This window comes from Adiantum capillus-veneris, chromosome 7 (genome assembly GCF_014529385.1).
Source record: "Adiantum capillus-veneris isolate H3 chromosome 7, ASM1452938v2, whole genome shotgun sequence".
In the NCBI taxonomy this organism is placed as follows: Eukaryota; Viridiplantae; Streptophyta; class Polypodiopsida; order Polypodiales; family Pteridaceae; genus Adiantum; species Adiantum capillus-veneris.
In genome coordinates, this window is record NC_140937.1 from 50,851,655 (window position 1) to 50,995,833 (window position 144,179).

General features: G+C 42.0%; 1 protein-coding gene across 1 annotated transcript; it reads left to right on the forward strand.

Moving 5' to 3' along the window:
- Positions 1-46,437: 46,437 nt before the first annotated feature.
- Positions 46,438-114,873, forward strand: HIP1 (HSP70-interacting protein 1). Its single transcript, XM_086515916.1, has 11 exons — positions 46,438-46,686; positions 46,805-46,856; positions 56,308-56,481; positions 88,252-88,339; positions 88,421-88,501; positions 88,614-88,678; positions 89,131-89,271; positions 113,807-113,923; positions 114,003-114,200; positions 114,274-114,331; positions 114,422-114,873. Exons 1-11 carry the CDS (start codon positions 46,577-46,579, stop codon positions 114,511-114,513), a joined length of 1,176 nt encoding a protein of 391 aa, XP_086372042.1. The 5' UTR covers positions 46,438-46,576; the 3' UTR covers positions 114,514-114,873.
- The last annotated feature ends 29,306 nt before the right edge of the window (positions 114,874-144,179 follow it).

Below are 144,179 nucleotides of genomic sequence, written 5' to 3' on the forward strand. Positions count from 1 at the left end.
TCATATGTTGACTCTTTGGAACAAGATGATTTGCTTTATTTTTTTATTCCAACAGCTACTCGATGACAACCATACTTGTTTCAAACTGGCTGACAAAGCCTTAAAACTCCTACAGGAGTAATGTCTTCCTTGAGGATTGTATCTGTTATTGTACATACATTTCTTCCCTTTTCAGGGTCACTCTTATTTAGCTCTTCTATGCTAATGAAAATAAAAAAACTCATCTTTCTGATGAGGTAGTAGGCCCATACACCATGGGCCTACTACCAAAACCCATTGTGTATGGCGCCTGGGTTAGGGCGGGTACGCACGCACACACACACTTTGTCACAACACAGCTGACCATAGCCTACTGACCATAGCCTAAAGATTTCCACGGAAACATAACTCGATAAGCCTGCTTATTGCTAGCCTACTATGCCTTTTCCATGGCTGATTAAAAACCACAGAGACAATTAGCATGGTGGGTATTAACTAAACCTCACTTGGTCTACTTGGGTTAATCTTAACACTAGAATGGTAACCTAAAAGGACATAAAAGTGTCCTTTCAGGGTTTTGGGAAAAAATTCCAAAACCATAGTAGATCCACTCATTTTGAAAAATCCTTTCATAAGCTTATAGTTCAATAACTACTATATATGGAAAAAATGAGAAACTTGTAATTTTTCTCATCCCTTGGTCACTACAAGTCTCCAAAGTTGATGGACCAGTGCATTTTGCCCAAAACAGCAAATTCTTACGATTGATTGCATATAAATAAGAGTGGAGATTTTTGTAGGACGTGAGATCAAATGACCCGTTAACTTCAATGGGTTGGTGACCAAAACATATGGTTGCTTTTACCTCACTAATTTTTTTTTGGGCAAAAAAAATAGGTACAAAAAAGTTGCATCTTTGCCATTCTGCAGACCTATCATCAAAGTTTCTATAGTCACGCTCAATACAGATACTATATACATGTTTTCTTAGTTCCCTTTGGGCCTTTGGATTCAAAAGGAGCCATGGAGCATGTCAAAAGGATAATGGATCTCTTACGATTGGATCCTTGGGGGCAATGATAAAGTGCTAAATACAGCAAACATAAAAAAGATGGGTTTAGCATTATAACCTCTAGAAACCCATAGAAACTACTCAATATCTAGCCAAGTTTGTACTCTATGATTAGATATGGTTACTAACTACAAAATACACACAATTGGCCTAAGAAACTAGCAATATTGAGAAAGTTACACTGGCTACTCTAAAATGTATCGTATTCTTCAGCAATCAAAAAACTCAACCATCATCATATACTATGCTATATAGCATATTAGGTCCCCCAAAACTCAAGGAAGATTAGATTTATGTTATACATTACACTTACATAATCAAAATTGAATTTGGATATCAAGAAAGCCACCAAAAATTTCATAAAAGTGCTAATTTTGGCCAAAAAACACGATTATGCAATTCTTGTAAATTGGTCATAACTTTCAATTTTAACACTTAGCTCTCCCTACAAGCATCAAAACATGTTGAGAACTATGAAGGCCTAACCTCTAGCCATCTAAACCTCACAAACATGAAGTTTAGAGTGGTATAGTTGCCAAAAATTGAAAAAAAAAGCCAAAATAGGACCCGTTTTTTCACACAGTTTAGGTTCAAAAATGTTGTGCAAGAGTAAGGTTAATGGTGAGATCGATATTCCAAAAAAAATGCTGAGTTTTTTTCAGCTCATAAGGCAACTTTGTGGATATATAGCACCTAGAAATTCATTTTCATACTCTTCAAATAATTCAAGCAAAATGGTCACTTAACAGGATACAAAAGTGTCCAAGGACATAAAAGTGTCCTGTTACCATTCTAGTGTTAACCACTATAGTGGAATTTGGGCTAGCTTGTGGGTACAACCCCCTAACTTTTCTCTTCCTAGGTGCCCATCCTTTGGCCTCTTAAATCGAGCAGCTTCATACTTGATTGTATATACTAGGTTTTCTCAGTCCCTGTCGTGGCACTCATACTGAGTCACGGCCTCGCGTTATGAAGGGTGGATTGGCACGGATTCTCTGCCTCTCACGCATGGATTCTATCTTAGTTGTACTACCTCTTGCACTCATTATCTATGATCAATGCCTAGCTGTTGCAGCATCTCCACAACCGAGTGCATTTTTTTTGGAATTCCTCCCTGAACCTTCTTCCCTTCACTTAGGCTTGGTCTCCCTTGGCAACTTGGATAATGACTTGGGATTGCACCTGCTCACAGGTTTTTTTCTCAAATGCTTGGAATAGAACCCACGCTCTGGAATCTGATTATAAATAGCATTTTTGTTACCATATACATGTGGTAGTGATGTGTGTGAACACACTAGGACCGTCGGGGCATTTTTTCCCTCTTTAGGAGGTTTTTTCCCCCGTGCATTGTATATACGCCCATCACTCTAGGGCTATCTATATTTCCATTGCACACTAAGTAACACACTCTCTATTGTGTGCCTTGAGCTTCTTTCGTCTTCTCCAAGCTGTGTGTGTTTCTCTGCAACCCTAATTCAAACAATTGGTATCAGAGCAGGTCACGTCCTCCCGGGCTTAGTCGCCAGCTGCTCCAGCACACGCCTGCTCACTTTCTCCGATTTCAGTTAGCTTTGGCAAGCATTTGCAGGTCGACAAATACTTTGGGGCAACTCGTAGAGCTTGGTTTGCTCAGATTTTTTATTTGGGCTCATTTCGGCCTCCATTTCCACTACAGGCAGTACTGCACAGGCTATTTCGTCATTTTGTGCAGAAATTCTGTCAGTGCCATTTTTTGCATAATAGGTGCCTCATAGTCTTCTACGGTTTGTGCTATATAGCACGTGTTGTTCCTGCTCCGTTTCTCCTATTTTTGGGCAGTTTTCACATCAGGTGCAGCATTTACCATGGCTGACAACAACAACACATATGTGTTCAAGATGTTTGCTGCTGAGGACAGGTTGGATGGGGACAACTAACCTATGTGGGCTCATATGATGCAACATGTTCTTGTGTCAAAGGGTGTCTGGAACATTGTGCAGGGCATTGATGTACGTCCTGGTTCTGAGGATGTAGGCGATGTTGAGGATGTTGCAAGTCTTGCTGCAAGGATTGTTGTTGTTAAAGTTGTTTTGCCTACGGTAGAACAAGCTCATTGGGATGTAAAGGATGCGTAGGCTCATGCATTGATTGCGTTGTCTGTGAAGCGCACCATTGTTCCTCGCATCCGTTCATCAGCAAACTCTGCAAAACTGGCTTGGGATATTTTGGCTGGTCTTTATGCAAGTCGCAATGAGGCTAAAATTGCTTTGCTGCGTAAAGAGTTGGAGTCGAAGATTATGCATGAGGAAGATGATATGGACACTTTCCTTGCTAGTGTCAAGGATATCAATGAGCAACTTATTTCAGCAGGAGAATGATATGGACACTTTCCTTGCTAGTGTCAAGGATATCAATGAGCAACTTATTTCAGCAGGAGAAGTCATTTCAGACAGTTCCCTTGTGCAGACTGTTCTTGATGCCTTACCAGATTCTTACCAGACTTTTGCTAGTACTTGGAGACTTATGACCCAAGGAAATCCAGAAGTTGTCAATTTTGATGCATTATGCACATTGCTGTTGCAAGAGTCACTTTCTAGAAAAAACAGGACTAGGCAGCGTACAGTTGAATAGGCTTTTATTGCTTCTCAAAGAAAGGGTGGTAACACTAATGCAGCCACTTCTTATAGTTCTGCTGTGAGTGGCAAAAATTCTGTTCCTAATGCTTCTGTTGGCAACAATTCGTCTGGAAATTCTAGTGACAAGGGCAAAAAGAAGATGCGTTGCCATTATTGTAAAGCTAATGATCACTTGATCCAATCGTGTCCTAAGTTGAAGGCCAAAGAGGCTAAGAAGAAAGAGGGTGGTTCCACTACAAATGCATCCATTGTTGAGTCTTCTGTGAAAGGAGACTGTGTTGCTGATGTTGATGCAGAATGGGCTTTTAGCACAAAGTGCACTTACAATCCTACTGTCCATGATGCATGCTTGTCATTGATGCAGATTCACATGTGTGGTATTTCGACAGTGGTGCTATAAAGCACATTACCTCACATCGTGAATTGTTTACCTCTCTCGAGTCTGTCCCTCATGGGAATTCAGTCACTTGTGCCAACAACGCCTCTTATCCAGTTCAGGGAGTTGGAAAGATTGTGCTCACTGCTGCTAATGGCAGCTCCTTCACACTTGTTGATGCACTTTATGTACCTGGGATCAAGAAGAATCTCTTGTCTGTATCCGCACTTGCAAGACTTGGACTTGTAGTCAAATTCGTGGATGACAGATGTACAGTTCATGATCTCAATTTTGGTGATGAAATTGTTGCATCTAGGCTTTTGTGCCGTGGGCTGTATAAGCTCACTTTGTATGACAAGTGTGGACAAAATTTTGCAAATGTTGTTGCAGATTCAAGGGCTATTTCAGATGCAAAACTTTGGCATGCACGTTTTGGTCATCTGAATTTTGCTAGTTTGCTGCGTTTGCAGAAATCTGATATGGTTGCTTCTTTGCCACCTCTTGAAGCACCTGTCAAACATGTTTGTGAAGGTTGTATTTTGGGTAAGATGCAATGTTCTAAGTTTCCAAAGGATGGTTCAGTCCAGGCCACATGCAGGTTGCAGCTTGTGCATAGTGATGTTTGTGGGCCCATGCAAACTCCATCCTTGGGCAATTACCTGTACTTCGTGACTTTCATTGATGATTACTCCAGGCATGCATGGGTATTTCCGCTTAAAGCGAAGTCCGAAGTCTTTATGTGCTTCAAACAATTTCTGGCTATGGCTGAAAATGTCTCGAAATGTACTATGGGCACCCTCCGTTCAGATCGAGGGGGGGAGTATATGTCTCATGAATTTAATGCATTTCTGGCTAGTCGTGGGATAAAACACCAATGTACAGTGCCTTATACACCTCATCAAAATGGTGTTGCTGAGAGGAAAAACAGGTCACTAACGGAAATGGCACAATGTATGGTCAAAAGTCAAGCTTTGCCGCATTCTTTTTGGCTTGAGGCCATCATGTGTGCCACTTATGTACTTAACAAGTGTCCTACGAAAGCTTTGCAATCTATTACTCCATATGAAGAATTGGCATGATAGAAAGCCTTCTATTGAGCACATGCGTGTTTTTGGCTATTTGGCATATGCTTTGGTGCCACAAGTGCAGTGCAGAAAATTGGATGATAAGGCTGTCAAATGTATTTATGTTGGTTATAGTGCTGAAATCAAAGGTTACAGGTTGTATCATCCGCAAACAAAACATATTCTGGTTTCTCGGGATGTAGTGTTTGTGGAAGATTCTGTTCAGCCCTTGCTGTCATGTACTAGAGACAGTAATGTAAGCTCACAGGACATTTATGACACTTTGTTGCCTCTTTTCAGTGGTGGAAATACGAATGTGAGTTTGCTATGTAAGTTTGGACTTGAGGATTGCAAACCTATTGCCACTCCCATGGAAACAGGTTTGAAGTTGAGTCTACATGATGTTGGCGATCCTGCTGATGTCACTCTTTACCAAACTGCTGTTGGCTGCCTCATATATGTATACAACACGAGGCCGGATATTCAATTTGCAGTCTCACAGGTCAGCAGATTTATGCACAGCCCAGGGTCTAAGCATTGGCAGGCTGTCAAGAGAATTTTCCGCTACCTTAGTGGCACTTTACATCTTGGCTTGTTTTATCCCAAGGGGGGATCATTGCCGCCAGACTTACATGCTTTTTTGGACTCAGATTGGGCTGGTTGTTTGACAATCGAGTGTCCACAAGTGGTTTTTGTTTCATGCTTGGCAGTTCATGTATATCATGGTTGAGCAAGAAGCAACCTACTGTGGCCACTTCGAGTTGTGAGGCTGAGTACAGGGCAGTCTTCACAGCTACGGTTGAGTGTGTATGGCTCAGACACCTTATGGCTGATTTGGGCGTTGGACAGGACACTGCCAACACTATCTACACTGACAGTCAGAGCGCATTGGCAGTTGCGAGGAACCCAATTTTTCATGCTCGCACAAAGCACATTGAGGTGCACTACCACTATGTCAAGGAGAGGCTCTCAGCAGGAGAGATCAGCTTGGCTTATGTGCCAACACAGGACAACCTTGCAAATCTTTTCACAAAGGCATTGTCTCATGAGAAGCTTGAAGCTTTCCGCAAAGCTTTGGGCTTACTCCCCTTTGTGGACTGATCCTGTCCTCAGGGCATGGCACTTCCCTTTACTCATGTGCCAGCTCTCGTTCACCGCATCACTCCACGGGGGATTTGTTACCATATACATGTGGTAGTGATGTGTGTGAACACACTAGGACAGTCGGGGCATTTTTTCCCTCTTTAGGAGGGTTTTTCCCCCGTGCATTGTATATACGCCCATCACTCTAGGGCTATCTATCTTTCCATTGCACACTAAGTAACACACTCTCTATTGTGTGCCTTGAGCTTCCTTCGTCTTCTCCAAGCTCTCTGTGTGTTTCTCTGCAACCCTAATTCCAACAATTTTACATTTAGACTATTAGAAGTAATGTTCTTTTTGGATTTTTTATGAAAGGAGAAACTACGTACAGTTTTTTACACATCAGTAAGGATTTTTTTGCCTGGTATTGACTGCATGCATACTAATCCTTTGGTACTGTGCTAGAAATTGACATCAAAACTATCATACATATGGTTACTATTCTAGTTTTTTGATACTGATAGTGAGTATTAGGCTGAATGCCTGATGGTGGGGCTGGTTATGCTGCCATGGAATTTTTACATCATGTAGCAAATTTGTACCTTTTGGGATTTTCCTTAGTTGAAAGCAAAAGGCTTGATAAAACCTCGGCACTAATAAATACACATCATTAGGGGTTTTCTTTTTGCCTGGTACTAATTACATACACTCACTCTAGTTTTTCTCTTGTTGCTTGACATAAAAATGGCATCAATTTGTTGGGATATTGGAATATGGTATATTGGTTATGCTGTCATATTCTAATACAATTTTTTCACATCAGCATAGGATGTTGTTTTGGCTTCTTGCCTGGTACTGACTGCATACTCACTTAATCCTCTGCTATTGTGCTAGAATATGACATCAAATACTATTTTGTTTTTAAAAAAATCGGATGCTGAGTATAAGGGCTGAATGTCGATGGTGGTGTTGGTTATGCATGGATTTTCTGGTTACTAGAATGCTGCCATATTCTGATAGTTTTAGTTACATTCAAAATTGCAAAAAAATAGAGATATGGCCTGGTCTAATTAGTTTTACACAGACTTTATATCTTCGGCTTAATCTTGGGTGTGATTGGATATAAGCCGGATCTGGTTGTTCATTATATAGATCTGGTTTGGTAAAATTGATCTTTAAAAATGGATAATGATCGGGTTCTTTTGTGATTTGCTACCTTAGTTTGTTATCGTTTTGGGAGAATTATGTTGTGACTTACAAAACTTCTAAACCTTACCTGATGCTTGGTTATCTGGCATAGATATGGTTCTTCACTTACATCTAGTGATGAAGCTAAACATAAAATAAATTTTGGTTTTTTTTCCCTAACTTAATGGAACCTTCTGGATGCCGGGCTTTGCTCTGGTTCAGGTTTGATAAAACTCTGCTGGGAAAACTTAGAGATTTAACCCAACTGCTACTAATGATTATTTCGGTTTTGATACTTAAGTTTATGATGTTGGATAAACCTGCCTATTACGGTTTGGCAGGATTAGTGATTTGCATTTCACTCTTCTGGTTTTTACCGAGTCTCGAGATAGGGCTTTCTTGGTCAAAAGATAATCCTAGGTGTTTCTGGCTTTGAAGGGCTTAACATCGGAATACATTTTAAGGATGAAATTACTTAACTAAGCTTTGCTTGCAAGTTTTTTTACAATAATATGGATTAGTCGACAATTTTTAAAGAAATTAATAGATATGATATAATGAGAAGCTAAATGTATGTGTAACTCTAGCAAAAACATGATGGAGACTTTAAATATACAGGACGGTAGCTAGTATAAAACTTTTTAAGTTTGACATGGATAACAACTGATAGATTCCTTGAAGCCTGCCATACGTAGCCAAGTCTAACATATCTGTTGTCTTGACTATATGGATGCAGGTAAGAATTCTATCTTGGCTTAAAGAGGTTTAGCTTGCTGCACTCCGACTTTGGAGACATTTAATGATGCAATTGGGATAGTTTTGTGATACCTTTGTACAAATTCCTTTGGAATGATACTTCATTCTTATTATATTGTACAGTTATGATTCAAAGACTGAATTGTTTCTGTACTTATCTTTGTCTTGACATCTTTAGCCAGTCGTCTTTTTGAACATCTTGTTCATTGGTGTGTATTTATTTAGTTTAACACCACACACTACACACACACACACACATATCTACATGGGCATACCCACTGCTGGATGAACGGTTCCCAGTGGTTGGTGCGCCTTCAACCAAGTGCTACGCAGTCGTATATAGGTGCTCGAGCATCTGAATTCTCATTATCCCAGCACACACATTAGCCAACCTGTGAAATGATGTCGTCGCAACCAACAAGGTAGGTCACACACACACACATGCTAGTATAATAACTAGCCCATGTGATCAGATGAACATACATAATATTAGTAAGTGAGATTACACATAAAACTAGTGCAAGTTGACAGAATTTTTTTGCCGAATTTCTCTATGGCAACCTCTTTATACACGATATTGCATCATTATATAATTACGTTCTATGTAGCTCTGCGTTTGTCGATACCCTCTCTTGTTTTTCTTGCTATACACTCGCCAAGAATGTCTTCTGTGCTGTTGCGCATGGATGATACACACACACACACACACACACATGCTCATGCACCTTGTTGGTGGCCTTGATCCTTCTTCACCCTGATGGTTTTCGGCGAGCAAATCGACCATGAGCGCTGGCACCGAGTTGGCCCACACACGTACACAGAGGGTGCATCAGGCCTAGACTACACAAAGCAAGGTCTCTAATTATGATCTTGCATTTTGGAAAGATTTTGTTTTCTCCTCACTAGGTACAATAAAACCTTTTCCTGAGCTCCTCTTTTTCCCATTTGAAGGATCCAAGGAGACCTCAGCATGCCTTTCACCATGCTCAAAATAATTCCCAATGTGTTGCAAAATTATTTGCTTGCATCTGCCTTTGATTACCTAAAGCGCGGTGCTCATTGATGCTTTCATGTGAAGACAATGCTAGTTTGTTAGCTTTGTAACCTCTTGATTGTTGTTCTCTACCTGAATCAACTTCCTTTGACGGTTGAAAAGGAGAGCAAAAATCCTTTGGAATGTGATTTTCATCATACGACACATAATCTGGCAGCATCCTGTCTAGAGAAAACCCCTTAAATTCTTTGTGGGAATCATTTGACCGTACCCCTGTACCAGACTCACTCACTACATCTCTCACTTGCCGTTCAACTTCACTTGCTTTAGCCAGGTCTTTCCCATAAGCCTTCGGAGGAGGCTTGGATACATGCCTTCTATATTGCCCACTGTTATGCCTTACATACTGCATTTGACACACACACACACACACACACACACACACAAATGGTCACAGATTCGAGCAGCAAGCAAGGTAGCCCATGCAGTATGTGGCTAGCCCTCAAGCTTGTATTACCACTTGGTTTTCTCGCTATCTCTCTCTCTCTCGGTCACACACACACACACACACACACACATTGGTGGCAACTTACTTGTATGTAGCTGCTAATCTTATTGGAGTATTATCACAAGCTACCATGGGCGATGTTTTTAATGATACACACTAGACATAAGCATGCATAGTAGAACAAACGGGGAGTGTCCCTCTCAAAATTTGTTGGAATAATAGCTCCTTGATGTCGAAGGTTCAATGTGATGCAAAGGATATCAATGGCAGATTGCATTACACACCTTCTGTAGGGACAAAGCTATGTAACAACAAGTAGGTGCTTTGGCACCTACTTAGAATGGTTAAGGTTTATTGATATGGTTACTATATACATAAGTCATAGACAGTAGTGTTCATAATTACGTGGTTTACTAATGTCATTCTCTTATGTAAGATGCAAACATGCTACTTGATCTTGGACAGTGATTAGATATCTATTTTTTGGGCTGATAAGCAGTGATGCCTATTTCATAATAAGTAAAGTAAGATAAGAGTATATGTGTATAAAGTTCGACATAGTCTTGATAAAGTTATCCCACAAAAACATAACAAGAATAATGGTCTAGATGGATAACCTAAAAATGGTACATTTTTGTCTTTGCTTTATTGGATGGTATAGGGAATGATTCTTCTTGACATATAATGAATATTGGTATATGGAATACCTACTTGCTGTATTATTGAAGCATGAAACCAAATAAGTTCTGTGACAAAAAGGTTTTTTCTTAACTTCATTGAACGATGATAGTATTGAGGTTTCTTTTCTTTTATTTTTTGACACAGCTAAGTTTGAGACTTGAAGTAGTTATGCTCTATGCTATGGAAGCCTCAAACCTCCTGTGGAGCGTCTCAGTTAGAGATGGCATATACGGTTGTTTTTTAGTGTATAGTTGAAAGACACATCAAGATGGGGATTTTTTTATGATACTACTTTAGTCCTGGAGAAGACCTGGTTTTGGTCTTACTTAAATGCTTGGATCGGTGGTCCATACAAAACGAGTAGACACGTAGTAAATAGGGATACGCTAGTTGAATCTTTGGAACCCTTTTTTGAAAAACAAACACGATAATACTGGAATTTTATCGAGATGGTATATGAGCCATTAGAGTGCAATGCATTATTGGTTTGGATACATGAAATACTAGTTTGATTTTGTTAATAAATCTATAAACCTCCCGTGGAGGGTCTCGTTGAGGGATGACAGTAACTGAGTGTTTGAAAATTTCATTGAATTACAAAGAAGATGTTGCCCGGTTTTGGTCAGGTTGTCTATATTCATCTTTAACACAAAAATATTTAGATGTTTGTATTAAACTTGGTAGTAGACACTAGCATCTTTTATTTTGGAAAACTTAACACAAATATAATCCTTCAAACAGAGTTTATTTTACTTGAAAATTCAACTAAATGGTTTATCCTTAGGGTAAGCTATAAACTAGGTCTACAGGTGTGACATGGATAACAATTTTATCAGTATAAACTAGGTGGTAAGCTATAAACTAGGTCTACAGGTCTACTGCTTAAGCCCCCTCCCAACAATTTCAAAGGGCTCTTGAGCTAAGGTGGGAGACAAGTAACTAGGTTTATGTGTAGTAGTTTTGACTACTTGAAAAATGTTATAGAGTTATAGAAAGTGTGACAAAGAACCTTGCTATTGCAAGTTAGCAATCTGATGTAGGTGAATGGGTAAATCAAATGTCCGTGGCAAGGAGAATTGGTTTTGTTAAAGTTCAGTATAGGGAGGTGGCTCAGGACAAGGCTCCATAAGCATATATGGGAGAATGGTGGCCGTTGGCAAGGAGAATGGTGGCTTGTCACATTTGGCAATGGCATGGATGGTGGTCCACATGACACAATATGGATGTGAGAAAAGGCTTCATCTTCTCATAGTTCTTTTGTTTTCAGGCTAGCAATAGCAAAGTAGTGTCTTGCCATTTCTCATCTATTGGAAAGTTTCTTACAAGTGTTGGGCATGATAAAAAGGCAGTTTTGTGGATGTGGAATATGGACACACTAAAACTAAAAGGCACTCTAGAAGAGCAAAACTTTTTGATTACAAATTTCCATTTTAGTCCTAATTCTACACGGCCTGCCACATCATCTTTTGACAAAACTATCTAGGTTTAGAATGATGATAATACAAGCTATCCTTTGAGAAGTTTTTCAGGTCATATAGTCTCAATGACGTCCCTAGATTTCCAACCCAACAATGAGGATCTTCACTGTTCTTGTGATGGAGAGAACGAGATCCGATATTGGAGTGTCAACGAGGATGTCTATATAAGAATGTTACAAGGAGGAATGACCCAAGTTAGATTCCAGTTAAGGTTAGGAAAGCTATTAGCTTTTGTTACAAAGAATGTGATATATATATTTGATATGGAGTCGAAGACACTAGTGCATTCCACCTTCCAAAGGCACTACCGAAACCACCCCTCCTCCTCCTCCAATCCCCACTACTCTCAGTCCTAGCTACTCCAACCAAAGACTCTCCCTCTCACCATGGTGGTCCGCGAAATGTTGTAGCTGCTTTCAGCTCCAATTCAATTTTTGCGGTTGGTTGTGTTTCTCATGTGGAACTCACCTTTTACTACTCTCAGCGCTAAGTTTGGTTTTTATTAATTGACTAACCGGCTCTTTGGCATTAGCCATTGATAGAATGAATAAATTTCGGCTAGGTAAGTAAAGTGTAGGTGCAAGTGACCATCAATTGTTACATAGCTTTTTGTGGGCCAATAGCTTACACACAGGTATGATGAGATACTCACACTCTTCCTTCAAAGGCAACTACTTCAGAAGCTGGATGCACTATGTTTGAGGCATGTGTGTTGAGCCCATGTTGATTTTTTTTGTCAATTGTTGGTCGCTGATTGCAATTTCTTGGCAACCGGCTTTGGCTTGGTTGTAAGAAGCCCTCAAAATTAAAGTACAAATGAGACTTTGACCATCCCAAAATCAATCGCTAAAAGCTATGGCAATATGACACTGGGAGTCTTAGTGCAACCTCCACAATCGCTTTGTTATTGAGAGGAAGGGTGTATTTGTGACAATGTCACTATACTTATTATTCTCTGTGCTCTAATAAATGCATGGTATGTGATATTGTTAACCCTCACGGCTCACGGACACCCCATCACCTACGACGGACGTGTATTATGTATTTGGTAGAGTCAGGTACCGGGCTTGTATTGTTAACCCTCACGGCTCACGGACACCCCATCACCTACGACGGACGTGTATTATGTATTTGGTAGAGTCAGGTACCGGGCTTGTCGGACCAATAGGAAAAGGGTAAGAGTGATCGTCGATGAGAGGCGCACTCTAACCGGGACATTCAAGGGATTAGTTGGCTAAGCATGGGCGCCCAAGTGTGAATGGGGTGAGCTCATATAAAAGCCAACTAAACCTAAAATTCACTCATTCTCTCATTTGTGCAATAGAAGAGTGCTCTTGCTCCATCTCCATCTCCATCTTCTTCTTCTTCACCTCCTTGTGTGTGTGTGTGTGTGTGTATGTGAGAGAGAGTGAGAGAGGGAGAGTGTGTGTGCAATCGAGCATTACGAAGGCACGACGGCAGCGAAGCGGTTGAGCGTGGCACGACTGCAGCTTCTTCTTCATCGCGGCGAGGAATCCACCACGAAGGCGAGCGTAGAGTGGTGAGTGACACACCCTTTGCTCTCTTGAGCTTGCTAGTTTAGGCTTGTTGTGTGCTTGGAGCCATTTGTGGCTCGCACACGGTGTATCGGCAAGTCCCTTGCTTCGACAGTGCGGCAAGGAGCGCACATTTTTGGGGCCGCTGCCGGGGAAATGCCCTACACTAAGCTCGGTTAAGCACTTTACGCTTTCTTGTGATGCAATTTCAATTGAAGGATTTGTGAAGAAGGAAGGTGTGTGGTTGTGTAGAGAAGGATTTGTGAAGAAGGAAGGTGTGTGGTTGTGTGGAGAAGATTTTTGTTACACTGTACTGTCTTTTTTGTTTTCTGTAAAGAAGGAGTTACAATTTTTTTGCAATGTACTGTTAGAATTAAGGTATTAGCTATGGAATGTTAGTTCTGTAAGGTTAGTTTTGTAGATCTGTTAGCTATTGTAGTACTGTGTAAACAGTGTTAGAGTGTGTGTGGCAGTATCTCTATTAGCTGTAAGTAGATAAGTTAGGTGTAGGTTAAGTGTGTGTGTGCGCGCGTGAGCGGCGCTGCCGCGGTGACTTTTTTTAAAAAAAAAACCTTAAAAAATATATATATTTTTTAAAAAGAAGGATCGGGCTGGGGATCATTCCCTAAGCTCAAGCCCAAACCCAGACCTCAGTCCTCAGTTTTAAAATATAGTTTATACACCTTTTTATATTTAAAAACTATTTTTAGGATTTCGAGGGCTTCACGTAGCCGAATAGGGAGCTGTAAAGCATGGCACGTTCCTTTAGCCAGAACGCTCGTCTTGAGCTATTACACGCCATATTTTGTGGCTTGGTTACAAAAAATAACCAAGAATAACAAAAAACTTGGGTTATAAACACCTTTTTTTAAATTAAAAAAAAAACTAAGTGAGCGGCCTTTACAGGCACTCACCAACGCGCTTAGAGTGTGGAATTCATATGAACCTACGCTCTGGACGAGTGTTAGAGCACGAGCATATTGGTAGTGCCTCCATTTAGGCGGGCACCCATTATTCCTCCACCCTAGGTTCTGGACCTTCGGCCGAAACTCAAGGTAGCGCCACCCAAGATCCTCATATCGCGTCTAGTGATTCTTCCTCTGACTACGAAGTCATGGAGGGGTATCCTACACCAAACCCTGATAGTTCAAATCAAGACATGCATGCCATGGGCCCATGGCCCGGGTCCAGCGTGTTTAGCCGCTTAAAAGAGACCCTTAGTAGAGCTACTCGCTCTGAACATGCGGTTAATGAAATAAATGAAGGGAGTGGGGAATTAAATTCGTCATTCATGCCTAAAATAGACCCTATGCTTCTTGAGAGTGTGCATGTGAATGTTCCATCCACTACACCTGTAGACCTAGTTTATAGCTTACCCTAAGGTGGTAAGCTATAAACTAGGTCTACAGGTGTGACAGGGAAATTGTTGGGCTGATAAGCAGTGATGCCTATTTCATAATAAGTAAAGTAAGATAAAAGTATATGTGTATAAAGTTCGACATAGTCTTGATAAAGTTATCCCACAAAAACATAACAAGAATAATGGTCTAGATGGATAACCTAACAATGGTACATTTTTGTCTTTGCTTCATTGGACGGTACAGGGAATGATTCTTCTTGACATATAATGAATATTGGTATATGGAATACCTACTTGTTGTGTTATTGAAGCATGAAACCAAATAAGTTCTCTGACAAAAAGGTTTTTCCTTAACTTCATTGAACGGTGATAGTATTGAGGCTTCTTTTCTTTTCTTGTTTGACACAGCTAAGTTTGGGACTTGAAGTAGTTATGCTCTATGCTATGGAAGCCTCAAACCTCCTGTGGAGGGTCTCAGTTAGAGATGGCATATACGGTTGTTTTTGAAAAATTGGCTAAAGTAAAAACAAGACTCTGTCCGAATTTTTTCAGTTATGCTTAATGTACTTTACAGTTTTTAGAATTAATAGACTTCGAAATGTGAGTAGATAGAATATAGGTGATTTGTTGATATAATCAACATCTCATAACATGGTACATTTGGGTATGTGAACTTGAAAAGGGTTGCTCCTAGTACAGTTAAAATAGGGCACGCATTTGTTTTTTAGTTTATAGTTGAAATACACATCAAGATGGGGAACTTTTTATGATACTACTTTAGTCCTGGAAAAGACCTGGTTTTGGTCTTACTCAAATGCTTGGATCGGTGGTCCATACATAACGAGTAGACACATAGTAAATTGGGATATGCTACTTGAATGTTTGGAACCCTTTTTGAAAAACAAACACAATAATACTGGAATTTTATTAAGATGGTATATGAGCTAGTAGAGTGCAATGTCTTACTGGTTTGGATACATGAAATACTGGTTTGATTTTGTTAATAAATCTATAAACCTCCCGTGGAGGGTCTTGTTGAGGGATGACAGTAACTGAGTGTTTGAAAATTTCATTGAATTACAAAGAAGATGTTGCCCGGTTTTGGTCAGGTTGTCTATATTCATCTTTAACACAAAAATATATAGATGTTTGTATTAAACTTGGTAGTAGACACTAGCATCTTTTATTTTGGAAAACTTAACACAGATATAATCCTTCAAACATAGTTTATTTTACTTGAAACTTCAACTAAATGGTCTATCCTTAGGGTAAGCTATAAACTAGGTCTACATGTGTGACATGGATAACAACTGGATCCAGTGTCGACACGTGCAACACGCACAAACATAGCCAGTTCTAACTGAATGTTTTTGTATGGATGTAGGTAACAGCTAGATCCTTCTTCATGTAGATGTGGTGGAAGCTCATCCCAAAGGGTGGACACACAGAGATACGACATTAAGATATTAATTTGTAATGATCAAAGATCAAAATTTTGATCTAAAGGACTGTATTATCCATTAGATATAGAATGTTGTATATGAAATGTTAATTTAGTTTTATGACATCTTGTTTAAAAATTATGTTATTTAATACAATTTTCTAAGTATGGCTCAATTATGAAGGGTTTTTCATACTTAAACATACACACACACACACACACACACACACACACACACACACAATAGACTTGATAGTGAAAGCATGTAAGAGAGGAGATGTAGACATTATTTCTGCACATACACTTAGCATAAGAGTGAGAAAGAAGAATCTTACACAAGAATGGCCTAAAATTCCAGCCCCCAAACTCCACGGCACCTCTTGTGGAGTTGAGTTTTTCATATTATTATGAAACCTATTTTAGGTGCCAAATATTTGAGGCCCCTCTTTACACTTTAGTCCATGAGTGGTGGTTATCACTTCTTGCATAACCTTTTATAGAGCGAGTCTCACTAGATATATACAATGAAACCTTATTGGCAAAAATAACTAAAACACTATGCAAATATACATGGCCGAGAGATATTATCTGGCACCCTCTCCTCAGTTTCTAGAATTACAATCTATACAACATCAATCTCACTATTAGTAAAAACAAAAAGACAACACCGCAATTAACCATTACATGTCAGTTATCCCAATTGTAATGTTAATCATATACAACAGGAGGATGCCCATACTCATAACACTCACACATCCAAGGAGGATGGTACGAAACCCTTGCAGGGGACATCGTCGTCAAGGGGATGGGAATGGAGAGAGCTTTTGGAGGGAGCTTTTTCTAAGCCTTACACTGGTATAGTGTTTGCAAGAAAAAAGCTTTGCGCGCCTAGTTGGAGAGAGCTTTTTGTAGAAAACTTTTTTTGTTATCTCGCAAACAAATAGAACCTTCAAACTAACCTGTACATTGCAATGTTGACATCCGGAGGGGAAATGATGGCAAAAATCTCGTTGTTACTACTACCCCCATAATCTCTAGGATTGACCATGGCAAATCTTGCAAGACAATCAAGCAACAAAGGTTCAGTGCTAACAGTATTCAAGAACAAACTCACCTTGCATGACAAAGAGGAAGCCATTGTTGGGAGAATCTTTTAGAGCTTAGTGGCTATCTAGGTATATTTTAGCTGACACCAAAGCCTATATTTATAGACAATCTCTATTTCCCCCTTGTCTTTCTCCCCTCTCACTATTCCAATCTCTCTATCCTCACTTTCTCTACCCCTCTCCCTACACTTCTCTCTCTCTCTCTCTCTCTCTCTCTCTCTCTCTCTCTCTCTCTCTCTCTCTCTCTCTCTCTCTCTCTCTCTCCATTTCTAAATTGTTCTAAAAGCATAACTTTCTAATTCAAGTAAAAAATATTTTTAAAAAAGCAAAATCTAACTTGGATTTGATTGATGCACTATATTAGCAACTTTCTATCTCTCTCTCTTTCTTCAAATAGGCGCTAGCACCCTCTTATAGTGATTGAGAGAGAGAGAGAGAGAGAGAGAATGTGTGTCAGCATCAAATCGATCTACCCCTAACGAACGTAGCGCTAGCACAAAGGAGCCATAGACAATGGATAGAAGATAATGGAGATGTAAAAGAAAGCCCGCACTAAAGTTTTTTCGTTTCTATTGCTAGAGGTATCATTGCTACAAATTACCATGCCCTTTTGAAACAAGAATTATATCTCCTCATGTGGTGTTGAAATGGGAATGCATAATCAAGGTGTACCCAAAACACCCACCACTAGTGCAATGGTTTGGCACAAAGCACATGCCGACAAACACCCAATAGAGGATTCTGCTATAAAAGCTCCGAGCAAGGAGGCCACGAACATAGAGCCCATCTAATTGTTTGCATCCCTTGCCGCAACGCCACTCCCCTCCTGAAGCATGTATTTGAAGAAGAGGACTTGGTTGAAGAAGACTCCAAAGAGCGCAATGTGCCAAAAGCATATAATGCCTTCAACCAAGCACATATGGTGATGAGAAATATCTAGCTCATGAAGAGTGCTAGTGCTCAATTACAAAGAAGGTCAAAGTCCACACATGGTGCGTTCTCGTTGGCACCATGAACGGCTTCCCATCGCCTACCTTTTTGAGCACATGCTACTAGTTGTTCTTGCAACGTTTGAGTTGTTGTTTTGCTACGTGTGTGGTGCAGGCCAGCCGGTAAATCATCGTGCTCCACATCCCTTTGCTCGCAGCTTTTGCAAAGCAACAACTTCGTCTTTTCTCTTTGCGCGCAGTGAACGGCTCATCGTTCACTTAAACGAGAATTAGCAGAGGGGGGGGGGGGGGGGGGGGGGGGTCTTCATCACGATATATTCATTCTACAATACGGTCGTGGGTAGACACGGGAGTGGTGGGTCACGTTGGGCCAGCACACACTTTTCTGCCTAACGGGAGCTGCGAACCTCTCATGTGCGCAATAGAGAAGAAGAAGAGAGTTTTAACCATTAGTTGCCAGAGGGCGCTAGCGCTCAGTTACAGAAAACGCAAACAAGAGAGAGAACGGAGTAGAGCGAGGGAGATGATATGATAAATATACAGATTTAAAATTTGAAGGGAAAATTACCAAAATACCCCTCTAATTTGTGGAAACTCCCAACATACCCCTCAAATTTCAAAAACTCCCAAAATACTTTTTTATCTATTTTGTTTGGATTGTTCAAGATTTTCTATCTTTATTCCTTTTTCACAACTGAGATCCGTTTTTGAGTGCTTAGCATGTAATTTGTCACAAATTCCCTCACAAAGAAGGCGATTATGTGTAAAAATAATGGAGTGATTCATCTCAAAAGCCTACAAAACCAACTCAAATTCAGGTTTTAGCATCTTGTGTTGATAGACAATCACTCTTCTTACAAAAAGCTACAAATTTTTTTTATCTTTAGAGAAATTTAATCTCAAGACCAGGGATATTTTGGAAAATTTTAAGGGCATTTTGAGAATTTATGACAAAATATTGGGGGTATTTTCATAAATTAGAGGGATATTTTGGTAATTTTCTCAAAATTAAATCATTTTCGTTTAACGGGTGCTTTCTTCAATTGGGTGCTAGCACCCTCTCGTAGTGAGCGCAAGAGATAGAGAGAGAGAGAGAGAGAGAGAGAGAGAGAGAGAGAGAGAGAGAGAGAGAGAGAGAGAGAGAGAGAGAGAGAGAATGTGTGTAAGAGAGAAAGGGGTAGGAGATTGAGAGTTGGAGAGCCTATATAAAGGAGTCATGAGGTGAGTTTTTAATTTGCTAAGAATTACTAACACTTTTGTATCTGAGGTGAGTCTCTATCTCTGTCTACTTCTCTCTCATTCTATCTCTCTTCTCTCTCACACTATTGCTCTGTCTCTCCTGAGAGAGATGCATGAGCGAGACAAGAGACATGCAGATGAGGTGGATTGTGCCCTAATGGGAGCATCTCTATTGGAGCCGCATCCAAATATTGTCGAGCTAGATCCACCAGCCCATGACTTAGAGTAGATATTTCAAACAACACCTCGCATTGTGTGGACAATTATCTTTTTTGTAAACCATTATGAACGATCGCTTTTGACATTCTTTTGAATAAAGAGATATGCTTATTCTCAAGTAGTTTGATCTTGTAATGAAGTGGATTTTTAAAATTCCTGTAACCCTTTCCATGAACTCTGAGAGAGATATATAGACTTGTCTGTTCTTGTCATTAAGTGAATTTTTTCTATTCATGTAACCCTTTTTGTGAATTATAAGAGAGATATTGGGAAGGCATATGCACCTGAGTGCCATATTTAGAGGGTCAGAGTGGTAATGTTTACTGGAGTTCGCTATGGTTGCCCTTTCTTGGTAGTTGAGCTTGCCACTTGCAAGTTCCCAACTCTCACATCGTGATTCATCCTCTCTCCTCTGATCTCTCTCTCTCTGTCTCTCTCTCTCTGTGCTTAGGAAATAAGACATGCTCTTCTTTCCATTGATCATCATTTGGTGTTTGTGGATTGCTTTGAACACTCGTGTCAGATGTTCTATATGCTCTTCTTCGATATCAAATGTTCTTTATGCTCTTCTTCGGTCTTATGCACTGAGCACAACCATAGCAGCCTTGCTTTACATGCTACCCACCATTAGATCACTTCTCTTTCATATGTTTGACCCGATGGATCGTGTCGGTATTATGGGTTGAGCACACAAGACCTCTAACCACTCAACTGCAACTCTATAGCGGCGTCTGTTGATGTGGTGACACAATTTTGGGTAATGGTGGCGACATTAATGCAAATGCCATGAAAAGAAGCGTTTGACTGCTTGTCATTTAACTCAGCACAACAACAACAACCTTGCTTGACACACTGCCCACCATTATATCGTTGCTCTTTCATGCGTTTGACCCTGTGGATTATGTCGATCTTATGCGTTGAGCATATAAGACCTCCAACCACCCAACCACCACTCTATAGCGGTGTTTGTTGAGGTGGTGACACAATTTTGGGTGACATGATGCAAAATTAACCTAAATTCCATGAAAAGAAGAGTGTATTTCTTGTCATGTTCCTTGGCACAACAACGTCAGCCTTGCTTTACACGCTACACTCCATCAATGTTCGCGTCTGTCGCACGTGTCAATGCAAGGGACTTATCGATACACTGTGTGCGAGCCACAAATGGCTCCAAGCATGCAACTAAACTAAACTAGTAAGCTCAAATATGGTGATGGTGTGTCACTCACTGCTCTACGCTTGCTGTCGTGGAAGATTCCTCACCGAAGAAGAAGGAGCCGCCACCGCTGCGCCGCGCTCAACCACTTCGCCGTCGCCGTCACCGTGCCGTCGTTGCAATGCTCGATCTCACACACTCTCTCTCTCTCTCTCTCTCTCACACACACACACACACACACACACACACACTCACACACACACGCACACACACACACACACACACACAAGGAGATGAAGAAGAAGAAGATGGAGCAAGAGCACTCTTCAATTGCACAAAAGAGAGAATGAGTGAATTTTAGGTTTAGTTGACTTTTATATGAGCTCGCCCCATTCACACTTGGGCGCCCATGCTTAGCCAACTAATCCCTTGAATGTTCCAGTTAGAGTGTGTCTCTCATCTGCGATCACTCTTAACCTTTTCCTATTGTACTAACAAGCCATGTACCTGACTCTACCAAATAAATAATACGACGTCCGTCTTAGGTGATAGGAATGTGCGTGAGGGTTAATAGGCCCCCCTTCCTGATGTAGATTCCGTCCTCGGAAGTTATTGAGTTGAAGCTCATTCGTCGAGGTGGAAGAGCATTTGAGATGAATGTCCTTAGCCTTTTTCAATCACTGCAAAATAAAACAACAATGGCACAATAATTGCATTCTCATATACAATTAAATAGCATATGTAGTTGTAGGCTGACAATTTGATTGGTAACAGAATTTTAAACCATTTGTCAGCTAAAACATTAAATTGCAATATAATCAAACGCATAAATAGTTGTAAAGGTAAAAAATTAAAAATGTCAGTTAATGGTGCCAAAACACTTCCTAATGTCAAATTCCAAAAACCAAGAAGTTCTAGTCCACTCTATTTTTTGAAAGGCACTAAAGATCGACATGGGCAAGCTTCTCAATTTTCTTTGGTCAATTAAGTTGTTTAATCATGAGAGCCAAGTATTTCATGTCCGAGGGTTGACTAGAGGCTATACCTAGAAGACCTTGTAGTTAAGCTACAATAAAAGGAATTGCTCATGAAATCATTGCTTGACTTATTTCCTTTTCTTTGGCCCCCCAAAGTCTTTTCACATTGTTTCAATTTTGATGTGTGTGCTTATTTTGTATGCCTTGGGTTTTTTGCTTTTCAAGGAAAAGCGCCCACACTGGGAACCTCTAGGGCTCTAGTACCATAGGCGATACATGTGAGTGAAGTACCAAATCAAGCTGAGATTTCTCTTCCAGCTTAAGATTTCACATTGTGGCACTTTGATTTTTATTGTTGTTCGTTTTCAACATTTTAATTTTGTAACTTTGGGGGGTCATATAACACTGTTACCCTTCCTAGGCTCATCACATTAGTAAACTCCCTTTATAGGGACTAAGCCCACTAGGGACTAAGCTAAAGGTCAATAGGGACTAAGCCCACTAGAAAGCCCTAGTACATTTCACACAATGTTGCCTAAATTGGATTAAGAACCTAAGTAACCATTGATTATTAGGAAGGCATTCCCCATGGTATTAAGAGAAGATCTGTAACGCCTAGCTTGGTCAAACTAGCTTAGTCGAACTACTTGATTTTTAAACCTAGACAAGTGATTATAACAAAAAACTACATTGAATTTAATGTTTAATATTGATTAAATGCGTTGAATATTATGTTACCAATCACAATTAAAGCAGACAAACATGGATGCAAAAAGATAAGAGGCAATGCTAATGGACAAGAAACACCTGTTTCTGTTGATGATCGCGCTTGGTTGGAACAGTGAACGAGAGAAAGATTCCATGAAGGTCCAAATTCTAACCACAGCAACACGTTCCTGTACACACTATGAAACACAAGGATATCTCTAGGAGGCACATCAGTGGGAAAAAAAGAACTTTGCTAATCACTAAACTCTAAAACAGAAACACTCCTATTGTGCTAATCCTACCTACCCTCCATCACTCGAGGGATGAGGATCAAAGGTGTTTGATGACATAGGTTTCCGTTTCAGTGTACCAGATGTGAATGTGTAGGTCTGGGTCAATGTTTTGACTTTTATTGTGCATATTCGGTTGCTAATTGCTCTTGCTCTTTATTATTTTTGTTTTTTGTGAGTATAAGGCTTTATATATACATTCCCTAAGATTGGGAGATTGAGAGGTCAGGGAGGAAGGTTGAGAGGGGAGTGAGTGAATGATGACTGTCAACAAACACTCCTCCCTTCCTTGGGTAGATCATACCATTTGAAATGTGCTCGTTACCCTTTGAACCAATTGTTCCCGTTGGTAATAGGTGAGGATTTTTCTCAGTAGTTTTCTATTACCTTAGGTGCCTCGTCGAGTTGCAAGGGTGGTAAGGTACTCTCCCAAGATCGAACTTGAAGTGGTTCATCAGGTGATTCTTGAACACTGGGAGGTGCGGATTCCTTTGTAGCTTTATGGAGGTCCACTATTGTAGGTGGAGGCTGTGGAGAAGCTTTTACCTCTATGGATGCATTACATGAGGAGCTAGAAGCTTCATGGGACTCCCCCCTTCCTGAGCTAGGTGGAACAAATTGTTCTTTCTTTGGTACCCAAACTACCTCTGGAGCGGGTGTGTAGCATTCTGTGATTTTTTAGTTTCCACGATCGTCAATTCGTTTTGAGGCTACACAATTGGGCTCACATGGGTCAGGTGACATGTATGAACACAATCTACGTTTTGGCACCCAAATTTGATCATTTCCTTGATAGTAGCCTTGAGCTTCCAATAGTCGTTTAGGAATCCACCTCCACGTTTCCTTACATCTCTTGGAGCGAGTGGGACGTTTCTTATAAGGCTTCTGTTTTTTAGCACTAGCTATGGTCACTAAAGAAGCTTTAGGGACCCACTTGTATGTTTTCTTTGTTATATTAGGATGAGTCTTGTCAGAAGCTATATGCATTGCTTCTAGCATATTTAAGGGTACGAGTGGTGGCATTTCATCCCCCTCAGTTGTTACCCAGGTCGTCCCCCTATTTCCCCGAGTGTCTGGTTGCTGTTAGGTGTACCCAATCCACATTGTTCAACTCAGTCATCCCAGGTAGTACATCCATATAAGGAGAATCTTCCCCAACATCAGTGTCCGCTTTACACGTGTAACAATACTGCAATGGGGTCGAGTGAAGTGTGGTGTCAGATCTATAATCAATTATAAATATGTTTCCTAGAGGATGTGCTTGACCAGTTATAAGATCCATCGAATGACAGAATCTTGGAACTGCAGGTAGACATGTTTTTTAGACCAGTCATGCACCATTTTTGCTTCCCTCATGAAAGGACGTCCTAAGATCATCTCAGATGCCATAGTGTGCTTGGAGAAATCCATAACAATGAAGGTAACTCTTATTTGATGCCCAAAGACCTTGATCTTGAGATCTCTTAGCATCCCAATAGGTTTAACAATAGACCCATTTCCCATCTTCACTACTATGGTTGTGGTTGCAAGGTGAGGTCTTCCCATAGTTTCCTAGCATTTTTTAGTCACAATGCTAACCCCAACACCACCATCAAGGATTCCCTTCACAATTAATCCCCTAGTAGTGATTGGTATGGTCGCATTGGATTCATCACCCTCCAAGTATTGTCCCAACTTTTTAACAGGTATTTCTATAACAAGGTTCTCATCTAGGTTGGGTTGTGGATCTAAGTGTTCCTCCTCTATTGGCATCTCCCCAGCTCCATCCATCTGTGAAAATTGTGGTAGCCCAAACTTTAGTTCTCCATCAAGGAAAGCTCGAAGAGCTGAGACTAGCTCAGGGTCTTTATATAGTTTGGACATGATGGTGGTTCTAACTTCCGAAGACATGTAATCCATCAATTTGGCAATGTTTAACGGCACCTTTTGGGCTTCAATCCCTTGACGTGGGGAAGATGGGATCTCCATTTCTTCTATAGGATCAGGTAGTCCCTCTGTAAACATTCTATCCATCAAGAAGTGAGTACGCCCACTTTCCCATGACTTTAAGTCAATTTCTTATTGGATGACACTAGGTATGGCTAAGGGTCTATGGACTTGGTGAGGTTGTTGTTGCGCAGGGAACACGGTGTCTGTAATCTGGATCTGCTTAGGTGCTGGTTCTAGATCCCTTTGGGTATCTTCTACCAAACTCCTTAATTGCTTGACTCGCTCGATCTCCTCTGTAGGGTTTGGATAAGTTTCTATCTTCTTCTTGGATCTTGGCCATTGTGGTTCATGAAGATCTTCCTTGTTGGTTTCTATCTTAGTGGTCATTTTGGTCTCCGTGGTTTCACCTAATCACAACCCTCTTCAGCATCGTTCATATATACAGGGTCGTCACCAGTCCCTATGTTGGTCTTTGAATTGGGGTCTGACTTCGCTGCTTTTTGCGATCACTTTCTTCGTGTTTTCTTCTTTTTCTGAGATTGGGCAATTGATGCCGTGTCTCTTTCCTCGAGAATATAATTTTGTTTTTGGAGCATCGATCGTGCGAGTACGTTTACTGGTACCACATATGTACTTTGTGATGGCTCCTCGATAACCTCAATCAAGTTTAATGGCATGATCTTCGGTGCATTTGGATTATTTGGACATATATTGAGCAATCAAATGATGTATGCCACATCGATTACACATGAGTATCGGCATTGTAGACGTGCTCGCTTGATTGGTTTGCATTAGTGTGGCGTTCTTTTGTAGACTAATAGGACCTTGGCCACACGATGCAAACCTCCACACTCATAGCATTGAAGAGGGGGTTTCTTGGCAGTGTAATTGATATTTTGGCCTCTTGCAAGAGCAACTACTTGATAGACGGGTTTGACTTGTCCCCAATGGTCCTCCACGTAGTATTGTAGACTTTCTTCAAGCGCATCCATCCCATAGGCAATATTAGGATCTCTATCTTCCTCACAGCCTTCCAAACAAGCAATAGATGACTCACAACCCACTTGATTCACAAAAGCGATTCTCGGATGTGGTGGTTGCGGTCCTAGCACTGGAGGTGGTAAGGGTGTTGTTTGAACAACATTTTGGGTCCTAGGGACCATGTGTTGTGTTGTTTGTTCAAGAGGTGGGCTCGGCATCAATGTAGGCACTCGAGGTGTGTCTGTCCATGCTAAGGTTGGTCTATTGGCCATCGCGCGCTTAAATACTATGCAATCCTTAGCTTGATGACCATACCTCCCACAGGCATTGCAGCTCCCATTGAATTTTACTCTAAAAGTAGGGCATTCACTGGTACTATGCGGTCCATAGCATACTGAGCACCATTGTTGCTCCCTTCTTGGATACATATGATTGTTTTGTGGAGCACGACTGTCTCTAAGACTCTCTTGAATAGCCTTGGTGAGATTTGCTAAAGTCATCTCAGATATCTTTGGCTCCTTAGCAATAGGCTTTAGGGTCATTGGCTGATGCCCCGATGCTTGCGAGCTAATAGATTTAGGCTCAACAGACACTCTTTCTCCTTGAATCATTAAATTATCCTCCAATTGGATCGCATTGGTGGTGACTGCTTCCCAAGTGGTGATACCTCTAATGATGTTAACCCTCACGGCTCACGGACACCCTATCACCTACGAGACGGACGTTGTAACCTACATTGGACATTGTATTATTTATTTGGTAGAGTTAGGTACCGGGCTTGTCGGTCCAATAGGAAAAGGGTAAGAGTGATCGCCGATGAGAGGCGCACTCTAACTGGGACATTCAAGGGATTAGTTGGCTAAGCATGGGCCCCCAAGTGTGAATGGGGTGAGCTCATATAAAAGCCAACTAAACCTAAAATTCACTCATTCTCTCATTTGTGCAATAGAAGAGTGCTCTTGCTCCATCCCCATCTCCATCTTCTTCTTCTTCACCTCCTTGTGTGTGTGTGTATGTGAGAGAGGGAGAGAGAGAGAGAGAGAGAGAGAGTGCGATCGAGCATTGCGGTGGCACGACGGCGGTGAAGCGGTTGAGCGCGACGTAGCGGCGTCTCCTTCTTCTTCGCGACGAGGAATCCTCCACGGCAGGAGCATAGAGCGGTGAGTGACACACCATTGCCCTCTTTTGAGCTTACTAGTTAAGCTAGTTGTGTGCTTGGAGCCGTCTGTGGCTCGCACACAGTGTTAGGCAAGTCCCTTGCTTCGACAGTGCGGCAAGGAGCGCACATTTTTGGCGCCGTTGCCGAGGAATCGCCCTGCACTAAGCCCAAGAGGCACTTTGTGTTTCTCCTATGAGTTGTTTGTAGTAGGAAAGAAGAGGAAGAGGAAGAGGAATGAGTTATTTTTCTGCAAGTTGTTAATTTCTGTATTGTCTGCAAGTTCTGTGATTTCTGCATAATGTTGTGTTTTCTGTTTGCACACGGTCTTTGCACAATTAGTAGTCGTTAGCTTGTTCGCAGTGAATGAATAAGTAGGTAGACAGTTAGCAATTTCTGTTTGCACACAGTCTGTACACAGTTTTTTGTCAAGGTTTGCCTGCACACAGTCTTTGCACAGTAAGGTAGTGAGAGAGGAAGTAGGTGGACAGTTAGCCCACTGTCAGTAAGCAGTTAGCAGAGTGGTTAACAGATTAGTTAGTGGTTAGCAGCACTGTTAGTAAGTAGATAAGGTAGTGAGCTGTCTGTGAGCTGTTGACAGAGAGGTTAGGTAGGTGTAGACAGTGTGTGTGGCCAAGAAAGGGTCACCTAAACCGCGCGCGGTCGTCGCCTCAAAAAATAAAAATAAAAATAAAAATAATAATATATATATATATATATATATAAATCCTAAAAGTTTTTTTTAAAAAAAATTGAAAATATTTAAGCGTGAGTGACTGGGGGGCTACACTAAAATTTTGATCGGGACCGGAATCATTTGCCCAAGCCCAAGCCCAAGCCCAGGCCCAGGCCTCAAGCCTCAGTCTTATGATATATACTAGACTCACTCTTATATATATACCCTACCCCCTCAAGAGGGAATGAGAGCATATGGGGCAAGTCCTCCACTCTCCTCCCTTCTCTTCCCACTTGCACCCTTAGACTTTCTAATTTGGGCCTAGTTCCCTACTAGAAATTGACGGTTTTAGGGATTCCGAGGGCATAAAGTGACCAAACGGAGGGCTGTAAAGCACGGCACGTCCCTCTGACCGAGACGCTCGTTCTGAGCTATCATACGTTCTATTCTATAGCTGGGTCAGAAAAAAAGGACCAAAAAATCAAAAAATAAATAAATAAGAAAAGACTTGGGTTGCAAAACACCCAAAATTACTAGGTGAGCAGCCTTCACGGGCACTCACTGACACTTCTAGGGAATCCAAGTCATATGAACCTACGCTCTGGACGAGTGTTAGAGCACGAGCATATTGGTAGTGCCTCCATTTAGGCGGGCACCCATTATTCCTCCACCCTAGGTTCTCGACCTTCGGTCGAAACTCAAGGTAGCGCCACCCAAGATCCTCATATCGCGTCTAGTGATTCTTCCTCTGACTACGAAGTCATGGAGGGGTATCCTAAACCAAACCCTGATAGTTCAAGTCAAGACATGCATGCCATGGGCCCATGGCCCGGGTCCAGCGTGTTTAGCCGCTTAAAAGAGACCCTTAGTAGAGCTACTCGCTCTGAACATGCGATTAATGAAATAAATGAAGGGAGTGGGGAAGTAAATTCGTCATTCATGCCTAAAATAGACCCTATGCTTCTTGAGAGTGTGCATGTGAATGTTCCATCCATTGCACCTCCTGATCCTTTAGGACTATCTCCCTCGGAGGTTTTACTACCCGATGGTAGGAGTCTTGCTGAAGTACAAGAGATCGAACGCTATATGCAAGCAACAAGGGAGAGGGAAATTGAGAACCTACGAAGGCTAGAACAAAGTCGAGCCTTGAAAGCAAAGGCTCCTATGACAACAATCATGCCAGCCGAGCAACCGAGTGTTCCCAAGGTAGCAGTCACGGAGGGGCAAGCGATGGGGAGCAATAATGCTTCCACTTCGAGGGAAACCTCCAGCACACCAAGCCTAGATGGGATATTCCTAAACGGAAATTGGGAGTATGACCTACAAGCAGAGGCTTTAACTGATCGGTACACAGGACACACCTATCATGTGGGTTGGTTAGATGTTCTACAATCCACATCGGGTGCTACTAGCATAGATGAGCAACAACAGAAAGTCTGTGATGTCCTCCATAGGATTGTCGAGTTAGAAAGACAGAACACAGGGATCAACATGCCTTCAACAGGCCTAATGAGATTCTTGGATACGGGAAAGGCCAACCAACCAACCCTATCACAAATGGAGACTCCCTCAGTGAGCCCCATTGATCCTCCATATGTTGTTTCGCCAGGAGCCTCAGTACAATCTGAGCCCACAAGTGGCAGCTTTACCTTCCCAGATCTAGCTCATCTTTCTCTTAATGACACTATGGCTACCATGCATATCCCAGTGGTGAGCATGACAAGAAGTACACCATGGAGTTCATTTGTTAACACTGCGTCGATGCCTAGTAGCACAGTGCCCCCAACTATACCTACATGTATGTATCAATCATGTGCACCTGTCGTACCTCAGCCTCATGTAGCTCCTACACCTCCGATTATTCCAAGAGCTTACAATCCACAATGGAATTATCCAAGCTCTTATACAAGTGGAGCCATGCCATTTAATAATAACATGCCATATCAAGCACCCCCTATGCCTAGGGCCACGCCTGTAAACTTTGGACCACCGTCTGGTACACCACCATACGAAATATGGGACCCAAGAGCCGCGCGTATGCCAAGGCCAAGGCCAACTCCCATCTCACATGTGGTTCCAAGAGCACATACACCCATTATACCTACTCAAATAGGAGATTTGGCAGCATTTGCTCAAACTATCGGTCGCTCTATTGCGGAAAACATGCGTAGTGCACCTGATAGAGAGCCTAGGAGCAAGGCAGTTCAAGTAGCTAAGCTCACACAGAAATTCAGTGGAGATGGAGATGCTAGAAATCATATGGAAGTCTTTGAACATGTGTGCGATTCCTTGGAAGAGCACAATGAGCTACATAAGTGTAAGGCTTTGAGTTTGACCCTAAGCGGAAAGGCTGGAGATTGGTATAGAACCTTAAGAGTAGAAGAGAAAACGATCTACTCTACTCTTAGGAGACTGTTCTTAAAAGAATACATACGAGAGGGAGTACTTTGGGGTGTAGCCTCTCAGCTCTAGAAAGCCCAACGAGAAGAAGGTGAATCCGTGAGAGACTTCATTAGTCGCCTAAAGAATTTGAATTCTCGATGCAATCCAAACGAGCGATTCAACAACAACCAATTGCTCGATAGATTCATTAGGGGACTACGACATGAAAGTATCTATAATGGCCTAGTCATTAGAGGTATCACTACTTGGGAAGCAGTCACCATGAATGCAATCCAATTGGAGGATAACTTAATGATTGCAGGAGAAAGAGTGTCCGTCGAGCCGAAGTCTAGTAGCTCGCAAGCGTCAGGGCATGAGCCAATGAAGATAAAGCCAATCGTGAAAGAGCAAACGATATCTGAGATGACTTTGGCAGATCTCACCAAGGCCATCCAAGAAAGCCTTAGGGGTAATCGTGCTCCACAAAACACTCATATGTATCCAAGAAGGGAGCAACAATGGTGCTCAATTTGCTTGGGCCCACATACTACGAGTGAATGCCCTACTTTCAGAGTAAAGTTTAACGGGACTTGTAACGCGTGTGGTAGGTATGGCCATCAAGCGAAGGATTGCCTAATGCTTAAACGCATCATGGAAAACAGATCGCCCATAGCTTGGGCAGACTCACCTCGAGTTCCTGCATTGATGCCTACCCCACCCATGGAGCAACAGTTGCCATTACAACACATGGTCCCTAGAACCCAAAATGCGGTCCAAACCACACCGTTGCCACCTCCAGTGCTAGGACCGCAACCCCCTCATCCAAGAGTTACACCTATGAACCAAATAGGTTGCAAGTCATCTAGTACTTATGTAGATTGCGAAGAGGACATAGACTCTAGTATCACCTATGGAGTCGACATGCTTGAGGAGTGTCCCATGTACTATATGGAAGATCGTTGGGGACAAATCAAACCGGTATATCAAGCTACTGTGCTAGCAGCAAGAGGCCAAAACATTAATTGTTTTGCTAGGAGACCACCTCTTCAATGCTACGAATGTGGTGGACCACATCGAGTAGCTGAGTGCCCTATTAGAATGCAAAAGAATGATGCACTAATGCAAACAAGTCAAGGGAGTGCATTGGCAATGCCAATACTCACTTGTAATCATTGTGGCATAGATCATTTGATCGCACAGTGTCCTAACAATCCAAACGCACCGAAAATCACACCATTGAACTTAATAGAGATTGTTGATGGGACACCACCAACTATAAACATAGCACCAGTGAATGCACTCATACGGTCGATGCTCCAAAAGCAAAATTACATCCTCGAAGAGAGAGATGCTTCATCCATTGGCCGAGCGAGAAAGAAGAAAACACGAAGAAAGAAATCCCTTAATGCTTCTAGCTCAAAACCTAGTTCAAAGACTAACATAGGGACAGGAGAGGATCCCGTGTATATGAATGACCCTGAGGATGACTCAGATTCGATAGAGACCAAGGAGACCAAAACTGTTACTACAAAGGAAAAAGCCAGTGAGGAGGATCACGAGAGGGAATTACGACGAACACCAAAAGAGTATTCAAAGTTAAACCACCCAGTTGCGAACCCCCAAGATAAGCCACGAGAGACAAAAAATGAGGATTGCAAGAGAAAGATTGGAACCTATCCAAACCCAACAGTGGAAATTGAACGAGTCCAACAAATGTTTGGTGGAAGAAACTCAACGAACATTAGAACCTGAACCCAAACATATCCAGATGTCGGACACAGTGTTTCCCACACAAGTTCAACCTCACAAGAACTACAGGCCGTTAGCTATACCCAGTATCATTCGGGAAGAGAGTGAGGGTAGGACATCTGAAAGTGGACACACGCCTTTCCTACTAGAGAGAATGTTTGGTGAGGGAATGCCCGACCCCCTTGAGGAAGTGGAGATTCCACCTTCACCATTCTCTTGTCAGGGTCCTACGTCCCACAAGATGCCATTAAATGTTGCCAAATTGATGGATTTCATGTCTTCAGAAGTTAGAACCACCATCATGTCCAAACTATATAAAGACCCCAAGCTAGTCTCAGCTCCTCGAGCCTTCCTCAATGGAGAATTACAGGCCAGATTACCACAGTTTGCACATATGAACAAACCTGACTCGGTAACGAATGATGAGGAACATTTAGCACCACCATTTGACCTAGCGGGACATGAATCTGTAATTGAAATACCCGTTAACAAGTTGGGGCAATACTTTGAAGGTGATGAATCTAATGCTACTCTACCAATCACTACTAAAGGATTAACTATAAAGGGGGTCCTTGACGGTGGTGCGGGAGTCAGCATGGTGACAAAGAGTTGTTGGGAGTCTATGGGGAGACCTCACCTTGAAGCCACAAGCGTAGTGGTAAAAATGGCTAATGGATCTATTGTTACGCCTATTGGAATGCTAAAGGATCTCAGGATCAAGGTCTTGGGACACAAGGTAAGGCAGACTTTCATTGTTATGGATTTTTCCAAGCATCCTATGTCATTTGAGATGATCTTAGGGCGTCCATTCATGAGGGAAGCAAAAATGGTGCATGACTGGTCCAAAAACCACGTCTACTTACAGTTCCAAGACTCTGTCATTCAAGTTGATCTTTTAAGTGGTCGAACGCATCCTCTAGGAAATAAATTCATCATTGATAATCGATCAGACACAACAATTCACTCAGCTCCATTACAGTATTGTTACACGTGTAACGAAGACACGGATATTGGGGAGAACTCTCCTTATATGGATATCCTACCCGGAATGGCTGAGTCAGACAATGTCGATTGGGTGCACCTAGTGGCAACTATAGATACATGGGGAGCTAGAGGAACAACCTGGGTAACACCAGATGGGGAAGAGATACCACACATTGCACCAGTAAACATGTTAGGTGTAGCGCATATAACATCCGATGATAAGAAAGAGGCACACCTACCTGAGAGTGAAACTGATGATTCCTCAAAGGCTTCAGGCCAATACACATCAGAAATGGAATCTCAGGGAGAAATGGATTCAGAACCTGAGGAAACATCGAGTGAACCAAGTATAGAAACTGAACACTCAAGGCCTAGTACGACCATCTATGGTAATTTATATGAGAGTGAAGAAGATACAAGCGAAGACCTATCAGGCGAGTCGAGTTCAAACATTTACCAAAATCAAAACCTTAACAAGAAACAAAGGTCATATAAGAGACGACGATATCGAGCAAATGTGAGAGCTAGGATAAACAAGGAAAGATCTACTGCAGAATGGCTTAGCTATCTAGGGGCATGTAATGCTCATCGAAAGCTAGTAGACAATTGGGGTGAACATCTCCAGAGTGTCATGTGGTGCAGCCCGCGACCCATTGACCTCGCTCAATTGGAGGTTACAGAGCCGAAATTGAGTCGAACTATAAGAAGACGTCAAAACCGAGAGTTAACACAACAACAAAAGGAGGCAGAACTAAAAGAAAGGTCTCCGTCAGGACAAGAGCCTGCTGACTTACATATGGCTCCTGAACATTTTAAATCTTATACCACGGGGGAGCGAAAGGTTGTGTATGCCAAAGCCCAACGAATACCTACCAATGGAAGCAGTGGAGTCTATGATGGTCCAGCGGTAGTTAAAGAGATAGAATTAGCAGAACCAGGTGAGGAGTCTAAACCAGTCTTTATTGCTCAAGACCTTACCGAAACTGAAGAGGCTGTACTTAAGGAGATCCTCAAGGAATACAAGGATATCTTTGCTTGGACATATCATGACATGAAGGGCGTTCCACCTTCTGTGGTGCAACATACAATTCCCATGATCAACATTGCTAAACCTGTCCAGCAACGACCCTATCCAATGAATCCTAAGTACGCCAAAATTGTACAAGAGGAGATTGAAAAACTTATCCAATGTGGATTCATATACCCTATTGAGCACTCAGAATGGGTTTCTTCAATAGTCATTGTGCCAAAAAAGAATGGGAAACTAAGAGTGTGTGTGGACCTCAAGAAAGTTAATGCAGCTACTAGGAGAGATCATTATCCCTTGCCATATTCAGAACATGTGCTTGAAAGAGTTGCGGCAAGGAAGCTTATAGCTTTTTAGATGGGTACTCTGGTTACAATCAAATCACAATTGCATTAGAGGACCAAGCTAAAACTGCTTTTATCACTGAGTTTGGAGTGTTTGCATTTCGAGTTATGGCTTTTGGCTTAACAAATGCCCCTGCTACATTCCAACGATTAATAAACACCGCGTTTAGAGAATTTCTAAGGGAGTTTTGTGAAGCTTTCCTAGACGACCTTTGTGTTTATTCTTCTTGGGAGAAGCATTTGTTATATCTACGAAAAATATTTGAAAGGTGCAGATTTTATCGCATCTCATTGAACCATTTCAAATGCCAATTTTGGGTTAAGCATGGAGTCATTCTAGGGCATATAGTGTCCAAGAACGGGATATCCACAGATGAGAGTAAGATTGAAGCCATTGCCGATTTGCCACCATCTACTAACTATAAAGGAGTTCAAAGATTTATGGGCCATGTTGGTTATTATCGAAGGTTTATTATTAACTTTGCCGAGATAGCGCGTCCATTGTACAAGCTTCTTATCGAGTTTCACTGGACGGAAGAATGTCATCAATCTTATGAGTTATTAAAGAAGGCCCTAACAAGTGCTCCAATCCTGCGAACACCTGATTGGAATGTACCTTTTCATGTGCATATTGATGCATCAAATTTTGCTATTGGGTGTGTTCTAACTCAACCAAGAGAACATAAATTGGACTACCCTATTAGCTTTGCAAGTCGCCAATTAAATGATGCCGAGATGAACTACACTACTACAGAGCGCGAAGGTCTAGCTATGATTTATGCAGTAAAGAAATTTCGCTATTACCTTCTTGCTACCAAGTTTGTGTTTTATGTTGATCATCAAGCATTGCTATATTTGGTAAACAAGCCGTATTCCACAGGTCGAATTACACGATGGTTGTTAATTCTTCTTGAGTTTGACTTCACCGTTGTTGTGAGGCCTGGGAGGAAACATGTCATGGAGAATCATTTATCTCGTATCCCTAATGGCGAAGCTCCTACGGGGGTTGATGATGAATTGCCTGATACTCCTTTGTTCATTGTTGAGACAATGCCTGAATGGAGTGAAAAGATTGTTAACTTCTTAGTTAATGGTTTTCCACCCAAAGAGCTGCGAAAAGATATAGCTCGAAAATTAATCAAGGAATGTGAACCCTATTGCTTACTGGCTGGAACTCTCTATAAGACAGGAAAAGATGATGTTCTTAGACACTGTGCCCGCGAGGATGAGTATTTATATATTCTACAAGAGGCACACATGGGCGTAGCTGGTGGTCACTTTTCAGGAAAGTCGACTGCTCGAAAGATCTTACAGTCAGGCTATTGGTGGCCCACTCTGTTTAAGGATGCATCACTTTTTGCAAAGGGATGTGATGAATGCCAACGCTTCAAGAAGCCACAAAGAGGGGATAGGATGCCTCTACATCCCATCAAGGTAACCCCACCATTTGAAAAGTGGGGCTTAGACTTTGTAGGACCGATTAGTCCGGCTGCACGTAACACGCAATCACGATATATCATTGTGGCTACCGACTATGTAACCAAATGGGCTGAAGCAAAAGCAACACGAAAGGCGGATGCAAAAACAACAGCTAAGTTCCTCTTTGAGAACATTATCACACGTTTTGGATGCCCCTTTGAACTTGTGAGTGACAATGGAACTCATTTTATAAATGAAGTAATAAAAGAAGTCACATCAAACTTCATGATATCTCACCACAAGTCTACACCCTATTATCCCCAAGCAAATGGCCAAGCTGAGAGTACCAACAAAACTCTCATCTCCATTTCGACAAAGACAGTCGAGGCTCATCGCACTGATTGGGACCTAAAGCTTACATCAGCTTTATGGGCTTATCGTACTGCGTATATAATTGCACACCGTTTAAGATGGTGTATGGCCAAGAAGCAGTTATTCCATGGGAGTTTGTCATTTCTAGTCTTCGAGTAGCTTCTCAAGAAGGTTGGGATGGTAACCCCTTAGTGGAGCGATTATATATCCTGGAAAGCCTAGATGAAGAAAGGCAATTAGCTGTGCGAAATGCTCTAGTGGAGAAGGATAGGAGAAAGAAGTGGTTTGATAGCCATTTAAAGGATAAAGACATCAAGGTTGGTGATAAAGTTCTTATGTACGGGGTACGTAATGAAAAGAAGAAATTGAAATACGCTGGTAAGGGACCATATCAAGTGTGTGAAATTACCCCGCAAGGTACCATTCGTGTGGAGACTCTAGATGGAGTTGAAACCATTGGATTCCTTAATGGGAGTAAATTCAAAAGATATTATGATCCTTTAAGCCAGGAAGAGTTGCAAGCCATCCATCAAAATAAGGCTGCCAAGAAACAAGCAGAGCTTTAAAAAATCCAAGCAAGAGTTGAGGCTCAAGAATGACAACAACGTCTTAGACGCCAACGAGAGGCTAATCTGGGAATCACGCAAGCATTTTTCGAGGACACAGATGATCACTCATTAGAATCTGAGCCACCCCTACGATACCCAATTGAGCTAAATAGCCCCTATGGGAAAGTACTATACAATGCCTTATTAAATACGGGAGTTAAACACAATTTGTTGTCCTATGGAGTTTGGTGTCAATTAGGGAAACCGACCCTATCCCCGAGTACGATGCAAGTCAAGGGCATTAATAAAAAGAAAACTGCTATTCTTGGAGTCCTTCAGACCCATGTTGTCTATGACAATGGAAGCATAGTGCAGAGGTTTCTAGTCATGCCCACGGGAGCTATGGAAGGCAACGTAAACCTGGGACGCACGTGGATGTTGGCAACCAAATGCACTATTGATTGGGATACTGGTAGTGTCACGACGCGACCACCGACTCTTACCCCTATCATTCAAGCAAAGTCACCTACGTTGCAAACTCTAGCAAAGTTGAAGGATAGCCAACATTCACAAGCCAAGGTGGTTAACTCGTCTTTGCCGGCTACCCATGAACCTAGCACTTCAACACTTGTAGTTGCAGCAAGCAGTAATATTGCAAGTACTCAACTTGCACGACCTAAGAGTACATATCAATGGGTCCCCAAGGCCTTACTTCCAACTACCTCAACCCTCCCATCCATTCCAAGAAAAAATTCCCCTGGAAAACCAAGAGCGTGCTCTAGGAGAGTCAAGACCAAATCACGATGGATTCCAAAACGACTATTAGAAGCCCAAGGCTACTATGATGGAAATGAGCAAATTTGGGTACCTAAACGTAAAATGTGTCCTTCCCTATCGACAGCAAACCCATATGAGTCAAACAGTGTAACGCTAAAGCGAATGGCAGACCGTGGGAAGGGAAAGATCACAGAATGCTACACACCTAGTCCAGAGCTAGTTTGGGCTCCAAGGCCAAACCAATTTATTCCACCTAGCTCAGGAAGGGGGGAGTTCCATGAAGCTTCTAGCTCCTCATGTAATACATCCATAGAGGTAAAAGCTTCTACACAACCTCCACCTACAATAGTGGACCTCCATGAAGCTACAAAGGAATCCACACCTTCCAGTGTTCAAGAATCACCTAATGAACCACTTCAAGTTTGATCCTAGGAGAGTACCTTACCACCCTTGCAACTCGACAAGGCACCTAAGGTAATAGAAAACTACTGGCAAAAATCTTCACCTATATCAACTTGGAACAACTGGTTTCAAAGGGTGACGACATCATTTCAAACGGTATGATCTACCCAAGGAAGGGGGGAGTGTTTGTGGACATCCATTATTCGCTTGCTTCCCTCTCAACCTTTCTCCATGACCTCTTAATCTCCAATCTTAGGGAATGTATATATAAAGCCTTATACTCACAAAAACGAGATAAAAAAGTAAAAGAGCAAGAGCCATAACACAAAATCATAAAAACAAATTATGCACAAGAACACGACCCTTGTAATATTTGCACTCTAACCATCATCTATTTGCGTGTACAGATATGGCTAGTACGCTAGAGTCATCCACTCCTGCCTTGGGTGAGAGGTACCCTCGTTACTTTTCACAAATATTTCACATGGTCTTTCCAGTGCTTGCATGTGAATGGGATTTGATAGGTATGCTAGCATGCGAGAAAAATTTTGAGGAGTTAGAATGGCTGATACGTCTCTTGACCACGTCTTACCCATACTTAGTAGAGAGCGTTTCTCCCATTGCACAAGCCTACCCTTTTGACCAAGATGACTATAGGCCTCTAGTGACCTTCTTGGTAAACATGGGCACCTATGATGAAGAAGAAAATTTACAGGACTACACGGATGGCACATATGGTCTCATGGATGATGACTTTGTTTATCTCGACGACGAGGATAGGGGTTTAGCCTTAGGGTTTCCCCCCAACCTCTACAATATCCTATTCCCTTGACTCTCTAGGGGGAGTGCAATAAGTGTTGGTACCTTTTCCCACTAATGTGCCTCCTGGAGGTATTCCTTTTGTTTCCTAGTGTGTACAGGAGCGTGTTGCTATTGATAGGATTTGGACCTTCATGGAATCTTTATCTCGACTCACTCTTCAAATCAAGCGCGACCATCGACACAAACAGGTGTTTCTTGTCCATTAGCATTACCCCTTATCTTTTTTGCATCTATGATTGTCTGCTTTAATTGTGATTGGTAGCCTAATATTCACCGCATTTTCTTAGTATCAAACATTTAATTCAATGTAATTTTTTGTCATAATCACTTGTCTAGGTTTAAAAATCAAGCAGTCCGACTAAGCTAGTTTGACCGAGTTAGGTGTTAGAGATCTTCTCTTAATACCATGGGGAATGCCTTCCTAATAATCAATGGTTACTTAAGTTCTTAATCCGATTTAGGCAGCATTGTGTGAACTGTACTAGGGCTTTCTAGTGGGCTTGACCCTATTGACCTTTAGCTTAAGTATTATAAAGGGAGTTTACTAGTGTGATGCGCCTGGGGAGGTGTATCAGTGTTATATGACCCCCCAAAGTTACAAAATAAAAATGATGAAAATTAACAAACAAAAAATCAAAGTGCCACAATGTAAAATCTTAAGCTGGAAGAGAAATCTTAGCTTGATTTGGTACTTCACTCACATGTATTGCCTATGGTACTAGAGCCCCAGAGGTTCCCAGTGTGGGCGCTTTTCCTTGAAAAGCAAAAAACCCAAGGCATACAAAATAAGCACACACATCAAATTGAATCACTGTGAAAAGACTTTGGGGGGTCAAAGAAAAGGTAATTAGTCAGGCGATGATTTCATGAGAAATTCCTTTTATCGTAGCTTAACTACAAGGTCCTCTAGGTATAGCCTCTAGTCAGCCCTCGAACATGAAATACTTGGCTCTCGCGATTAAACAACTTAATTAACCAGAGAAAATTAAGAAGCTTACCCATGGTATTAATAGTCGATCTCTAGTGCCTTTCGACTGTTAAATTAGCGACCCCAGACTTGTTTAATTTTTTACCTTTACATCTGTTTATGCATTTGATTACATTGCAATTTAATGCTTATTGCTGACAAATTGTTTAAAATTCTGTTACCAATCAATTGTCTGCCTAAAATTGCATATGCTTTTTAATCACTTATGAGAATGCAATTACTGTGCAATGTTGTTTGATTTTGCAGTGACTAATGAAGGCTAAGGACATTCATCTCAAATGCTCTTCCACCTTGACCAAGGAGCTTCAACTCAATAGCTTCCGAGGACGGAATCTACATCAGGAAGGGGGGCATGTTAACCCTCACGGCTCACGGACACCTTATCACCTACGAGACGGACGTTGTAACCTACGGTGGACATTGTATTATTTATTTGGTAGAGTTAGGTACCGGGCTTGTCAGTCCAATAGGAAAAGGGTTAGAGTGATCGCCAATGAGAGGCGCACTCTAACTGGGACATTCAAGGGATTAGTTGGCTAAGCATGGGCGCCCAAGTGTGAATGGGGTGAGCTCATATAAAAGCCAACTAAACCTAAAATTCACTGATTCTCTCATTTGTGCAATAGAAGAGTGCTCTTGCTCCGTCCCCATCTCCATCTTCTTCTTCTTCACCTCCTTGTGTGTGTGTGTGTATGAGAGAGAGAGAGAGAGAGAGAGAGAGAGAGAGAGCATTGCGGCGGCACGACGGCGGTGAAGCGGTTGAGCGCGACGTAGCGGCGTCTCCTTCTTCTTCGTGGCGAGGAATCCTCCACGGCAGGAGCATAGAGCGGTGAGTGACACACCATTGCCCTCTTTTGAGCTTACTAGTTAAGCTAGTTGTGTGCTTGGAGCCGTCTGTGGCTCGCACACAGTGTTAGGCAAGTCCCTTGCTTTGACAGTGAGGCAAGGAGCGCACAAATGACTAGGCCATTGTAGATATCCTCATGTCGTAATCCCCTAATGAATTCATCGAGCAATTGGTTATTTTTTAAGCGCTCATTTGGATTACAACAAGAATTCAAATGCTTTAAGCGACTAATAAAGTCTCTCACCGACTCTCCTTCCTCTCGTTGGGCTTTCTGGAGCTGAGAGGCTACACCCCAAAGCACTCCGTCTCGTATGTATTCTTTCAAGAACAGTCTCCTAAGAGTAGGGTAAATCGTTTTTTCTTCCACCCTTAGGGTTCTATACCAATCCCCAGCCTTTTCACTCAAGGTTAGGCTTAAAGCATTACTCTTATGCAGGTCATTGTGTTCTCCTAGAGAATCGCATATTTGTTCAAACACTTCGATATGCTTTTTCGCATCCCCGTCTCCACTAAATTTTTGTGTGACCTTGGCTATTTGTACTGCCTTACTTCTACGCTCTCTATCAGGCGTGTTACGCATATTCTCAGCAATAGATCGACCGATAGCTTCAACAAATGTTGCCAAGTCACCTAAGTGAGTAGGCACCGTGGGTGAAGACGCTCCAGAGACTACATGTGGAGTAGGTATTGGCATTGGGCTTGGCGCATAGGAAGCCCTTGGGTTCCACGTTTGGTACGGTGTGTTGTGCCACGGCCCAAAGTTCATATGGGTGGCCCTGGGCATAGGAAACGTCAGATGTGACATCCTAATGCTAGCCGATATGGCCCCATGGAAATAAGAGCTTGGGTGTTGTGGTTGTGGAGCATAGGTAGCTGAAACAATGGGAGGGGTAGGAACTACATGAGTACGAGGACCCATGGGTGTATACGATTGGTACACACTTGTAGGTACTGTTGTAGGCATTGAGCTACCATGTAGCGGTGCTTTACTAACAAATGAGGTCCATGGCGTGTGTCTCGGCATGCCCATCATTGGAGTAGGCATGGTAGCCATGGTGTCATAAAGGGAAAGATGAGCTAGACTTGGAACAGTAAAGCTATCACTTGTGGGCTCAGATTGCACTGAGACCCCTGGCAAAACAACATATGGAGGATCCATCGGACTTACCGAGGGAGTCTCCATTTGTGATAAGATCGGTTGTTTAGCCTTCCTTGTATCCAAGAATCTCATGAGACCCGTTGAAGGCATGTGGATCCCCTTGTTCTGTCTCTCTAGCTCAATAACCCTATGGATGACCTCACAAACTCTTTGTTGTTGATCCTCCACACTAGTAGCACCCGTTGTGGATTGTAGGACATCTAACCAACCCATGTGATAGGTGTGACCTGTGTATAGGTCAGTTAGAGTTTCCATTTGTAGTTTGTACTCCGAGTCCTCATTTAGGAACGCTCCATCTAAGCTTGAGGTGCTAGGGGTGTCCTTTGAACTAGATGCAATGTGGCTCTCTATGGGTTGACCCTTAGTGGTCGCTAATTCAGGAGCACTTGATTGCTCTCTTAGCAAATATATTGACATAGGGGCTTTCGCTTTTAACTCTCTTTGTTGCTCCGCCTTGCGTAAGCTCTCGATTTCCTTTTCCCTAGCCGCGATGATGTATTCCTTTTCCCTAGCTACGATGATATATCGCTCAACCTCTTACACTTCGACAAGGCTTCTACCATTGGTAATATAACCTCAGAGGCGAATAGCTCTAAAGAGTCAGGGGGTGCGGTGAATGGAGTATTCATGTGCACATTCTCTAAGGGCATAGGGTCTACGTTGGTCATGAATGACGAATTTACTTCCCCACCCCCGTCATTTACATCGTTAGCTCCATGTTCGGAGCGAGTGGCTCTACTAAAGGTTTCCTTCAAGCGGCTAAGCACGCTCGGTCCGGACCATGGACCCATGGCATGCATGTCTTGGCTTGAGCTATCGGGATTAGGCATTGGGAAACCCTCCATGACGTCGTAGTCAGCGGAAGAGTCACTAGACGCTATATGTGGGTCCTGGTTTGTACTACCTTGGGTCCCCGTCGAGGGCCTGGAACCTAAGGTAGGTGGATATTGAGAACTCGCGTAAGCCAAAATGCTCTCTAGTTGCTCAGCCTCTAGCACACGACCAGAGCACAGATGCATGTGCCTTTGACATCCTACAAGCGTCGGCGAAGAACATCGAAGGTAAATCGCTTACTTTTTTAGACGTCCGTTTTCACTCTTTTTTTTATATTTAAATGATCGATTTTTAATTAAAGTGTGTGATAGCTCGAAACGAGCGTATCACTCAGAGGTTCGTGGTGTGCTTTATAACACAATATTCGGTCACCCGAAGCTCCGTTGGTCCTCAAAAAGGTCAATTTTTAGCTACCTGTGAGGCTAAAATACGTAATTGTAAAGGGCGACTGAGGCCTGAGCCTAAGCGGGAGCTTGGGCTTGGGTCTAGGGGATATACTCGATCTCAGTCCTACCTTTAAAATTTTATTGTTTTTAACATATATATATATATATATATATATATATATATATATAGATAAGGTCGCCGCGGCCACGATGTGTGCGCGAGCACACACACACCTAACCTACCTACTTACCACTAATACAGCTACTGTTACACACTAACACACTACTACAACAACTCACTAGCTAACATAACTACTTACTGTACTTTACACAGAACTAACATTATGGATCTACAACCTTAATACTAACACCTTCTCATAGAGAAAACACAGTACCTTTCAAAACCTTATTAACAAAGAAAACACAGTACCTTTCAATTCCTTATTAACAAAATAATACACAGCAGCAAAACAAACTCCTTCTTCTCAACACATAGACCTTCCTTCTCTACCTTTCCTACTATTGAAATTGCACCACAAAGAAGCACAGAGTGCCATTCAAGCTTAGTGTATAGCATTCCCCGGCAGCGGTGCCAAAAATGTGCGCGTCGGTCGCACGTGTCAATGCAAGGGACTTGCCGATACACTGTGTGCGAGCCACAAATGGCTCCAAGCACGCAACTAGCCTAAACTAGTAAGCTCAAAGATGGCGATGGTGTGTCACTCACCGCTCTACGCTTGCTATTGTGGAGGATTCCTTGCCGCAAAGAAGAAGGAGCCGTCGCTGTGCCGCGCTCAACCGCTTCGCCGTCGCCGTGCCGTCATAGCAATGATCGATCACACACTCTCTCTCTCTCTCTCTCGCACGCACACACACACACACACACACACACACACACACACACACAAGGAGATGAAGAAGAAGAAGACGGAGATGGAGCAAGAGCACTCTTCAATTGCACAAATGAGAGAATGAGTGAATTTTAGGTTTAATTGACTTTTATATGAGCTCGCTCCATTCACACTTTGGCGTCCATGCTTAGCCAACTAATCCCTTGAATGTTCTAGTTAGAGTGCGTCTCTCATCGGCGATCACTCTTACCCATTTCCTATTGGATCGACAAGCCCGGTACTTGACTCTACCAAATAAATAATACGATGTACGTCTTAGGTGATAGGAATATGTGTGAGGGTTAACAATCGGATTGTTGCTCTTTCATGTGTTTGACCTGTTGGATCGTGCCCTAGAGGAAGCATCTCTCTGTTGATAGAGAGAGAGAGAGAGAGAGAGAGAGAGAGAGAGAGAGAGAGAGAGAGAGAAGTTAAATTGGAAAATATAAGTTATATGGAGTGTGTGATGAGATCACTCATTTGGTGGAGGAAGCTTTTTGCATAAGATTAGGGAATCTAACACAAACTTGATAGAGAGAGCTTTTTCAATAATTTTGCCAAACAATCCATTCTCCAAAAAAAGCTCCCTCTAAAGCTCCCTCCATTCCCCTAATCCGTCGTAAACACTTTAAGACTTGCAAACACTTTAAGTCGTGTCAAATAATTTAAGATGACTTGCTTTTCATCAGAATTCTGCTATCCTATCATAAAGAGATGCTTCTAGCATACAAATCCTCCCTTGCCACTTAGGCAGATATACTAGCAATGCATCATCTGGTCTTTTGGTAGAAGACTAGACATCATCAACTATATTGGTTATGGCTTTTGACACAATAAGCCAATTCCATGTATTGATGTTAGAGTCGAAGGGGAACCAATTGCATTGCCTTATACGGGCTAGCCCTATAGCAACATGCAAATCATTTAATTGACGCAAGCTTAACAGAACAACAATAGGAAACACAACAATCTCATTAGCGATGCAGTGAGAGGGAGAAAGATAGAGGGCACACACATGGAAGTGAATTAGGATGTTGCCTCCAAGAGACGAACGAGGGAGTGGTGGGAGAGAGGATGGCTTTATGTCGGGAGAGGGAGCAACACTTGCCACCTTAGAGAACCAGATCTTGGGTGAAATTGGCATGGGCAACGTGTAGCACAATAAGTGATATGTCAACACCTCATGTGCAGATGAGCATCACTCTTCTTCATATTAAGAGCATCACTAAATCAGGAGATTCAAGTCATGGCCCGTGGGATTTGTGAGCAAATTGGGCGTCAAGACTTGCACTCCACATGTGTTGATGATGATTAGAACCACCAAGTGCGGCTCAATTTTCAAACAACTCTAGCTACCTATAAAGGGCCACTTACATTAAAAGGTATACTAACAAGGAAATATCTTCCTATAAAAAGTGCCCTTATCATGGGTTCTCTAAGCATCATCAGACCTGCCATCTTTATCTTAGCCTTGCTCCCATGGCACCTTGTTGACTAGGCCCCACAACTGCTTCTCTAACTCTATAGAGGCAACATAATGTCGCCCTGCCCATTGAGCCACCACATCCAAATAGATTGCCACCCGTTGGTGGTAACACCCCTGTGCCGTCACTACTGGGTCTAACTTTTTAAACCTCTATTAATTTCCGATGGAGATTCCATCAAAACCACAGTCGTAACTCTTCTTCACATGTGCCCCCCCGCCTTGCAACCCGCCCCTCCTCCACCCTTTGTACCACCTTTAGAGGTTGTCTCAACCTTTGCGTTTCATGGCGCTACAAGCCTTGGCTTTCAAAACAGATCACGCACGTGCACGAGAGAGAGAGAGAGAGAGAGAGAGAGAGAGAGAGAGAGAGAGAGAGAGAGAGAGAGTGCCGATCTAACTTCAAATTTTTTTACTCTAGAATTTTTGAAACCACAAACCCCTCTCCCTCTTTTCTTCCTTCCCCTTCTTCGATTTCTTTCCCATTCGTCGTCGGATAGATCTTTAAGGTCTCTTGGGATAGTTTCCTACGACGTTAAAATTCTCTTCTTCTTCTTCTTCTTCCTAAAGTAATATATATATATATATTTTGAGATTGGGGAGACCTAGTGGCCAATTACAATAAACTAACTATATATATTATATATATAAATGTCTCACAAATCTCCTTTTCATGATTAAGTATCAATTTGAATATATTTGCTCGTCTTTGTGATGAGTATTTTCTATCTCTTTCAACCAATCAAAAGATGTGCATTTTTAAAAAGATAGCCTCTGCTTTTTCATCAGCAAAAAAAGGGAGACATCACTAAGGCCCCATTCCTTTGGCGCATGCAAAAAAGGCTATTGATTCTAAGGAATGCGCCTCCTTGACAATGTGATTCCTCTCCTTGTTTTCTTGAGCCTGAAGGAGCTATATATATATATATATATTTATATTCATATATACTATAACTATAACTATGATATAAGTACATAAAGTAGAGTTTAAGCAACATTATTTAGAAGCTAGCCACATACACCAAATAGAGGTGGTTTTATAGGGCCTTCCAAATAAGAAAATGCGTTCTCATACACCTTCCAAAACGTATTAAATGTGATGCACATCGTATAAGCACCTCCAATTTAGAGGGCCTTTGAACGACCCTCTAGCTTTTAGAAGGCCCTCCAAATGAGTAGTGACCTGCTAGTGCAAGTCAATTATACCTGTCCACCTACAATAACAAAGCTTACTTTTTGTCCGTATCGAGAATTTAAATGGTTGGTCCACCCACCAACTTGTTGAATGTTGGCTTATGAGATTGCTCAACTTTTGAAAAGAAGGCATTCCAATTTTGGCAGCCCTCCATTTTGGAAGGCTTATGTGAAGGCCATCTTTTTTTTTAGCCGTTTGAAGCTTCGCTTAGACTAGTTTTACGGGATTGTGCCCTCACCCACACCCACATGTGTAAGGGGTTGAACCATAGTTGGTGTGCTTCCAGCCCCTCACCTTGACCCTATGTGAAGGCCAATCTTAATCAGACCCTTCTACTCGAGCTGACTCGGACTTCACTGTGCCTTCTAAGAAGGTTCTAGTGGCTCGAGGTCTGCGCTGCTACACAGAGGAGTGATTAGAGAACGAGAGTGAGCGTGACAAACCTGTCAGGATGGACCCGCGCAAGATCGCAGAACTGAAGGCCTTCATTCAGCTCTGTGACTCCAACCCTTCGGTGTTGCAAGACCCGTCTCTCCGCTTCTTCAGAACCTACCTGGAAAAGTAGGTGACATCCTCTGCGCGCACGTGCTCACACGAGAGAGAGAGAGAGAGAGAGAGAGAGAGAGAGAGAGAGAGTTTGTGCTTTGGTATTTTGCTAATTCATTTCGTGCTGGTTTAGGCTCGAAGCGAAGTTGCCACCATCTGCCTACGGAAAGCCAGAAACTTCAAAGGTATGTTGATAAGCATCAGTGATATTGAAGCAGCCCATGTACTGGGCTGGTAGTGAATGTCTCTTCCTTAGTTTTAAAAGAAAGATTTGTTGAGACCATTAATTCCCACTTGAGAGTTAGCCGACTCTTTAGTAAGAGTCTGTGCACTTTAGGTTGCTTCAGATTGTTGTTTTAAGGTTTAGATTGCATACACGTTTACATTCTGTGAGAAGGTGTCTGGCCTTGTTCGCAATATCGTCCCAATTACTATCTTGGACCAGGTGTTTATTTGTCAATACAGGTTGAAGAAATTCCTGAGTGATTAGGGATGGGAAGTTTTTAACCATCTTCTGCACTACGGCTGTTGCATGCGTTATGGAAGGATGGCTGTTGCGATGATTTGCAGGCCAAGCTTTTGATTAGTGCAGTAGGTCTTCTAACACTATTAATATGCAGTAGTTTGAGGTATGTGACGTTGTAGGATCGGAGTCTTCCTACTATTAGTCTTTCTGGACTTTGTGGCACTGATGTCTCTATGAGATCACGTTTGTCTCAAGGGTCTCGACGACTTTTTCTTCCTTGTGTTGTGATAAAAAAATGCAGGGTTTTTAAAAGAAAATGTATAACTCAAGTTTTCATGAAAATATTATCTGTTACAGCTCAAAGGATCTGAAAGGAATTTTACTTTTTTTTTTTTTTGGGAGGATTAGAGCAAGTAAAAGCAGGCAAATCTATGGCCAATCAGAAAACATTATAACTAAAGTTAATGTTTAGCAGGATTAATTTGAGTATTCTTCATGCAACATAGTATTTTCTACTTGTGTAAATTGACCACACTTAGAATGATACGAGTATGGGATGATCAAACATATTTACCATGCTTTATTAGGTGAATTGTAAAACTGCCTATGTTTAATCTTGGAAATAGCCAGAGGAGCGTGCTAGTTTTCTAATTACTGGCTTTCGAGTTTTGGATTTGAAAACATTTTATAGTTGTCAAATGGAGCCTTTGTTTTTTTGGTTTCGGCATTGACATATGGAAAGTCTTGGGGATCTGAGCCGTAGTTTTTCATACTTTGATACCTGCTGGTGCATGACGTATGGTTGCCATAAGGGAGAACTATGGTATCCACCCAACAACTGATGTTTTGCTATATTGCTAAACATAACCTACCTGCTTGTGTGTTTTGCTTCATGCAACTATTTGTGGTACGCCTGTCACTTGTGAGGCATGGATCTCTGTCAGACTTTTGCAATTTTGTGTAGATGGTTGTGTATTTGCTTTGAGATCAAGTCATGATCCATAGGACAAGAAATGCTCCAAATTGTAGGAGCATCGTCTTTGGAATTAGCCCCTTGTTAGAGCTTTATCAGCTCCTGGGAGGCCATATACTTTCTTATTTCTCCTATGTCGATTTAAAGGTGACTCGCTATGTGCTGCCTCTCTCAACTGTTGTGCATGCTGCTGATGCAGCTCACATGACTGCTGCTTGAAGCCAGTTAGGGCCTGTCGGTGCTTTGAGCAGGATGCTGTTTTGGCATGCCCTTGTTTTTCATGGTGTTCAGAGCAAACTTCCCAAATCCTCCCTTTTTCCTTTCCTTTCTGTGTAGAGCAGGGTTTGGTTTGCATTTTGCTTCTTTTTGTCTTTGTTTTTATTTCTTTGTTTTCCTTTGTATGTTATGTTGTTTTGTACGGGCCGGGGTTGCTTTTGTTTTGTCTGTTTCTCGGCAATTCATTTTTTCCCTTTCTTTCAATTGTCTATGTTTTCTCCTGTTTGTCTGCGGCGTACACAGCTAGGGTTGGGGTTGGGGTTGGGTTAGGGTGTTGTTTGGGATAAGGTTTCCTTGCTGCAATTTGTTGCCTAGAAATTTCTGTTGGTTTTGTAGGTTACTGAGGCATAGCATCATTGATTGCTATTGGGGATTGTTTTGGGGTTTCTCCCTGTGTGTCTCAGGTTCAGGTGCAAGTCACTCTGCTGGTTTAGATTGTGTCATGGTTATCACGAATTGCAGGGGGTCATCTACTGGATTTCCTGCCTAGGTCTAGGGGGAGACGGCTTCTTTGTGGCTGTACCCAGCCTTGTGAGGCTTATCTGTTTGATTTTGTTGCAAAGAACCCTTGAGAACCTTCTTTTTCAGCTAGTAGACGATGGAAAAGTGCTGCATTTGTTAGCGCTGTGGTGGACGAGTCTCTGGCTGCAATTTGGAGGCAAGAGGGTGTGTGCAGTGGTTTGGGCCCGTTTCCAGCGCAGTACCTTTGCTGATTTCAGCGAGCCAGCAGGAGTTTTGTGTGGTAGAGGGGGACTGTTTGTTTGGACCTTTTACAGCCTAGTATGTCTGTACCTTGTTAGTATGTCGTAGTATTTAGTCAATACTATGCATGATGGAGCTGATGGTTATATTGTCTTGTGGGTGACTACCATGGGTCTATACCTTGGACTTTCTTGTAAGGGTAAATCTAAGCTAATCCTGGATTCATCTAGGTATATTTTCCAGTCGTATAGTGGACATGCAAACTTCACATTGTGAAGTTTTCGTCCGAGTTACGACCAATTGATACTGTACTAATTCTTTCTATCTTTTGTGGTGTGTATGCCCTATCAACTACCTCATTTTTGTGCTAATTTTTTCGATTTAATGCTTCTTTTAGTGCTAGGCTTCACTATGGTTGAGTCTGTCCTTGATCTTCGGAGTCATGACAAAAACTTAGTTTTTAACTTTGTGTTGATGTATGCTCATGTCGCCACACACATAGCCATATTGCTCTCTTTTATTTATATAATTGGAGCAGAATAAATTTAAGTTACCTCATGCTCGTTTGGGTGTGTGTACCACCGTTCTTCTGTTTCCATACAATTCTGGGAGAGGGGGGAGAGTGTAGCGGCGAGGGTGAGAGGCTCACAACCTTTGGGTCTCGGTATTTTTTTTGCTATGATACCAAGATTCTAGTTACTCATCCTTAATTAAGTACTTAAAACTCATGATTAAGACTTAAGAAACTTGAACTTGACTTAGAGACAAGACTTAGAAGACTCTGTGTTTAATTGATTGAATGATTGAAATGTGTTACAAGGCTGTTCTTATATAGAAACTGAAGAGACACGATGTAGAGATATGACCATAGGTCAAAAGATATGACTCTAGGCCAATAGTCATGTCCTTCTGTTGTAGAGTCGTAACCCTTCGGCGTAAAGGTGTAGCCATTTGCTGAAAAGGCATGGCTATTCGCCGAACAGGTGCAACTCTTGGGCGAAGGGATGCATCCTTTGGAGAATTGGGGTCCTCGGATCTGGTGCGTCTTTGTATCTGCAAAAGAATCAAGCAAGAAGGTAATACCAAGACAAAGAATACGTCACAATCGTGACAACGCCTGCACTGTCAGTGCAAATCACGGAAGTCCATACTGACTGTTCGTACATTCTGTCACGTCAGCCTGATGTCAGCGCGAATCGTGGAAGGCCATGTCAGCATCCGTATTGCCACGTCGGTCCTATGGTCGGTGGTCATGCCACATCATCATTTTGTGAGACCCACGCAACCCTATGGTCGTTGGTGGTCATGCCACGTCATCATTTTGTGACACCCACGGGAAAGTCGACCCTAACGTAGCTCTTGGAGTACATTCTAAGGGAGAGGTGTGAGACCTTGGATGTGAGGAGAATAGCCAATTGATTTGAGCTGACACTCGTCGAAGGGATGAATTTACTCCTCTTTCCGAATGTGACTCGACAGCTGAGCAATGTGGCAACCAACATCTTAAAGAAGTTGCTCTTCGATGAGAGGGTAACAGTTGAAGCGAAAGGCAAGCCCGCTATGTCGGTTAAGCCCGACGCCCACTCCTTATTTACAGTCAACTGGAGGTGGCTTGACTTGCAATTAGAGGTGGCCCGACGTGGATCGATCTAGCTCTCTATCCTAGTTCAATTATTTGGAGGTTTTGTTCGTGTGTTGCTATTAGATGGAGAAAATTCTCTTTGTATGTAGTCATCTTCTTGCCTAGCAAATATAGATTGTATCCATGTCCTCTTAAGTATTTAATTGAAATAGATCTTGTCGTATAAGTTCAATGACCTCCTTGCGCGTCAGAGAGAGTGAGGGTGCAACTAGAGAATATTGAAAGTGGGGGAGCCTATCTGTAGAGAAACCATGTAGCTCAAACCATGCTGCCATCTGTGCATACCAACATGATGTATCTCCTTGTGTTGCAAGTGCCGTGAGGACTCTAGAGCCAACCGAGCATAACGATCTCTTGAGATCACCAATAAGCTATGTATGAATGCCCTGATTTCGTAAGAGCGTCCACCACTAGAGGAGAGCCAGCTAGCTCTACTCGGATGATCGCAAGGAATCAAGGCCTTAGCCTTGATCATCTTGGAGATCATGGAGCTCTGTAGGTCTTGCTACCCATTTGTACATCCATGTTGACGACTGTGATGATCTACTGCAAGGGTCCCCAGGGCCCATATCTGCACTCTAAATAGCATAGCTAAGGCAATGAGAGTATCAAATAGCTATAGCTTGGTGCGAGGCTCCTGGAAATGAACCTGTGAACACGTCCTCTCCAAACCTCCCAAATCTGTGTATGCTCTAGTCAATATAGTCTTTGCCGCTCTCCTCATCTGCGCGCGCGCACACACACAGAGAGAGAGAGAGAGAGAGAGAGAGAGAGAGAGAGAGAGAGAGAGAGAGAGAGAGAGAGAGAGAGAGAGAGAGAGAGAGAGAGAGAGAGAGAGAGAGAGAGAGAGAGAGAGAGAGAGAGAGAGAGAGAGAGAGAGAGAGAGAGAGAGAGAGAGAGAGAGAGAGAGAGAGAGAGAGAGAGAGAGAGAGAACCAAAAAGTTACAATTGGTGAATCTGATATCATGTATGAGTACGGAAATTACAGTTACAAAGAACTAAATCTAAAACACTTAAGGAGAAAGGAAATAGGGGGGGGGGTGGGAGGGGGGTTTGTGGGTTCAGATGAAATCTCTCATCGGTCGCTGTGGGATCTCATCGACCTCCTCCATGGTTAGTACTCTGGTTGGGTGTCTTGCATGTCGAGCTAGAGTGATCTGTATCTTTTGTTGCAGCCTTCGTCGGTAGCGGGAGACCCCCCGAGGTCGTGGACGTCTGGATCTGCCAAGCTCCGTGGCTCGATCAAGCAGTGTACCTCTAGTATGAGTAGGCTCTGAGATCTGCTGTAATGACTGCTCCGTTGGCTCTTCTCTGGCTAGTGTAAAGAAATCTGTGATTCGTCTCTGAGACTGTCTTTCCTCTGATGTCCTCAGCAAGCTCTCCTTAAGTCTGTGCAGCTCTAGCAGGAACAATCCGAGACACCTCTGATCCTTGTATCTCATGACTCTAGAAAAAGGTTCGAACCCTTCTCTGAACAGGCAGTGGAAGCGGCCGCGTATCTCATAGTATGCCGGGCAGTGACATGTGTAGTGCAATCCTGTCTCTGGCTCTCTAAGTTACATAGGTGACATATCCTAGCTCCTGTCGGCACCCCTCGAAAACTGCCAGTCTCGATTTGGAGCTGATGTGAGGATGTGCATATCTGTCCAATAGCGCATCTTATCCCATGAGATAAATGTGTGTCCATGTATGCAGGCCTAGTCACAAAGCCGTCCTCCGTGAGTCGGAGAAGCTGCTCTATGTAGAAGGCCATCTTCGTGCCTAGCTCCTGTGTCGGCTGTATCCATGTGCTCCTGGTATTGAGCTGAATCAGATTTTGACGTATGAGTCTGGTGATCTTTGTCCGTGTGAGGGACAGAGAGGGTGCATCCAGGGAGTATTGAAGCGGAGGTAATCTATCCATGTTGAGACCATGCGACTAAAACCATGGTGTCATCTGTCCATACCAACATGCTGTATCGCCTTGTAGAGCTAGTTGTCGAGATGACTCCAAGGCAAGCCGAGCGTATCTGTCCCTGGGAGGATCCCATATACCGTGCATAAAGGAAATTGATCTCGTCAATGCCTCCACCACGAGGGGGGGGGGGGGGGGGGGGGGGGGCGGCTATCTCGGCTTGGATAATCTCATGTGGTACTGAGGCCTTAGCCCGAATCATCCGAGCGATCATGGAGACCAGAGGCCTCTCCATACATCTCCATCCGTTTGTGTTGTCAGATCTCCCGTGGTGGTCTACTGAGGGTCCCCATACCTGAACTCCATAGAGCATAGGTGGAGTCACTAGAGTGTCAAAAAGCCAAAGCTTTGTTCGCGGTTCCTGAAACTGAACCTGCGAACACATCCTCTCGAGTCCTCCCAAAGCTGCATATGCTCTCGTCAGTCTATTCTCTGATGCTCTCCTTAGTGACAACACCGGTCCAACGAAGACCACCCCAAGATAAGTATATGCATCTGTGTACTCCACAATCTCCTGGCCATACATAAATGTGGGTGCCGACCTCCTGACCCACTGTGGTGTGGTGTTGAACACCATAACCTTGGTTTTCCCCAGATTGACAGACAATCCACTGTCACGAGCAAACGTATGCAGAGCATCCAAATGACGCTGCATCCCCTCTGGAGAGTCAGAAATCAACACAATATCATCAGCATATAGTAACAGCGGAATCCATGTCCCTGCTAGTTGAGCCCTTCTGTCCTCTTGACGCTCTACATAGTCCGAAAACTCATCCACATACATCCCAAAAAGAGTCGGGGACAGGGGGCATCCCTGCTTTACTCCAATAGTGGAGAGGACCATGTTAGACATTCCCTCAGTGGTGCGTAACCGCCCCATCACTGTCTTGTATAGAGCCAGAATCCCCCAAATCAGCTCTGTAGGCACACCCATGTCCTGTAATCTGCGTATAAGTCTGACTCTCGGCACTATGCCGAAGGCTTTGCGGAAATCCACAAAGCTACAATAGATCCTCTTGCCATGGTGTCTACCCTCCTCAATAATAGCTCTGAGTGTCAGAATCTGGTCAAGAGTGGAGAAACCTCTTCTGAAACCTGCTTGCCTTGGTGCTCTTATGCCCTCTCGCTCTGCCCATCTACTCAGCTCTTGTTCAAGAATGGATGCATACAGCCTAGCTAGTGTGTGACCAACCATGATGGTGCGATAATTCTCGGGAATCATGGGATCTCCTGACTTAAAAATAGGCACAATCGTGGACATACTCCAAGTCTCGGGGAAGCCTTCATACATGGCTCGATTAAACATCATAGCTAGGAGCTTTGCAAGCATATCTATGGCATGGATGAAGTGCTCTGCTACCAGACCATCATGATCATGTGCTCTCCTTGTCTTCATCTTGTCAATAGCTTTCCTTACCCTCTCGGCAGTAAAGAAAGAACATGTCTTCGGGCATGTCTCTAGTGGGTTTGGGAGAGGTGGTTGTACTGATACTGTGCATGTCTCAGTGGAGGTGACCGCTGGTGGTGGTGAATGTTCGTGGAATAGCCTCCATGCTTCGCGTGAGTCCTGGCTTATAAATAACTGATACAAATCTTGCTCTAGCTGGGATAAATAAGACCTTTTCTTTTGTCGCACTAGGCGGCGAAAGATAATCCGTGACTGTCTATGTGTGGTAATACCCACGAGCACTTCCCTCTGTAACTTGATCCTCATCTCTCTACACTCCTCATCATACCAACTGTTCTGGGGCATTTTTCCAGATCGTCTCCGTGTAGGCTGGCTGTGGGGGTATGCTTCTGATGCTGCATCATGGAGCGTCTCTGTCAATATCTGAGTGAGTTCATCTAGTGGCCGTCTTGGCTCCTGGGTGCACAGCTTCCTGTATATCTCATCCATATACACAGAGTCCGTCTCCCTCATGAAGGTATACCGGACGTGTGTAGGGACCTCTCCTAATGGAGTTGTGTTGAATTGAAACGTCAGGGTGAAGGACAATATAGCATGATCAACTGCCACTCCAACTGGCCTAGTGCCCACCATGAAATCTTGAAAGAATGGAACGAGACTTGGCTGGGCCATAACATAATCCACTGTGCTGGCACCATGTCGGTGTGGAAAGCAAGTAAAACCTCCATCTGTCGAAAATCTTTGTAGGCCATTCAAGATGGCCAATCTATGTGCGGTTCCCATATCTATCAAGTATTTGTCATATTCCGTGTATTCCTCATCTTGTGATAATCTGGATAGACCCATCTCTGTAACGTCGAGCTCCCTAAGCATTTCCTCGGAGGTATCATAAAATATTGTCTGGTGGTGGGCAGTCCTAGCATTGAAATCCCCTAGTATGATAATGTCACCATCCTTAGAAAACTCCCATATGTCATTATCCAAAATAGCGAAGGGGGATTGTCCCCTAGGTGATGCATATATTGACGTACTAGGAGGAAAGTAACAGATAGCAATGTAGAGGTATCTGCCCGTCTCTGCCCTGAGCCTCACCCACATGTACCTAGCATGCTCATCCTTGCGTGCTAATATATATCAATGGCTGCAGCTCCTCCCTGAACAGAACTGCCACTCCCCCTGAGCCTCGTCCTCGGTGTTCCGATCTGGTCTCTTGTTTGCAGGCTGTCTCCCATCTATACCCGCTCACATGTGGCATGGATTGCCCAGGGGCTTGATGCGTCTCAGAGTAGAAGATGATGTCTCTCCCTGTGAAGCTATCCTCAAAGGCCCCTACATCAAAACGAAGTGACGCATTACAATCCCAGGTTGCCATCTTTAGTGTGGTCCCATAGGTCTCGCACCGTCATGCGGGACGTCGCTCCAATATCACCACCTTTCCATCTCTGTAAAAAGCAATCTTCCCCTTTTCCCTTGCTGCTCTAATTTCTGGCATTACTTCTTGCATATGAGCAATCTGCGAGAGGGTGAGGTCTTCTCCAAGAAAGATGCCAGTCTTCTTTAGGGTCGGTCTCTGAAGTCCTTCTTGGCTTCCATGGAGGGGAAGCGGAGAATGAGTGCCCTTTCCTTCGAGGTTTCTCCGTTGCTCCCGCTTTTCTTTGTGCCCATTCTCTCTCTCTCTCTCTCTCTCTCTATATATATATATATATATATATATATATATATATATATATATATATATATAGATAGATAGATAGATAGATAGATAGATAGAGAGAGAGAGAGAGAGAGAGAGAGAGAGAGAGATTGAACTATGCATCTCAAAACCACAAGTAAATGTCTACCCACTCTGGGCACTATATAGTGAAGTAGGAGTGGGTTGGGCAAACACCCAAAAATACCAACTTTAGACCAAATAGGACTGGCTGCACCAAACTAAAAGTGTTCGGCCTTGCATCCTACATGCAATGCAATGGGTGGCCAGCCCGGGAAGACCACTAGCGATACAAAAAATGCCCAAAACCTTGAAGCAGCCGGTGGTGAAACCCTCAACAATTTCTAGTTTTTTGTTATTTTGATAGTAGGTATTTATGTTATTGCAGAAAAGTTTAAATGGATTCTTTGTGTTCTCTTTAAACTATCAAATGTTAATGTTGTTTACTGGCAAGCTGAGCAGACCTGTATCACTCTGAATTTCAACCGTGTCTTTTTATCACAGGATAGTAAAGCAGAAGAAAGTGATGATGATATGCCTGAACTTGAAGAGCAGTCTGGAGGCTTCAAAACAAGAGCAGCAGCGTTTGCCGATGATAGTAGTGGCACAGAGGAAGAATCTGAAGTGGAATTGGATAATAGTGATGTTGTTGAACCCGATAATGATCCTCCTCAAAAGGTTCGGTTTTCTTACTCTCACTTGAGCTCTAGAAACCCAGTGATGCTTAATAGCGGTCATACATAAGCTGATTAGAATTCAGTTCCTAGTTCATTTTAAAAAGTTGGAGTGATAGAATCCAGTTCCCTGTTTTATGTGCAAAATTGTTGGTTCTAATGAAAGCTGATGGTTCTCAAAGTCCTGAGAAATATGTCCTTCTTAGCAAAGAAAGAAACTTGTATGTCAACATGAAAGGCACAGGACTGTTTACTTTTTGTTTTGCTTAGCTGGTTGACTTTAGAGTCGTGCGTTTGTACACTAGTACTTCATAAAATTGTCTAGGGTGTTGTTGTTTGCCAGTTCTTTGTCCATGATAATATGTGGTATCTCATCTTTTCCCAGCAATGTAGGGACTTTTTGAGTGTAACAGCTATAAATTAATTCAAGATCTCTGAATTGCAAAGGGACGCATTGTATTGAATGTGGCTGCACATTTCCATGAAAGTTGAGTATGTCACATTTCACTGTACTAGGCTTTGCTATGATACTTTTCTCTCTTGACAATCAATTGAAGGATTGTGTGTGGTGCTGTATTTCAAATAGGTCATTTTGTGCGGTCAAGTCAAGGCATTCTTCCCTTTAGAAGTATGCCTAATCAATCATAATCAATCATGGTTCCGTTAACACAAGAACACATGTCCAATTATGTAATCTTTCAATCTGTGTAATCTTTCTTTGATTGATGGGTTCATATGCTAAAATATATTGTCAGACCGTCTTTCTCTCTAAAGTCTAATTTTACCTTTCTGAAACAGAGAACTTTCTTTCTCTCTCCGTTTTTCTTTGGTGATCCAAAAAGCTTTCGTAGAATAATGACGGAGTGGCTCACAATTTTTGGTGTGAAACGCGGTGAGAATCGCGTTGATGACAGTATTAGTACGGCTATTGACATAGCAGTCCATCGCACGTTGTATTGATGTGACATATTGCCTATGTTAGGGTCCTATTGGGTGTTAGCTATTGGAAAAGAACAGATGTTTTAGTGCTTGGGCACTTTTGTAAATAGTGAGAGATTTTAAGTTGCTTTTGGGATGTTGGGGCCAAGTGCTTATAAAGAAGAGGCTAGGGCCCATTACCCATCAGATCATGTGAGTGGGTTCACACAGAGCAATCACAACTGCGAGAGTTCTTCAATATAGTAAAGACATACCACCAAGGCCATCAATTATAGTTGAGGGGCCAACAATCTTTGAAGGGGAACTCTGCCTCATTAGTGTCGTCTCAAGATGTAAGTGTGAAGTATTTCCATTCTTCGCCAATTGTATCGAAGTTTGTTTCAACGACTCTTGTGTCGGCATGTGAAGCTGGTGGATTGTATCAGAGCTAAGCTGTTTGCTTTTTTGGCAAGCAAATCGATCCTTTTTTCTCAGATTCTTAAGTGGACAGTTATGGATTCCGAAGGATATGCGAAATTTCTTGTTGGTGAAATGTAGGACTTACTATCAACCACAAGGCTATCTGCCGTACTTACAAAATTTGTAGCAGTCCCTGAATTATGTGAATCCTCAAATATCTCCCACAGGACTGCCACAGAACCCACCCACTTGGCATATCTAGGGCTTCTTTTCAGAATTTGCCGGGGGGGGGGGGGGGGGGGGGGGGGGGGTTCCCTCTATTTTACTTGGCGGTGCTTTATCATCCATATCATTAACAACCAGTACTTCTTTCTCTTTCAAGGATTGAGGATGTACAATGAAACTCTTTTACTTCCGTGGGTGTTTGAGATTAAAAGAAGGCTCTTCTGTTTTTTTAGCAGTTAAAAACTATACTCTCTGGATTTCTTGTGTTGTGAATTTCTTAGGGACGATGCTATGCAGTGGTGCAAGCCTAATGCTCGTTGGATGTGGCAAGGATTCAAAACTATCTTTGCTCACAATTACTTGCCTTGTGCTTTTGAAGTACAATTGATTGCTGAGTAGAAAAAGTTTAAGATGGTCTCCATCGGCAAAATTAAAGACTATAGTTAGAGATTTCGGGATGTCTATCTACCAATTTCTTTCTTCAAGAATCTATCCTTGGAAGATCAATGTGAGATTCATTGTTGGCCCACCTTTACCATTACTTGAGTGCTGTCCCTTTAAGCAGGTTTCCACCATTTATGAACTTATTCTTGGAGCAGTATGGCCACCTTCCGGATGCCTTTCTTCTCGCTCATATGTTAAGTCCCTTGCCGGATCCATCCTGCACACATGACATAACACATGCCATATTCTCACATAACAAACATAGAGAGTTGACATCGGACTCACCTCCCAGCATAGAGCCAATACAGGCTCACTCCAGCATGGGAGCCTGCAGCTAACGGGCTAGCCTCTACCACAAGGGTGGTGTCCCATACCACCAAACCCACACCGCTACGGATGTGTGGGTAGAGCTGCCAAGTGTTGGGTGCCAAGTATTGTTAATTCACGTATCAAAATTCGACACGACCTTTATATATGCAGTACATCCGTCGGGCAACCCGCATCGAGTTATTATATTGCTGAATATGCATGTTGCAGCTGTTTTAGAATCATTTGCAGATCTCGGATTGTTGCAAATGCATTTTTGGTGATATTGCGGAAGTGGGAGTCACTTGTCGGCGTTGTATGCATGTTTTGTATGCTGAAATTTCAGCTTCTCTACTGAAAATTACCACTTTTATGTTGTATTTGGGCACAATGGTAGTGATCCTTGCACTCTAACTTGCTTGGAAACTGGATTGTTCTTGGCTGAATATTCAGCTGGTTAATACACAGTTGTAATTTACAACATTTTTGTCTTTAGTGCATTGCTAAATTTTGGCCGCTAATGCTTCCAGTAGCAGTGACACTAAATCCTTTCTTGAAATCAAGAGGTTTGATGGCACTGGCTTTGATTTGTGGAAGGACAGAATGGAAGGCATTTTGTTTCTCAAAGATTGCGATCATGCGCTCTTGGAAATGAAGCCTGTAGCCATGCCAGATGAGGATTGGGCTATAAGAAAGCCATTGCATACATTAAAATGGTTGTGTGTGATGATCTACTTACAGACATTAAGTGTCTTGATACGGCTTATGGTATATGGAATAAGCCAAAGGATACTTATGAAAATACAACTCCTGTGAATCAAGTGTACCTTATGCATAAACTTGTGAACATGGAGTTGGATGAGTCTTAAGCCAGCATCTGAACATTTGAGTGCTTTTATAGGGTTTTGGTTTGCCAGATTTTAATGATAAATTGAAGGCTATTTTCTTGTTAATGGCTTTTGCCTGATAGGCGGGAATCTTTGGTTGTTTCACTAAGCAACAACCGTGCTTTGGCTTTTGATGGTGTTCGAGGCTCTATCTTGAATGAAGAAATCAGGAGGAAGTCTAGTGGTAAAAGCGATGGCTCAACTTATCAAGTTAGAGGCAGATCCAAAAATAGGGAAAATGCAGCCAATAAAGGCAAAAGTAGGAGTAGAAGCAAGGGCAAACAACAGGATGTGACTTGCGATCAATGTGGGCATATATGGCACAAAAAGCCAGATTGCCTATACTACAAGAAAGAGCAAGAAAGAAAAAAAGAGCAGGGGAAGAAAACGAAAGATGACAAGAAAGATGATGACAACTCTCCCTCAAAAGAAGTTGCCAAAGCAAACATGGCATGTAGTGTGGTCATTGAAGAGCTTCTTGACACTGAAGAAGTGCTTGTTGCAACCTCATGCATTGATTGAGATGTTATGGGAGCAGCAGGTGATATGCACATCACCAAAAGGGATTTTCAAGCCATGATGGGCTATCCCAATCTTGGATAGTGGACAGAGGTGCCTCTTTTCATGTTACTCCCTCTTTGGAGTCATTTTATTCATACACTATAGGTTGGCTAGGCAAAGTCTACCTGGGCAACAACTACGCATGTGAGATAGAGGGTTTGGCACCATTCATTTGGCTCTTGAAAATGGTCGAGTGTCACAAACTACTCGCGTGTCAAGCCATTGAAGAATGGACCAAACATTGAAGAACGGACCCAACCTGCAGATCCCGATTGAGGAGCCTAAACCCCAGAAGAAGCAACATAAGAAGTTTTACCAACTTGCGGGACCTTGTCAGATGGGGCCCAAGTGACTAAAGGGATTAAATAAAGGACCACACTCTCTTGCGTAGAAGATGATGACGTGGCAATTGTACGGACGCCCGTGATTTCCGTTTGCAGTGCCACATGGTAGCTTGTACGGATTTTCGCAATTCGCTCTGACATGTTGACGTGATAGGTTTACGAATTTTCATGATTTACGTTGGGCAGCTTTGGGCGCCAACTTTTGGGACCAAATGCTTTTAAGTTTGAAGCTTTTTATGTAACTGCTTTTCATAGGCCGAGGGCCTTTAAATATGTGCAGAGGCCTCACTCTCTAAGACGCTTCTGGGTGAAGGTGTAGAGTGCAAGTACTAGCATTGTACTGAGTTCAAGCAATATTAAGAATTACCAAAAGGGGCGCCAAGGTTTGGGGCGAGTGCTCTAGAACAACCTTGGTCTGTGGCCCCATTTCCTTGGGTGTAATTCCAAATTGAGCCGCCAATTCGGTTGAAGTTGGCCTTGGCTTCTCCATCAAAGAAGATAAGGGTTTCTTGGTCTCGCACTTAGCCCCATGCTGTGCAAAGTTCGGTATTTTCGTTCATCTGATCAAGGGCGGTTGTCCTCACAAAATCTGGTACTAGTGTCGCTTTCATCTTTCCTTTTCTTCCGCGCTCGATTGCTACTTTGTAACTCTCTCGCTTATCTTATGGTGGTCCACTGGTTCATCTTCTTTTCAAGAATTTTGTCCAGCTCTTTCTGCGAGTATAGGTTCCGCTTGTCTGCACTTGTCTGTTCTTTCAGCTTTCCTCCTGATTTGAGAGTAGAATCAATGGCCTCACGCCATATCGAGTAAATCTCATCAATCGGGTAATTCTTCAGGGGTTTCGCAAATCTCGGGTCTCTTGAGTACTTGGTCAATCTTTTCACACATATGTCAACCTGCATTTGACGTTGTACTCCATTTTGGCAAACTTTTTGCCAAGAAATGTGGCAGCAAACCTGGACACACACATGCGCAAAAGTGTTGACGTGGCAGAAATTCCGCAAGATGTTGACGTGGCAGTACCGTACGACAGATTTCGCGTTTTGCGTCGTAAAAAGCGGCAACGTATGGAAATTGCAAGATTTGTGTTGATTTGCTTTTTGGAGCCCATTGCTTTAATTTTAGCAAGGCTTGGGAGATGAATTGCTTTATTTTTGGAAGGCTTTTCACTTACAGCTTTTGGGGCTCTGCTTTTGGACATCCCTTGTAACCTTTTAATATGTGTGTAGGCTCTCACAACTCAGAGCATCTGGACGCCACTCCCTTGTACTTTGAACTCAGATTAATACAAAAAGAAATATCGAAAGGGGCGCCAGTCTTTGGGGCCAATATCTCTAGGCACGGAACTTCGTCGGGCCGTGTCGAATCAATTGTGAATTGTGAACTGTTTTGACGTGAATCTCTACTGTGTCGCGGTAGAATCTTGACTTGGAGTGTCCAAGTTTGTTATAGTTGCCAACAATTGTAACAGACTTGGACACTCCAAGTTAAGAATCAACCACGACAACACCAAATAACTGTTGGGTTAAAGGCCTAAATAACCCTGTTTTGTACATTTTTATACTTTGTTGAGGTTCACATCGAACCTGGACACATTTTTTTAAAGTCACTTGTAATAAAAGTGGGAAACCCAAAACTCACTCATTGAGTTTTCCCCAAAAACGTGAGCTCTCTCTCTCTCTGCTTCGATCCCTAGCGCTTCCTCTCTGTTGCACTCCGCCTCCTGCTTCTTGCCCCAATCTTGCACTACATCGCGACGCGCACCTACCGGTACCTTCTACTTCGCGCTTTCAAGTGGTATCAGAGCCCTAGGGTTTCAAAACAGCCTTGCCCAGTCTGCTGGACAGCGAGTTAAAATTGCTCTCCCGCGATCAATTTCGCTTCCATCGTGAAGCCCCTTGCTTCCGGAGTCGGAAAGGTCACCAAAATTGCCAAAACAGTCCAAAACAGGTTGTTTTTAGGTCGAAATAGGTGATTTATAGGTTATAACAGGTCAAAACAGCAATACGTAGGTGTACCAAAGTTGTGGGATCACATGTATTGATGTTTGTCGCGACAAATTGAGTACAGGTGCTTGAAATTGCACTTTTCAGCTGAAATTTCATATTTGGACAGTTTCATGTAAAGAAATTGTGGTCTATCGTATGCAAAGTCTTGTGATTGCTCCTATTTGCTGAAATTTTCAGCCTATTGCATCTCTCTTGTATACACACTTGTGGTTGAATTAAAATGGCTTCTTCCTCTTCCGCATCTGACACTAAAAGTTTGATGGAAATCAAACTGTTCGACGGTCAAGGCTTCGATCTCTGGCAAGAACGCATGCAAGGTATCCTTTTCTTAAAGGATTGTGTAGATGCATTGGAAGAGAATAAGCCGCCAGGTTTGTCTGACGAAGAGTGGGCCAGGTTGAATAAGAAGGCTATGGCCTACATCAAAATGGCTATCAATGATGACAATTTGACGGACATCAAGTGTTTGGACTCTGCTTATGCAATATGGCAAAAGCTAAAGTCCAATTATGAAAACACCACGCTTGTGAACCAGGTGCATTTGATGCGAAAGTTGGTGAATATGCAGCTTGATGACTTCTGAGCATTTGAGTGCTTTTACAGGTGTGTTGAGTCAGTTGCAGGACAGTGGGCTTCAACAATTCGATGATAAGCTGAAAGCTATTTTCTTGCTTATGACATTGTCAGATACTTGGGAAACCTTGGTTGTCTCTTTGAGCAACAGTCCCATCCTCACGTATGACGGTGTGAGAGGGTCTATTCTCAATGAAGAGATTAGACGCAAGTCTAGTGGGGCAGGTGGCAGTTCTGCCTATAATGCAAGAGGTAGAAATCAAAAGCGTGATGCGGGCACTAAGACTCAAAATAGAAGTAAGAGCAAGACAAAGGATAAGGATGTCGCTTGTTATCAATGTGGCAGAAAGGGTCACAAGAAACCCGATTGCAGGTATTTCAAGAAAGAGCAGGAAAGGAAGAAGGAAACGCAAGATAAGAATAAGAAAGATGAGAAGAAAGGGGAAAAATCAGGAGGTGATTCCTCCGGGGATGCTGAGAATGCAAATGTATCCTCTAGTGTGGTCATTGAGGAGTTGTCAGACGTTGAGGAAATCTTGGTTGCGGCTTCATGCCCCTCAGATTTGGTGATAGCTAATACAGAAGACATGCTTATCTCGAAGAAAGATGTCATTGATGCATTGCTCAATGCTAATGATGGCCTATCCCAATCATGGATAGTGGATTCTGGTGCTTCATTCCATGTGACTCCATCTTTGGAGTGTTTTGCTACATATGCTGCAGGCAATTATGGCAAGGTGTACCTTGGTGATAATTTTGCTTGCAATATTGAGGGAATGGGTACTATGCGTTTGGCTCTTAACAATGGTCAAGAGCTTGTGTTGAATGATGTCAGGTTTGTACTAGGCATTAAGAAAAGTTTGCTATCTGTTGGCCAGTTAGATGCACATGGTTATACTACTATCTTTGCTGGGGGTTCATGGAAGTTGCTTAAGGGCTCTATGCTTGTTGCAAAAGGGTCTAAAAGAGGTACTTTGTACTATCTTCGATGCAAAGCTTTGCCTGACAAGTTTCTTGCTGTTGCTGAAGTTGCTTCACACATGGAATTGTGGCATAAGAGACTTGGCCATATGAGCCAAAAGGGTATTGATGTGCTTTCCTCTCTGAAGAGGGTTGATGTAAAAGGCAAAAACTTGGATTTTTGTAATAGTTTTTGGATTTTTGTAATGATTGTCTTTATGGAAAGCAAAAGAAATCTTCTTATTACTCTGGTGTCTCTTGCAAATCTAATCCTCTTGATCTTATTCACTCCGATGTATGCACTATGCTTGTTAAGTCTTTTGGTGGTGCATTGTATTTTGTTACGTTCATTGATGACTGTACTAGGAAATGATTGGTGCATTTGTTGAAAAGTAAGAGTGAGACTTTTAATGCTTTTAAGAAGTTTCATGCTTTTGTCACTACGCAAAAGAGTAATAAGCTTAAATGTCTCAGATCTGATAATGGAGGAGAGTATGTATATGCTGAATTTCAACGTTTTTGTGATGAAAATGGGATTAAAAGGGAGTTGACAGCCCCTTATAATCCGTGTTCTAATGGTGTGGCTGAGAGGTATAATCGTACTTTATGCGAGAGTGTGTTGCATGTTGTCCATCGCTAATCTTTCCCAAGAGTTTTGGTGGGAGGCATTGAAAACTGCAGTTCATATTTGCAAGCGCTCTCCTAATAGTATGTTGAAAAATGACATTCCAGAGGAGGTTTGGTCTGGCAAACCTGCCTCTTATGATCATTTGAGAGTATTTGGCTGCGAAGCTTTTGTTCATGTACGCAATGACTTGAGAACAAAGCTTGATATGAAGTCCATTAAAGGAGTCTTCTTAGGTTATGGGAAGAAGGTGAAATGGGTTATAGAGTGTGGTTACCACAATTTAGAAAGGTAATACGCAGCCGAGATGTAGTGTTCAATGAAGCAAAATTGCTTAAGAATGCTACAAAATCTGATGCTGACAAGAAAACAGTCAGATTTCAGCCTTACGTGCCACCCATTGATGTTGAAAAAGAGCCTCATGATGCATTACCGCAAACTGAAATTGATAATCAGCCGGTTAACCTTGAGCCAGAAGAGGTAGGACATGATTTTGATGCTCCTAATGAGGATGGACAGCCACTTGAATTGGCTGAAAATGATTTTCAGCAGCATGATAGAGCTGAAAATGAGTTGCCTTATGATGTAGAACGGTTGCGTGAGAATGTATAGATCATTGGGTACGCAGGTCAACTCGTTTAAGAAGGCAACCGCAGATATTTAACCCCTCTTTGGATCATATAACGTTGACAGATGAGGGTGAATCTCTTACATATAAAAAGACCAAATCATGTGAGTCAAGCAGTAAGTGGGAGATGGCGATGCAAGAGGAAATGAAATCCTTGTATGCAAATGATACTTGGGATCTTGTGCCATTGCCTAATGGGAGAAAGGCTCTTCCTAACAAATGGGTATACAAGATTAAGATAGTGGATGAAAAACCCAAGTACAAGGCAAGATTGGTTGCAAAAGGATATGCACAGAAAGAGGGAATTGATTTTCAAGAAATCTTCTCATGTTGTAAAGCTTACAACTTTACGTGTCCTTTTTGCTCTCGTTGCTGTGCTTGATTTGGAATTGAATCAAATAGATATAAAGACAACGTTTTTGCATGGTGACATTGAAGAGGACATATACATGAAACAACCTGAAGGTTTTGTAGTTCTTACACGCGAGGAACTTGTGTGCAAATTAAAAAGGGCTCTGTATGGTTTGAGACAATCATCACGACAGTGGTATAAGAAGTTTGACACTTTTATGCTGTCTCAAGGCTTTAAACGCAGCCATGCAGATCATTGTTTGTATACGAAAAGGGATGAAGATGGTAGTCCCATCATACTTGTTCTCTATGTTGATGACATGTTGCTTGCTGGGAAACATAAGACTAGTCTTGATGCTCTGAAACGTAAGCTAAATTCAGCATTTGCTATGAAGGATTTGGGTGATGCATAGCATATTTTGGGCATGCGTATTAAAAGAGATAGAAAGCTGAAATTGCTGTTTTTATCTCAAGAAAGGTACATTGCAAAAGTACTTGACAGATTTAATATGGCTGATTCTAAGTCTCTTGGGGTACCTTTACCTCCATACACTAAGCTTAGCAAAGCAGATTGCCCAAAGGATGAGGTGGCATTGAAATCAATGAAGGGAATCCCTTATGCAGCAGCTTGTGGTTCTCTTATGTATGCTATGGTTGCCACTCGTCCCGACATTGCTTATGCAATGGGAGTTGTTAGTTGATACATGTCGAATCCTGGCAAAGCGCATTGGGAAGCTGTCAAATGCATTCTGAGATATTTGAAAGGTACACAATCAAAGTGTATCTCCTATGGCAAAAGTGAGTTAAAGTTGCAGGGATATTGTGATGCAGACATGGCAGGTGACATGGATACCAGGAAATCTACCAGTGGATATGTATTTGCCATTGCTGGTGGTAGTCTCTTGGTGTTCTAGGTTACAGAAAATTGTGGCATTGAGTACTATTGAGGTTGAATATATTTCAGCCACAAAGGCTTCAAAAGAGGCCATTTGGTTGGGCAGACTTGCAAAAGAACTTGGCATGCTTGCTCATACACCCGTGTTGGGTTGTGATAGCCAGAGTGCTGTCTATTTAGCAAAAAATGCCATGTTTCATGCGCGTACCAAACACATAGATGTGCGGTACCACTTCATACGTCAGGTATTGGAGGATGGTTTAGTCACCTTGACTAAGATCCATACACAAGATAACCCTGCAGATGTTCTCACCAAGAGTCTTGCTAAGGCTCAGCATGAGCATTGCATACAGTTGGTGGGAGTTGGTTAACTTAAAGGCGTCATTTATGCCTTTAAGTGGGAGGTTGTTGGGTTAAAGGCCTAAATAACCCTGTTTTGTACATTTTTATACATTGAACCTGGACACATTTTTTTCAAGTCACTTATATAGAAGTGGAAAAACCCAAAACTCACTCATTGAGTTTTCCCCAAAAATGTGAGCTCTCTCTCTCTCTCTCTCTCTCTCTCTCTCTCTCTCTCCCTGCTTCGATCCCTAGCGCTTCCTCTCTGTTGCACTCCGCCTCCTCCTTCTTGCCCCAATCCTGCACTACATTGCGACGCGCACCTACCGGTACCTTCTGCTTCGCGCTTTCAATAACCACTTCAAAACCGTTCACAGTTCTCAATAGATTTGCAGTGGCCCAGCGGAGTTCCGTGCCTAGAGATATTGGCCCCAAAGATTGGCACCCCTTTCGGTATTTCTTTTTGTATTAATCAAAGTTCAAAGTACAAGAGTGGTTGGGTCTCACTCTCAGACTCTACGTCCAGATGCTCTGCAGAGTGGGAGCCCAGACCATATATTTATTTACAAGGGATGCCAAAAGCAGAGCCCCAAAAGCTTAAAAATAAAAGCCTAAAAATAAAAGCTCTTTCTCTCTTGAGCTTATCAAATTAAAGCAAAGGGTTCTCTCTCATCCTTGGCGTAAAATAAAAAGCAGCCAAAATCTTGCGTAGCTTTTTCCCATCGTTGTCGTACAGTCTAGCGTGAAAAGCGTCGCAATATCCGTAATTTGCCGTACGGTGCCACGTGTCATGTCTGCGCGTTTTTCGGGATCTCCCTGCTGCCCTTAGGGTTAGGGTTAGGGTTTTTGCAGTTTTAGGGTTTCAGGCAGCAGAATCAAGGTTTGCAGGTTTTAGGGTTAGGGTTTCCAGAATTAGGGTTTGTAGGTTTTAGGGTTTCTGCATACGGGTAGCCACGTCATCACTTTGTGACATACCCCCTTCTTAAAAGCATTGTAATTGCCCTCGATTACGCTTGCAAAACAGACACATGCCATAAATTGTCTTAGCAGACACTGACTGTTAGCACCTATGTACTAGGAACACACATCTAGCACATGTACCAATCGACAGTCACATCACACGACATCACAGGACATCACTAGATCACATGACATTGAACATAGATTCGGATCTTAGACCATGATTTATCGGCAATGTAGCTAGCAATCGCATCTAGATCCAGTCGGGACCTCATCGATGTCCGATTGACTAACCCCTATTGCAACCATGTGTCGATTGGCACATGTACCAATCGACAGTCACATCACACGACATCACAGGACATCACTAGATCACATGACATTGAACATAGATTCGGATCTTAGACCATGATTTATCGGCAATGTAGCTAGCAATCGCATCTAGATCCCGTCGGGACCTCATCGATGTCCGATTGACTAACCCCTATTGCAACCATGTCTATTCGAGATCAATTAGACCAAAATGCTGCAGTCATTTCGTCTATCAGTTCCTGCACTTAAAAAGAAGTCAAGAACAAATGAGCATCATATTCAGGAATTCCATTTTATAAAGTCATACAGTAGAATATTGTCAGCTCTCAGTATCCCTGAAGCTCAAAGAGACATCAGTGACTCTAATATCAAAATCAAGGCATCTGTTGACAAAGGAGCGGAGTAACTCCCCTCTTGTGCATCCCACTGCACCAGATCTCCGGCCAAGCTGAATTCTGGGTTCCACTTCGAGTAGACTATGCTAAACCAAAAGCCTCGAGGTAAAGTTTCACAATCTGAGGAGTATCTGCTAGGTCCTCCTCCTCCATCCACTTCGCATCCAATGGAGGATAGTTCTTGAACTTAACCAAGAACCGTCGTCGGACTTTACCTTTATTCTTCGTATCCTTATGTGCCAAAATCTGTTCAGGAACAAGGATCTCCTCGTTTTCTTCCACTTCGGGTTGCTCATCAGGCTCCCCATCATCAAGCACATCACCTTTGAAAGGTTTCAAGAGACTCACATGAAATGCATTGTGAATCCTCCAAGTATCAGGCAGTTTCAGTCAGAAGGAGACATCATTTATCTTTTCAGAGATCTGGAAAGGTCCGTAGTATCGCATACTAAGCTTTGGAAAAAGCCTCTCCTTTCCTTTTTTCTTTCTCAGGCGTGCCTTCTCAAAACGTAAGAGCACCCAAGCATCCTCCTTCAATTTCAAGTCACGACGATGGCGATCCGTTGCCTTTTTCTGTCGTTCTTGAGATTTCTGCAAAGCCTTGCAAACCTTGGCAAAAGTCGTATCTAAGTCTCGCGTATACTCTTCCGCTCCAAAAATCTTATCTTTCGTGCTTAGGAAGGGTGGAACCTTCGTAGCACCTTCAACAATCTCAAATGGCGCCTTCCCTGTCGAAGAGTGTATCGTGTTATTGTAGGCAAATTCCACCAAAGGTAAGTACTTTTCCCATTGAGTCTTCTAATCCGAGATATAAGACTTCAATAAATCTAAAACCATTGAATTGGCAATCTCAGATTGGTCGTCGGTCTACGGGTGGAACGATGACAAGAATTGCAACCGCGTGCCAATGTTCTCCCAAATTGCCTTCCAAAACAAACTCGTAAATCTGGGGTCCCTGACGGAGACAATCGTCTCAAGCATGCCATGTAATCTGGGCAACAAATAGTCTCGCTAAATGATCCGGCTTGACTGTTTTCTTCATTGGAATGAAATGAGCCTGCTTGCTAAATCTGTCAATAACAGTCCAGATACCGTCGTGACCACTCTGTGTTCTCGGGAGATAAAAAATGAAATCCATTGCAATACTTTCGTAGGGGCAGGTGGGTATGGGTAAAGTCTGTAACAATCCTTGTGCTTTATGCCTGTCAAACTTGACCTTCTGGCATACCAAGCAACTGCGTACAAACTCCTCCACATCCTTTTTGAGTCTCGGCCAAAAGAAGTATCTCTCTACCCCTTTCATGGTGGTAGCAATGCTGCGGTGACCCGTAAAAGGTGGATTGTGGCATTCAGTCATAACCTTTTCCCTCAACGGCTGTGTAACGCACAGCATGGTTTTTCTCATCAAGTAGCCATCCCGAATGGAATATCCCGCTACTGTCTCCCCATCTCGTATCTGTGTGAAAACATCTGCAAAATCTGTATCTGTGGCATACTGGTCGACCATATCCTCAAAGCTCCTATGATGTATCGCGGAAATAGCTAGAACCAACGGCTTCTGAGACAAAGCATCTGCCGCAACATTCTTCTAGCCCTGCACATGGACAATCTGGAAGTGAAACTGTGACAAGATGTTCGCCCACCGCATGTGCTTTTCCGAAAGCTGCTTGTGTGACAAGAAGTAGCGCAAACTCTGATGGTCTGTAAAGACAGTAAAATCGGCTCTGAGTAGGTAATGCCGCCATTGAGTAAGAGCATGGATAACTGCCAAAAGCTCTTTCTCATAAACTATGCTGTCATTTCCGGCCTTGAGAACAATCGGCTCTCGTAAGCAATGACATGGCCTTCTTGCATTAAGATCGCACCCAGCCTACGACCACAAGCATCACAATATACTTCAAATGACTTCTGCAAGTCCGGCAAAGTCAAAACTGGTCATGTAGTCAATTTCTCTTTCAATGTTTGAAAGGCAGTCACCTCTGTGGGTCCCCACGAGAAAGGGACTCGTTTTTGTGTCAAAATATGTAAAGGAGAAGCAACCTCTGCAAACTTCCGAATGAACCGCTTGTAGTACGAACACAGTCCCAAGAAGCTTCTAACTTCATGGACATTCTTCAAATCGGGCCAATCACGGATAGTCTCTATCTTGGCCGGATCCATTTGCACTCCTGCTGCTGAGACAATGTGTCCCAAAAAGTGTATCTCTGGTAGGAAAAATTCACTTTTCTTTGCATTAATCACTAACTTGTGATCTCGAAATGCCTGAAAGACCTGAAGCAGATGATCTCTATGTTCTACCTCATTCTTGGAGAAAACAATGATATCGTCAAAGAAAGTGCCAACAAATAGCCTGTACTCCCGAAAAATCCTGTCCATTATCCGTTTAAATGTCGCAGGAGCATTGGTTAAGCCAAAAGGCATCACAAAAAACTCAAATAACCCAAAAGTCGTTCGAAAAGCTGTCTTGTAGACGTCTCTCAGCGTGATTCTGATATGATGATATCCACTCTTCAAGTCAATCCTGCTAAAGCACGAGGATCCTTGTAATCTGTCGAGTATATCATCGATCCTAGGAATCGGAAATCTGTTCTTGATGGTGATTTTGTTGAGAGCTCTATAATCGATGCACATTCTCCAAGATCCGTCTTTCTTCAAAACCAACAACACTGGAGAGCAATATGGTGAAGTACTAGGCTGGACAAGACCCTTTTCCAAGAGGTCTTTCACCTGGTTCATATTTCTTCATTCTGTGCTCGGCTCACGTGGTAAGGTGGCCGGTTCAATGGTGTGCTTCTAGGTATCAGATCAATGGTATGATCTTCAGGACGAGCATGTGGTAACTCGCCTGGTAGGCCCTCTGAGAAGCAATCGTGTGAGAGTGGAGAAAATCTTGGCGTTCTTTATCAACTTCAGACGTATTTGTCCTATCCTTATCACTCAATTCTTTAATAAAGATCGAGTAAACAAACAGACTGGATTTCATTAATTTAGAAATGGCAGAAGCCGATACAATAGGGATAGACTCTCCCTTCAGTTTAATGTCAAGTACAATGGTTCTGCCCTTCTTTGTAGTCAATGTCGCTTTCCTCGCCCGATAATCGACCACGGCGTTGTTCTTGTGGTACTAGGGAATCCTCAAGAGAACATCACAACCTTGCAAAGGCATTATGAAAAAGTCCTCATGCCCCAAATACCCGTGACAATGCAACGGAAGTTTGCCAATGACACATGTAATGGCTACGTCCCTGCTGGGTGCCGCTAAAACAGCCTCCGCAAGTGGTCCCATCCGATCGGGAGTGACCTCGAGCCGTGCCGCCAATTTTGGTGAAATGAAGTTGGCCTTGGCTCCTCCATCAAAGAAGATCAGGGCCTCTTGGTCTTTCATTTTGTCCCAAGCTCGACAAAGTTCTGTACTCTCGTCCATGGTGTTGGGATCGGTATCCACACAATCTGGAACCAGTCCTGTTTTCATCTTGCCTTTTCTTCCACGTTCCTCAGCTGCTCTCGAACTCTTAGGGCTTTTGTCGTCCTTGTCATTTTGTTCTTTCTGTGCCATTTTAGGGCACTTCGCGGAGATATGTCCATGTTCCCCGCATCCAAAGCACTTCCCCTCCCTGATGAAGCTAGCTATCTCCTGAGAAGTAAGCTTGGGTCATGCATCCTTCTTTTCTGGGTTGCTCTTTCTCTTTCTACTTTCATTCGCTGAAGTCTGTTCAGCTCGTTGTGTCATTAAAAAGAGGCGGGTAAAAAGAGCTCCCGAATCTCTCGCAATAAGCATCCACTGTATCTCTCTTGGTCATCTGGAGATGGTTCCAAGCAGCTCGTATATCGCGTTCATACTCTTGAGTTAGCCAAGAAGAAATAAAAAGCTTCTTAAATTTCAGCCATTTAATCGGTGCACTCTTGTTTAAAAGAAGCGTGGACCACCAAGTTCGAGCATTCCCCTTAAAATAAGAGGCAACTCTCCGAATCTTAGAGTGCTCCGAGTAGCATCCTCTCGCGAAAGCGATGTCAAACTGCTGTATAAAAGACAAAGCCTTCGAAGCATCTTTATATCTTGAAAACGTGTCAAATTTAATTGACTGTCTACCTTCCTTAAACTCTCGGACTTTCTTGCTTTTATCTTCCAGAAAGTCATATTGGTTGGCTTTATAAAATTTCTTCTTGTTCGCATAAAAGTTGCCATCATTAGAGTCTGAAATGTCTGTAGACGAGTCCTCTGTAGAACTGTCAGTCACTGGGCGGGATTTAGACTTCTTTGGCTTTCTGAAGCGTTGTTTCTTGCTTCGCTTTTTGCCTTTTTTGTCTTCTTCGCTCGAGTCAGAAGAGCTAGAAGAACTGTCAGAAGAAGAAGAAGAAGAACTGGGTACTTCTTCAAATCGAACACACTTCTTTTGTTTCTTTGCCTTATGAAATGTGGACTGACGACCCAAATAACCCGGGAAGTCAGTGCCTTTTTTCTGATTTTTGCCGTGCTTTTTAGCTTTGTTTTGTGCGTCAAAAAGCTGAGCAATCCGTGCATCAACCACCTCTTCTAATTCCTTCTCTGAATATTTCTTGTGAGCAGAAGGTTGCTTGAGAGCGGGTTTCGGGGGTGGTGTTGTGGTTTTCTTCCACTGCTCGTGCACTTCCTGAAAAGAAGTCTTACTCATATATTTTGCCAATTTTGGGTCCTGCTCAAAATTGAGCATCATCTTTGTTGCATTGTCGATCAATTGACGACGCTCCATCTCTCGTTGCTCCGCCTGAGTAGGCCGGGGCGGGCCATACTATGTCGGAATCTTCGTTTCGATCTCTTCCTTCATCTCCGGATGCAGAGGGAGTCGACTGATCCTTGCATGAAGCCATAGATGCCGCAGAAAAAAAATTGGGATCGGATTTCCCGTAGAAGAGAACTCGGCCGTGCTCTGATACCACTGTAATAGACTTGGACACTTCAAGTCAAGAATCAATCGCAACAGCACCAAATAACCACTTTAAAACAGTTCACAGTTCACAATAGATTTGCACTGGCCCGACGGAGTTCCGTGCCTAGAGATATTGGCCCCAAAGAGTGGCGCCCCTTTCGGTATTTCTTTTTGTATTAATCAAAGTTCAAAGTACAAGAGCGGTTGGGTCTCACTCTCAGACTCTGTGTCTAGATGCTCTGCAGAGTGGGAGCCCAGACCACATTTATTTACAAGGGATGCCAAAAGTAGAGCCCCAAAAGCCTAAAAATAAAAGCTCTTTCTCTCTTGAGCTTATCAAATTAAAGCAAGGGTTCTCTCTCTCATCCTTGGCGTAAAGTAAAAAGCAGCCAAAATCTTGCGTAGGTTTGAAAAACTCGGGATAATCTTTGAAAAAATCTTCATCGACCCACATTGCCTTGTGGGTTCCTCGATCCTTGAACTTCAAAAAGTACTGTCTGACTTGAGTCTTTGAACCATGCCGAAACCGATGCAACAACACTTGCTCCGGCTCCATGACTTCAGCTTCATCAATGATCTCCGGTTCTTCTTCTTCGAAAATATCCTTCGGAGGTGTTCCCTGAAACACTTTCAACCAGGAAACATGGAAAACGTTGTGCATTGACCATGAGTTAGGCAATTGCAATTTCATCGAAACCTCATTTATCTTTTTAATGACAGGAAATGGACCATACATTCTGAAAGACAACTTAGGACATTTCTTTCCAACTTGCTTAAGACGTTGCTTCATGATTCTTAAATAAACCCAATCCCCTTCCTTGATCGAAACATCCTGACGATGCTTGTTAGCCGGTCGTGAGAAGACTCCGGAGCCTTGCTTAGCCGAAGCTTCACTCTCTCAGAAATCTCATCCAACGATTGACTTGCAGCATTGGCATCAGGTGGAATTCCGGGATTTGCGCTGACTTGCTGACGTGCAGTGCGTACGGAATTCCACGATTTTCGCTGGCTGCTTTTGGCAGTGCTAGCTTTTGGGAGTCATTGCTTTTAAAGTTTAATGCTTTTAGGGCTCTCCTTTTAGCAACCCTTATAACTTATAGATTGAACCCAAAGGGGCTCACTTTGCAGAGCATCTGGGCGCAGAGTCTGAGAGCGAGTACCCGCGGCTGTACTTTGCTAAAAGATTAGTATAAAAAGAAATACCGAAAGGGGCGCCAGTCTTTGGGGCCAATATCACTTGGCAGGGAAGTACATTGGGCCGTGTCGTTTCTCTCTTAAAATTGTGAAGTGTTTTGAAGTGAATCTGTGCTGTGTCACAGTAGAATCTTGACTTGGGGTGTCCAAGTTTGTTAGAGTGGTCTGACCTTGCGAGGCTCTTGTTTCTGGATCTGCAATTTGTTTTTGCAAGAGTAGGACATTGTATAGAAAGTTTTGTGGTGTATCGGTTATTTGAATGTAGTTGTTTTCAAGGTTGCAGCCGCGCATGCTTTCCCTCTTATGTACAGTGCGGTGCCAGGAGTGATGCCTTGCACGCTACGCACTCCCCTCTCTCTCCCCTTTGGCAGTATGTTATGCCCCTCTAGTGGGCTCTTCATTTGACCAATGTACAGTTGTGTGGGTTCATGCGCGATTGCCGAGGCAAGAGCCTCTTGCACAGGTACTGGATTAGCTAGCGGCTCATCCCCCCGCAGGTACAGGTGAATTCGGAGAGGTTTCACGCCAGAAATCTTGTCCGATTCAAAGGGCAAGTAGCCCTACAGGTGCGGGAGCTCGAGGACTTGCTACGGATGCGACCGGCTCGTGAAACGGAGCCCGAAACAGTGAATTACAGCCTGCTGTGTATTTTTGCAGGTTTAGGGTTTTGGCCCTAAACGGACCCTAATACCCCCAGGAGGTTCGGGGACGCAAGGGGACCGCTGTACAGGTGATCTGGCGCATTTTCGGGGCTGAAAACAGAGAATTCAGCGTGCTGCAGATTCTCGCCAGGTTTTGCAAAGTGCCCGTATGCGTCGGGAAAGTCATTTAATGCGTGGGAATACTGACTGTGAAGGGTTCTAATACAGTTATGTTATCGAAATCAGGCCAGAACAGTCAAAATTCAGCCAAGGTTGTGCGGGGCATCTTGTAGGGAACCACAACGTTTATTTCCTCTTTTGAACAATAAAGAAATACCGAAAGAGGCGCCTAAGTTAGGGACCAATCTGGTGTCGGTCTACTCATACAGGTGCATTCTAGCATCTGTATCCCATTCCCCTCTCTTGTGTCATTATAGCGCAGGTATAATAGACGACTAATAATGGGTGAAAGCTAAATCAAGGTTTAAAGTAAAGTCTACCGCCCTTTTTGGATTGAACAGGCCGGTTTCATGGTTCCATCGACGGGATTAAATCACTTTTTCCCATAGAAGTGAGCCTTGGTCAGTTTAGGCTTGAAGACACAGGGGATCATAGACCAGACACAGGGAATTGCAATTATGGGTGACAGACGAGATGATGTGACTGAAGAGGTTTCCTCTTCACAGGGTCAACAGACACATGAAGTGGGTGAGTCCTCAAGACCACCACAGACAGATGACGATATATTCAGGACCCAGTTGGCTACTGCTGTGGCTATGTTCACATAAGTAATGCAGAACCCGAGGTTTTTAGCCTTTCTGCAACCTCCTGTTCCGTCTCCGCAAGTTGGGTCACTGGATCATATTCAAAAGCCTGTTAAGGCTCGAGCACAGGTGATTCATACCGCACAGTCAATGGAAACACCTGTACACTTGACGGAGAACATGCAGTCTCCACAACCTTTGCTTAAGATGCAAGAATAGGTGGCTGAGATACCAGTCTTTCAGGCTGTATCAGTTCAGCCCGCCACCTCTCAGCAGCCTATAGCTGGTTCTAATGGGCAGGGAAGCAACCTACAGGCTATGCAACAGGTCTTCCCACCACCTTCAGTACACCCTGGCTGTTTTGGAGGTGGATCGGTATTCCAGAGCATGGCTGGTCATACACTTGGAAATCAGTTTTACACACCAGGAACAGTGTTTGGGGGTGCTCAAACGATGATGCCTAACCCCATGTACAGCGTCATGGGTATGCAATCAGGGTTTCAGAGCACTCAGGGCCAATTTGGGATGCCACAGGCAAATTTTGGTATGGCTGGAATTACAAATCAGCAGCCAAATATGGCATTTCCAGGTCAAGTTAATAGTGGCCAAGGAACACAGATGAACCCTAATAGTGTTCCCATGTTTCAGTCACTTCCATATGACAATTTGACGTCGCTGGAGAGGCCAACTCCGTACAGAGAAGGTGGCAAAGGTGTGTCTTTCACGACCTTTACAGGGTTTGATGACAGGAAGAAGGCTCTCTGATTCCTCCAGCAGTTTGACAAGGCCTATGCAGGGGGAAACTTTACAGAGGCTTCAAAGGTCCGCAAGGCAGCCACTTTTTTGACAGGGAATGCGGGACAATGGTGGACAACTTTATTGCTTCAAGGGCAAGCTCCGTCCACATGGATTTACTTCAAGCAGATTTTTGCAGCAGCATGGTTATCTGATGACTTTGAAGCAGATGTCATGACAGAATGGCACCAGCTAAATGTTGCCACTTGCAGAAATCTGGATGATTACAATCGGAAGTTTTGGAAAGCTCTACTTCCAGTAACTTCCTATAGGTTTGTGCCATTGACAGAACAGATTGAAAAATACTGTTGTGGCCTACCTAAAGGATTGAGAAAATACTGCACGAAGACAAAAGTCACTACTTTGATGCAGCTCATCGAGGTAGCAAACACTGGCAATGGTTTGCTCAAGGGAGAAGATTGTGAATTTAACACTGGCATCAAGGCAGGATCAGGCAAGAAAAATTCAGCTAAGAAACACGTTCCTAATGAGGCTGCTAAAGGGACTCAGGAGTCAGCCAACGCAGGGAAAGACAAAGCTACGGCTGAATCAGAAAAAGGACCAGCAAAGAAATGGAAAAGACGTTTTCCTCGCAAATCAGAAGAGCAAAAGAAGGTCCTGAGGACAGAGAACAAATGCTTTATATGTGAGCAGCCTGGCCACATTGCTTACAACTGTCCTACAAAGAAAAGGCCAGCTGATTCTGATGACAAGGAAGACAAGAAAGGAAAGAAGCCCATGGCTGGTCTAGTGCCAGATATGGTGGGCGACAAAGCCAAATTCAGATGCAAGTGAGCTTTGCAGAGCATGGGGAAAGGTCAGGGATCAAACAATGCTTATCTTCTTTGATCCAGGTGCCAAAGCCAACTTCATTTCCCGAGAATTGGCTTCAAAGTTGGGAATCAGACCTGAAGAGATGGGGTATACAGCAGAGGCAGGTTTGGCATGTCCTGGCCATATAGAGGCTGTGACGCCCATCATTGGAAAGTTGCGTCTACATATCCAATCCTATGTAGATGCTGAAGAATTTTACATCATGCCACTGGACGGATGTGATGTGTTGTTAGGTATTCCTTGGTTGTTTCGTGTACAGGGAATCCTGGATGCCTACAACAAAAAGATCACTGTACAGAGCAGGGGAAAGACTCACATTCTGGATGTAAAGCTTAAAGGGGAGTCTATTCCTACTGTATCAGCTTCTGCTATTACTTCTGTAATGAAAAAGCATCTTTCTGCCTACTTGGTTTTTGCACGTGAAGTGTTAGATTGTGATGAATCAAATTTATCTGTGCTAGATAAAGAAAGGTCAATGTTTTTACAACAGTATAGTGACTGCTTTTCCGATTCATTACCGTCTCAATTACCGCCAGAGAGACCCGAGGACCATGCGATAGATTTGGTGCCAGGCAGTAGCCCACCAAATAAGCCTCCGTACAGGGTTAGTGCGGCTCAGCAGAAAGAGATAATGGGCCAAGTACAGGAGTTGTTAGGAAAGGGGCTGATTCAGCCCAGTTCATCTCCATTCTGTTCTTCAGTGTTGGTGCAGAAAAAGGATGGCTCATGGCGTATGTGCATCGACTACCGTGCACTGAACAAGAATACCATCAATAATAGGTTCCCTATACCGAGAATTGATGATATTATGGACAAATTAGAAGTAGCAGCTATGTTTAGCAGGATAGATCTAAAGAGTGGGTACCATCAGATCCGCATTAGATCAGAGGATGTGCACAAGACTGCTTTTAGAACAACGTTTGGCCTTTACGAATTTTTAGTGATGCCCTTTGGTCTCACAAATGCTCCTGCTACGTTCAATAGGATGATGGACAGAATTTTCCGTCCACACCAGCAGTTTGTTGGTACATTCTTTGATGACATTATAGTCTACTCAAAGAATGAAGAGGAGCATAGGCATCACTTGGCGGTTGTATTCGAAGAGCTACGCAGTCATAGGTTGCTCATCAATGCAAAGAAAAGTGAATTTTTTCTGGAAGAGATCCACTTTTTGGGACACATTGTCTCAAAAGATGGTGTTAGAATGGATCCTGCAAAAGTTGAAGCGATCAAGTCATGGCCAGATTTGAAGACGGTGCATGATGTCCGAAGTTTCTTGGGATTATGCTCCTATTACAGAAGGTTTATCTGAAATTTCGCTGAGATTGCTTCACCTTTACATGCTCTTTAAAAGAAGGCAGTCACCTTTAGATGGACATAGAAAGAGATTTCAGCTTTTAATCTCTTAAAGGAAAAGATGACTTCAGATCCAGTCATTGTGTTGCCAAATCTTAGGAAGTCATTTGTGGTCCAGTGTGATGCCTGCGGTAGTAGCATTGGTGCTGTGCTAATGCAAGATGGCAGGGTAGTAGCCTATGAGAGCAGAATTTTTCAAGGGCCAGAGATGACCATGCAGGTCTATGAGAAAGAGTTACTGGCTGTGATTCATGCGCTCTTAAGTTGGGAACACTACCTGCTAGGTGCAGACTTTGTTGTCCAAACGGACCATTAGACCTTGCGATACTTCTTGACACAAACAAAGTTATCTGAGAAGCATATGCGATGGGCAAATATCTTGTCCATGTTTCATTTTCAGATTGTGCATGTGGAAGGCAAGAAGAATGTTGTGGTTGATGCCTTGTCAAGGAAGCCACAAATTTCAGCTGTGTCGATTCCTAATCATCATGAACTTGATGATATGAGAGAACAATACGCAAATGATGAAGCTTTTGCAAGGGTCTTCGAGCAGCTAATGGATGGACAACGTCATGAACACTATCTTCTTAAAGACGGGTTCATGATGATGCATGGCAGATTGTGTCACAAAGCCATTGCGACGCAAAGTCATGGAAGAGAGTCATGTCCCACCGTATGCAGGGCATCGTGGTATCGATGCTACAGTTAAGGCGGTTGAGACATTCTTCTATTGGCCTACATTGAGAAGGGATGTGGATGCCTTTGTGCGAGAATGCCTAATATGCCAAAAGATCAAGTTTGACAGGCAAAAGGCACCAGGGTTATTGCAACCACTACCTATTCCAGATAAACCATGGGAAAGTATTGCTATGGATTTTATCTTTGATCTTCCGAGAACGCAGACAGGAAACGATGGTATTTGGACCATTATTTGCAGATTCAGCAAACAGGCTCATTTTATTCCTGTCAGGAAGAAGATAAAGCCAGATCAGATGGCACGCTTGTTTATGAGCAATATTTTCAAGTATCATGGCATGCCACAGTCGATTGTTAGCGACCGTGATCCACGCATGACAAGTTTGTTCTGGAGAGGCTTGTTTGAGAGTATGGGCACCACGCTCAAATTCTCTTCGTCATTTCATCCTCAAACAGATAGGCAGTCAGAAGAGGCAAATTCTACTGTCCTAGATCTGCTGAAGTGCTGTGTGTCAGAGCATAAAGGAAAGTGGAAGCAGTATTTGCCATTGGTGGAGTATGCATACAATAATACAGTGCATTCATCAACTGGCAAGGCACCCTTTGAGATAGTTCAAGGTGGCAAGAAAGTTCCTCCCATACTGCATACAAAGGACAAGATATTTGAAGCAGATAAGTATGTTCAGAACATGGATGAAATGTACAAGAAGGTCAAAGTGGCCTTAGAAAAGACTCAGGCAAAGCAAAAGAAAGCAGTTGATCGTCATCGTCGTGAAGTGGTATATTCTCTTGGTGATTGGGTGCTTTTACGCTTTGAAAAGGCAAGGTTAAAGAAGATGAAGGGCAAGGAAAGACTGTTTCCGAAGCTCAGCATGCGTTACTATGGGCCTTTTCAAGTATGCAACATAATCAGTGATGTTGCATATCGGCTGAAATTTCCTGACAGTTGGAAGATTCACAATGCGTTTCATGTGAGTCTTCTCAGACCCTATGTGGGTGATGTGCCAGAAGATATGTCAGCTGAAGATCAGCCGGAAGTCGAGGAACTTGACGAGATCTTGGTCCCTGAACAGATTTTGGCACACAAGGAAAGGAAAGTGAAAGGCAAGGTTGCTAGGCTTTACTTGGTAAAGTTCAGAAACTATCCACCAATGGATGCTAAGTGGATGGAAGAAGGTGAACTTGCAGAGTCACCAACTGTGTTATCACTTTACCTGGAAGCCTTCGATTTGCAACCTACCTTGACCCCTTGAGTTTCAAAGCTAAATGGATTGTGAGAGTGACAATGGCTTCTGAAACAAATGATGTACATGGTATTTAAAGTGAGCTCAAATCAAATACCTGTTACATGAATGTTAGAGCTGTACAGATTGTCAGTTTGGCAATTGCTCTCATGGAATGTCCAAAAGTTTGGTTAGTGCTATAGAAGTGAGTATTTCTTGTCAGTTTGTCAAGGATACAGTGATTGCTTCTATTGAAGAGTACATGTGTAACTGCATTCTTAAACTGTCGGTTTGGGTATGCTCGAAAGTGTTACGGGATCCAACGTGTACTATAAGACAGTGGCAAAATGTGCAGCTACCATTTTGTCATTGGAAAGTTAGTGACTCAAAGCAATGGCACAGTGCGAAGCTACCACTATGTCATTGGGACAGGGTTCACACGCAGGCAATACATGAGTCGACAAGGTGTTGAATACACCAGGGTTGACAATGAGCATATATGTGTCGTACATGTGTCGACAGGTGTTGAATACATCAGTGTTGACTGTAAGCATGTACGACATAGATGCAAACGACGACGTTTGAGATTTCAAGAGGAGGGTATGTCACCAGCGTGTGACTACTATCTATCTTTTTTGTTGATTTCTTTCTTATTATCTATTTACTTTCACTTTTTGGAAACACCCCCCGGGAAATCTAACTGCCCTGCATTGCATAGCTAGTGTGGAACTGTCCAGAGGGAGTCTAGGCCTGAGGGCAAGAGAGCACTAAGGTTGGACAAAGACTATGGTTAGCCAAAGTGGGGTCATTGACTAGCCAAAGTGGAATCCTTTGCTAAAGAGGCTACATGTCAGTTTTGGATGTGGCCGCAGTGTACAAAGAGGGTCGGATGACCTAGAAAGATACAATGGCAGCATCTCCTAAAATTTAGGGAACTGCTATTTTCGGACCGGAAAATGTGTTGGCGTCATTACCTCCGGAATGACAAGGGGAACGTTTTCTTACTCTGCCGTGAAGTCAACTGGCCAACCAGTTGGGAGATTTTTAGGCGGCAACCCCGAAACGGGAAAATGCTTGTAAATGTGCCAAGTGGCACCTTTTGGTTCACTTGCCTCATGTTGGCGCTGAAGTTAGGAGGGGGAGAGCCTCATTTTCAGTTTTGTCACAGGTTAAGAGCTATGGAGTGCTTGCTTTCCCTCTTATGTACAGTGCGGTGCCAGGAGTGATGCCCTGCACGCTACGCACTCCCCTCTCTCTCTCCCCTTTGGCAGTATGTTATGCCCCTCTAGTGGGCTCTTCATTTGACCAATGTACAGTTGTGTGGGTTCATGCGCGATTGCCGAGGCAAGAACCTCTTTTACAGGTGCTGGATTAGCTTGCGGCTAATCCCCCCGCAGGTACAGGTGAATTCGGAGAGGTTCACGCCAGAAATCTCGTCCGATTCAAAGGGCAAGTAGCCCTACAGGTGCGGGAGCTCGAGGACTTGCTACGGATGCGACCGGCACGCGAAATGGAGCCCGAAACAGTGAATTACAGCCTGCTGTGTATTTTTGCAGGTTTAGGGTTTTGGCCCTAAACGGACCCTAATACCCCCAGGAGGTTCAGGGACGCAAGGGGACCGCTGTATAGGTGATCTGGCGCATTTTCGGGGCTGAAAACAGAGAATTCAGCGTGCTGCAGATTCTCGCAAGGTTTTGCAAAGTGCCCGTATGCGTCGGGAAAGTCATTTAATGCGTGGGAATACTGACCGTGAAGGGTTCTAATACAGTTATGCTGCCGAAATCAGGCCAGAACAATCAAAATTCAGCCAAGGTTGTGCGGGGCAGCTTGGAAAGAACCACAGCGTTTATTCCCTCTTTTAACCAATAAAGAAATACCGAAAGGGGCGCCTAAGTTAGGGGCCAATCTGGTGTCGGTCTTCTCATACAAGTACATTCTAGCATCTGTATCCCATGAGCTGTCAGTGAAACCAGCCCGTAGGGCGGTAGGCGTTGGCTTTCACCCGAAATTCTTTACTTTATACACACACAGTGCACTTTGCAAAAATAACATGCGACGGGAGTTAACACTTGAATACACACACGGCTCGGAAGCTAGAATGCTCCGAGCAGACGCCGACAACCTGTAGGCCCCAAAATTGGCGCCCCTTTCGGTATTTCTTTATTCTTTAGGAGGGTAAATTACAAGGTAAGGTCCTGGGAATCCTTCACGTGTATCCACCTAAATACCATTTGATTTGGCCAAATTTCGGCAGCATAACAGCCCCAAAACTTGCGCGAAACCAATTCCCCTGCTGGAATTCGCTTGCACTGTCGTATACCCTCTGATTCCTGTCCAAAAACAGTAAATTCAGCACGCTGTATTTACTGGTTTTTGCCCTGTTTTCAGCCCCAAACAGTCCCCTAACTGTCCTTTGCCAGTGGGGCACGATTCCCAATGATCCTGGTGTCCGTACGGTTGAAAAACAGTGAATTTACACCGCATACACAGCGTTGATTTTGCACCTGTACGGTGAGGTTATGACCCTCACCAGTGCCTGCTTTGGAGTAGCAGTTAGCTACCCCTGTTCCTGCTCAAGGAGGCTCTTGCCTCAGCACAAAAGCATGAACCCACACAATTGTACATCAGTCAAATGAGTAGCCCTCTTGTGGGGCATCACATAACTGCACGTAGGGGAGAGAGAGAGCAGTGTGTAGTGTGCAGGGCATCACTCCTAGCACCACACTGTACATGAGAGGGAAAGAAAGCACTCCATAGCTCTTAACCTGTGACAAAAGCTGAAATGAGGCCTCTCCCAGCATATATCGAGCACCCCCTCTTCTGCCCTTAACCTGTAATGCATCTGTGAACAAATAGATGCAAAAGGAGAAGATTTCCATGGCTGCCAAAACCTGCGTATCGCTGAAAACGCAGAAAAACAGCCCTGTAAACACGCATCTGATCCCTTCCAATGCTGAAAATGAGCTCCTAGAACCTAGGTAAAGTCATGGGAAGCTCAAAAATGTAGAGAAATGGCTGAAAATCCAAGTTATCAGCCTCCAAAACTGCTCCAGAAAGTCAGTTACGGGTTCTGTTCTCCCAGACTTGGTAAATTGACCACAAAGTGCCACTTGGCACTCATACATGCAATTTCCCCGCATTGGGTTTCCTGCTTAAAAATCTCTCAACTTGTGCATCAGTTGACTTTGCAACAGAGTACTAAAATGTTCACTTGGTCATACCGAAGGTAATGACGCGAACACATTTCACGGCCCAAAATAGCAGTTTCCTAATTTTTAGGAGATGCTTCCGTCGGGCTCCCGCTGGTCTTCTGACCATCTATCCTCATTGGGACCGCATCCAAAAGTGCAATGTGGCCCAACTGTCGGATACTTTTTGGTGGTGATCCCACCTTGACTTTATGCCTTTATTGAGTTCACTTCCTAGTATCCACCAACTTGCTAAGTGCGACGGGGGGGACCTGTATGATCTTGCTCTGAGCCTAGACATCCTCTTACCATACGGATTCCAGTGCCGACCAACTTCCCGTCTGCGGGTGAAACTGCCGTTCACATTGGCCATACAATGTCCGACCATTTGCAACTTCAAAAAGAGGGTCTCAAAAATTAAACAAAAATCATTGGAAAGAAACCAACAACTAAGGTTAGCAGTTGCCACGTCCTCGTGACAGTCAGAGTCACCAAATGTATTGCAGCTTTACCTTGAAGCCTTTGGGTTACAGCCTACTTATGCCCCAACCCAACGTGTGCAAAGGAGGGGTAATGATAGAGCTAGTACATCAAATGTACATATGAATTCAGTACCATAGATTTAAATCGCAAAAGTATGAAGGCCTCATCAAGTCATTTGTATCTATGTATGTTACGACCTCTCTTGCGGATACATGCGATGATAAAAGAGCGTTAATAGCACAAGATCATCAGTGGCGTGTATTTATGGTATGCAATCGAGGACGTTTGCGATTTCAAGAGGGGGGTCTGTCACGAGGACGTGGCAGTTATTAACCATGTCACAGAGATGTGGCAACTGCTATTTGTTTTGAGACCCTCTTTTTGAAGTAGCAAACGGTCGGACATTGTATGGCCAATGTGAACGGTACATTCACCCGCAGAAGGGAAGTGGCCGGCACTGGAATTCGTATGGTAAGAGGATGTCTAGGCTCAGAGCAAGATCATATAGGTCCCCCCGTCGCACTTAGCAAGTTGGTGGATACTAGGAAGTGAACTCAATTAAGGCGTAAAGTCAAGGTGGGACTACCAACAAAAAGTATCCGACAGTTGGGCCACATTGCACTTTTGGATGCGGCCCCAATGAGGATAGATGGTCAGAAGACCAGTGGGAGCCCAACGGAAGCATCTCCTAAAATTTAGGGAACTGCTATTTTGGGCCGTGAAATGTGTTCGCGTCATTACCTTCGGTATGACTAGCGGAACATTTTACAACTCTACCGCGAAGTCAATTGGGCAACCGGTCAAGATATTTTTAAGCGGCAAACCCGAAACGGGCAAATGCTTGTAAATGCGCCAAGTGTCGAATTTTCATGCACTTTTCTCTTGCAGAAGAAGTGGCGCTGAATTTTATGCTCGGAGAGGCCTCATTTCAGTTTTTGTCTCAGGTTAAGAGCTATGGAGTGCTTCCTTTCCCTCTCATGTACAGTGTGGTGCTAGGAGTGATGCCCTGCACACTACACACTGCTCTCTCTCCCCTGCGTGCAGTTATGTGATGCCCCACAAGAGGGCTATTCATTTGACTGATGTACAGTTGTGTGGGTTCATGCTTTTGTGCTGAGGCAAGAGCCTCCTTGAGCAGGAACAGGGGTAGCTAGCTGCTTCTCCAAAGCAGGCACTGGTGAGGGTCATAATGTAACCAGCCCGTAGGGCGGTAGGCGTTGGCTTTCACCCGAAATTCTTTACTTTAAGCACTTACACAGAGCACTTTGCAAAGGAGACCTGTAACGGGAATTAATACTTAATCACACACACGGCTCGGAAGCTAGAATGCTCCGAGCAGACGCCGACAACCTGTAGGCCCCAAAATTGGCGTCCCTTTCGGTATTTCTTTATTCCGTAGGAGGGTAAATTACAAGGTAAGGTCCTGGGAATCCTTGACGTGTATCCACCTAGATACCATTTGATTTGGCCAAATTTCGGCAGCATAACAGCCCCAAAACTTGCGCGGAACCAATTCCCCTGCTAGAACTCACTTGCACTGGCGTATACCCTCTGATTCCTGTCCAAAAATAGTAAATTCAGCACGCTGTATTTACTGGTTTTTGCCCTGTTTTCAGCCCCAAACAGTCCCCCAACTGTCCTCTGCCAGTGGGGCACGATTCCCAATGGTCCTCGCGTCTGTATGGCTGAAAAACAGTAAAATTACAGCGCATACACAGCGCTGATTTTGCACCTGTATGGTAAGGTTATGACCCTCACCAATGCCTGCTTTGGAGCAGCAGCTAGCTACCCCTGTTCCTGCTCAAGGAGGCTCTTGCCTCAGCACAAAAGCATGAACCCACACAACTGTACATCAGTCAAATGAATAGCCCTCTTGTGGGGCATCACATAACTACACGCAGGGGAGAGAGAGCATTGTAGTGTGCAGGGCATCACTCCTAGCACCACACTGTACATGAGAGGGAAAGGAAGCACTCCATAGCTCTTAACCTGTGACAAAAACTGAAATGAGGCCTCTCTCAGCATAAAATTCAGCGCCACTTCTTCTGCAAGAGGAAAGTGCATGAAAATTCGACACTTGGCGCATTTACAAGCATTTGCCCGTTTCGGGTTTGCCGCTTAAAAATATCTTGACCGGTTGCCCAGTTGACTTCGCGGCAGAGTTGTAAAATGTTCCGCTAGTCATACCGAAGGTAATGACGCGAACACATTTCACGGCCCAAAATAGCAGTTCCCTAAATTTTAGGAGATGCTTCCGTTGGGCTCCCACTGATCTTCTGACCATCTATCCTCATTGGGGCGCATCCAAAAGTGCAATGTGGCCCAACTGTCGGATACTTTTTGTTGGTAGTCCCACCTTGACTTTACGCCTTAATTGAGTTCACTTCCTAGTATCCACCAACTTGCTAAGTGCGACGGGGGGACCTATATGATCTTGCTCTGAGCCTAGACATCCTCTTACTATACGAATTCCAGTGCCGGCCACTTCCCGTCTGCGGGTGAATGTACCGTTCACATTGGCCATACAATGTCCGACCGTTTGCTACTTCAAAAAGAGGGTCTCAAAACAAAAAAAATAAACCCCATTGGAAAGAAACCAACAACCAAGGTTAGCAGTTGCCACATCTCTGTGACATGGTTAATAACTGCCACGTCCTCGTGACACATAACCTCACCATAGAGGTGCAAAATCAACGCTATGTATGTGCAGTAATTTTACTGTTTTTCAGCCATACAGACGCGAGGACCATTGGGAATCGTGCCCCACTGGCAGAGGACAGTTGGGGGACTGTTTGGGGCTGAAAACAGGGCAAAAACCAGTAAATACAGCGTGCTGAATTTACTATTTTTGGACAGGAATCAGAGGGTATACGCCAGTGCGAGTGAGTTCTAGCAGGGGAATTGGTTCCGCACAAGTTTTGGGGCTGTTATGCTGCCGAAATTTGGCCAAATCAAATGGTATCTAGGTGGATACTCGTGAAGGATTCCCAGGATCTTACCTTGTAATTTACCCTCCTAAGAAATAAAGAAATACCGAAAGGGGCGCCAATTTTGGGGCCTGCAGGTTGTCGGCGTCTGCTCGGAGCATTCTAGCTTCCGAGCCGTGTGTGTGATTAAGTGTTAATTCCCGTTACAGGTCTCCTTTGCAAAGTGCTCTGTGTGTGTGCTTAAAGTAAAGAATTTCGGGTGAAAGCCAACGCCTACCGCCCTACGGGCCGGTTACAACTCTAGTCTTTATTTGAAGTCTTGGTGAATGCATAAGTAAATATATGAAGTACTCTCAGTTTTAGGCTTTGTGAAAAAATGTACGAATTTTTACGTACCTAAAAACTCAATCCATTCTGTACTACTTACCTTACATACCGAATTTGTACTGAACACTATGTACCTAACTACCTTGGTTGTTTTTAAACTATGAAGCTTTTCCTATGGCTTTCATCAGGTGGAGAGAGCCATATGAACAGATTTTCAATATTCAAATCCCTACAATGTCCTTAGTTACTTATTGATTTGTTCATGTGTACGTGCTAAGACTAGATGGGAGATGCATCTTTAGAAGTGACTGAAGAAATGCGAGACAATGCTCAACTAGCAAAAGGGAAGGCAATGGAGGCTATGGCAGAAGGTAGGAGTTTTTAACAATATTAGTATTTTGTTCGTGTCGTCAATTCTGTGGATCTTGAGCTGGTTTAGAAACTTTCTGCAGGTGATCTTGAGACTGCGGTGAGTTGTTTTACTGAGGCTATCCTTGCAAATCCGGCCTCAGCTATACTCTATGCAAACAGGGGTAATGAGCTGCTGATTCCAAATTTTAACTTCTTGCTTATTTGATGTGTGGGTTAGTACTTTAGGAGATAGTTTAATCAACTTTCTCATTCTAGCTTTAACACATTTTTCAGCTGGTGTTTATGTCAAGATGAAGAAGCCAAATGCTGCAATTCGTGATGCCGAAGCGGCAATTAAGGTAGCTGCTAAGATATGTATGGACACTTGCTTTTTCTGTACTTGTGGAGGGAATGTAATGTGTGCCGGATTATACATAATTTCTTCTCCCCGCCTCCCCCCCCCCCCCCCTTTCTCTCTCTCTCTCTCTCTCTCTCTCTCTCTCTCTCTTTCTCTCTCTCACCACGCCCACATCAGATTCATTACCCTTTTTGGTAAGTAGATGTTCATTAGAATCGAGGATTTTTCCTTTTTATGTTTTTCCTGGATGATTGTATCACATCTCATATGGTTGTAACTTTTGGCCTTAAACGTCGTTTTGGCCTTTCGCGGACATTAACGTAGGTGACATTTCATTTCATTTTTCTCTCTGTGCTGATCCTCTTGTAGTTTTTGTGAACACTTATGTGTTTGTATTTTAGTCTTCTGGTGCTGATCTATGTCTTATTGTTGGCTGATGTGGTTTTATTGCAGATAAATCCAGACTCAGCGAAAGGATATAAATGGAGAGGACAGGCTCAAGCTATGCTAGGGCAGTGGGAGGATGCTGCTAAGGACCTTCATCTTGCTTCAAGGCTTGACTATGATGAAGAGATTGCCATCATTCTCAAAAAGGTCTCTCCCCCCCCCCCCCCCCCTCCCCCCCCTGCCCCCCCCCTTCTGTTCCCCTTCTTCCGGCCCTGTGTTTGTGTGAGTTAATGTGTGCCATACGTAGGTTAAAACAGGTCAACTGGTTCCTCTCTGTAGGATGTCCCCTCTTTTCTACAGCAACAGTAACGGTTAAAAACAGTAAGTCGCTATGTAGATAGACTACTTCATAGAGGGACTGATGCATTCTGAGTAGAGTGAGGTTCAATACTGATACAAGCCTGTGGACTCTCAACTACCTTAAGACATGCTAATCAACTAGAGGATTTCAAGAACACAATGGATGGGCAAGAGCCCTGAGTTGAGTTTCAGAGTCCATCGAAGCACTGAATGGATTCTGTGATGTGTGATGCTTCGAATGCTGTGATCATCTTTACCGCAGTAAAATCATTGTTATTCATGTAAAATGGTAGCTGCGGAGGATATGGATGCATGGTATCAGCTGTGAGTGCCCAAGGCGGATCATACTTGTTCTGCCTTGGGCTCCTAGTAAAGATTATCAAAGTGAATAAGCATAAACGTCCTGTTGGATGGTAGCAGATGACTATCCTTGCACTTGGAATGGTCAATACTACTCTTTTGGCTGCACAATTGGGAGTTGTTTATTCAGCCAAATTGGACGCCAATACTAAGAGGTTTTGTGTGTCATGGAACCTTGATGTGGCCGCTCCATCTGACATCTATAATAGCTGTAGCGATGCTCTGATCGAAGAGCATCTTGTTAAATTCAAATGGGCGAAGTCTGCAAGTGCATGTTCCATTACAAAAAGATTGTTAACATGCAGTCTGAGTACGAGGAAGCTATTTTGTGGCACCTGCGCTATGCTACTTCCCAGTTGGACTCTCCAGCAGTTAACAAAAGATGCTACGTACCTCTTTTCATAGTTTTTTCATATGGCAACCGTACGACATAGGCGTACGTGTATGGACGTATGTTTAAGTATGATTCAGAGTCGTGTAAAATTCCGTATACGGACATGACCTTAAAATTAAGGGGGTATAAACCAAATCAAACTACAGTGACTGAAAGCAATGAAGGATAAACCCCAATAGACTTAAAACAAGCTACAATACTCAATTCATAGGTGGACGCGGGTAATAATTTGCGATGGAATCACAGATCGATCATCAAATGACAGCAGGTCATAGAATATGATATATGATATATCCATGAACCATAACAGGCTAGTGTCCAGACCCAAGGTAGACAAGACATGGGCACAGAGTGGCTAGCTGCCACATCATCAAAAACATCTAGAGACAAAGTCGTGAACTACGAAGCCTATGGCCGATAAGAAAGTAAACCATAAAGTAGGCTATAGCCTCATGAGTCAAGACTTGTCAAAAGTGCATAATCCTCATTATCCTCCTCATATGCAAGACCATCCTCCTCCTCCCCCTTCTCCTCATTGTTGTCATCAATGTCGTAAGTGGAAAGACCAAAATCGCTACACCCTGCTGCATGGCTAGAGAACGGCGGTGGAGCATCCAAATCAAGTGCACCATGCCCCTCTGCTTCAATAGCCTCTCGCCAGTCTTGTAATGCAAGCAAGCGCTCCTCATCCTTCTACATATTTAGCATCTCCAATGTAGTCTCAAGCCGCTCAAAATCTCTCTTTCACTTTTGTAATGAGTCACAGATTTGTGTGTATGTACAAAAGTTTCTCTGTGTGAGAAGGCAAAAGCCTATTCCTTGTCTTCGTGTGTATGAGAGACAAGGTGCTCCAATTTCTTTTACATGGTGATGCACATGAGCTAATGCTTGCAATTTAGGCGTGCAAGCCCCAAATGTCTTCCACTAGTGACCACTTCACATCCTGTTACAGTCTTTTTTCATCTTTTGCATTTGGAAAAGACTCACCTTTAGTTTTATATGCATTTAACTCATCCCCTTGCAATTCCATGTCACCATTTGTGTATCTCCTAAGCAACGTCGTCCACCTTGCATCTACCTCTTTGCCATTGTCCTGGTTTTTGCCTTTCGAAATGGGATGCAACATGTAGTCCACAACATGCAAGGGTGTGTGCATCATATCCATCGGTCAATGCATAGAGTCAATACATCATCCCCTGCCTCTTTTGCAACATCTCTACCATGCGATCAGTGACCTCATAAATCAATCCCATGGTTGCACCTTCCCTGGCTGTCAAGCGCAACATCTTTAAAAAGGGGCACAAAGCTTCACAATAACCTTGGCCTTTTCACAAAAACTTGCAGAGTACACAGTTTCCGAAACCTCCATTGCATTTGGACTTTTGAACATAGCCATTCTTAGAAACTTATCATCAAGCATCAATTTACGCAAGTCATATGTGCATCTTTCATCCAAAAGGTTGCTTAACATAATGTAAGTGTATACAAAGCGAGTACCTACTGGTTTTACCGAGTCTTTCTTGCTAATTTTTCTGAAAATTGCAAGAACCATAGACTTTCTAGTCACAAAAGTCACAATCTTCGTTGCTTTTACCAACAGGGGAGCAACCCAATCAAGTTTTCCAATATCCTCAAACAAGAGGTCCAAGCAATGGCAAGTGCATCTTGTAAAGAAAATGTTTGGCCCCTCTTCCTTAACCAAGCAACCTGCAAAAACACAATTGGCCGTATTGTTTGTAACTGGCTTGGACACTCCAAGCAAGAAATCAATAGCAACACATGAACAAAAACTTCATAATCACTGGACTTTGATATCTATCTATCTATATATATATATATATATATATATATATATATATATATATATATATAGAGAGAGAGAGAGAGAGAGAGAGAGAGAGAGAGAGAGAGAGAGAGAGAGAGAGAGAGTTTTAACGTCGTAGGAAACTATCCCTATATATATATATATATATATATATATATATATATATATATATATATATATATAGAGAGAGAGAGAGAGAGAGAGAGAGAGAGAGAGAGAGAGAGAGAGAGAGAGAGAGAGAGAGAGAGAGAGAGAGAGAGAGAGTTTTAACGTCGTAGGAAACTATCCCAAGAGACCTTAAAGATCTAGCCGACGAGAGAGAGAGAGAGAGAGAGAGAGAGAGAGAGAGAGAGAGAGAGAGAGAGAGAGAGAGAGAGAGAGAGAGAGAGAGAGAGTTCCGTGCCAAGAGGTATTGGCCCCAAAGAGTGACGCCCCTTTCGATATTTCTCTTTATATTCATCTTTGAGCAAAGTATAACTCCTCGCGGGTGCTCGCTCTCAGACTCTGCGTCCAGATGCTCTACAGAGTGAGGCCCCTTGGGTCACTCATAAACATTACAAGGGATGCTAAAAGCAGAGCCCCAAAAGCTTCAAGCTCAAAAGCAATAATCTTTCAAAAGCAACTAGCTGAAAATCTGCTAGTAAAATCAGTCAGGGCAAAAAGCGGAATTTCGTACAGCTCTTCCACGTCAGCCTGTCAGCGCAAAAAGCGGGATATTCGTATAGCTTGCTATGTCAACAGCTGTCAGCGTCAAACGCGGAAATCCGTACTGTTTACCGTCTGCTGCCACGGCAGCAATTTGTATAGGGCACCACGTCATCAGTTTGTGACATACCCCCCTCTTGAAAGAATTGTAATCGTCCTCGATTACGCCTGCAAAGCAGACAGAGGCCATAAACTGTCTTAGTAGACACTACTATTAGTATCGACATACTAGACACGACACATCTAGCACTGTTACAAATCGAAAGTCACATCACAGAACATCACTTGACATCACATGACAAATCACAGAAAAATTCATTTTAAATCTCAGACCATGACCATCAGCAACGTATATAGTAATCACATCTATATCCATTTCGGAGCTCACCGATCCGCCATTAACTAATCCTTATTGTGATCATGTCTATAGAGATTTATGAGACCGAAATGCTACATTCATTTCGTCTTTCAGTTTCTGTACTCAAATAAGTCAACTATAAATCAATCATATTCTTTTTCGGGAATTCCGTGTCATAAAGTCATACAGCAGAATATTGGTCAGCCCATTAGTATCCCTGAAACCCAAAGGGGACATTAGTGACTTTATTCAAAATCGGGTAATCCGCTGATAAAGGAGCGAAGTGACTCCCCTCTTGTGCAAACCGTTGTACTAGATTCACCCTTATTGAATTCGGGGTTCTATTGGAGTAGACTATGCTAAACCGAATGCTTCAAGGTAAAGTTCCAAAATCTGAGGAGTATTTGCCAGGTCCTCCTCCTCCATCCACTTTCGCATCCAATGCGGAATAGTTCTTGAATTTAACCAAGAACCGCTTAATCACTTTACCTTTTATCTTTCTTTCCTTGTGTGCCAAAATCTATTCTGGAACAAGTATCTTCTCGCTTTCTTTCACTTCAGGTTGCTCATCAGGCTCCCCATCAATTGGCACATCACCTTTAGAAGACTTCAAGAGACTCACATGGAATACATTGTGAATCTTCCAAGTATCATGCAGCTTGAGTCGAAAGGAGATGTTATTTATCTTTTCTTTAATCTGGAAAGGGCCATAATATCTCATGTTGAGCTTTGGAAAAAGCCACTCCTTTCCTTTTTGTTTTCTTAGGCGTGCCTTTTCAAAACGTAAGAGCACCCAATCGTCTTCCTTTAATTTCAAATCGCGACGATGTCGATTTGCTACCTTCTTATGTCGTTCTTGAGATTTCTCTAAAGCCTCTTGGACCTTGGCAAAAGCAGTGTCCAAGTCCCTCGTATACTTGTCGGCTTCAAAAATCTTATCCTACGTCTTAGGAATGTTCTGATCTACCAGCTGATTCCCTTTTCCTTTCTTTCCTTGTGCAGTGGGACCTACGAGTAGTGTCTTTTGTTCCTCTGTCCATTGGCACGTCAGAGTCAATCATTGGAACCTTGAGACGCACTATCATCTGATTCCTCTTTCTTTGGAATCCTTTGATGAACTTGCATGTGGTATCCTTAGTTCGTCAGAACCCTTTGATTCTCCAGAATCGTGTGATGAGCTATCATCTAGTTCCCTTGATTCATTCTCTTCACTGACAGCCTCTTGCCTTTTTGAGGTGGATACTATCTTACCCGGCGGCATGCATTTCAAATCGTTGCTTAGTCATGTCCCATAAGTCTCTGAATGGAGTCAGACTTTTGGTTTAAAGCATAGTCTTGAATCTCTCTAGCAAACCAGAGCAAAACCGCTCAATCTGGTCTTTCAAAGTAATCTTCCGAAAGGAAGACACTCGCAAACAAGTATCCCAAAATCTCACGTCGCATGCGTTTCTTTGCGTAACAAAAGAGTAGATCACCATGCTGACGTGGCAGGCTAGTGGGTAATGCGTCGCTAGGCTTACGTGGTGTCACAAAGTGATGACGTGGCGGACAACAGAAACCCTAATTTTTGCCAGAAACCCTAAAATTCTTGCAAACCCTGATTTTTGCCAAAAACCCCGATTTCCGGAAATCGCGGAGGCTAAAAAAAAAATAAAAAAATAAAAAATAAAAAAAATAAAAAAATGATGAGCGACGCGAATTTTGCTTTTTTTTATTAAAAAAGAGAAAAAACTCTCTAAGAGAGAGAGAACTGATGCTTTTTATTTTAAAAGCTTTTGGGGCTCTGCTTTTGGGCATCCCTTGTACCTTTAAATTAGTGGTGAGGGCCTCACTTCTCAGAGCTTTTTGACGTAGAGTCTGAGAGTGAAACCCTAACCGCTCTCTTGTACTTTGATGATTGATTAATACAAAAAGAAATACCGAAAGGGGCGCCAGTCTTTGGGGCCAATATCTCTAGGCACGGAACTCCGCCGGGCCAGTGCAAATCTATTGTGATGTGTGAATTGTTTTGAAGTGGTTATTTGGTGCTGTCGCGGTTGATTCTTGACTTGGAGTGTCCAAGTCTGTTACACGTGGCAGACCGTACGCAGCTCCGCAATTTTCGCTAACATGTTGACGCGGCAACGTACGGATTTTCCGAAATTACGCTGACTGATTTTGATTGCTTTTACTACAAATCATAGAAACAGTTGCTTTTGGGACTATTGCTTTTGAGTTTGAAGCTTTTGGGGATCTGCTTTTAGCATCCCTTTGTAACCTTTATAATGAATCCAAGGGGGCTCACTCTGCAGAGTATCTGGAGGCAGAGTCTGAGAGCGAGCACTGTCGGGAGTTCTACTTTGCTCAAAGATTAATATAAAAAGAAATACCGAAAGAGGCGCCAGTCTTTGGGGCCAATACCTCTGGGCGCGAAACTACACCGTGTCGTCTTTGTGAACTGATTTGAAGTGAATCTTTGTTGCGTCGCAGTAGAATCTTGACTTGGGGTGTCCAAGTTTGTTACGGTGGTATCAGATCATAGAAAGATTCTTCTAATACGGAGGATCCGATCCTTTTTGCAGCGCACAGGTTTCGGGAAAGAATCTTCGTGTCCCGATCCCAGACTTATTAGCCACTCCTACCCTTCATACATCCTGTCTTTATCGCTCTGTCTTACATGGCATAAAGCCATAAAGAATCCCAGATTACACATGGGTTCTCGTGAAGAATTTGACAGAGATCACACCTCTCAGTGGGAAAGCAAAGAAAACTCGAAGATCCGGCGCGGGAACTGAAGAAAAGAATGAAGATTTGGCTAAATTTTTTTTCGGACAAGTTTGCCAGAATGGAGTACAAACGTCTACTGCAAATTGGCATATGTGTGAACAGATTGATTAAGTACTCCAAGAACTCGAGATTGGCGAGACACTTGAAGAATTACCCGATTGATAAGATTTACTCGAGATGGCATGTAGCCATTGCTTCTCCTCTCAGGTAGGGAGGAAAGCCGAAAGGACAGACGAGTGCAAAACCTGTACACGCAGAAAGAGATGGACTAGAACTCAAAGGACCACCAAAAGATAAACTTGAGAGTTATTGAGCAGCAATCGAGTGCGGAAGAAAAGGAAAGATGAAAGCAGAACTAGTACCACATTGAGTGGGGCCCGAACCGAATTAGATCAACGAAAGTACAAAACTTTGATGCGCTCGGGGCAAAGTGAAAGATCAGGAAGCCCTCATTATTCTTTGATGGAGGAGCCAAGCCCAACTTCGTGAATTGGCGGCTCGATTTGGAACTACGCCTGACAAGCTGAGGCCACAGGTGGAAGTAGTCCTAGTGGCACCTGGACGGGTTGTTTCCATTACACTAATCATTGGCAAACTTCGTTTGCAATTTCAGGGGTATTTAGGGCACGAGGACTTCTACGTAATGCCGTTATGAAGGTTGTGACGTCTTGCTCGAAATCCCTTGGTATCGCAAGAGCAACGCTGTGGTTGACTATCGGACTGAGAAAGCGACTTTGACAAATGAAGGGCAAAGAGATTGTCCTTGTTGAAATTCAGTTTCTTCACTCCATTTTTTTTTAGAGAACTGAATGATGATTAAAGGTCGAATATGTTTGACCTTGAAAAGAAACGACAAGATTTTTCTGCAAAAGAGGCTGACTGTTTCTGTGAAGGCGTACAAAGCGAGTTACCTCCTTTACGTTGTGAACATCATAGGATTATTCGATGTAGTACACCACCAAACCGACCACCTCACAGCATTGGTCGAGGTCAACATACAGAAACAATGAACTAGAACATATTTTCACATTACGAGGATCGATGATATACTCGACAGACTTCAGAATTCTCTTGCCTAATTGATATGAAGAAGTGATTATCATCATATCTGTATTACTCCTAGAGACGTCTACAGGACATCTTTCAAGATGACTTTTTGGATTTTCACAGAATACCGATCATTTGTGGGTTTTCTAGACATTGAGGAAGAAATTGCTTATACACGTGAAAAAGAGTGAATTTTTCTTGCCGGAGATACACTTTTTGGGACACATAGTCTCAGCAGCAGGAGCACATATGGATTTGCCCGATTTAAAGAATGTTCATGAAGCTAGAAGCTTCTTGGGCTTATGTTCTTACTACTGGCGATTCATTCGAAAGTTTGTAGAGGTAGCTTCCCCTTTGCACATTCTAACACAGAAAGGAGTCCCTTTTTCGTGGGGACCCATAGAGGTGATTGTCTTTCAGACATTGAAAGAGAAATTGACTACGAGACCAGTATCGACTTTGTCGGATTTGCAAAAGTCATTCGAAGTATATTGTGATGCTTGTGGTTGTAGTGTGGGTGGGGTCTTAATGCAAGAAGGCCATGTTATTGCCTATGAGAGCCGATTGTTTTCAAGGCCGGAATTGACAACACAGATTTATGAGAAAGAGCTTTTGGCGGTTATCCATGATCTTACTCAGTGGCGATATTACCTACTCGGAGCCGATTTTACGGTCTTCATTGATCATGAGAGTTTACGCTACTACTTGTCACAGAAGCAACTTTCGGAAAAGCAGATGTGGTGGGCTAACATCTTGTCACAGTTTCACTTCCAGATTGTCCATGTATAGGGACAAAAGAACTTGGTGGCAGATGCTTTGTCTTAGAAGTCGTTAGTCTTGGCTATTTCCGCAATTCATCATAGAAGCTTCAGGGACATGGTTGATTAGTACGCGACAGATTGTTAGGTGTAGCGGAATGAATGTTTGCGCTTTGCTCAAGATGAGTGCTCCGAACTGTGCTCAAGATTCCTTTTAGTTCTTATGGAAGGAAGAGCCTTCCGTTCTTAATGGAAAATGCTATGATCACAACAAAGTGAACGGACATTGTGCGTGCGAGTGTATGAGACTGAGAGATAGAGAGAGAAGAGAGATACGACACCAGAGACGACGTAAAACCCTCCTCCAAAGGCCCCACTCTCGTCGGCGAGAGTGGTCTACTTATGATTGCACAATCTGGTACAATGGTGATGCATGAGACTGATGCAAGTCTAGGCTATGTCGACGATGACGACGGCGATGACGAAGTCGACGTAAGGGCTGAAATCTGCAGTCTTTCTACTGCTGTCCAAAAACGCTATGGGCTGAAATCCGCAAATCTTCTATTTGCTGAATTCTGACTCTATGTCGATGACGACGATGCAACGACGACGCACTGAAAATGCAGATGCTGAAATCTGCGTTTTCCGGGCTGAAGCTGTAAACTTCGCGGAAACTGACCGTGCGGCGAGGATTGCTACGGGAAGGTGAGATCTGCGAGGTTCGGGACTTGATCTGCGATGTCTGACTGCTGAAAACTGAAAACGCTGATCCTAGGGCTGATTCTGTCCCGATAGATCTGCAAAACGCTGAGGTTGCTGGTAGATGCAAAAACGCTAGGTGCTGAAATTTGTGATTCTGTCGCTGGGATTTTGCAGATGCAAAAACGCTAGGCTGATCTGCTGTGGTCTTGTCAGCGTGGCTCTGCAAAGCAAAACGCTGGCTGATATGCGGTGTCTTGTCCAAAAACGCTAGCTAAGATGCTGTGGAGCAAAAACTCTAGAAGCCTTTGGGGTCTTGCTGAGAAGGTGCCTGTTGAGCGGTGCTCCTGCTACCTCTTCTGCCAGAAAGTGCTAACTTGGGTTTGCTTATATATTTTCTTAGCAAAATTGCCCTACCTACTTTTGTTGGGAAGTCACTTAAAAAATGTCAAAAATAGGGAAAATAGGCTAAATGCAGTGGAAAATTCCCCTGACTGAATCTGATGGATTCTGAAGGGAATACTGATGATCATGCTGTGTGCAACCAGAGGATATGCATCTATGCTAAGTGACTGGGCATGCATGGTCTACGAATAGACTCACAAAAGTGCCAGATCACTTCTAAATCTAGACTGACTGGATTGATTGAACCTTGGTCATGCTGTAGCTTGTCCACGGACACATAGGGTTGGATGTGTCACGTGCACAGATCTAGATTTTTCTAAAGTATTCACTCGAATACAAAATGGGGAGGTAGTAGTAGGATATTCCATACATGATGGCTACTTGATGAAGAAAACGATGTTGTGCGTTACACAACCGTTGAGGGAAAAGGTTCTAATTGAATACCATTGTCTACCTTTTACGGGTCACCACGGCATTGACACCACCTTGAAAGGTGTGAAGCGTTAGTTCTTTTGGCCGAGACTCAAGAAGGATGTGAACGACTTTGTACGCAGTTGCTTGGTATGCCAAAAGGTCAAGTTTGATAGGCATAAAGCACTGGGATTGTTACAGCCTTTACCCATTCCCACCCGCCCCTAGGAAAGTATTGCTATGGATTTCATTTTTGATCTCCCAAAGACAGAGAGTGGGCATGATGGCATTTGGATTGTCATCGACAGATTTAGCAAGCAAGCTCACTTCATTTCAGTGAAGAAAACTATCACAACTTGGTGACGTGGCTGCCCATGGTACACACACACGTGCCTCGGCTCGCTGTAGTGCTGACGTGGCTTTCAAAAATTTCGTCGTAGAACGCGGTGGCAGTGCTGACATGGCAGCAGCGTACGGATCCCCGCATTTCACGGCGCATTTTTTGGGCTGCTGTACGGAGGTTTCCTCTACGCAAAAAGTTGGCATGCTTTATTCTACGCGAGAGAGAGAGAGAGAGAGAGAGAGAGAGAGAGAGAGAGAGAGAGAGAGAGAGAGAGAGAGAGAGAGAGAGAGAGAGAGAGAGAGAGAGAGAGAGAGAGCTTTATTTGAATTGCTTTATTTTATCAAAGCAAGGCTTGAGAGTAAAAGAAGCTTTATTTTTGAACGCTTTTGATTTTCAGCTATTCGGGCTCTGCTTTTGGAATCCCTTGTAACTCTTTATAAGTGTGGTTTGGGCTCCCACTTCTTAGAGCATCTGGATGCAGAGTCTGAGAGTGAGACCCACCCACTCCCTTGTACTTTGTGCAACAGATTTAATACAAAAAGAAATACCGAAAGGGGCGCTAGTCTTTGGGGCCAATATCTCTTGGCACGGAACTTTGTCGGGCCGGTGTCGAATCGAATTGTGAAGTGTTTTGAAGTAAATTCATGTCGTGTAGCGGTAGGTTCTTGACTTGGAGTGTCCAAGTTTGTTACAAAAACAATTAAGCCGGATCATTTAACAGATTTTCAGATTACATGGCATGCTTGAGATAATAGTCTTTGACAGAGATCCTCGATTCACGAGTTTGTTTTGGAAGGATATTTGGGGGAACATTGGCACACGGTTGCAATTCTCGTCATGTTTCCACTTGCAGATAGATGGGCAATCTGAGATTGCAAATTCAGTCGTACTGGATTTGTTGAAATCTTCTTCTTTGGATCAGAAGACTACATGGGAAAAGTATTTGCCCTTGGTGGAGTTTGCCTACAATGACACACGGGAAAAACGCCATTTGAAGTGTTCGAGGGTGCTAAGAAGCTTCTTCAATTTCTAAGCACCTAAGACAAGACTCTTTTGAAGACGATTTTTGAAACAAGTGTAGAAGGCATAGAAGGCCATCTAGCTGTTTAAAGGAGGAGAGGTCATCCTCTTTTGAGAATGACGAGATTAACAAGAAAACCAAGGAGTTCAAGGAAGGGAGTTTGGCCAGGACACCCATCTAGCCCTTGAGGTGAACAACAGTTTGACGTTGCCTTCTTTGGAGCGTGGTTCTCAGAAGATCGCAGGGACTTGAAAAGAATGATGAATATGCAAGAGATGTCATTATGCGTTGGCATCACTTGAAAATGATTGAAAAAGGTACATAGGATGAGTACAGCCAGAGATTTTGGGATACTTGTGTCACAAAGTGATGACGTGGCTGCCAAAAACCCTGAAATCCTAACCCTAAAATCAAAAACCCTAATTTTGTGGAAACCCTAACCCTAAAATCAAAAACCCTAATTCTATGAAAACCCTAACCCTAAAATCAGAAACCCTAATTTTGTGAAAACCCTAACTCTGAAAAGGAAAAGCTGACGTGGCTGGCCGTATAGCAGTCCCGGAATTTGCGGAGAACCTGCCACATGGCAACAGTACGGACGTCCGCAAAAAGTGACGCATATTGCAGCAGCTCAGCGTTTTGGACAGCCTTTGGACAGTGCTTTTTGCTACGCATTGCATGAGAAAGAGACTCTTGCTTTATTTTACACTAAGCAGGAGAGAGAGAAAGAGTTCTTGCTTTATTTTCAAAGCTTTTACTTCAAGCTTTTGATGTCAGCTTTTAGGGCTCTGCTTTTAGCAACCCTTGTACCTTGAAACACGTGAGCAGGCCACTCACAACTTAGAGCATCTGGACGCAGAGTCTGAGTGTGAGCGCCTATCCGCACTCTTGTACTTTGAACTCAGATTAATACAAAAAGAAATACCGAAAGGGGCGCCAGTCTTTGGGGCCAATATCTCTAGGCACGGAACTCCGTCGGACCAGTGTTGAATCAATTGTGAACTGTGAACTATTTTGAAGCGGTTATTTGGTGTTGTCGCGGTAGATTCTTGACTTGGAGTGTCCAAGTCTGTTACAGTGGTATCAGAGCATGGCCGATTTCTCTTCTATGGGAAATCCGATCCCAATTTTTTATTCCGCGGCACCTATGGCTTCAGGCAAAGAGTAGACGACTCCCTCTGCATCCGGAGATGCGGTAAGGGATCACAACGAAGATTCATGCGAGGAGTATGGCCTGCCTCGGCCTACTCAGGCGGAGCGTCGACAATTGATCGGCGATGCAGCGATGCAACAAAGATGATGCTTAATTTTGCCAAGGACTCGAAATTGGCTAAAGATATGAGCAAGACTTCTTTTGAAGAGGTGCACACGCAGTGGTAGAAAACCACAAAACCACCGCGAAAACCCGCTCTCAAGAAACCTCCTACTCCCAAGAAGTATACATAGAAGGAATTAGAAGAGGTGGTTGATGCACGAATTGCTTAGCTTTTTGACGCGTAGAACAAAGCTAAAAAGCACGACAAAAGGCAGAAGAAAGGTGCTGACTTCCCGGGTTATTTGGGTCGTCAATCTACTTTTGAAAAGGCAAGAAAGCAGAAGAAGCGTGTTCGATTTGAAGGAGTACCTAGTTCTTCTTCTTCTTCTTCTTCTGACAGTTCTTCTAGCTCATTTGACTCGAGCTAAGAAGACCGAAAAGGCAAAAAGTGGAGCAAGAAGCAACGCTTCGAAAAGGGCAAGAAAAAGGCAAAGAAGTCTAAATCTCGCCCCGTAATTGACAGTTCGACAGAGGAGTCGTCTATAGACAGTTCGGACTCTGATGACAACAACTTTTATGCAAAGAAGAAGAATTTTTACAAAGCCAACCCTTATGACTTTCTGGAAGATAAAAGCAAGAAAGTCTGAGAGTTTAAGGAAGGTGGACAGTCAATTAAATTTGACACGTTTTCTGGATATAGAGATGCTTCGAAGGCTTTGTCTTTTGTACAACAGTTTGACATCGCTTTCGCGGGAGGGCGTTACTCAGAGAACTCTAAGATTCGGAGAGCTGCCTCTTACTTTAAGGGGAATGCTCGAACTTGGTGGTCCAAGCTTCTATTAAACAAGACGGCAATTAAATGGTTGAAATTCAAGAGGCTTTTTATTTCTTCTTGGCTGACTCGAGAGTATGAACGTGATATACGAACTGCTTGGAACCATCTTCGGATGACCATGAAGGATACAATGGACGCTTATTTCGAGAGATTTTGGATCTCTTTTCTACCCGCCTCTTTTCTGGAGTCTTTTAAGGCGATGTGCTCGATGATGGGGAGCTAGATGAGCAACCCGAAGTGGAGGAAAGCAAGGAGATACTCGTTCGAGAAAAGATATTGGCACATGAAGATAGAAAGATCAAAGGTAAAGTGGTCTGTCACAAATTGGTGACGTGTCATGCTCGGGCGGCAATTGAAGAAAGAGAGAGCTTTTGTTTGCTTTATTCCAGAGAGAGAGAGAGAGAGAGAGAGAGAGAGAGAGAGAGAGAGAGAGAGAGAGAGAGAGAGAGAGAGATGGTGAAAAGTAGAAGGCTTTTGCTTCATTTTAAAAGCTTTTGATTTTCAGCTTTTGGGCTCTGCTTTTAGCATCCTTTTTAATCTTTAAATATGCAGGCAGGACCTCATAACTCGGAGCATCTAGACGTAGAGTCTGAGTGTGAGCGCTTACCCGCACTCTTGTACTTTGAACTCAGATGAATACAAAAAGAAATACCGAAAAGGGCACTAGTCATTGGGGCCAATATCTCTATTCACGGAACTCCGCCGAGCCAGTGTCGAATCAATTGTGAATTGTGAACTGTTGTGTAGTGCTTATTTGTGCTGTCGTGGTAGATTCTTGACTTGGAGTGTCCAAGTCTGTTGTCGGGAGACGTCTACAAGACAGCCTTTCGAATGACTTTTGGGTTATTTAAGTATTTGGTGATGTCTTTTGGCTTAACCAATGCTCGTGCGACATTTAACCGAATGATGGACATGATTTTTGGAGAGTATAGACTATTTCTTGACACTTTCTTTGACGACATCATTGTTTTCTCTAAGGATGAGGCAGAACATAGAGATCATCTGCTTCAAGTATTTCAGGCATTACGAGATCACAAGTTAGTGATTAATGCAAAAAAAGTGAATTTTTTTTCGTACCAGAGATGCACTTTTTGGGACACATTGTCATGTTAGTGACTATCGAAAAAAGGAGATGCAGTGGGCAAACATCTTGTCACGGTTTACTTCCGGATTGTCCATGTGCAGGGACGAAAGAAATTGGTGGGAAATACTTTGTCCCGAAAGCTGATGGTTATGGCTATTTCCGCGATACATCATAGGAACTTCGATGATACGGTTGGTCAGTACGCCACAGAACAGATTTTGCAGATGTATTCAATTGAATACAAAAAGGGGACAAAGTAGCGGACTATTCCATTCGGGATGGCTACTTGATGAAGAAAACCATGTTGTGTATTACACAGCCCTTGAGGGAAAAGGTTCTAACCGAATGCCACTATCCGCCTTTTTACAGATGTATTCAATTGAATACAGAAAGGGGACAAAGTAGCGGACTATTCCATTCGGGATGGCTACTTGATGAAGAAAACCATGTTGTGTATTACACAGCCCTTGAGGGAAAAGGTTCTAACCGAATGCCACTATCCGCCTTTTTACGGGTCACCGCGGCATTGCTACCACCTTGGAACGGGTAGAGAGATATTTTCTTTTGGCCGAGACTCAAGAAGGATGTAGACGAGTTTGTGTGCAGTTTCTTGGTATGCTAGAAGGTCAAGTTTGATAGGCATAAAACATAGGGATTGTTACAGCCTTTTACACATACCCACCCGTCCGTGGGAAAGTTTTGCAATGGATTTCATCTCCCGAGAACACAGCGTGGGCACGACTGTTTATTGGCCACGTCTTTAGATTACATGGCATGCCTGAGACGATTGTCTCTGACAGGGACCCCACGTTCACGAGTTTGTTTCGACAGCTATTTGGGAGAACATAGGCATGCGGTTGTAGTTCTCGTCATCGTTCCACCCGCAGATTGACGGGCAATCAATGATTGCTAATTCAGTGGTATTAAATTTGTTGAAGTCTTTTTTGTTGGATCAGAAGACTGCTTGGCGAAAGGTTTTTACATTTGGTGGAATATGCCTACAGAAACACGATTAACTCTTTGATGGGGAAGGTGCCATTTGAGATTCTTGAATTTGCTATGAAGGTTTCACCCTTCCTTAGCACGAAAGATAAGATTTTTCTTTGAAGCCGACCAATTCACGAGGGACTTGGTCCGGAAGGCTTTGCAAGAATTTCAGGAAAGAAAGAAAAAGGCTGCAGATCGCCATTATTGCGATTTGAACTTGAAGGAGAATGATTGGGTGCTCTTACATTAAGGGAAGGCATTCCCGAGAAAAGGAAAAAAAAGGGAAAGGAGCGGTTTCTTTGAAAGCTTAGCATGAGATAGTGTGGACCTTTCCAGATTTTCCATAAAGATAAATGATGACTCCTTTGGACCGAAGCTGCCAGAATCCTTGGAGAATTCACAATGTTTTTCATGTGAGTCTCTTGAAGCCTTTTGAAGGCAATGTGCCCAATGATGGGGAGCAAGATGAGCAACGCAAAATGGATGAAAACGAGCAGATACTTGTTCCAGAACAGACATTGGCACAGAAAGAAAGTAAGGGTAAAGCAAGAAGGCAGTTCTTGGTTAACCTCAAGAACTATCCTGCATTGGATGCGAAGTGGATGGAGGAGGAGGACCTAGCAGATACTCCTTAGATTGTGAAACTTTACCTTGAAGCTTTTGGTTTAGCATAGTCTACTTCAAATGGAACCCAGAATTCAGCTTGGTCGGAGATCTGGTGCAGTGGGTTTGCACAAGAGGGGAATTACTCCGCTCCTTTGTCAACAGATGCCTCGATTTTTGATACTAAAGTCACTGATGTCTCTTTGAGCTTCAGGGATACTAAGAGCTGACAGTGTTCTGCTGTATGACTTCATGAACTGGAATTCCTGAACAGGATACTGACTTGTTCTTGACTTGTTTAAGTGCAGGAACTGATAGACGAAATGACTACAGCATTTTGGTCTGAATGATCTCGAATAGACATGGTTGCAATAGGGGGTTAGTCAATCGAGCATCTGTGAGGTCCTGAGTGGGCCTTGATTTTATTTTAAATACTCTTGATTTTCACTTTTTGGGCTCTGCTTTTAGCATTCTTTGTAATCTTTAAATATGCAGGCAAGACCTCATAACTCAGAGCATCTGGACGCAGAGACCGAGTGTGAGCGCTTGCCCGCACTCTTGTACTTTGAACTCAGATTAATACAAAAAGAAATACCGAAAGGGGCGCCAGTCTTTGGGGCCAATATCTCTAGGCACAGAACTCCGTCGGGCCAGTGTTGAATCGATTGTGAAATGTGAACTGTTTTGAAGTGCTTATTTGTGCTGTCGCGGTAGATTCTTGACTTGGAGTGTCCAAGTCTGTTGCATGATTAGGCGGTTCTTGGTTAAATTCAAGAACTATCCTGCATTGGATGCGAAGTGGATGGAGGAGTACTCCTTAGATTGTGGAACTTTACCTTGAAGCATTCGGTTTAGCATAGTCTACTCCGATAGAACTCCAATTTCAACATGGGTGAATCTAGTGTTGCAGGCTTGCACAAGAGAGGAGTCGCTCCGTTGCTTTGTCAACAGATTACCCCGATTTTTGATATAGAGTCACTGATGTCTCTTTGGGTTTCAAGGATACTGTTGGGTTGACAGTATTTTGTTGTATGACTTTATAAACTGGAATTGCCGAAAATGATACTGATTGATTTGTACTTGACTTGTTTTAGTGTAGGAAGTGAAAGATGAAATGATTCCAGCATTTCGGTCTCATAAATCTCTATAGATATGATTGCAGTAAGGATTAGTTAATTGTACATCTGTGAGGTCCCGACTGGATCTAGATGCCATTACTAAATACATTGCCAATTAATCGTGGTCTGAGATTTGGAATGAATTTGAATGTGATTTGTCATGTGCTGTCCTGTGATGTGATTGTCGATTTGTACAAGTGCTAGATGTGTTGTAGTGCATCGGTACTAACAGTCAGTGTCTACTAAGACAGTTTATGGCCTCTGTCTGTTTTGCAGGCGTAATCGAGGGCGATTACAATTCTTTCAAGAGGGGGGTATGTCACAAACTGGTGACGTGGCAACAAGCCCCCGGACACACACAGTTGACGTGGCAGGCTAGTGGGTAATGCACCGACAGGCTGATGTGGCAGCATGTCCCGAAAAACGCGCCGACAGGCTGACGTGGCAGCGTACGGATTTTCGGAAATTACGTTGGTTGATTTTGATTGCTTTTATTGTTGACTTTGGAAACAATTGCTTTTGGCAACTATTACTTTTGAGTTTGAAGCTTTTGGGGCTCTGCTTTTAGCATCCCTTTGTAACCTTTATAATGAACCCAAGGGGGCTCACTGTGCAGAGCATCTGGACGCAGAGTCTGAGAGCGAGCACCCGCGAGAGTTGTACTTTGCTCAAAGATTAATATAAAAAGAAATATCGAAAGGGGCGCCAGTCTTTGGGGCCAATACCTCTGGGCACGAAACTACGTCGGGCCGGGTTGTCTTTGTGAACCATTTTGAAGTGAATCTTTGGTGCATCGCAGTAGAATCTTGACTTGGGGTGTCCAAGTTTGTTACACCCGCACCATTCTTTTCAAGTAAGATGCCGCATGTCACTGCCTGGAATGTTTTGAGAACTTCTCTCTAGAGATGGTGAGGTGAAACTGTTGTACAAACTCAAGGGCCCGATGGATGTCCTGGTAGCCTGAAAAAAATGTCTGAACCTGAGGGCCTGGCTCTCTTCTTTGAACTCCTTGGTTTTGTGTTAATCTGGTCATTGTCAAAAGAGGACGAGCTCTCCTCCTCTGAACTGCTAGGGGGCCTTCTATGCCTTCTGAACTTTTTCAAAAAACTGCTTCAAACAAATCTTGTCTTTAGGTGCTTAGAATTTGAAGAAGCTTCTTAGCATCCTCGAACACTTCAAATGGCATCTTCCTCGTGTCGTTGTAGGCAAACTTCACCAAGGGCAAATACTTTTCCCATTTAGTCTTCTGATAAGAAGAAGCAGAGTGTTAAACAAATTTAAAACCATTGAATTGGCTATTTCAAATTGCCTATCGGTTTGCGAGTGGAAGGAGGACGAGAACTGCAACCACATGTCAATGTTCTCCCAGATTGCCGTCCAAAACAACTAGTAGACCAGGGATCTTTGTCCGAAACAATGGACTTATACATGCCATATATTCGAACAGTTTCGCCAAAGGATTAGGCTTAACTCTCTTCTTTACTGCAGAGTAGTGAGCCTGCTTACTGAATCTATTGATGACCGTCCTAAGGCCATTATTGCCACTCTGAGTTTTCGGGAGATAAAAAATGAAATCCATTGCAATACTTTCCTAGGGACGGGTGGTAATGGGTAAAGGTTGTAGTAATCTCTGTGCCTTACGCTTGTCAAACTTGACCTTCTGGCATACTAAACAACTGCGAACAAAGTCGTCCACATCCTTCTTGAGCCTCGGCCAAAAGAAGTAACGCTCTACACCTATCAAGGTGGTGCCGATACCGCGGTGACCCGTGAAAAGTGGACAATGGCACTCAATGAAAACCTTTTCCCTCAATGGCTGTCTGATGTACAACATCATTTTCTTCATCAAGTAGCCATCCTGTATGGAATATCCTGCTACTATCTCCCAATTCTGTATCCGAGTGAATACATTAGAAAAAAGAAAATTTGTATTGGTGGCGTACTAATCAACCATACCCTCGAAGCTTCTATGATGAATCGCGGAAATTGCCAAGACTAGGGGCTTGCGAGACAATGCATTTGCCACCAAGTTTTTGTCCCTGAACATGGACAATTTGGAAGTGAAACTGTGACAAAATGTTAGCCCACCGCATCTGCTTTTCCGAAAGTTGCTTGGCCAATCTTGTGGATGAGAGATGCATGTAAGGTATGCACAAGCTTATGATCGATTACAATTTGTGAAGATGAAGAGATCCACGATTGAAAAGGCTCTCGAGGTCTCTAACATTGTGTTTAATGCATCCTTTTGGCAAGAGGCCAGGCTGATTTTGAATATTTGTGCTCCAATTTTGGAAATTCTTCGTTTGGCTGATAGGGAAGGAGCCACCATGGGGCTTATGTATGAGCTTACGGATCGCATGGTAGAGCAAATTGAAAACATGCAAGGCATTGATGCTGTAAGGATGAGAGAGATTAGGGATGTATGCATTGAAAGATGGAATATGTTGCACACACCATTACATGCTGTTGGATACATTTTGCATCCTATATGGTGAGGAAGAGGGCAAGAAAGTGATGGCAAGGTGCATGAAGGATGGATGACATTCTTGGACAGGTGCACCAAGCGTGATTAGACCTTGCAAGGCACCCTAATTGATGAGTTTGACATTTATAAAGCTGAAAGCAAGTCATTTGCTCATCCAATTGCAAAAGATTCAAATAGGAATTAAGATGGAGTGAAATGGTGGGAAACTTTTGGGGCTTGCACACCCACTTTGCAAGCTCTTGCTTTGAGGGTGCTTTCACAAGGGACATGTGCCTCTCCATGTGAGAAATTGGAGCACCTTCTCTCTCATTCATACCAAGAGAAGAAATAGGCTACTCCCATCTCATACAGAGAAGCTTGTGTACATACACACGAACTTGAGGCTCATATCCAAAATCAAAGAGCGTGGCTATGAGAGAATGGAGGTCACATTGGAAATGCTCAATAAGAAAAAAGATGAGTACCGCTTGCTTGCCTTGCAAGAGATTCAGGAGGCCGTACTACAGATGCAATGGAGCCTATTCCCATTGCTGGTACAAGTCATATTGGAGCATCATGCTCAGTTGGTGGTGATGAGGATGAGGATGAGGTTGAGAACGAGGATAATGCTGCTTATGGCGATGGAGGATGTGAGCTATGGTGAGAGTTAGAGTTCACTGCACATGGCCACCTACTTATGGACCATGGTTTTGGATATCTACTTATGCTATATGGTGTTCACTGTTGACTCTACAACTTAGATTCTAGCCTCTAGTCTCTACTTATGTTTTGGATTCAGCCTTTAGGAGACTACGCTCCTAAATGTTTTTGGCCTGCTTCTACAATCCTCACTCCTTTTTGTTTGGAGGTTACGTTATTACTTAGAGGCACCATCTCTCCACTTTTTATTCTCTGTCTACATGGCTGATTGACACATGGTCATTGATTGAAGTCTGATTGGAATTTGGTGTACCCACTAGTGAGTCGTGACTATACCGACGTGTGCAGATTGAGCAACAAGCTAGTCTCTAAATTCTAATTACTAAAGTTTCTATGGTTTTGTCTTTGTGTGTAGAGTTTTAAACATTGTGGTGTAGTATGTAGCATCCTATGCAGTAGGCTATCTGAAAGATTGACGTGTGGAATTTTGGGTAGTCTGATCTGTACTTATTCCGTACTTCCGTACCCGTGTGCGTCCGTCGTGTGATTGATGTATGGAAAAACTATGCTTTGGAGAAGTCTCAAGCACGGCATAAAAAGGCAACAAACAAGCATCGACGTGACTGGTTGTGTGCTGTTGAGGTTTGACAAAGCACGGTTATGGAAGCAGAGAGAGGCTTTTCCAAAGCTAAGTATGCGATACTATAGACCTTTCGAGATATATGAAAAGATAAATGATGTATCCGTTAGATTGAAGTTACAAGATATTTGAAAGATTCACAATGCATTTCATGTGAGTCTGTCACAAAGTGATGACGTTGCATGCCCTACTCGAAAGAAATAGCGGAGTGAACAACAGAAACTGAACCAAGGACTCTAAAGAAGTTTTGGCTGAAGGGGTTAGAAATTTGAATATCCCTAACCCATCAACTTAAAGAACTTATGGAGCACCATTCGAGGGGCCTAAACCCAACTAATCAAAAGCTTGATCTTTGGGATGAAATTCTGTAAATCGGGGTGGTTGCCACGTGGCATTGCTATATGGAATTCTGTGATTTTCGCTAATTGTTGACGTGGCACAAATGTACAGATTTTCGTAAGTTACGTTGATTGGCTTTTTGGTAGTTTTCGTGTAGAGCTTTTGAGCAGATGCTTTTGGGTGCAGTGCTTTTGGATCAATTGTTGTGGGGCTTTCCTTGTAAGTTTAAAAGGGCCACTCTTCTGCAGAGCATGTGGATGTAGTGTCTCAGAGAGAGTTGGACCTGTGGGAGTTGCACTTTGCGAAGTGAAATGATAAAGAAATACCAAAAGGGGCTTCAGTCGTTGGGGCCAGTGCGTCTTGGCTCGAAACTCGCCTTGTCGTGTCGACTCCTATCTCTCCCTCTCTTGTCAAGTTCGGTGATTTTGCAGATCCTGTTTGTATGTTGCAATTGATTTCTCGCTTGGAGTGTTCAAGCTTGTAACATAGTCTATTGAGACCTTTCAAAGGTGAAGTGCCAGTGGCTAAATGCACTGGAAAATTCCCTTGAAGGATTGTGATGGAAATGCTTATGGTCATGTTGTGTGCAACCAGAGGATATGCATCTACACTAAGTGACTGGTCATGCACGTCTGCGAACAGACTCACAAAAGTGCAAGATCACTTCTAAATCTAGACTGATTGGACTGACTAAACCCTTGTCGTGCTGTAGCTTGTCCACGGACACATAGGGTTGGATGTATCACGTGACATCCCCTCTTTTTTAAAGTGAGGACCTTGGGTTCTTGGGGTTCTTGAGTATTTGAAGTTCTTGAGGTTCTTCTTTCGCTTGCAATCTGTGTTCGAGAAGGATCTTCTCTTCACCCGAGTTCTGATCTTTTCCGTGGGCGCACCCCTTGGCGGCCTTGCGCTCACACCAAGGTTGCTTTTTCCCACCTCACGTCGATTGGCCGGCCGCTAAGTGCACGGTCCGCTCTCAATGAGTGAAAAGAGGCACAAGGGGAGGTTGGACAAACCCTTCTTTACTCTTCAAAAAGACGATTAGGAGTCGACACGCCCAAGCGAACTTGGGTTCGTGCGACCTCAACAAGCAAAAAAAATTCTTGTGATTCTTGTGGTTCTTTCCTTGACTGATACAAAACTCTGCCAAAGCTCTCATACCATTGTAAGGTGCAGTGGAATGAATGTTTGAACTTTGCTCAAGATGAGTGCTTCGAACTGTGCTCAAGGTTCCTTTTGTTCTTATGGAAGGTAGAGCCTTCCGTTAATGAGAGAGTGCAATGATCACAAACGAAGTGAATGGACACTATGCATTCAAGTGTATGAGACTGAGAGATAGAGAGAGAAGAGAATTACGGCACCAGAGACATTGTAAAACCCTCCTCCGAAGGCCCCACTCTCGTCGGCAAGAGTGGTCTACTATTGATTGCGCAAACTGGTACAAAGTGGATGCATGTGGCTGATGCACGTCTAGACTAGGTCGATGTCGACGACGGGGATGACGAGACCGATCTAAGGGCTGAAAACTGAAGCTTTGGTACTGCTATCCAAAAACGCTAATGGCTGAAAGTTGTCGCTTATTCGCTACTGTTCCAAAAACGCTGATGGCTGAAATTGTCTGGCACCAAAAACGTTGATATGGGCTGGTCTTTGCGGCTGAAATCTGGTGGTCTTTAGGGGGGTCAAAGGCTGAAATCTGTCGGCGCTTCATGTTCTGAAAAATGCCAGCAAAAAAGTGGGCGATTTGGGTTCTAGAAAACGCTAGGGGGTGAGGATGATCTGGCAATGCTGCTATGATGAAAAACGCTAGGGCTGAGAGCTCTTGGCGATGAATCTTGCTGATGAAAACGCTAGGGCTAGTGAGGTTTCTGCTTGGAGGAAAAATGCCACCAAGGGTTCTTGCTGAGAAGTTGCTTGTTGAGTGATGGAGCTCTTGTTGCCTCTTTTGCCAATTAGTGCTAGCCTAGGTTTGTTTATATACAAACTTAGTCAATTTGCCCTACCTACTTTCCAACAAAAGTCACTTAAAAATAATAAGTGAAAAATGTCAAAAATAGGGAAAATAGGCTAAATGCACTGGAAAATTCCCCTGAAGGATTCTGATGGATTATGATTGGAATGCTTATGATCATGCTGTGTGCAACTAGAGGATATGCATCTACACTAAGTGATTGGTCATGCACGGTCTGCGAACAGACTGACAAAAGTGCCAGATCACTTTTAAATCTAGACTGATTGGACTGACTGAACCCTTGTCGTGCTGTAGCTTGTCCACGGACACATAGGGTTGGATGTGTCACGTGACAGATCATGATTCTGATCTAAGATCGCGACGGGAATAGTGATGAATGTTCAATGATTGTCATCTTTGTGCAAGTGTTGGATATGCGTGGTCTAGTATGTCGGTACTAGGGAGTCAGGTTCTACTAAACTCCACTAGTTTTTGTGCTATGTCCGTCTTGTAGGTGGTTAGGCTGAAAAACCTAATCCTTCCCAACTTATAGACCCTAGCCACCGGACCTAAAAACCCTTTTAAAATAAAGCAAGGACCCAAAATCACGTGAAGGCTCATGATGTGGCAATTGTATGAATTTCCGCGATTTTCGTTGATGACTTGGTAGCTATACGGAATTTTCGCAAATCGCGCAAGGCTTTTGGGGCGCTGGTTTTTGGTCTTGCAAGCTTTTAGAACTGATGCGTTTCATTCAAACTGCTTTTGGACAGGCTAGGGGTCTTTATAAGTGTGCCCAAGGCCTCACTCTGGGCAGATTTGCTTGGGAGCATCACCAGAGAGAGGACCTTTGGACATTGTACTTTGCGAAACATAATAATAAATAAATACCAAGAAGGTCGCCTCTGGGGCCAATGCATGAGTGTGGAACTATTCCGTGCCATGTCGGCTCTCTGTGTGCCCCTCTTTTCAAGTTGTGTTCTGTTGTTTGCAATCCTCTCACATGTGTTGCTGTAGATCTTCGGCTTGGAGTGTCCAAGTTTATTACACAAACACGCTAACAAACCAACAAATAATAGAAAAAGAAAACCAAATCATCAAAGCAAAAAGAAAAAGAAAAATAAAGAAGGGGATTCAAAGCTTGCATTGCACGAGGAGAACATGAAAAGGCTAGAGGCAGTGAGAAAACAAAAAGTTAACCAAATAAAAATAAAGATGAGGGAGAAAGGGGATTCAAAGCTTGCATTGCACGAGGAGAACATGAAAAGGCTAGAGGCAGTGAGAAAACAAAAAGTTAATCCTTCACCTTTTTATCCAGAGAGAGAGAGAGAGAGAGAGAGAGAGATGCTTTCAGGTAGAACCAAATGTACATAAGCTGGAAGAGCATCGACGAAAGTACCAACGCCTTAAGAAGGAAAGAGAGCAAAAGAGGGCGGCACGCAGAAGGGCAAAACAGCAGGATGAAAGCAAGGTGCTTTCTTCAATGTTGCAAAGAGAAATGAATGTTGGTACTAGGTTGAATGGGCATTGATATATTTACTGTGATGTAGAAATCCGAACCCAGTAGTGGTCAAGGTAAGCCTAGTGGAGGCTTTCCTGGTGGTTTCCCTAGTGGTATGCCTGGTGGCTTTCCTGGTGGAATGCCTGGGGGAATGCCTGGTGGAATGCCTGGGGGAATGCCTGGAGGAATGCCTGGTGGAATGCCTGGAGGAATGCCTGGTGGCATTGATATCGGCAAGATTGTTAGTGTAAGTCATCCTTAAACTTTCCACATTTGTTTGATTGCATATTTGTGTCCATTAGTAAAGTTTGTGCGTACAGGACCCAGAAATGCTTGCTGCATTTCAAGATCCGGAAGTTATGGCAGCTTTGCAAGATGGTAACCTTAATTTTTCTGTTGTTCCTCTTTTTTAAGAAGTTTTGTGCCGCTGCACAGTTTGTAACGTGAAAATTTTCATGTGATGTGCAGTGATGAAAAATCCTGCAAATCTGGCTAAGCATCAAGGAAACCCAAAGGTTGCTCCGTTACTCGCTAAAATGATGAGCAAATTTGCTGGCTAGATTAGACTGTTTTCAATAGCTGGAAGGAGAGAAGAGTGTCCATTCTATGCTGGCTGGCAGAGTTCTGTTTTTTTCTTTAGAGCATTTGAGGAGTGCTGTATACTATGGCAGTTTGGGAGAGAACCGGATGGTAAAGACATATTTTAGGTCATCCAAGTCTGAGTTTCGAAAGGGCATTTTGCACTATGTATTTTTCTGCTGTTGATGATCTTAAATGTGCCTAGCAAAAGATAGCTCAGGAGTCATCTTTTCATTTTTTGCTACGAAAGGTAATTAGCTGACATTTGATTTGGAGCGTGGGCATTAAGCAAAAACCATCCATGAAATAGATTCAAAAGATATCCATTCGTTTGTTTCCCAGTCTAGTTTGTTGGAGGGAAGTAATGGTTTCTTGAAGGCGAACAAATATTTTTGTTCATCTGTTTAGCTAATGAATGGGTCCCTTCTTTAAAAAACCACATGTTCCTATACACTGTTTTATTGTTTTAGAATGTCTGTGACGTTCCACCTGTTTAAGTTTTTTCTTGGAGGTCCAGTACTCATTTGTTTGGCAAGTCTAACTCACTATTTTCCGCTTCGTTGTACGGAACATTAGACCATATCTGCTTTGGAGACAAATTAACATAATATGGGAGGCAGTCGTGAAATTGCGCTGCAGAAGCCCGAAAGGCATCTGATGGAACACTTCAAAAGTTACTATGAACAGCATATTATTGCTAATTATGTGATCTATTTAATGTGATAGAAATATGAATAGGTTTTAAGCACATGTAGAGGAGGCAGAGGACATTTATGCCACCAGTATCTTTTCCAAATTGAAACAGTGATGTTATTTCAAATGTCAGTAACATTTACGTGAGAGAGAGAGAGAGAGGGAGATGAAAATTCCATCAGTAAGTATGCTTGCCATGTAGCAGTTGTCGATGTATGTCTTGTTCTGAGGGTGTAGCTTGTGTGTGTGTGTGTGTGTGTGTGTGTGTGTGTGTGTGAGAGAGAGAGAGAGAGAGAGAGAGAGAGGTCGAATTTCTGAACTGAATTCAGCTATGGGCATTGGACCATGGTGATGGTGTTGGGATTCAACCTATTATGCTTGAAAGGACCTCATTTTATTACTTCTCTTATTTTCAACCATTACTACCTCTCTTTCAATAGCAAATTTTGGGAGCCAAATTAAAGGCATAATCGTGGGGTCTAATTTTGTGGTGGTATGTGAATGCCTTTTTTCTTTGCTTTTCAGAGGATAAAATTGACCTCCTCTTTCCCTCCTTCCTTTCTTTTAAAATGTTTGCAGATGATGCTTTTGGTGTTTAGGTCTTCCCTCTTTAGTTTAAACAAGCTCCTCCTGCTCTATAGACATTGGATCTCTCTTTTCATGTCTACATAGGAAGCTTTTATTTTGGTCATATTTCCTAAAGAGTCATTTGCCACCACCAAAATGCCTCAACTCTTACAAGTACAATCTTTCGAAATCTTGGCACTCCACCTATCAAGAACATGCTTTATTTTGTTTGAGCTCTAAAGGGTTGAATAAAGCTCCCTTTTAGGCTTTACTCTCGATAATACCCTATAGCTAGGTACAACACGTCACCTTGGAGCTAGGGATCATCGTACTCGTGTGTTGAAACACCTCTTACAACTGAAAGGGGGACCAATGCTAGAATAGCCAAGGGTTGAGTAGTGTGGGAAGCTACCCATGCATGCTAAGAACGAATATCCATGTTGGGGGTCAAGCAGATTCGCCACTTACAAGCTACTTCAAGTTTGTCATAGCTCGCATAGCCTCTTGTTACACAATACTAGTATCAGAGCTTTATTGCAAGCTGATTGGCTAGTAAGTTTGGTGCATAATGTTATGCGACAACCATATAGCAAAGCTTGTCAGGCTCGTACGATCAACCTACATGCCAAGATAGGCTAGGGTCTCTCGAACTTGCTCGCCACTACTCCTCCATTCGAGAGTCCCAACTCATATCCACTTGTGCTTCATGCTTGTCATTAGCGTGTCCATTATCTTTAGAAAAGGGTTAGTCATGATAGAGGACTTTGCAAAATAACTTTCCGAACTATGCTCTTCTTAAGAAATTAAAACTTTTTCAATAACCAAGTGCTCACCAATATGTCATCTCTATGATGTATGGTGAAGACAAAAAGATATGGGATACGTTGATATCCAATTTGGAAATTAAGATACAAGGGTATAAAGACATGCTTGATTCCTAATTATGAATATGGATCGTGCAGACTTTGTTTTGGGAAGGGAATGATTTTGGGGATTTTTGAAACGGAGTTACTAGCAAAAGTCACTAGAATTTGAAAAAGAAGGTAAAAAGTTTGTTATACAAGGTGATCATGATGTACAAAACAGTTCTTTGATATGTTCTCTTGAGTTGTAAAAGCTTGTAAATAAACCACCTTATAGACTAGGCCAAACACAACAATTAGAAGTACAAAAGCAACTACAAGACTATGTAGATAAAGGATTTAGTAAACTTAGCAATCCTCCATGGGTTTCGCCATTCTTATTGGTGAAGAAAAAAAATGGTTCGATGCGACTGTGTCGATTATAGAGCACTAAATAATCTCACAAGCAAGAATATGTTCCCTTTGTCTAAAATGGAAGATCTTTTTGATCAATTAGACGAACCAGTATTTTACCAAGATCCACATTGAGTTATCATCAAATTAGAATACCACATTGGGTTATCATCAAATTAGAATAAAGGTTGAAGATGTTGCAAAAAAAGCCCTTAGGGCTAGATATGGGTATTATGAGTTTTTGTAATGCCTTTAGGATTACCAATGCACCAACCACTTTTATGAAGGTAATGAATAGCATTTTACGACCTTATCTAAGCAAATTTGTAGTAGTCTTTCTTGATGATATCCTCATCTATACTCGCACTCGAGAGGAGGATAAGAAATGTGTTCCAATTGCTCAGAGAAATTTAATCCAATGTGTATTCTTTGCTAAAGGAGTGAAAGGTCTTGGTCATATCATTTATAGAGATGGAATCACGATGGATCCTAAAAAAGTTAGAGCTATTTTGCGATGGCCTGAACCTAAGAACACAAGAGCTGTAGAACTTCTTAGAAATGTCTCGATTTTATTGTAGATTCATTAAAGATTATGCCAAGATAGCAGTCCTTGTGACTAACGTTTGAGTAGGGAAAAAACAGAAGAAAAGTATGCAAAAATTAAAGCTAGCAATAGCTCTAGATCCAATTTTATATAGTGTGGATCCGAATAAATCTTTTGTGGTTGAGACAGATGCTAGTAATTTTGTTGTATGTGCAATTCTAACTTGAGAGGGTCGAACCATAGCATTTGAAAGTAATTTTGTTGTAGGTGTAGTTTTAACTCAAGAGTGTCGACCCATAGCATTTGAAAATAAAAAGTTAGACCATGCACAACAAAATTACTCAGTATATGAGAGTTGTTTGCTATTGTCTATGCATTGAAGTAATGGAAGCATTATTTATATGGTGCTAAAGTTATGATAGTGCTTGATCAGGAAAGCATTAAGTGGATTTTCAATAAGGCCAAATGGATTGAACTCTTACAAGAGGTATCGCAAAAGGAAATATAATGTAGTAGCAAATTCTGTTAGCAGGTTGCCTATGATAAATGAATTAAGTTCTACAGGATTCGATAGTGATAAGTTAAATAAGTAAGAGGAAAATGTCGGGTTGATCTTGCATATTCCAAGATATGGAAAACCATCCAGAAAGGGATCCAAAACAAGAGGTTTCCAATGAGAATGAAGCATCGACAAGTGCTTTAGAAGGATTCAAGTGGAAAACTCTTGCCATACATGGTAGCTATTTAATCTACAAAGGTAGGTCACGTGTCCCAAAAAATGAAGATATTTGGTGCCAGATTCTCTATGTGTCATGTTAGTCAAAGCGCAGGACACCCAAGTGTAAACAAGACTTGTAGTCTTGTTAAGAGGTAGTTTTATTGGTTTGAAATGTATAAGGACGCCCTAAAATATATAATTGAATGTATTAAATGCCGCTAAAAGGCTTAAGATGGGAAGATTACTCCCCATTAGACATTCCTTCACGAAAATGGGATAGTATCTTCATGGACTTTATAGTTAGATTACCTAAATTACAAAGGGGACACGATTCTGTTTGGATAATAATGGATAGATTAACCAAAGTGAATGGGTTTATTCCAAACAAGTCTAATGTTAAAACTCTTAAATTGGATAGATTATTTGTCAAAAATCTCTATCAATTATAAGATTTACTATCAGATATTGCGTTTGGTAGAGACAAGAAGTTTAATAGCCATTTTTGGGGAACTATCTTTAAGAGGTTGGACACTAAATCAAGCATGAGCATAGCTAAGCATTCTCAAATGAATGGTCAAACTAAAAGGGTTAATCAAATCCTAGAAGATATACAACGAGCATATGTACGTAAATGGCAAACTAATTGGGAAGAGAACTTACCTATAGTAGACTTTGCATATAGTAGTGGCAAGCACTCTTCCAGTAGACATAGTCCCTTCACGTTAATGTATGGGTTTCAACCTAGAGCTCCTTATGCAATAGGGCTACAAAAGAAAAAAATTCAAGCAGCTATATATTTTTAAGAAGATACGAGTGACATGCTTAAACTTGCTAAAGCCAATACTGAAAAGGTTCAAGACAGAACAAAGACATATATTGATTTGCATAGATGGCCTCTTACCTTAGAGAAAGGGGAGCAAGTCGATTTAAAAGTGCCTGAAAAGTTTGAAACCATGAAGACGAGACCATGTCCATATTTATCATCATTTATCGTGGACCTTTCACAATACTAAAGAGAGTTGGAGATATGGCTCACAAAATCCAATTACTAGAGACAAGTGGCATACATCCAGTATTCCACATTAACAGACTCAAAAATAAGTTGGGTCAATCTAATAATCGTGTTCAAGACAATGAGATAGTCGAACTCATAGATAATCTCTTCCACATGAACTAGAAGATACTAGACACAAGAGGAAAAAGAACTAGAAATACAATTTATAAAGAGTGTTTAGTTAAGGGGAAAATTATGCTGAAGAGAGAGCAACATGGGAGCAAGTAAAAAATCTCATTAGAAGGTTTTAGAACTTTAGGATTGTTCCTTCCAATGAAATTTTTGAAGGCAAAAGTTGTTAAGGGGGGAGGAATATGATATATCCTATAGCTGGGCACAACACGACACCTTAGGAGCTAGGGGTAATGGTTCTCGTGTGTGAAAGACCTCTTAAGACTAATAAGGGGTCAATGCTAGAATAGCCAGGTGGCAAGCAGTTTGGGGGTAGTGAGTACCATGTGGGGGAATGGAGGTGCTCTGGGAGGTGTGTGTGTGTGTGTGTGTGTGTGTGTGTATGTGTGTGTTCCTTGCCTCATGCAGCTTCACCATAGCTAGACAAGCGAGATGCACTTATAAGCTACACAAGCTTGCCATAGCTCGCATAGCCTCTCGCTACTACGCAATAATCTCTATATGCAACCTTTAATTTTCTAGCATGAGAAGGGTAATCCTTTCTCTCTTTTGGAAGCTTGTTTTCTCTATATCTTGCATGTCTTTAGACCCTCCAAAGGACCCATTAAGCCAAACCCTCTACAACCATCATCAAAGTGTCTTTTTCACCTCATACCCACAAGTTCAGCTTAGCTCGTTTCATAACACACCTCTCTCTAAACTACTTAAAGGCAATCCCAAGCTCTTCCACCTTTCCAAGCTAGTTGTTTGTTGGTTGAATGCACCCATCCTTGGAAAAAAATTCTTAATAAACTATCCCTCCCCCTCCCTCTTCACGGGACCATAATAACCTTGGGAAAATTTCGCTATCGACTTTGCTCGTATAAACTCAACCATGGTCCACTTCAATCCAACATTTTGTCATGTGTCATTGTATTTTGGAGTCTTTACACCCTTTGCTTTTGGTTTCGTTCTTATTTTAACACCTCACACAAACTCTCCATTGTTGGGGTAAAGCCCTATGTGGCCGGCTAGGCCAGGTGCCCGCCCACTATACTTATTCATTATGTACATAATAGAATAAGGGGGCTCACATGTAGAGAGTGAGTTTTAGCCCCTACAAACACAAGGTCTCCTTTCTCCTCTCTTCTCCATTGGAGCACACACTCACACACGCTCTCGCAAGCGCACTTCATCAATTTCCCTCTCTTTATTGGAGAGTGCCTCCTTGATCAAGAAAATAACCCTCTTAAAGTGGCCTCTATCATGGGGACTCTACCTCCAAACTCCTATGTATAACCCCTCCCTCCTCTTGTATAGTATGCATCATTGATGGGGTAATAGTGAAATGTGTTTGGTGTATACTTGTGATGAAATGTCTCTCCCCCCCCGCCGCCCCCCTCCCTCCCCTTTCCTTTTTCTCCGTGTAGCAAGATTTTCTCATTATTTTTAAAGTATTGACACAACCATTTTCAAAACATGATATCATTTAATCAGACAGGATTCACCTTGTAATTGCCTACTAGCATGCAAGGAGAATATGTGGATGCAATATTTGTTGAATCAAGTGGCTTCTATGAGGTGTGACTTCAACCAAATTGAACAACAAGGCATATATTTGGGCAAACTGCCTTTTTACTTTGATTGTAAATTTGTTTATGTTGCTCTATGAAAAATTCTGGTAGACTTTCACAAATTTCTTAAGTGAAAATTTTATGTTTGGGTGAAGGTAGAAGGATGTCATGCTATGTACTAATGTTTGTTACATGATGTTATATGTGGGATTAGGGAGGTATCGGATCCTTAGCATACATGCTAAAAATATGAATGGGATGTGTATGCTTTGGGATACAAGGCAGAAGCGTCCTACATGGTGTTGAATAAATTCTCATGGTATATATCCTATTTGAGATTCCAATCCAAACAAAGCACTTGTTGGTCATTGTTTTCATGTGGACAATTGGGTCACTTCATAGTAAAGTGTTCTAAGAACAAAGCTATGAATCTTGATGTATTCGTTCCAAAAGCAAACATCAAGTGGTAACAATTGGATGTATCACTTATGGATTTGTCCTATGATATCCTTGTGGATTATCATAATAAGGGTAAAACAAGAGAACCTTCATCTTCCTTGTTGCTCGTTGGGGATTCTGAATGGTTTGAAGTACATACCAAAAAAGGGAAGCAAACTCTTTCTGAGCATACTTTAAGAAAGGAAGCAGCTCCTAATGTATTGACATGTGCTTTTACCAAATCGTCATACGGATAGACCACCAAAAGAATTATTGGGCAGAGATAAATGATTTTTTGGCAGCTCAATGGGAAGTCAAATCCTATGATTGTGTTTGCATCTCTTGCCTTTGATAACGAAGGAAAGTGATCCTCCCTTGGGATCGATGATTTATCCGTTAGAACCTTGAGCATTATGATTGTCTCTACTTCCAAATCTTACGGTATTGAGAGAAATGCTTATGCGTTATTAGCTAATTTTTGGATAGGATATACTTGCAGCATATGAGGAAAAGACTAAGGGAAGAAAGCAGGAGCATCATGATTGATTTTTAAAAATTATCTTCAATGAAAATGGCAACTCGGAATGTCTGTGTTATTTGTTCTCGTAGAAAGCAGTTTGACATGTGGCAAATCATGCATGAAAATATTTGGGATATCTTGTGTGTCATTGAGCATGAGAATCATAAGGCATATGGATGTAGTATGTACTCATAAATATCCTATGCTTGTCTTTCAAATATCAAACATTTGGGTGTTTGCAAGTTTTGTCTTGGTTAGACACTATGTGTATGGGAGGTTTTAAGTCATTGGGAGTACTTATAAGGAAGAGTGTATATTATTGGTTGGTGTATGTAATTGATGTTTCCCAATGTAGGTATCTATGGAGGTACTTGATAGAATGTCTCAAACTCGGCCGACTATGCTTCTTAATATGTGTATAGATCCTACTTAGTCTACATCTCCTCATGGTCTAATTGGACACTCCTAAAAAAAATGATTGGAATGCATTGATGGCTATCGTTTTGAAATAAGTTTGGTCTTTGCTTCTTTAAGGTGAGACAAGCTACACCTTTCATTCTGCTCAATATTTAGAGACTTGGAGTAGACTAGATCGTATGTATGTTATGTATGATGCCTTTTTTTTTAATAAGTACTCGATATCACTGTGAGAAGAAAATATGTTTTTTTTACCACTTCCCATTAGAGTTTTACGTGCTCAAGTAGCCAATGCATATGTTCAGATGTTATTTGGGAACGTTTCCCTTGGATTTCAATAAGTCTTTTCTAGCACATGATCTTTTTAGTGGTTATATGCAACCACTCTTGCACCAATTTTTGCTCCATCTTCTAGCTAATGGGTTTGATGCCTATCAATTGTAGTTTGCCAATGTCCAACAAAGAGCAAGCCAATATGGAATTAACCATGCAAATCTTAAATGACATAGGTTAAACACTTCTCAACACCTATTGGCATTAGCTCAATCATTGTTGGTGGATGTTCCAGATGATGCTATTTTTTCTATATCTAAGCATCTTATTGAGCTATTTAAGACTTTTGTTTCAAGTCTTCTAAACAAGGTTAGCTTGTAGGCATGGCTTGTGGTTTGTAAGATAATAAATGTCTCACAAGTTTTATTGTGACAACAAACTTCCACCTGTCAATTTGTTATAGATGATTGTTGAAATGTGTAAAGGATTATTTTGCACAATTACTTGGGTTACGGTCACATACTAATGAGGTAACCTTTGTAGGACAATCTTCAGTTTATGACCCGGTTAAATGTCAATTTTCTCCTCAAATGGATGAGTTGCTAGATGTAAACATTCATGAGGATGAGGTGGACATTGTGCTAGATCAGATATCCAAGGATAGAATCTTGAATTGGGATAGGATAAAACTTGTTTTTTTTAAAGAATGTGATGGTCTATTCAGATCACTTTTCACTTACATGTTAGGAAGTTTGGAGAAGAGAGGATTATGCTTGATCTTGAAAGCGGGAATTATCAAGATGTTATTGTTGGCCCCTTTTATCATTAAACATTGGAGGTCCATCTTGATGGGAGGCATGTATAATTTTTGGTGAAGGTGTTGTTGAATATGATCTAGGAAATGTTTACTTTGGCTTCAGGGCTCTCTATTAACACAAAAAATAAGCCCTTATTAGCTACATTGAAAATGATTTTTTGACTTCGAAATGGCAAGAAGTAGTTGATCAAGGTGAGATTGCTACATTTTGGATACCCCATGGGTGTGCAAGTTTCATATCAACAACTTTTTGATAGGATACCAACTCACATTATGGTCAGATTTTTGTATAGGAAATAACATGCCTTCATTACATCTACGTGTGAAGGTTGCTCAATCCACCATGTTGTCTAAGATTTTTTATTATGTAAGCCTATTTTCTAATCCCAAATCTATATGTAAAATATATAGGGAAGGTCTTACCCTTGTTGGGTTGTGTCTTATCCCTTTACAATGAAAGACGATTTATGTTGTGCAAGGTAATGAACTAATGTCTTTATATCATGTAGAGTACTTTTCTTGTGGTAGAGACTTGATGAATATATCTACAATATTATATGTGTTAGAACAACACGAGTTGGATATCATTTGTTTGTAGCCATTCACACAACATAGTGATAATGGATCTAGTATTATTTGTTCTACAACAATCCAAGAGTTGGATATCCTTTGTTTGTATCCATTCACAAACAGTGATAACGGATCTAGATATGCTTTAAAACATGTGAGTAATTTTTTTGTCGTAGAGACTTGGTGAATATATCTACAATATTATTTGTTCTAGAACAGTAAAAGAGTTGGGTATCGTTTGTTTGTAGCCATTAACAAACATAGTGATAATGAATCCAAATATGCTTGGTGTGAGCATGAAAGAATGGATTCTTTCCAATGCCAATACACTTACTATCACTATCAATGGTAATGAAATCCTTGGATACAATGTGTAGATCCATCACCAACCTTTGTAACCACATAGCTTCCCCCATCGTGGTGAATGTGGCACAATATTTAGATTTACATGTGGAGGCGGTAACAATATATATGCATTGCCTAGTAGAAAAAAATTACGGCTAGTAGATGTTGAGCTCTATATATAGCACGAGCTCCATATATAGCACCTGGGTCCCCTCTATGTATATATCATTTGTGTGAGTATTCTACACACTTTGGGGTATGCAACTGTGGAGTCGTCTCTCTCTCTCTCTCTCTCTCTCTCTCTCTCTCTCTCTCTCTCTCTCTCTCTCTCTCTCTCTCTCTCTCGATCTTCGAGTTCAACATGGTATCAGAGCGATTTTGATGCAGACGTAAATCAAGTACTATGTCGATGGAGATTCAATCACAAATCAAGGTCAAATATTCAACACAATATGGTATAGGAAATCATCTTATGAAGCACTAATATTAAAATCCATGGGCATACTATTCCATGGGATCAAAGTCAGTAGGTATAAAATTTGTCTATGTTGAATGAATTCAATGGTTAACTATGACACAAAGTCTACTTAGAAACATAAGCCTCATGTACATCATAAGAGCTCTAAGAACATAACCCGGCCAACAATTTTGTCCACATGATTTTAAGGGCCTGTTCAGTCAATCTAATTCTACAATGTCAATCAAAGATATAATGAAAGAAAATCTATGGTTTACAAATTCATGAAGTCCAGCTAGAAACATAAGCCTCACATATGACACAAGAGCCTTAAGAATGTAACCCCTAGAATTTTCTCTCTACATGATTTTCAAGGGCCTGTTCAATCAAATCTCAATCTATAATTTCAATCATAATATAATGAAAGAAACTATATGATTTGCAAACTGCAACCTCTTATCACAGGGCCTACAGCAAGCACCAAGGCCAACTTACTCATGAATAAACCAAATATGACATTCCTCATCACTATTGAAGTCAAAGCTATGGAAGTTATACATTACTCTCGTGAGAGAAGAGACCAACTTACGCAATAAACCATGGGTCGACATCACCTAAACAGACATTGACATCGTGCAAACATGCTCTTTGATTATCAATGCTATCACCATAGAGCATGCATCACATCACTCAAAGACCACACTAGTCAATGTCCTAGGTGGCTAGACGTTACTCTCGTGAGAGTAGAGACCAACTTACTCAATAAATCATGGGTCGACATCACCTAAACAAACATTGACATCGTGCAAACATGCTCTTTGATTATCCATACACACAGTGCTACCACCATAGAGCATGCATCACCCATCACTCAAAGACCACACTGGTCAATGTCCTAGATGCCTATGGGTCTCTAATCTTGTATTGATTCCAATTGCAATTTTCATCGTAGTCCCCATCAAGACCTTGGACATAAACTATCCGCAATGATGTCTTCAGCCCATCACATCCAGGCTGCGACCTAATGAGTCAAGGACCTTACATAAAATAGTGTATACTTGAGTGTGTCTGTATGTAAATACTGTAACACAAATTGAAACTCATAAAATGAAGCAAATTTCTAGGACCTTGTCCATAAGACACAACTCTACAATCCATACGTCAACAAGGTCCTTCGTGGTTTCTGTTTTTCCGGTGCCTACGTGCCCTTGAGGTACACCTCCAAGGTTCAAATGAATTGCACCTATCAATGTTCTATAACACCTATTTGTCAAGGGAGCGATGCTCAATCTGCTCGAGTTTCCCAAGTACTTATAACCATATTGATTACTTTAGGCACCGTTTAGAGTACTTTGATGAACCGACATCACATGGGTGCCAAAAATAGGCTATGCAGACATGCTGTGACGTATGTTGAGGGGATAAAATTTTGTGTCGTAGACATGAGGCCTCACAAGGGCCCCAATCAAGGCTTGCCCACTGCTGAAAGCTGCGCACCTATTGAAGGCATGGAGCTAAGGAGAGCCGGACTGAGGACAAAAGTCCACGAAAAGGTGGCCAAAAGGCTTGCCAATCATTAATGCGAGGGCGAAAGGGGCGACTCAGCACCAGCCCAAAGGACCTCCAAAAAACTAGGCCTCCTCATCAGCCAAGGTCTATTGCTCTACTAAGGATTTTTGGAGCATAATTTGGACTGCTCGCTAGGTCCCTCTTCTACGACCAATATTGGAGAGTTTGATGCTCTATCACTTGTAAAGAAAGTCATTTAATTTACAATGAATTATCACTAAAATTCTTGATGGAGTAATTTACTTGATTTTGTGCCTTGATGATCCTAGAGTTGAATGCGTCATCTTGCCACCTGAAAACTTATTGTTATGGAAATCACATGTGAATATCATCTCCAACATCGTTATCGTCATGCCATCATTGTTATGCCCATTGTTATGAATATTGTCTCGAAGATCTCCATCGTCATCGTCATGCCATCATTACTATGGTGATTGTTATGAATATCTTCTCGGAAGTCATCTTGTGTCATGTATTTATGTGCATACATTCTTATTTTGTTATACATACGTATGTGCTATCTGATCGTCATGCCATCATTGTTATGGCCATTGTTATGAATATTGTCTCAGACATTGTCATCGTCACGTCATCATTACTATGGTCATTGTTATGAATATCTTCACGGACATGATCAATCGTCATGCCATCATTGTTATGGCCATTGTTATGAATATCGTCTCGGACATCGTCATCGTCATGCCATCATTGTTGTGGCCATTGTTATGAATATCATCTTGGACGTTGCCATCGTCATTCCATCATTACTATGGTGATTGTTAAGAATATCTTCTCAAAAATCATCTTGTGTCATGCATTTGTGTGCACACATACATTCTTATTTCATTATATTTACATATATGCTATCTGATCATCATTACATCATTGTTATGGACATTCTTATGAATATGACCATTTTCTTGAATATCGTCACGGACATTATTAATGGGCATGCCATCATTGTTATGGACATTGTTATGAATATCATCTTGGACATCGTCATCGTCATGCCATCATTAATATGGTCATTGTTATGAATACCTGCTCGGACATCATCTTGTGTCATGTATTTATGTGCACACATACATTCTTATTTTGTTATAAATACATATGTTCTATCTGATCGTCATGCCATCATTGTTATGACCATTGTCTTGAATATCATCTCAGTCATCGTCATCCTCATGTCATCATTATTATGGTCTTTGTTACGAATATCTTCGCGGACATTATCAATTGTCATGACATCACTGTTGTGGCCATTATCTTGAATATCATATGGATATCATCTCGTTATATATACATATGTGCGCACATATGCACATATACTCTTGTTTTGTTATACATCATCATGTCATCATTGTTATGGCCATTTTTTTGAATATTGTATGGACATCATCTCATGTCATGTATTTATGTACTATGCATTGTTATGTTATCAAAAGGACTGTAGCATTGCAAACCGTCTCTTATGACATTTTGACTATAATGATTTTCATTGATACTACTAATATTTTTTTTTTAATTGTATTTCTTGAGTTTATGATATTTGCAGGTATGACCAAAAGTTAAAGTTTATCAAGACATTTTCTAATGAAGATATTATGGCAGAATAAAGAAGTTTATGAAGACATTTTTGGTGAGCAGATGTTGGCAGTCTACACAAAGATATCTATGTCTTGAGCCTTTTAAGGCCATTGTTGTACTTGATAGGAGTGATGTAGCTCCTCATAAGCATTCTTTGTAAATTCAATGATATTTTTAATATAACGGTGGGTGTATATAGAGCTGTGAGTTTTTCCCTTGAGCCCCCAAGGGTTTTCATCCAGAGTTAGGGACCCTTATTTGAGTGGGGGTGTTGAGCTCTATATATAGCACGAGCTCCATATATAGCACCTAGGTCCCCTCTATGTATACATATCTGTGTGAGTATTCTACACACTTTGGGGTATGCAATTGTGGAGTCGTCTCTCTCTCTCTCTCTCTCTCTCTCTCTCTCTCGTCTCGATCTTCGAGTTCAATAGTAGATTGAGGATTATCATGGTTACCTCCCCAATTTGAGTCATTATAAGCTCGTAACTTGGGATTGGTGGTTGAAGAGTATAAGAGTCCAATGTTTCTTGTTACTTTGATGTACTAAAGATTATTTTGATAGCCTTTCAATGATTGGTAATTGGCTTTTGCACATACTACATTGTCAGAGTACATATTGTATGCCAGGCCTTGTGTTACATAAATATAGAAGACATCCAATGGCTTGACTATATTTGGTAGAGTCAAATGGATGTTCCATGTTGCGTTCACTCAACTTCCATTAGCCTCTATTGGGGTGTTAATGGGTTTTTTCCCATGTTAAATTTCTTGAGGATTTTATGAATATACTTGGTTTGAAGAAGGTAAAATCCATCTCCTATTTTCTTGAACTAAATGCCCAAGTAGCAGGTGAGTAACGCTAAATTTGTGGTGTTGAATGTAGCCTTAAGGTCCCTTTTGAAGACCTTGATTTTTTTCGATCATCACTTTGGATATGTAGATCATCAACATAGAGTACAACAATATTGATAGGTTTGTGAACCTTTGAGACATGTGTACTTACTTTTGAAATTCTTGTTGGTAACATACAAGTGTATCTTATCATACGAATGTCTAGTTTCTTTTCCTTTCACCTTAACCAACCTTGATGTGGAGCTAAGGCAACTATTGTGTGGATCGTGATCATTCTTGATGTGGGCGCAAAATGTTTTGTGTAGTCTATGCCTTGTTTTTGGGCATAACCTTGTGCAACAAGCCATGTTTTGTACTTTTCAAGACTACCATCATACTTTCTTTTCATTTTGTACATCCATTTTCTATATATAGCCTTTTTATTCTTAGGAAGGTCCACCAATTCTCTAGTACCTTGAGAATTGAATTGTATTCATCTTGAATTGCTTGTTGATGATGTTGTGGTTCAAATTCATTTAATGTCTCACTAAGGTGGTTACTCCAATATGTGATGAGCAAATGGGGTATCCCCAAAAATTTGTTCTTTTTGGTTATCTTTATGTTTATATATATGGTTCTCTACACTCAATGTTCTTATGTGTGATAGGATTCTACGATCTAAGATCTTGAGTTTTCATTATATCCTACAAAGATACGTTTGATGGCTTTATCATTTAGCTTTCCTCTAAGCTCTTTGGGTACATGAGCATAGGCTAAACACCCAAATATTCTAAAGTGACTAATGTTTGGTATGGATCCAATGCTTTATAATGTGTGATAGTAAAATCTTTAATCAAACCATAATTGAGAATATAAGTGGCATTGGAGACAGCTTCAACCCACAAACGACTAGAGAGGTCTTTGTGTCTAAGCATGCATCAAACCATTTCCATGTTGGTCCAATTTTTACGTTTTACCACCCGTTTTGTTGTGGTGTATAAGGTGTGGTAAATTGGCATTTGATGCCCCTTTGATTGAGATATTATTTTAGAAATCCCATATAATCTCTCTCACTATTTGTGCATCTGGCTTTTATTATAGCCCCACACTCAAGTCTTGCTACAAAGAGTTTACATACATTTGTGACTTCTCTGGTTTTCAAGAAAAAGGCTCATTTATATCTAGTGCACTTATCAATCAATGCTACAAACCAAAGGTATCCACCAATGGCAGTGGTCCTAACTGAGCCACATTCATCACTGTGAGTGAGAGAGCTTCTCCAAGGCATATATTGTACCACTAATGGGGAAGGGCCTGCAAGGCATCTTTTGTAGAATATATTCCTCCCACAAGTGTTGAAGATGGGTTGGTTCTTTGAACTTTTGAAAGTTTCGTTCCATGTTTTGTTCATGAAGAAATAACAAGTTGCTAAGTTTATGTGTCCATACCTAGCATCCAAAGATGGGCTATCTCAAGTTGAGATTGTAAGAGAGTGATTGTAGCTACCGATAGTTGTCCAACCGATAGAGTCCATGGAGAAGGTATATGGCAGGACAATGATGATGCCCGTTTCTAGAGCTCTTACAATCAATTTTAAATCTTTGGGAGATGGATTTTGGGAGAAAAGAAAGCCAAGAACCTCCTCCAAGCTCTTCTTATACACAATTCCTTTCACTCTCTCTCTCTCTCTCTCTCTCTCTCTCTCTCTCTCTCTCTCTCTCTCTCTCTCTCTCTCTCTCTCTCTCAAGATTAAGACACTTCCTTAATGCGCGCACGCGTGCACACACACACACACGCGCGCATACATAGACATAAAATTGTTAGAACATGTAGGTGGTGTAAGAAATGGAGATGTAGAGATTATGACCAAATTTGGCACAACAAATTAAATTAGAGAAGAAGGGAACATAATCACACAACAAGAAAAGGTTTCAAGATACTAATGTGAAAGGAATTATGAGTGTGCCAATGAGATGGTAAAACTAGTCTAAAAGAGGCATCATTAAATATAGGTGAAATTTTTAAAGGACTATAAAAATGAGAAGCGATTTCACAAAAGTATTAGTGTTTAAACTCTTGATTCCGCACTTTTCAATGCATCACATAACATAATCTCCTTCCTTAGAACATGAGATTTCCTATTTTTTTTGGCATGCTTAGTTTATCTTTCTTGTGAATACTTAATAGCAGATTGTCCACTAGCATAAATCTCATGGAACTCAATGAAGAATTATCAGCAACATACTAGTATAGCATACAACAAATAAGTAGAAAATGTACAAAGTGAATGACCGTACACAACTGCAAAAGGTTTGTGTATCTTTCTTGTGAATACTTAATAGCAGATTGTCCACTAGCATAAATCTCATGGAACTCAATGAAGAATTATCAGCAACATACTAGTATAGCATACAACAAATAAGTAGCAAATGTACAAAGTGAATGACCATACACAACTTCAAAAGGTGTTTCTTACTTCTGTTTGCCCATTTATTCCAATTGAAATGAAGAAGTAAAATTAAGTGTAGTACTGATGTTTTCAAATCAAATGGTTCAAAAAGAATGGCAAAACTTGGAATCTCTATTTAAAATTGTTTCCTTTGGCAAATCATGATGTAGAAACACAAAGAAACAAAAGTGAAACTTGATGTGTTGTGAGTGTTTTTTTTGCAAGGAATCAAGTATGCTTGCTTAGAAAAATGATCAATAACAGCTTTTATCATATCATTCTTGTGAATAATAAGTAAAAAACCTATAAAAATTCCATTGAAATATGTTTCCAAGGTTTTTTTAAGAATGGAAAGTGGATAAAAAACACCCAATTTCTTACCTACGATAAACTTAACATTTTGACATACCAAACAAAAATGTGTCATAATGCTTTACATCATTGCATATAACTGTGAAGCAACACCGTAAATTTTGAAATGTAGCTGCAAAACCTCTATGACCGCCATAACGCGGTTTATGCATGTCTACACTATGCAATACAAGCCCATTCTTCTCTTATCCATGGTGAACGACTAAACTTGATGTAGAAGATTCCCAATCATGCTATATAACACAAACAATAGTAGACTGTGAAGGACCTCTTATTTTGAAAGTTGCAAAGGAAGAAATTCTTGCGTAGTACTTGTAGTAGTGGAAATAGAGGCCAAAAAGAGTCCGAATCAAAATTAGGAGCTCAAAATATTTATTGACCTACTGATGCTTGCAAAGCTCACCAAAATCGAAGGGAGTGAGAAGGAGGGTGCTAGCGACCATACTCGAGAGGACACGACCTGCTTTGATACCAATTACTAAGCTAGGGTTATGGGAATGCACAACCAACTTGGAGATGGAGAAGGATCTAAAGGCACAGAATAGAGAATACGTTACTTGGTGTGTGAATACAAGATAAAATAGCTTTATAGTGATGGGCATATACACAAAGCACACGGGAAAAAAACCTCCTAGTGAGAGAAAAAAATTCCATGATAATCCTAAGTGTCTTCACACACATCAGTACTATATACATGGTAATTCTTATTCTCTTCTCTTTTCTACTCTTTATTTCTTATCCCTTTCTTTCTTCTTCTTCTCATTTCCTTCCTCCTCTCCTTCTGGCTATCTAGCTCTCCGACCGGCCTTGCTCTTGCATGCACTTCCCCTATCTCTTCTTCTTTTCTCTCCTTTTCTTCTCCTCTTCTCTTATTCTTCTCCTTCTCTCTTCTTCTTCTCTTCTCTTCTCTTTCCACCTCTTTTTCTCGCCTTTTTGAAGGTGCCGTGGGAAGCGTGTGCGAGTGCAAGTGCGAGAGAAGAGAGAGAGAGAGAGAGAGAGAGAGAGAGAGAGACCTGCTTTGGGTGGAGCACACAACAACGTTATCGTGTTGTAGCTCCTTATTCTGTTGTATTAAAGAATACGTGTATATGTGGTTAAGTTAGTAGATGGGTTAGTAGTAAGTGGGATGCTCGGCGAGTTGGCATGAATCCCAACAAACTCCCAGTTGAAGGCCAACGCAGCCCAAGTGACTTGGTATGTACAACCGTGAAGCAATCTAGTGGCTTCAACCTATACCCATCAACTCACTGCAATGTGTAAACTGCTCCAAAGCTAAGCCTTTCATCAAAGCACCTGCTGGGTTGTCGTCAGTGTGTACCTTGACCAAATCAATGAGCTTTTTGGCTAAGAAATCTCTCACGAGATGATACCTGAGTTCAATGTGTTTCGATTTGGAGTGAAACACCGGATTCCTTGCCAATGCAAGAGCACACTGACTATCGCAATATATCACTGGAGTCTCATCAATGCCAAGATTTTGACCAGGCGAGAAAACCATACAGCCTCTTTACTTGCATCTAACAATGCAATGTACTGTGCTTCCGTAGTGGAAGATGACGTACAATCTTGAAGACATGATCTCCAAGATACTGTTGTTCCAACAAATATGAAGACATAGCCAGATGTCGATCTCCTATTGTCGACACAACCCGCATAGTTTGCATCCGCATAACCCACGATGGATGTATCACTGTTCCCGAAGCGTAAACACCTGCCGACTGTACCTTTGAGGTACCTAAGAATGTGCTTCATTGCCTCCCAATGCTTGCTGCCGGGATTTGCCATATATCGGCTCACCACTCCCACTGCAAAAGCAATGTCTGGTCTTGTGGCCATCATAGCATACATGGGACTGCCCACTGCCAAAGAATATGGTACCTTAGCCATTTCAGCTCACTGAGCATCAGATTTGGGTGCATCTGCCTTGCTGAGTTTCAAGAATGCCTGCATTGGGGTACTCAATGCTTTCCCCCCCCTGCATATTGAAATGCTGCAAAACTTTCTCAATGTATGTTTCCCGAGATAACTCAAGAATACGACGTTTGCGATCTCTTTTGATTTGCATGCCAAGAAAGTGTGTAGCATCCCCCAAATCTTTCATTGCAAAATTATTGCTAAGTGTTTTCTTCAAGTTGGCAATTTTAGCAATGGATTTCTCAGCTATAACGATGTCAACAACATACAAAACTAGAATGATCATCGAGCCATCATCTAGCTTTCTTGTGTACAAGCAGTGATCCTCTTCACTCCTTTTATATCCTTGAGACCTCATACATGCATCAAACTTATGATACCACTGCCTTGAACCTTGCTTCAAGCCATAAAGTGCCTTTTTGATCTTACATACTAGCTCCTCACGAGATGCGTTCTCCTGAACAAACCCTTCAGGCTGTTGCATGTAAAAATCTTCATCGAGATCCCCGTGAAGAAATGATGTCTTCATATCCATTCGGACAAGTTCCATGTCCTCAATTGCTACAAGACCAAGTACAGTTCTAAGCGTTGTCATCTTGACCACAGGCGAGAAGATTTTATCAAAATCGACTCCCTTTTGCTGTTTGAACCCTTTGTCTACAATTCTAGCCTTGTACTTTGGATTTGGATCACCTGAGGTAAATTTATTTTTGTAAACCCATTTGCAAGTTAAAGCTTTTGCATCATTTGGCAGTTCTACCAAGTCCCAAGTGTCATTAGCCAGGAGCAAGTTATACTCAGATTCCATAGCCTGCTCCAACCTCACCACATGATCCATCACCATGGCTTCTTGGTAGCAGCTTGGCTCACCCCAATCGATCAACATGATGTAATCAAGACTTGGCTTGAAACGCGCAGGCGGACGAGACTCTAGTAGACCGTCTCACTCCTTGACCATTGCTATCCACTCCCTCTAAAGCATTGCTAGTGGAAGGTACATCACTAGCCCACTGAGTTGATTTCACTATCTCTGAGGCAACATCCTCAAAAGTGACTCTCCAAATCTCTATTTCCTTGATAGGTTGTTTATGCATCTTTGACTCATTGAAGATCACATCTGAAATACGGATGACTCTACAAGATTCCGGGTGCCAGAGACGATATTCCATCTCTCCATCTGCACCATATCCAATGAATACATTTGTGTGACTTTGGCTCTAACTTCTGTCGAAGTTGTTTAGGCACGTGAGCATAAGCTTCACAACCAAAAACCCGTAGATGGTCATAGTGGGGCTTACGTTTAGACCATAATTCTTCTGGAATCTCATAATTCAATGGCGTACACTAGGCGAATGATTTATAATGTGCACTGCGGTCAAGACGGCTTCTGCCCAAAAGCCCTGTGTGAGATTTTCCCTAGAAAGCATGGCTATGACTCTTTCCTAAATTGTACGATTCATGCGCTCAGCAACTCCATTCTAAGCTAGTATGTATGATGTGGTAAACTGCCTTTTAATCCCCCTTTTTAGCACAAAAATTGTCAAACTCCTTGGAGACACACTCTCCACCGTTGTCAGTCCGCAACCTCTTGAGTTTCTTGCCGGACTGATTCTCAACGAGTGCTAAAAATTTTGGAACACATGAAGAACTTGATCCTTATGTTTCAAAGGATATGCCCACACCATTCGAGTAGAGTCATCTATGAATGGCACAAAAGAGATGGCCCTCCCTAGAGATTTGGTTGACATAGGACCACAAACATCACTGTACACTAAATCTAGAGGTTCAACTTGCTTTTGACCCAATGGTAAGTGCACGAACCTAGTCTGTTTGCCATAGATATAGTGCTCACAAACAGGAAAGTCAACATAAGACAAAACAGGTAAGTAGTCAAAACGAGTCAAAGTTCTCATTCCTTCTTGGCTAATATGACCTAGCCGACAATGCCACAACTCAGTAGACGGCAGCTCGGCTATAGATATGTAATCATGACCAACATCTGACACATGCATGGAATAAAAGGTACCATGCTTCTGAACTCTAAGTACAACAAGATTACCTTTGCGTACTATCCACGAACCATTGCTAAATGTGGTGTTGTAGCCCAAATCATCAAGGTGACGAACAGAAATCAATCTTTTAGTCAACTTGGGCACATGTCTGACATTACATAAAGTAAAGTGCATGCCATTCCTTAGATGCAATTTGATGTTTCTGACACCCTCAATGTCTAGTTCATAAGCATCACCAAGTCTCACTTTGCCACAAGAGTGAGAATAAGTAGAGAGCCACTCTCTATGTGGTGTCACATGGAAACTCGCACCAGAATCTACTATCCAATTCTGTGCATACTGCGCGTCTTCTGTAACAAGAGCCTCGACAGGTAGATCTGCTGTGAAGACCAATACGTCAGAGATAAGTGGCATAACAACCGCTGGACGAGTCTCTACAATAGGAGCATTTGAAGACTTTAGCACATTGATCTCCTCTAACTTTGCTTTGCCCTTGTTTGAATCATCAGACTTAGAAGTTTCACGGAATTGTTTATCCTTCTTGCTTTGCTGCCATTTCCTGCAATCCTTCTTCACATGCTCTTTTTTATGGCAGTGATAGCACTCAACATTACGCATCGAACCCCGAGACTTACTGCGTGAGCCCCCACGTTCCTTGCTTTTGGCACGACTTTAAGTGTGACCCCTTTGTCTATCACTAGCAACATACGCATCACCATACTTCTTGCCTTTGAGAGATTTCCTATGAATCTCCTCAGTAAACAGACTCTTAAGGATGTCATTACACTAGACCGGTACTGGGTGCTGAGTTGCTAATCGCAGTACAGAACGTATCCCAAGACGAGTATAAACTGTATAGCAAGAAGATACATTTGATTTCCTCATCGAAGACCAAACCCTTAGTGGTCAACTGAGTGAAAATGATATTGAACTCATTAATGTGAGTAGAAATAGTGCCCTCTTACTTCATACGAAGGTCAAACAACTTCTTCATCAAGAAAACCTTATTAGTGGCATTTTTGTTCTCATCTCTAGCAGTCCTTTCTCCAACTATAGTAAAGTAAATATTCGGCCAAATGCAAACGGAGGGTAGATTTGGCCTTAGCATCAATTTTCTCCCACTCAAGATCTGTATACTTGCCCTATGGGCGCTCCATGATAGGATCCAATTGGCCTTTTTGTATAAGAACATCTTGAATCTACTCTTTCCAAATAGCAAAATTCATCCCATCAAATTTTCGGATATTGTAAATATCCTTTTCACCACTAGATGACATGGCTGCAAGCTAAAGATAATATGGCGATAAACACTGGTGATTCTGGGAAAAATTCGACAGAGTTTCCCCAAAAAACTGACAGAATCTCAATCCAAAACTGTCACAAGAGATCAGTAACACATCAAAAGTAATGCTCTCAAAGCATAAGACAGGCGCATCAACCACTATTTGTCACTAACTCTGCATAAAAAGTCAAAAAACTGACCCAAGATTGCCAACACGGTGTCAAATGCACCTAGCCCTCTCTATACATGTCCTATGGCAAGGCCACGAAAAAGGGGTACTCCAACAACCTATATCACCGAAAGGATCTCAACATTCGAGAATCCCCCAGCTCAAGAAAACCTGACACTATCGACCCTCACAAAAGGTTATGCAGACAAGAAACCAGCCCAGTATCAGAAAGGGCCTCCAAACCGAGTCTCAAAAACGGTCGGGACTATCAGAAACAAGCCAAATCGGCTCCACAAAAGGTACATATGGCAGTTTTCGCAACTCAACGTACATCCACTATCAACAATACTGCAAGGTGCAGTATACACGCTCAAACAGGCGCTAAACAAAATGTGCAAGCAGTAAAAAAATCCCTATGGGGAGTAAAACCGTTCTCAAAAGAGCTCAAGCACTATCAAAAGTGCCAAAACAATGCATATGTGCATCAAATACTCCCACTGAAACCTGTGCTGATGCTAAACATTGTAACCTGTAAGAAACCTGGATGTTTTGTATGTATGCAAGAACCTGTGAGGAGATGGATGCCTGAAAAACCCAAGACAATGTCCATGCCAAAAAGTGCTCCTAATCAGCCCATAAACACAGTCTCAATATCACATAATAGCCATAAAAGAGCTATATACCATCCCAAAATAGTCTTTGAACAACATGCACCTGTGTCATGTACCTGTACCTGTATTTGTAGCAAAAGTGGAGTTGAAAAAATACAACTCCTGGAGCGTAGCACTAATGAAGCTTTCGACTGCACGAACATCTTCGAAAGGGGGGTAAATCTTTTGGACACTTGCGGGAAACACTCTCGGAACACTGAATTTACCGATGCCAAAATCAAAAACCTGTTTGCACTTTTGAAAGTGCGCGCGCGTGCGGACACAAAAACGGCAAGCACAAACCCTGCTCTGATACCAGTTGAAGGTGCCGCGGGAAGCGTGTGTGTGTGTGTGTGAGAGAGAGAGAGAGAGAGAGAGAGAGAGAGAGAGAGAGAGAGAGAGAGAGAGAGAGAGAGAGAGAGAGAGAGAGAGAGCTGCTTTGGGTGGAGCGCACAACAATGTTATGCTGTCAGATCCTTATTCTGTTGTATTAAAGAATAAGTGTATATATGGTTAAGTTAGTAGATGGGTTAGTAGTAAGTGGGATGTCCGGCCAGTTGGCATGAATCCCAACACTTTCATCTCTTCTTCCTTTTCTTCTTCTTCTTGCTTCCTTTCTCTATTTCCTTCCTCTGTAAAAAGGGTTGTAGGTGGGAACCTTGAATGAGCAATGCAAAGGAGAGTAATTTATGGTTATTGACATGAGGTAATCTATGGTTTTTACAATTTCTCTCCCTCTTTCTCACCCGTATTAAGCACCAAATGACTACCCCATGGGCAACTAGTGCTTACAAAATAGGAGGATTGGAAGAGGTCCACAAAGCAGAGTCAAAAGCATACATTAAGGAGGGGGCTAATGCAGGCGTGCAATTTTTCATTAATAAGGACATAACTCTTTTGCAAAATATGCTTTCAAAACACTTGGCAAGTTGAAAGTAAGTAATTTTTATTAAGTATAGTTTATGCTATGAGATATGAGATTTAAATTTTATTTGCTTGCCCTATATGAGTGTGAAATATGTTTTCCATGGTTGCCACTGTGTTGTCTTGTAAATTGGAGAAGGTGAGACAAGGCAATTGGGATCCTAAAAGATTGGAACCTCTGACTAACACGTTTCTCTTTGAGGCTATTATGAGCCCAAAGGTTCCTTTATTTTCTCTCTTGATGCACCTGGGCATCCATCAATCAAAGTGACAATGAGATTACAAAGCACCAGGGTCTACTATGGATGCAACCCAATGATGAACCCAAACAAGAAATTTATGACACATGTTGGAAAGATGGTGTACACTTGCGACGACAAAAACCATCAACTAACCATCTAGATAAGAGTTTTTACAATGTGAGCTATTTTATCAATTATGATTGTAAACTTGTTTGGGATAATATGGAATGCCTAGAATTAATCATGTTTGTAGCATTGTCATATCAAAACAACGCTTCTTTGCACCCAAGAGTGAGAGTACAACCTGGAAAGGTGAAAGTCTAGCAAAAAAAACATGTTAAGCATTATCATGCACATAAAAACGTTTATAGTATTTGAATCTTCCTCTATTATTCTTAATTGGATGATAATGGTAAACTTTACATTTAGTTTTTTGTATGCTTTTGTAGTAATGTGGTTTTTTTTCATAGGTTTGGAATGATAGTAGCTTTATCACCACTTCTTAAATTGATATTCTTTGGATGGTATGAGCAATAGAACTTGCTTCAAAAGATGCCTTGGTTCAATTTCATAGTTTACAAATGTCTATAAACAGACATAGAAAGAAAAGTAGGAAAGAAAGCTTGGTACAATGTCACCACAACAATCATGTCACAATTGCTACATCATGTGAGTATGGCCAACTGTCTTTTTGTCAAATCTTGTCTCATAAAATCATATATCACGAGGCCTGACAAATACACACTAGCATTAAAGAAAGCTAAGAAAGATTTAATGCTATTGTCAGAGTTTCAACAACTGTACAGGAAAGCATTTTTTGAGATAGACAGTCCCAGTAGACAAATGATAAAGCATGTCCTTGCTATTGTAGATCCATACATTAGGGATATTGACTAGTGTATATATATATATATATATATATATATATATATATATATATATATATATATATATATGTAGAGTGGAAGTCCACATGCTTGTTTTTTTAATACACCTTCCACAAAAATTCTTTCTTTCTTCGCGCAATGGCATTCATTGATCTTGTTAATGTTAAGAGCCCAAAATTTTTGCAAACAAGTAATTTTTGCTTCTATTTATTGAAACAACATGGATCAATTTGTTGTCTATTGGAATGGATTAATACGATGTCTATTTGTTTGATATACAAGTGAACCATGCTTCCTTTAGGGATTGGCTTCATGTTGAGATATTGTGGAGCACTATAGAACCTGAAACCTATAGTCTTTATGGCATGCTGAAGTATATAGGACAAAAGATGGGGCCAGGTGAGATGTTAGACTCCTCTATGGATAAAGTAAAGCAGACACATAGGAATGAGGCTTTCCAATATGAGCTTGGAAAAATGAAGCCTTGAGCGATGGGTGTTGAAGCAAAGCTTGAAAAAAGGTGATCTTGTACGCCAATCAACAATGCTTATGCAAGTGTTCAACACCTTTAACTAAGCCACTTTGTCCCAAACTCAATTTATTGAAGGTTGTATGATTCTTGTTTTCCTGCCATATGGTTGAATAGACATCACTTCAACATTTGCAGCACTTGCAACTTATTTACATTGTTGGACATATCTAACAAGGTCATTATTTTTATTCTTTCACAATTGGCATAGAATTTATGTAAGAGTGTTTACTATTAATGCCCATGGTTTTTGAGCACAAAGAGAAAATGTTTTCTACGCGTGAAGAATTGCAACATAATAATGATGTGAAAGAGAAAGACGAGAGAACATAGAAAGCCCTTCATATTGAAACACCTCAAACCCCTACAGAACCTTGTACAACCTCTTCAAGCCTCCAAGAGATGGAGAAGGTTGGCCATTTCTCATCTTCTCGGGTATGTGTTTTTTAGGAACGTGTATCATGTTCTTCAATAAAGACATTGTAACAACTTTTTGTTGCAGATTGGAAACTTTAAGGACACTAAAAAACAACCTTCCTCAATCAATTTGAAAAAAAGGAATGAGTTTCATATATCTACCATTACATAAACTAAAAACTAGATTATGGGTGATTATGTTTTGAGGTAACAATGTTCTTATTTAGTATTATAGAGCATGATGTGTTCGAGCTGACAGAGAAGGAGCTCAAAATGTTCTCCCACTCTTTTGAGAATGTGCTTGAGAGAATTCTCCCACTCCTTGGAGAATATACTTGACCAAGAGAATGTGCTTCCACTCTTTTGAGAATGTGCTTGAGAGAATTCTCCCACTCCTTGGAGAATATACTTGACCAAGAGAATGTGCTTTCCATTGGTGACATGCTCTGACCAAGGTTGATTCCAAGTAAGGCCTATTTAGGAATTTTGGTAATTATTCAAGTCCATTTCTTATAACGCTATTGAAAAACTTAGTATTTTTGAGCTATCATCTATTGACGGTTACACTCTATGTCTCATATACCCATTAACATATATATATATATATATATATATATATATAGGGATATGTGTATTTAAATACATAGTTATATGCATCGACTAAGCATGAGGGAAGCATGGCACTCAACTCAATTGCATTATACAACATTCTTCATGTGAAAAAAGTTCTTTGAATCAATAGCTCAAATTTGAGACATTAACATTAAAGAATTGGCTATATCAACACTCATGAAAATAATCTACAATAATCAAAATCAAATTTTTAAAATGGAAGGGACCTCAAGATAGTGTGGTGTTTAGAAACACCAAGATAGAAAATAAAATCCAATTCACATATTTACATGGATCCAAGTATTTTACAGCTCATCCTTGGAAATGATACTATGTCAAGAGGATCAATGACTATAAATACATCATCAAACATTGCGTTTTCTCATGTATTGCTCCAATACGTACAAGGTTTCTCTATCACAAGCTGCTTCATTTACCAATGTATTGCAAGTATACTCTTGTTTGTCCCTTGCATAGATCCAACCAAATAACCATGCATCCAAAAAACTTTCAAGCTCTTCTAGTGATTGATTCCACATTTTTGGAAAAATCAAGTAGGTTCCGAGCATATTCCACATTACACTGTAAAAGGGCTTTGTAAAAAATTAAGCTATTATTTCCATCCAACTCATGAAAATTTCTCCATGCTACATCCAAGTTCTTGTGGTATACAAATCGATATCCAATTAGAAAATCTGTCTTTTGGCATGCTGTCTGTCTTGCTATGACATTAATTTTTTTATGGTATTGTGGAAAGCATAAATCAAGAATATGATGAGTCCTTTGCAATCTATTAGTGCTCCAAATCCACACCTCAAACCATTGCATGCAAAAATCAAGGAAAGTGAATGCGTCTTTGCGAATAAAATGCAAGACATTTGTACTCTCTTCAACGTGATGCATATGTTTTCCCCAATCTGGACATACATCACCATGTTGCATTTCAATGGTCTTAAGTAAAACACCATTGAGTTAAAGGATCTGTACTCTTCTTTGTTTCTGCATAGTATTTGAGAGTGGTGGAATCAATTTCCTTTTAGGCCTATGAGTCCTCAATGACATGTGCCACCTCAATAGTGTAAATGCTTTGTACATTTGAAATCAAAAGAGGCATGATGGTCAATGGAAGAGAAAATATTTTCAATTAACACACTGTGCACCAACATTATTTATTTTATCCATGATATATATAGACTTAAACCTTGAGAAGACAAATTTTTCAATACAATAAAATTTATTTTTCTTCAATACAGAAGAAATTTTGTGCAAAGAGGTCCAACCACAAAGATAAAAGAGAGACTTATTTTGCAAGGTTGAATAACATCTAGTTGATAAAATATAAAAGTGTACATATTTGGTTCATGTTCAAATAATTGGACCCAACACATTGTTTTGGCCAAAATCTTCTTAACACATTTCCACCACTCTCGATGTATGTGAACATTCCATGTGACTGAGTCAACGTGCACGCCAAGCCATTATTGATTATTTTCTTTCACCTGCAATAACAAATATGCTAGATTAGATAACAATTTGATTATATTTTTTGTATTTTTTAATAAATATAAAGTGAGTCCTACCCATAAGCTTAAGTAGGCCTTTTGTAGCTTTGATATGTATGCTTTTGATGTAACTCCGCTAATGAAATGACCACGATCATATCCCAAGCTAGTAGCATAAGCAATAGCATGTTAATCATTCAAATTTTTTGTTTTGTGAGACAATTTTAACGAGTTCAATTGGTTTGACGATAGTGTGGCACACCAAACTTGGATGCCAGCATAGCTGGATCCTTGCTTAAGGAGTTTACTACTTTCTTGCCCCTACTTTCTTGAACATAACTTAACTTGTTATTATTTTGTGAAGATGCACAAGATGAGCTTTCCACTTTGACTGAGCTATTGTCAAGTTATTCCCTTTAAACTTGCGCATTGAACAGGTCCCATTCTTCCATTATGTCTTGAAACTTTGTAAATAGGTCATGAACCTCTATGATTGGAGATTGTCCTAGCCAATTGAGTGAAATAACAGATCAAATGTCATCTGTATTATTTAGATTTAAAAGGTATGGTAGAAGCTCATTGCAAAGAAGATAATCTGGCCTAGTTGAAAACTTTCAGGATATAAGCAGTTATCTTTTGGGTTAATACATCCCTTGAAAGGGCAATGTATTCTTTGTACTGCATAAATTTGTGCACTGATACCAAACCCTCAACAAAGGCATAAACATAACCTCAACATTAGGCTTATCTGGTCTATACACTTTTTAAGGATTATGGATGTAGCAATTTTCTTGTCCCCATACCATAAAGAAATGATATTTTTTATGTGCATGCTTTTCAAGAGTGTTCACATAAGTGAAAACATTATTTTGTAGCATGGTGGACCAAATACCAACATGAAAGTACTGACATATCTCGTTTAAAAATTCAAAACAACCAGGGCGAACAACAATTGTGGTGTGACCAAGGTCAATTTTGACACAATCTATACATGGATGCCTCTTGTCTTCTTTGCTGAAGAAAACTCCATTGAGATAAATAATGAGTGCATCTCAGAACAAGGGACCATATATTTGCAGCACACAATTGAAAATTGCACACATTTATTTATGTCTCATACTCCCATATTCATCTATAATGATGTCTCCTAAAAGTGATTGCATTTCTCTATTGATGTGGGAAGATTGAAAGACCAGTTTATCTCCATCTCTCTCAAAAAAAATATAAGCTTCCAAGTGGCCTACGTTTTTGAGCATCTGGACATAACTCCTTAACGTTGATGTCTACTTGTGGCACACTTGATCCTTGATTTGGATGTCAATTTCGCCTGCAAAGACAA

Coding starts and splice junctions, on each gene's coding strand:
- HIP1 (XM_086515916.1), top strand. CDS start 46,577: ATGGACCCGCGCAAGATCGCAGAACTGAAGGCCTTCATTCAGCTCTGT. Junction 88,679..89,130: donor ATGCCGAAGCGGCAATTAAG/GTAGCTGCTAAG, acceptor GTTTTATTGCAG/ATAAATCCAGACTCAGCGAA. Junction 114,201..114,273: donor ATATCGGCAAGATTGTTAGT/GTAAGTCATCCT, acceptor TTGTGCGTACAG/GACCCAGAAATGCTTGCTGC.